Source organism: Oryza brachyantha, chromosome 8 (genome assembly GCF_000231095.2).
Source record: "Oryza brachyantha chromosome 8, ObraRS2, whole genome shotgun sequence".
NCBI classification, from domain to species: Eukaryota; Viridiplantae; Streptophyta; class Magnoliopsida; order Poales; family Poaceae; genus Oryza; species Oryza brachyantha.
In genome coordinates, this window is record NC_023170.2 from 10,752,104 (window position 1) to 10,895,840 (window position 143,737).

At 39.1% G+C, this 143,737-nt stretch overlaps 13 protein-coding genes across 16 annotated transcripts in view; 8 read left to right on the top strand and 5 right to left on the bottom strand.

The window, feature by feature from the left end:
* Positions 1-20,173: 20,173 nt before the first annotated feature.
* On the top strand, positions 20,174-22,533 carry LOC102719789 (BURP domain-containing protein 12). Its single transcript, XM_006659304.3, has one exon. It carries the CDS (start codon positions 20,246-20,248, stop codon positions 22,163-22,165), a length of 1,920 nt encoding a protein of 639 aa, XP_006659367.2. The 5' UTR covers positions 20,174-20,245; the 3' UTR covers positions 22,166-22,533.
* Positions 22,534-22,902: 369 nt separating this feature from the next.
* LOC107304860 lies at positions 22,903-24,676 on the top strand. Its single transcript, XM_015840733.1, has 2 exons — positions 22,903-23,255; positions 23,950-24,676. The coding sequence occupies exons 1-2, from the start codon at positions 23,079-23,081 to the stop codon at positions 24,127-24,129; spliced, it is 357 nt and encodes a 118-aa protein (XP_015696219.1). The 5' UTR covers positions 22,903-23,078; the 3' UTR covers positions 24,130-24,676.
* A 13,967-nt stretch (positions 24,677-38,643) lies between these two features.
* On the top strand, positions 38,644-43,224 carry LOC102719509 (peptidyl-prolyl cis-trans isomerase, chloroplastic). Its single transcript, XM_006659303.3, has 7 exons — positions 38,644-38,808; positions 40,837-41,127; positions 41,283-41,482; positions 41,901-42,136; positions 42,417-42,559; positions 42,671-42,742; positions 42,827-43,224. The coding sequence occupies exons 1-7, from the start codon at positions 38,713-38,715 to the stop codon at positions 43,052-43,054; spliced, it is 1,266 nt and encodes a 421-aa protein (XP_006659366.1). The 5' UTR covers positions 38,644-38,712; the 3' UTR covers positions 43,055-43,224.
* Positions 43,225-45,676: 2,452 nt separating this feature from the next.
* LOC102705098 (protein Dr1 homolog) lies at positions 45,677-50,056 on the top strand. The gene is made up of 6 exons (XM_006660033.3): positions 45,677-45,789; positions 45,959-46,075; positions 47,288-47,377; positions 47,897-47,991; positions 49,060-49,128; positions 49,222-50,056. The coding sequence occupies exons 2-6, from the start codon at positions 46,021-46,023 to the stop codon at positions 49,759-49,761; spliced, it is 849 nt and encodes a 282-aa protein (XP_006660096.1). The 5' UTR covers positions 45,677-45,789; positions 45,959-46,020; the 3' UTR covers positions 49,762-50,056.
* A 363-nt stretch (positions 50,057-50,419) lies between these two features.
* LOC102705370 (clavaminate synthase-like protein At3g21360) lies at positions 50,420-53,403 on the bottom strand. The gene is made up of 3 exons (XM_040527139.1): positions 53,041-53,403; positions 52,705-52,958; positions 50,420-51,117 (listed from the first exon to the last, which is right to left on the bottom strand). The coding sequence occupies exons 1-3, from the start codon at positions 53,401-53,403 to the stop codon at positions 50,772-50,774; spliced, it is 963 nt and encodes a 320-aa protein (XP_040383073.1). The 3' UTR covers positions 50,420-50,771.
* Positions 53,404-60,127: 6,724 nt separating this feature from the next.
* On the top strand, positions 60,128-64,127 carry LOC102719224 (probable transmembrane ascorbate ferrireductase 2). The gene is made up of 4 exons (XM_040526850.1): positions 60,128-60,381; positions 62,171-62,219; positions 63,232-63,431; positions 63,547-64,127. Exons 1-4 carry the CDS (start codon positions 60,232-60,234, stop codon positions 63,850-63,852), a joined length of 705 nt encoding a protein of 234 aa, XP_040382784.1. The 5' UTR covers positions 60,128-60,231; the 3' UTR covers positions 63,853-64,127.
* A 402-nt stretch (positions 64,128-64,529) lies between these two features.
* LOC102705655 (double-stranded RNA-binding protein 4-like) lies at positions 64,530-69,195 on the bottom strand. Its single transcript, XM_006660035.3, has 6 exons — positions 69,010-69,195; positions 67,603-67,874; positions 66,916-67,132; positions 66,603-66,788; positions 66,290-66,503; positions 64,530-64,926 (listed from the first exon to the last, which is right to left on the bottom strand). The coding sequence occupies exons 1-5, from the start codon at positions 69,083-69,085 to the stop codon at positions 66,313-66,315; spliced, it is 942 nt and encodes a 313-aa protein (XP_006660098.1). The 5' UTR covers positions 69,086-69,195; the 3' UTR covers positions 64,530-64,926; positions 66,290-66,312.
* A 3,226-nt stretch (positions 69,196-72,421) lies between these two features.
* On the bottom strand, positions 72,422-81,921 carry LOC102718944 (ABC transporter G family member 44). Its single transcript, XM_040526772.1, has 24 exons — positions 81,409-81,921; positions 81,150-81,270; positions 80,960-81,048; positions 80,208-80,292; positions 79,942-80,101; positions 79,777-79,853; positions 79,083-79,136; positions 78,917-79,007; positions 78,341-78,642; positions 77,688-77,969; positions 77,095-77,411; positions 76,765-76,925; positions 76,562-76,665; positions 76,322-76,478; positions 76,132-76,236; positions 75,907-76,052; positions 75,377-75,709; positions 74,997-75,287; positions 74,800-74,883; positions 74,533-74,666; positions 74,209-74,436; positions 73,925-74,096; positions 73,396-73,650; positions 72,422-73,047 (listed from the first exon to the last, which is right to left on the bottom strand). The coding sequence occupies exons 1-24, from the start codon at positions 81,768-81,770 to the stop codon at positions 72,787-72,789; spliced, it is 4,371 nt and encodes a 1,456-aa protein (XP_040382706.1). The 5' UTR covers positions 81,771-81,921; the 3' UTR covers positions 72,422-72,786.
* Positions 81,922-98,580: 16,659 nt separating this feature from the next.
* Positions 98,581-102,995, top strand: LOC102718478. Of its 2 annotated transcripts, none has more exons than XM_015839958.2 (7): positions 98,581-98,794; positions 99,540-99,757; positions 99,966-100,051; positions 101,133-101,279; positions 101,967-102,090; positions 102,162-102,451; positions 102,603-102,995. In XM_015839958.2, the coding sequence occupies exons 2-7, from the start codon at positions 99,547-99,549 to the stop codon at positions 102,693-102,695; spliced, it is 951 nt and encodes a 316-aa protein (XP_015695444.1). In that variant the 5' UTR covers positions 98,581-98,794; positions 99,540-99,546; the 3' UTR covers positions 102,696-102,995. The 2 variants fall into 2 exon arrangements, with proteins under 2 accessions (XP_015695444.1, XP_006659364.1); XM_006659301.2 differs by having other exon boundaries at positions 98,582-98,794; positions 99,528-99,757.
* Positions 102,996-103,300: 305 nt separating this feature from the next.
* LOC107304796 lies at positions 103,301-103,885 on the bottom strand. The gene has a single exon (XM_015840410.1). It carries the CDS (start codon positions 103,786-103,788, stop codon positions 103,555-103,557), a length of 234 nt encoding a protein of 77 aa, XP_015695896.1. The 5' UTR covers positions 103,789-103,885; the 3' UTR covers positions 103,301-103,554.
* A 9,467-nt stretch (positions 103,886-113,352) lies between these two features.
* Positions 113,353-119,788, top strand: LOC102717918 (serine/arginine-rich splicing factor SR45a-like). The gene is made up of 8 exons (XM_040526666.1): positions 113,353-113,507; positions 113,970-114,011; positions 115,358-115,380; positions 115,457-115,666; positions 116,046-116,154; positions 116,267-116,416; positions 118,408-118,462; positions 119,235-119,788. Exons 3-8 carry the CDS (start codon positions 115,358-115,360, stop codon positions 119,549-119,551), a joined length of 864 nt encoding a protein of 287 aa, XP_040382600.1. The 5' UTR covers positions 113,353-113,507; positions 113,970-114,011; the 3' UTR covers positions 119,552-119,788.
* Positions 119,789-139,897: 20,109 nt separating this feature from the next.
* Positions 139,898-142,002, top strand: LOC102705938 (transcription factor WRKY19-like). Its single transcript, XM_040526946.1, has 2 exons — positions 139,898-140,332; positions 140,436-142,002. The coding sequence occupies exons 1-2, from the start codon at positions 140,013-140,015 to the stop codon at positions 141,073-141,075; spliced, it is 960 nt and encodes a 319-aa protein (XP_040382880.1). The 5' UTR covers positions 139,898-140,012; the 3' UTR covers positions 141,076-142,002.
* Positions 141,921-143,737, bottom strand: part of LOC102717455 (cytochrome B5-like protein) — a 3,358-nt gene continuing 1,541 nt past the window's right edge. For 2 of the 3 annotated variants that reach the window (XM_006659298.3, XM_006659299.3), the window contains exon 6: positions 142,699-143,032. In XM_006659298.3, coding sequence (XP_006659361.1) covers positions 142,963-143,032 — 70 coding nt within the window. In that variant the 3' untranslated portion in view covers positions 142,699-142,962. Of the gene's footprint in view, positions 142,002-142,698; positions 143,033-143,737 lie in introns of those variants that run through there. The other variant, XM_015840689.2, reaches the window with a different exon arrangement.

A 143,737-nucleotide genomic window follows, 5' to 3' on the forward strand; every position in this document is an offset into this window, starting at 1 on the left:
AGGAAGAGCAGCTACTAGCAGCAAACAAGGGATGCAGAGCTGAGGGGTGTAAGAGTGATTGGTGTATTTAGTGAAGTGTGAACTCCCCCAGTACTGATTCACCTGAGGCAGAAAGAACAAGGGGAGCTCACATGCCAGCATTAGGACAAGGTTTGACAGAGCAGAAGCAGGAATCCCTTTTCCAAACATCCACACATTCTTTCTGGAAACCACACCTCCTCACCATATGCTTCCAACCAATAAGACTTACACTAACACAACACATGCAGCATGACTGCTTCAGACTTTCAGAGACAGAGAGAGAGAGAGAGAGATGTGATCTGAAGGGCTCTAAGCTAAGTTAGCTAGGATAGAGTTCTACATTGTTCTCTTCTTGACAATGTATATGTATGGGCCTAGCTCCAGAGTTGTACTGATTGAGATCCCATTTGGCATGCACACAGCCACACAGTGGGTTATATATGGTACTGCCTTGTCTTACTGAGATTCAGACAATGATTGGGGAAATGCAAATTTGTTTTCCTTCGTAGTATATAATTCTTGACCAGGAGGGAAAAATCAGATGTTTATTTCAATACTTTGTTTGATTTTGAAAAATGCATATGTTGATCGACTGAGCAATGACTGGTAAGTCAGAAAAACAAGAGAATCAATGCAAAATAATTTATCGAGAAAACCATTTTACCCTTATTATTATTAGTGGTTTCAAAGCGACGCCTAGACTACAATGGAGAAATAACTTCAAAATTAACTCTAAAATTAAGTTTTAGAATCTAAATTTTGTCCACGGCTGAGAAACAAAGAGAGGATGAAAGTCCAGCCGTTCTTCGCGTGTAGGTGAGCATTGTTAATTAATTATGGCTCCAGCATTCCATAGTGCAGGAATGAACAAAAGGGAGTACAAGACACTACTGTACTTAGGCATGCAAGACAGCTCTTAGTTTTTGTTTTGCTGTTGCAGCAACCAATTTCAGGCCAGGCACTGAATCTCATGCTTATATCAACCAATATTATTCATTCAGGCAAATAATTTCAGTTTCAGGATATTTGTTCACTTGTGCATCAAGAAGATCACCAGCTGTGACCTAGAGAGAGGTAACTAGCTAGCTAGGGAGATTGACTAGTGACCAATGGAATCTTAATTAGTTAGCATCTGAAGTCATACATGCAGTGCCAAGCAGGAGCAAGCAGCTGCAGAAGGAAGAATAATATGCATGGCTAGTTCCAACTATGCAAGCCGTTTTGGTTGTTAAGCTGGCCATATAACAATGGTTTGCAAAGCATACCCATGCACATGTGTTTATGTGTGTTCATGCAGGATGGAACACAGACAGGATAAGGAAAACTGTTGGCTGCCCACTGAAGCATACATTCAGATTGTTTTCTATGTTATAAACATAGAATGCATGCATAGGAAACTCTTGTAATCCTTTTAAGAGGTGTAGTGGCGAACCAAGAATAAAAATACCAGAATCTGAAAAATCATCGGAATTCGATACATACTGATCATGATCAAATTATTGAGTAATATAGTAATTAACATGGTATAAATTAGTTAGAAATAAATAATCTACCTGGGGTCCTGTGTACCAGGGAGAGTGTACGTAGTACGCTACTGAAGGGGTGTGTCTTCATATTTTTAAATACCACGCGTGAAACATTAATAAGATATATATTGCTAGTCTAATAATTAGTTAAATGTTAAGGAAGTTGAATTTACGCGAAATAAGGATATGTTATATTTTTATACGAAGGGGGCATTTAATTATCCAGGTAAAACAAAGAGATCATTCGTTAGTTTTCGCCTGCATTTAAGCTAAGAATAGGGCCCTAGCTTAACACAAGTCCAAAACTTCAAATTTCATTTTTCAAATTCCAGTGCAAAATATATAGGCTGTTGTCACACGCTCGTCAGGTTGACGAGTAGGGTATTTCGCGTACCAGGCTGCAATTGCAGCATGATGTTCCTATCGGATATTTGAGGGCTCCTTCAAAACACAAGAATTTTATATCATTTTTTAGAGGAGTTCCATTTCTTCAAAATTTCTCCAAATCAAGTAGGCCTTCTATACCTCTCTTATCAGTAGCGGTAGAAGCGCGAATCTCTACTGCAGCTTGTACAAAAATTGCTTGCACAAAATGATCTTTGAAATTTAAGTTTTCGTTAATGTTTATATTATAAAATCAGGATATTATGACATTTTACGCATATTATATAGATCCTGCAATTGATTCTTAACTGGTCGAAAAAAAACTTATACATAAAAGAAAATTCTGAAAAAGCTTTACAAAAATCACAGCTTGAGAAGTGTAGCAGTGACAGTCCATAATCTACAAGGGAGAAAGAATGGTACATATTATTAACTTTTTTACATGTGTCTAACCATTCGTCTTATCCGAAAAGTTTGTACAAAATTAAGAAAATATAAGTTACAATTAAAATACATATATCAACAAATCCAATCATAATAAAAATAAATGGTAATCATATAAATTTTTTTTAATAAGATAAATAGTTAAATATGTAAAAAAATACCATCTATTAAATTAGAGAGGAAGTGCATGCCTACCAAACAGGCCGAATAGGCCAATAATATATTTTTAACACACTTTGACTTGGGATTTATACTTCCTACAGTAGACAATTACTACTTAGAAGTAAGTGCGTGTAGTGTATATTCTTTCACATGTGACGACGACACAGGAGCAAGCAAACCATCCATCACAATTCACAATAGCCCGATCGATCTCCTCTCATTCAGTAGCACCGCACCTCCACGTGGTAGCTGACACCTGGTCCCTAGTCCGTTTGGTTGGTAACTAAGGCACTGCTTAGTTTCCAAAACTTTTCCCAAAAACATTACATTAAATCTTTAGACACCTAAATAAAATATTAAATATATATGAATATTAAAACTAATTAATAGTTATAGGAAAAATCATGAGACGAATATTTTGAGCCTAATTAGGATATGATTAGCCATAATTGTTACAGTAACCAACATGTGCTAATGACGGATTAATTAGACTCAAGAGATTCATCTCGCGGTTTCCAGGTGGAATCTGAAATTTGTTTTATAATTAGACCACGTTTAATACTTCAAATACGTGTCCAAAAATTCGATGTGATGTTTTTGCAAACCTTCTTACACCTTTAGCCACTTGGCTCAAATGTAGTTCACTTTACTTTTTTCTAAGCTTAGTTTATTACTTTGTTTTATCACACAACTGTGGCAAGTCTAAAATGTCTATAAAATATTAGAGCAGTTACAATAGCAGGTTATAAGCCAATTATAAGCATATTAATTTAAAGAGATAAAAGGGAGAGCGAATAGAAGTGGACTCTTAATTTGTAGCCAGTTGCAGCACGTGTTCCAAGACACCATGTGTGTATGACATGTGAAACCATGTATTAATGTTTTATAGGTAACTATTATATGAATTGGCTATTAGATTGACTATAAATGAATTGGAGCTAGTAGTTAGCTATACTATTGAACTTGCTCTTAACTCTTACCCAAACCTACCTTAAACTTAAGAAGTATGTGCCCTAATTAATCATTACTAACAGAAGTAGCCAATTAATGTTACTTTCACTATTTTAATGTATAGGGGTCGTTAGTACATAGGTTTGACCAATATATAATTACTAGAGTAGAACATGTTTTTTTTCACACAAAACTAGATCCATATTCAAGTGTATTTAGTTTTATGATATTATACTTATATGTTGCGCAAAGTGATATATTAATAAATTAGTCATCGGCTAAAGTCTTGCTAAAAAACAAAAAAAAATATGCCTTGTATTTTGAATCGGAGAGATCGAGCTATCATGTGCCGCATGTACATGTACGTATATGTGTGTACGCGTACGTACAGACACGCGGTACTAGCATATATACGAATACATCCACGTGAACTCCCACGCCGGCGCCCATAGCACCAGCTAGCGACACTGCATGTCTTGTTTAATTGCTTAATTTCCTTTTTGTTTTTTAAACTCCCGCTGCATAGAGAACATTTACATATTTCCTCTGTCAGATCGCATGCACTATTCTAGGGCATCACCAACGAATATTATCAAACTAGTATTCAAAGGTGATGCTCATGATAGTGGGTTTTTGTTATTGCAAACTTTACGACCCTTAGAATTTAAAATGGGACCAATATGATCATGGCATATGTGTTGATAAAACTAAGTAGAAATAAAAGAGAAGAGAAATAATGATATTTTATAATCCTATATAACCAATCTATGTGCATATGGATAGCTCATGGTATGATCTATATAGTGAGCTAAGCCATAAAATACTATAAGGACCATTTTTTCTCGTACATTTTAGATACTGTTTGAAACACATGTTCCAAATATAAGTTCAAGATATAACTTTGTAGATTCTATTTGAATCCGATTAGATAAACATTCATATATAGTCCCTCTTAAATATTTGATGATGGGAGATTCATTTTAATTAGTTCTCCTAAAGCCAGGTAAATTTGATGAAAACAAGTATATAACTCTGAGCACTAGGGTTTAAACCCCAGAACCCACATGTTAGAACGCCATCACCAGTTCACCATGCCCTTGAAATTCACATGTCATAGAAATATAGGTTGTTTGAGTTGTTAAACACCACATATAAGGGCTCATTTTTCAGATCACTCCAACATGCTGCACTATCATTTTATATAGAGCTGAGCCGTTTGGTTAGGCTCTAGCTTCAAAAGAAGTAAAGCTAGAGCTAGAGCCATGTTAAATAGGTCATAAGATTGACAAATTCTTAAATATATCTTAAAATAGATGTTTATATTTATCTTTATATAACATAAAGTGCGGCCATTTGTTCTCCCCTCCTCTTGCGGGGAATCACCAACTCACATCAAAACAAGAAAAAAGTTTATTAAAATTCCCATATGGGTCCATCGTGAGCCTATCATTATTACATAGGTGTGTTGTAAAGCCCATGCATCTTTCTATTAAAAAAAAAGTTGTTACGGACGACAGACGATATTAAATGTTACAGAATATTTATATTCACATGTTATTTGTACATATAAGAGATTATAGTTAAGTGATATCTTAATAATATGAGCATTAATAATGAAAATAGTGCACTATTTTTAAATTATAAAATATACTACAATTCTATTGTTAAGTGAAAGAGGCATATTAAAGTATCATGTAGGCCAAAAGGATCCACATTTTGAACGTAAGATAAGCATCAAATTAAGCCGCAGTACAACCACAATGCTGGTTAACTTTAGGGCACATATGAACGTCTTCGCCTACCATCTTCGTCCCTGTTAACAAGAGATCACAATCAATTGAATTATCAGCAAGTCGGTAATCATGGGTTACCTAGCAAACTCAACAACCTCTGACGAAGAGGAGTAAACAAATGTAACCCATCTTTTCACTTCTACTTCTACCTATTAGCCAAAGTTTAAATTTTCAACCTTAAATTTAAAGTTGGGGTTTTTTCACCATAATTTATTTTCCAGTATTGTATTGGAGTTTGGTAAGTAAAAGAACAAATGTATTAGAGTTTAAAATAGTAGGGAACAAAAACATTGAGATTTAGAAAAGTAAAATACATTTAGTTTTGATGATGTATTGATTTGGATAAGGTAGTCTAAAATTGTAGTCTTTTTAGATACACACAGAGCAAGTATATCACAACTGCGGAAAGAGCGCAATATTTGCTCTTGTTTTGCACGGTGTACATATGTATAGCAGGGAATAAATGCATTGAGATTTAGAAAATAAAATACATTTAGGTGGTGTTTGGGACAAGAGACATATTTTTAGTCCCTTGTCCCATCGAATATTTAGACGTTTATTATAAATAGTAAACGTAGACTATTAATAAAACTCATCCATAATCTTGGACTAATTCGCGAGACGAATCTATTTAGCCTAATTAATCCATAATTAGCCTATGTGATGCTACAGTAAACATGCCTTAATTATGGATTAATTAGGCTAAAAAAATTCGTCTGGCGTATTACCGCTTATTTATGAAATTAGTTTTTTTATTAGTCTATGTTTAATACTTCAAATTAATGTTCAAACATCTGATATGACATGAGGCTAGAAAGTTTAGCAATGTCTAAACCACCCCTTAGTTTTTTTACGATGCATTGACTTAGATAAGATGGTCTAAAACTGTAGTCTTTTTAGACACACACAGAGAGAGTATATCACAACTGCGAAAAGAGCGTACTGTTTGCTCTTGTTTTGCACGGTGTACGTAGATGGATCGATCGATGGGTAGGTAGCTAGCGCGTGCAGGTACGTGCGTGCAGATAGAGAGAGATCGAGTAGCTAGTGCATATATGTGCATGCACGTGAGGCCCAGAAACCGCGTGGTTGCGTTAACTTTCTACGATTCTAGTACACCCACCCCGCGGCCAATGCTGCGTTGTTGCTGATCGAGCTGCACGCGCGACAAACTCATGTGACTCATGCTGGCCACAACATACATATGAAATTTTACTAGTCTTGCACAAGTTCTATGTGCCTTGGTTAAATATCTAAAGGTATTAAAATTTTACGCTATTTATTTATATAGAACATGCATGCTTCAAATTTTACTTTAAAATTTTCTACGAAACACAATCGCTTGTAATGTGCATGCACTTGTCCCTGTAAACACATATACGTACATCCTACTGTTATGAATACCTTTCAAGACTGGACCCAACATATCACTTGAGATTAACAAAGTCACCGTGGAGGTCTCGCTATTAATAAAAATGTCGTACGTCCATCTAAATCTTTTCGCTTCTGCTTATGCTTATAAACCAAAATTTGATTTTCAACCTTCAATTTGAAATATATTTTAGAGTTTTTTCATCATAGTTTATTTTCTAGCCTCAAAGTGGTCGATCAAATCAATCCAAGATACAAGAATAACATAGAACCAAAACCGATACAATGACTAGTAATCGTACAACCAGATCAGAATATCGGATCGAGCCAAGGAAGTACTAATCTAGCCAATACAACTATTGGGGCCGACAAAACGTAGGATTTACCCCACCATCAGAGATCAAAACAATGCAGCCCTAGCCCGCGACAGGTGTCAAGTGCCGCCAGTGATAAAACCTCGATGCAGAGGGTGGCGATACGCTAAAATTGTATTGATATGTGTTGATATAGATGATTTACATGGCCCCTGGAGGCCTAATAGTCCAACTTGAAAACAAGATAAGAATTTCTTAATAAAAGAAAATGAAAATAACTAGACTTTCCTAACACGCAAAAAATAACTACTGCTGTCTAATTACAAGAAGAAGATACTTTAGGAAAGTAAAAAATTGCATTGCCGCGGTCTTCACGATTCTTTTTTCGAACTAGCCTTTCGATACACCAGTCAATCTCTTTGCTTAACCGAATCTACTTGGTCTTCTCCTTTGGAAAGTGTCGGTTATTCCTTGTTACGTATGTCAGCTTACCTTTCATCAAGCAGGCACTTGGCTCCATCGATATTCCCCGTTATTTTGGCACATCGGCTATCGCATAGTCTTATATCGGCGGACCAATTTTTTTGCATTAACATTATCTCAATTTTATTCATATCTTATTTCAAAGATATTACAATCCAATATGCAAGAGAATGGATATATGTGGGTCACACACATAGAAATGACTAAAATTATACAAGGTTGCTCTTCAACGTAATAAATTATCCCTCCAAATTTTAGTCAATTTTGATAAAATTTTTCAATGTTAACATGGTTTTAGAAGTTTATGTCCAAGTTTCAAATTTTTATTTTTGAGTTTATACATACTAAATAGGTATAGATAAAGTAGATAAAACAGGTAATACTCTCACCATACCCAAAATTCAAATAATTAATTATTTTTTACCCATTACCTATCCAAATGGTGTAGGTATGGATATGGGATGGATATCCCAATGGCAGCCCTAACACCATACCGATGCATAGCCATCCAATTCGTATGCGTCCACTTTGAAATCGAGCAAAGCCATGGCTACCACTCCACTTTCATGTTACCAAGATATATTTAAAATCGGTACGTTCCTTCTTAAACTCATCAAAACTGCTGCCATTATGGTTTAATACGTTATCAAAATAGAATTCGAATTGGTAAGGCCCCAGCTTTTTTAGAGAAAAGCCAAAAGATAAGGGTCCAGATTTCTAAGATTTAGCCCATGCCGATCGGTGACAACTGAAATGTCTCATCTTGACGGTTGCTCCTATGTCCGTCCATGCCACAGCATCGCTTCATGTCTCATCTTCATTTGTATTTTAGGGATTTCATTTGTATTTCGTTTACGTACCTTTAATTCCTGAAGATGGCCCTGAACAATTCTCAAGTACAAGAGACACCGCGCGTGCACACACACAGACAGACAGAGAGAGATGCGCAATGCTGGTTTTTCTACATTTTTTTTTACCAAATTATCGCTGCAGATCCATCTGAATTACCAAGCTTTGAAAACATTTTTTTGGTCGTGCAGCCGTGCAGACATGGGCCGGGAGTTTTAACTATGTTGGCGACTTGCTGCTGTCCTTGCCGTCCTTTTGCAGTGACGCAACCTACTTGAACGACAGATGCTGGGTAGGGATGGCGACGGGTCGGGTTTGGTGCTGATAGAGCAATTACTCGTCCGTCAATTTGAAGGCTACGAGTAGAATTCACTGTCCGTACCGTGGGTAAAATTTGATACCCGTACTCGTCAGGTACCGGGTGGGTATCGGGTACCCATCGGGTCTACCATTTCACATATCAAACGCATATTAAAATAATCATTCCAACATATACAACAAATTAAATATAATGTTTATAATACGATATTGCATCACACATGAAAAGTTCAACAAATACAACATATTGCTCATAATACATGGGTTCTATCAAAGTTTTTAGCTAAAAGAGAATACATCACAAATATTATTACATAAATAACATAATAAGTTTTTTGACAAAATTCAATATGTGGGCTGTCAGGTACCCGCGGGTGGGGAAAAACGCCCGTACCCATACCCAAGTCGATTCGGATCAGGTATGGGTAGTACCCGCTGGTAAAAAATTATACTCGTACCGGTTCCCGACGGGTACACGGTACCCGTACCCGAATTGATGTCCCTAATGCTGGGCAAAGCTATGGCTGCGTCTTTTTGGCGACAAAAGTTATTTCATTTTTTATACCTATTTAATAGTATAAATAATAAAATTACTTATTATAAATAAAAAATTATATAATTTTTTTTTAAAAAAATATGCCATTTTTAATTTCTGGAGACATTTGTGTAAAACTGAGAAATAATCTAGACTAAAAGAACACAACATACGGTGATCAATGGACCCATGCGCATGCATTATTGAATATGTTAAACACCCTATGTCCTCTCTATTGTAGATGGATTTAAATGTGCTAAAAATTTATGCAAAGCAGAATATATGTACCATGCCAGTCATATCTTCACCAACCTTGGTAGATCGATCTAGCTATCAGCTATAAATTTTGTTGAATTTATGGTGCTACGTTAATTACGTACATGCAGGATTCAGACAAATCAGACGTGTATACAACTCCTGTGGGTGAACCATTGATGGATATATTCTACAGGCAAGTACTGTTAGTTGGAGTTATTTGTTTGTGTTTATTTGAGCCCCTTCACCTGTTTAATTATTGGACCATTCTTTCTTTAAAATGAGATTCACACGTTTCCTAAGAGGTAATCGGAATATAATTAATTAACCTGTACATTATTGGTTATGGTCGGTAAGGAGACACCGAGAGACCATTTATGTTTTATATGCCTCTCAGACATGTTTTACATGCTGTGTTATTCGTAACTGGATTATTTCTCGGATTTTTATATATACACGTTTCTTCGACGGTTAAATGGTGTGTTTTTATAAAAAAAAGTTTACATAAAAGTTGATCTTCTCATATTTCTAAAGTAGATTTTTAACATTATATTAGTTAATTCAATCGTTTATACCTTGTAATAGCCATAATAAATGTTAGATAATCTTTCAACTTCCTTAAAAAAAAGAATGCAGCTTGCCTGGCTTTAGAAAAAAAAACTCTTGTATCCCTATATATTTAGAGATTAGAGAATTGTAATAAATTGGTCCGTAAATTAACTAATACTCCCTCCGTCCTAAATGTTGACGTCATTGATTTTTTTATACACGTTTGACCATTCGTCTTATTTAATTTTTTTTAAAAGATGTAAAATTATATATATGCATAAAAGTATACTTAATAATAAATAAATTGATATAAAATAACTAATAATTATATAAATTTTTTGAATAAAACGAATGGTCAAACGTGTATTAAAAAATCAACGACATCAAATATTTAGGGACGGAGTTACTAACGTTTTACATGATAAACTTTTTCTCCTTCCATCAATCTACTTCATGCATCATCATTTAATTACCTACAGGACTTGCAGATCGAACTAGTAACATTTACTGGTGCATATACGTACGATATGCCATTGGAGATTTGTACTATTTACTGATGCAACGTATAAAGTTATCATCAAACGGTATGAATGCTTGCTGCAGATCGTAAGCGTTGGACTATTCAACTTGACAGGTTCATCCAGCATCCAGCTCTCAAAGCTTTTTACCCAACTGTAAATGTTTTTACAGCAAATGCACAATCTAAGGCTTTCATTGGTTGTATATGTTTGTATTAGCAGTGACATATTATACTATACTAGATGGGTCTCAACAAAGCTTTAGCCCTATTTTATTCATTTTTTACATAAAATTTTAAGGGATCGAGTGGAGACTCTCATAATCTTAACGAGATGCTAGATCCGGCCTTAAGTATGAGCAATTGAATTCGCCATCTACTGCAAATTATACACGAAATTTATTGTGCAAATATTGTTGTCAAATTAAATTCATAATATACTTTTAGCAGATCAGAACATTTTTTTTATATTTAAAAATGGTTCAAAGCACTCCATCCACCCTAAAATATAGACCTTTAAAGTTGTTCATAGGTATTAAGGAGTGAAATAAAATTTAAACAGAAATAATTATGATATTAGTAAGTAGTCATCTAGAATCGTGACTCGGGGATCCTCTATTCCCATGCTCTTCAATCTTGACATGGATGTTCTTCACCCTGCGTTTACGTGGGCGTTGGGGGCTGGTCTATGACGGAAAATTTAACTTTTTACCACTTTTACGAGTGGTTAAAAATAAATTTATGAATAGCTGCCTATAATATGTTGATCCTCACGAGTCTATGATAAATCTATTATAAATTCGTAAAAGTGGCAAAATGTTAAATGCAACAGTTTACGGCAGCCTCTCTATACATCGATCCAACATCAGATTTCACCTTACCTGATGATGTGATCATTATTCCTCCCGTTGCGACTGATCTTCATTCTATACTCGATATGTTGCTTATCTCTGGGGAGACACAGGTCCCACTCTTTTTCTTATGTTTATACTTATGAGCCAAAATTAAATTTATAATTATTTTACGATATTTTTTCATTATAATTTATTTTTGTTATAAGCAGAAGCTGAAAGACAAGTGTGCTATATTTTAAGGTAAAATTTGAATATTAAAGTTTGTTTTGTTTTGGATTAGAAAATAGCTTAGTGGAATATATATATTCTAGCTACTGTGAGTTACAACTCACGGGCTACTTCATGAGTCGGGGTCAAAAAAACATATCAAATCACCTATAAATTTCGATTTATATGGCTCACTAGATTCTTCATATCAAAATCTTATAGTACGCAATTTTTTTATTTTTGGAGATTTTTAAGTATTTGTTTGAGATTTTTAAAAGTGATCGTACTATATTAATAAAATAATCAATGTGTTATGTATTACTTTTAAAAATCTCAAAAACATACTTAAAAAAATTTAAAAATGATTTAAAAATGATTTTGATATAAAGAACCTAGTGAGTCATATAAATCGAAATTTAGAAGTGATTTGATATGTTTTTAACCCTAACTCATGGAGCAGCCCATAAGTTGTAACTCACCGTAGCTAGACTCTCTCTCTGTGTGTGTATACACACACACAAAATTAGAACGATAAATGCACTACAACTAGAACTATTGGGATGCCATGTCCTAGAGGTAGGGTTATTTGGATTTAGAGACTTTCTTAAGTTGTTGTCGCATCGGATGCTTGCACGTTAATTAGGAGTATCAAATATTGACCGATAACAAAACTAATTGCATAAATAAAGAATGCTTTATTAGACAAAAATTTTAAGCCTAATTAATCCACAATTAGAAAATATTTACTGTAGCATCATATTCGCTAATCATAGACTAATTAGGCTCAATAGATTCATCTCGTGAAATAGTCCAGAGTATGGGATGAATTTTATTAATAATCTATATTTAATACTTCTAATTAGTGTTCAAACATTCGAATGTGACAGAGATTTAAAAAAGTTCCTGGAAATAAACATGGTAAAACCGCATCATATGATCATCGATATTAATGTTTGTTCAGTGTTTGCACATATGTACTGTTACGTTGTCCTCAGATCAGCCGGCCGGCCATCAGATCGCCTGATCTATGGGGACTTAGTACATATTATTGCTCATACGAATTAATTTTAATTCTGTGCGTAACTGTAGGGATAATGTCCTTGCAGACATGAGTTAATCTTTCGCCCTGCCAAATTTATGCTTGTGAGGTGAGGTAGGCATGTCTGTGTGTTGGCCAAATTGCATGCCATATTAATTAGTGCGTATGTGGAACACAGTACATATACGTTTTTATTTAATTTATTATGGAGGCATGTAAATTTTCATAGGTGAAAAAAATATGGTGCTTGTATTAATTCCACTCATTTATAAGCATTTTGTATGCAAGAAACATATGGATTGTATTTTTTTTTAATCTACATCCATCCCCAACCCAAACTAGGTGCACAAGAAGCTAGCACCTTGGGCACCAATCGTCCTTGATGCCCACGTTATCACCATGCCATCCATTGTTGTGTGACCATGCGCAATATGGGTAAGAGTAAGGTCAACAGAATCTCCGAAACATTTTCACGTCAATAAGATCTTACATAAAACCAATATATAAATATAAACATATACTATCTTATTATTAATATATGAGTCACCTCTTATTATTAATATACAAGTCACCTCTTATACACTGTGTGAAAAGTATGTGCTACAGGCTATAAATCTGTAGTTTATTTTTTTTCTCTTCTTTCGCATAAGTATAAATATATAGTATTTGGTAAATTTTATAACTTATTTTATTGTCACTTGTTGTACTCGCTGGAAGTGCCATCGAAGTTGTTACTAGAGTAAATTTCACTTTGGGCCACATATTTTGACCAAAGTTTCACAATGGACTAGGGCTAAACCAATCTTTTCACTTAATACCATATATCTTTGCACAAGTTTACAATTTAGACTAGGGGGGTCAACACATAGAATATGAAAAAGTTTCATACAACAAGGGATGAATTTTATAAAGGTAAAATGTTGTATGATTTCTTTATTCATTTCTAGTCTGAAAGTTATCCAACCAACTACTTTTATTTATATGTCTCTTCTACTTATTTTCCCCTTTGATGTATATCAACTTATGCCTTTCTTATTAATATATTCACATCTCTGATCAATTTCTGTGATTTGCTAAAAGAATGATTCTAAGCTTATAGCTTAAAACATGTTTGATGTGATTCTCAAAACATATTTATATAAATACAAATGAAGATGATGGTTAGAACTAGCTTTTCTCTCATATGTGCTATTTTTTACTCAAACCTAGTCCAAACTGCCAACAAGTGCAAAAGCATATAGTGTTAAGTGAAAGGTTGATTTAGCTATAGTCCATCGTGAAACTTTGGTCAAAATATATGGCCTAAAGTGAAATTTACTCTTGGTACTAAACAAGTTATATAGTACTATATCCCTCTGACTTTCATGCAGATTCTTAATTTGAGTAAGGATTATAGCCCTGATCTGTAAAAAAATAGTACTATTGTATAAAATGTCTAAAAATGTAAAAAAAATGAAATCAGTTGATTTGGAGAGACCGTTTCCAACCTATGTCCAAATTTGAGTGTTGAGTTCCAGCCATTTTCCCAAGCACATGCATCTTAATCGTATGCAGAGATCGATGGAGACAACCTTAATTCATAAAACTAAGGGCTTCTTCGGATCACAGGAATTTTACAGGAATTTCAGAGAAAACAATTCAATTTCTTTATTTTTCTTCTGAAAATCCTTCAAACTGAACAGGCCCTAAACATAGACTCGTTTGCGCAGTTTGCCACTTAACATGGCGTTCTGTGGCCTAACTAGCAGCATTTGCATTATGCATGCATGGGCTGGGTGTCCACATGAGACTGTTTCACTCTTATGGCTTTCACTGCTGCTTCGTTTGTCGCTATTTCCACACTGTTTCGTTTCCAGTCGCTGTTTGCCGTGCTCACGATCGCTTTCTGGGCAACCCACGGAAATTCATGGAAGGCGAAGAGGGCAGGTGAAAGCTGGGGAAAATACTACTACAGTTGTATATATGGAGATAGAAAAATCCAATGGCTCGTCCAAATTTAATCATTCATGTCGATTATCTAAAATAGATTATATCTTTATATCAGTTATCGCTATTCATATTATATCTTTCGTATATATTTTATTAATATTTTATAATCATTTACTCGCGTGTTGATAATTACTGCTCTCTGCTCTTTAGATTAGATATTGAGATATGGAGGTTGGAGAGACAAATTTCAAATATGAAGTTTTTTGTTTTCAATATGGATGATGCTCTATTTTTTAAGTTTTTAACGATGAAATATAGTATCTGCTACAACAACTTTTTTCCTACGTAGTCTATTTTTAGGATGAATGTTACGATAAAGTATCTGTTAGGAATGCTCTAAGCAGTCTCTAGGGTCTGCCTGGTCCTAGTTAAAAAAGTTGCTGTTACCACATGATTTTTTTTTCCCGTGAGGAACAGCACATAAAAGTAATTTGTACAACAGTCAATTGGCATAACATGCATTTAGCTCAACGTACGTCGTACGATGTCACCCTGATTGCTAGCTGGTATCTGGGAGCTAAAGTCTGAGGCAAAAACTAACAAGTTATAAACTTTTATGCGTTCATGCAATTTGTTACGTGTCGTCGCGGGGTTTATGCATTATCTATCTAAGGGCGTTTATCAGTCAAAAATCACGTCTAGAAACAAGACATTAATGCATTTCTACAGCTGCGTAACTCAATTTGATAACTCTAATGCTTCAAAAACCGTATTAATTTATATCTTAATTTACTGTCTAAAATAAAATTGGGCTCATTTTATCTTCCTTAAAAAAAATCAGGTTCCTAAATATTATTATTATAAATACTCCCTCCATATTTTTATGGGACAATTGCATAACTGACCCTACTTTAAAATCCAATTGTGGATTTAACCCTGTTTTTTCCACTTTGAGATTTAGCGCTGGTTTTTAAAATCGAAGCTCCTATTTTGTTTACCATAAATTTTTAAGAATTTGTTTAAATTTTAATCGAATATATTTTAGATCTTAGTCAAATTTATCAAACTTCAGTCAAATATCAATCAAAACCGATTCAAATCTGTTTAATACAAGTTAAATATTATAAATAATTTTTAAAATACACACATGTGTAAAAAGAATGCCAAATATGCAAATAATACTAACAAAATATGTTCAAATGTATAAGGATAAATACGTCCACTTTTTCTTCACTTAACACCGTTATCCTAACTTAACGGAGTAGGGTCAAACGGGAGCTTCAATTTTGAAAACCATGGCTAAATCTGCAAAGTGAAAAAAATAGGGCTAAATCCGCAATTGGACTCTAAAGTAGGATCAGTTATGCAATTGCCCCTATTTTTATATATGACGATGTTGATTTTTAGGTCCATATTTGACCATTCATTTTATATCTAAATATGTAAAATTATAAGGCATACTTAATGTTCCTATAACAATAAATCATATCATAACAAAATAATTAATAATTATATATTTTTTTAATAAGATGAATGGTTAAACATATATTTAAAAGTTAACGATGTCATGTAAAAAAATATAGAGGGAGTATATAATAATAACAGCAACAACAACAATGGATTGATTTATACCTGACTTTTATGGCAACGTGAAACAGAAACTTCAACATGTTACCTGTCCACTAGGGACAGAGAGCTAGCAACAAATGCAGTCCTCTTCTTGGCTTCCTTGACTTGTGTCAGCTATAACTCCAACTCCATGCCTAATGGGAAGAAGGGTCAATGTGTAGGGGCAATGCTACTACACCTATAGTTACAAACTTGTAGAACTATCCTCAAAATGGAGGGTTTGCATTTCTAGCTGTGGCTCTTATATGGGCTAACAGTGCTCATTATTTGTGCCTGGAAGCAACAACAGCAATATTATTGGGATGTGATATCCCTGTTCATGTTGCAGCACGCTCTAGTTGGCTAGTACAGCCCATGTGCGGAGTTCCGGCCACATGTTTTGATACAAGTTGATAACTATGAATTGGTACAATGTTTTTAGGCCCCATTCTCCTAAGGGTTGATAAGTTAACTTATCTGACGCGGAAAACATAGTAATAGATTAGTATCTGATTAATTAATTATTAATTATTAAAAGAAATATAAAATAGATTAATATGATTTTTTAAAACAACTTTCCTATAGAATTTATTTACAAAAAATACACTGTTTAGCAGTTCGGAAAGCGTGCACGTGGAAAACAAGAGGGTAAAGTTAACTTACCGCTGCCGGCGAACATGGCCTTAGTCAGTTAACACAAACTTTCTCTGTATGTTTTTCAAATCAAGAGTACATTTCATGAAATTGCATATATCCAGATAAAACTATTAAAAATTTATATAGTAAAATTGAGCCAAAGCATTCCGACGTCGTATATTTAGCATTGCACATAACACAAAGCTACATATTTAACTCTAACTATTGCAAAATTATTGAATCAATGTAAAACTTATCATGTTTATAATTTCCATTATGATAATAGTGCTAAGGATCTGCACTACAAACTATTTCTTTTTCAACGATATGAATTTAGAGTTTGTGATAATTCAATGCTATATCTATGGTTTTGTCAATATTATTGCTTAAATACCAAAAATTGTCAAAAATATATTTACTATTTTTGAACTCAACTGTGGACTGCTCTTATGGATAATTGGACATACTATGGGTAAGTATATAAAGGGATGGATTAAATATTATATAGATAAACATAAAATAGCTTGGAACAAGTAAATTAATTAATGTTGATGTAGAATGTTTTTAGATATATCATAGTGTAAGAGCTGTGGTACGCATAAGAGATACCCTTTCAATAGTTAGACGACTCTACTGCGCTGAAAAAAATTAACTGTGCGACAAGATTAGTTTTGGCCATACCAGCACAGAGCTTTGTCACGACTCAACATTAAAGTTGCCGTTGCAAACAACATGGCTAGAACATTTATATCAAATATTAATTTACCCAATATACTAATTGATATTTTCTAATAAGGAAAAATAGGAATAGTCATCTTTATATGTTATTATTCTATTGGATACGCCCGACCGCGCCAGGTTCATTAGCGATCATGTAGTGAAATTTAGACAACTCCTCTACGAGATGACAAGGAGCGAGGAAAAACATAAGCTAAACATGTAAAAGAAAAATAAAAGAGAAGGCACTTTTGATATGAAGATATGATGTAAAACAAAGTAAAGCAAAGTCGGTAAATTTTTAATGATAAGGAATTTATCCGACATACTTGCATATTCATGTGTAATATTTGTCTGCTTCATTCGTAGCCAACCACCATAACATTTAATCTCGAGAACTTAAGACAGAAGAAGAAGAAGGAGATGCTCAACTAAGCAAGAAACAATATACGTACATATTAATTATATGGTCAGAATTTCAATTGTTTTTGCAGTTTTTTTTTTCAAGTTGTCTATTGTTCAGCAAAACCCAAGTTGAAACTAAGGCCCCATTGGTACCCTCTTAAAAAATTGTTTTTTTTTATTAACTAAGATTTGTGATAGCTAATATTAGAGTGAACAAATGAATAAATTAACTACTGCAATTTGTTTTTAGAAAAATTAGATCAGTAGCTTTTTAATAAATATTTTTTTACAAAACACACTTTTTAGGTGCTTTGAAAAATATATTATGAAAAATCCAAAATATATAGAGTAGGTGCTTTGAGAAATATATTATGAAAAATCCAACATCTATAGAGGAAACAGCCAAGCACAAGGCTTATTTAGGAAAGCTTCTAACCGTTGTAGCTTATTCCACAACCTCATATTCCCAAATAGTTCATATTGTCACCTAGATTTTGAGAATTCGTCATTGTAAAATCCAGTTTTCTTTTTCACATTATAAGAAGCTAGCTTCTCGCTGAGCTGTGTATCAAAATGTTAAACTCCCCAAATAAAGTCTAAAAGGAATATAAACAGAAAAAACTTCTGGATTCCAAATGAGCACAAAAAACTTCTAAATTCCAAATGACCCCAATAATTTCCAAAAACTTTAAATACACCAAAAAATTTTTCCAGCTTCCATGGCATGTCTAGCACAACTTTAACTCTAGCTCCACTTCTCAAAGAGATCACAACCAAACGGTTTCAACTTCATACAAAACAAAACAAAACAAAAAAGTAGGTTAATTAGATTCATACCATTATAAATTTAAGGGTTTTGAAATATGTTATTACTATTCGACTAACTGTAAAGATGCCATTATTTTAGAACTATTTTAGATATGACATTTTTGGACCAATTTGTCCTTTGCACGTACCAAGGGCACAATGTACAACAGAGAGACAATATGGTCCATTTTTTTAAAAAAATACATCGAAAGAGTATGGAGTGGCATATTTTAAATAGTTTTGAAATTATAATGTCATTTTTACAATTAGTTAAATAGTAATAAACTATTTCAAAACTAGCAAATTTATAATGGTATAGATCTAATTAACCAAAAAAATGAAGTAGAGAAAAGAAGTTGAGTTCAATAACTCAGTTGAGTTCAATAACTCTATAGCTCTAGTTCGGTTGCGTCTTTTGACAGATGAAATATTAAATGTTATCTGATTTTTTATAGCTATTTAATACTATAAATAATGAAATTAACTAATATAAAGTTTAAAATCTATTTCAGAAGAGTGAGATGATTATACAAACTTTTTAAAAAATGCACATGTAGAGGTGGGGAAGCGTGCGGCAAAATCGAGAAATAATACAGAAAAAAACCATACAAAGCAAATGCATCCTTCGTACTTCGGCCGTTGAGTTAAGGGCTTATTTAGTTCGTAAAAATTTTTAGGTTCGGTGCCACGTCGGATGTTTGACCGTATGTTTGAAGATTATTTGAGCGACTAATTAAAAAAACTAATTACATAGTGTGTCAGAAAACCACGAGATGATTTTTTAAGCCTAATTGATCGGTTATTAGCACATGTGAGTTACTGTAGTAGTTATGACTAATCGTGGACTAATTACACTTAAAATATTCATCTTGCAAATTTCTTTAAAAATGTGCAATTAGTTATTTTTTAACTATATTTATTGCTCTATATATACCTAACTATTTGATGTGACGGATGAACACGTGGAATTTTTGAAAACTAAATGGCGCATAAATTTAAGGATGTGTTTAGATTGAAAAAATTTTTGGAACAAATGTCACGTCAAACGTTTGAGTAGATGTCATAAGGGATTTTTGGATACAAATGAAAAAACAAATTATAGATTCCGCCAAGAAACTGCGAGACAAATTTTTAAGCCTAATTAATCCGTCATTAGCACATGTTGGTTACAGTAGCACTTATGGCTAATCATGACCACGTTAGGCTTAAAAGATTCGTCTCATGATTTCTCTCATAACTGTGTAATGAGTTTTTTATTTAATCTATATTTAATGCTCTATTTATGTGTCCAAAGATTTAATGTGATGTTTTTTTAAAAAAAATTTTACTAAACATGCCCTTAAAATTAGGAGCCAATATCAAACAGGAGCCGAACAGCACCAAAAGGCAATCCAAATTCCCGACAAATGGTTGCCGTCCTGTAATGAACTCCCTCCCTCCCCCCCTTGCAAAGAAAGTCACGTTCACACTTGACACACTGACACACACTCTCCCCCCTTCTTCTCTCACTCCACTCTATTAATCCTCTCCCCTCCAAATCCCCCAAATCTGCACCGCCACCGCCACCGCCAATGGCGTCCCCTTCTCTCCCCCTCCTCCTCCCTCTCCTGCTGCTGCTGCTGCTCCACAATGCCGTCGCCGCCGGCCCCTCGTCGTCGTCGTCGGTGAACCCGTTCACGGCGAGGGCGGCCTTCATCCGCTACTGGAACCGCCGGGTGCCCAACAACCGCCCCCACCCGGCCTTCTTCGTCGCCAAGCTCTCCCCGCTCGGGGCCGCCGACGCCGCCTCCTTCCCGGCCTCGCTCGGGGGCATCCGCGCGCGGCTGACCCCGCAGCTCTGCGCCAGGGCCGCGCTGCTCTGCCCCGAGGCCCCCGACACCGAGACGGCGGCTTCCCTCGCCGCCGCGGCGGCGGCGGGGACGAAGGGCGGGCCGTTCAAGGGGTATAGCAATGCGAACTTCACTAACTACGGCGGCGGCGGCGTGGGCGGCTCCGACGGGTTTAGCGCTTACTCCCCGGACCTCAACGTCGTCGGGGACTCGTTCCGCCGGTACGGCCGCGACTCCACGCGGAGGGCGGACACGTTCGCCAGCTACGAGGCGGAGGGGAACGTCGTCACGGCCAACTTCACCTCCTACGCCGGCGGGGCCACGGGCGGGACCGGGTCGTTCGCCGCCTACGCCGCCGACACCAACGTGCCGGACTCCACCTTCACCAACTACGACGGCGAGGCCAACGGCCGCCGCCGGGAGTTCACTTCCTACTCCCAGGAGGCCAACCATGGGGAGAACACCTTCGCCGGCTACGGCAAGAACGGCAACGGCCTCAGGGAGACCTTCACCACCTACGGCAACGAGTCCAACGTCATCGCCTCCGGCTTCGCCAACTACGGCGAGTCCGCCAACGGCGCCACCGACACCTTCACCGGCTACGGCGCCGAGGGGAACGTCCCCGACAACACCTTCCGGAGCTACGGCGCCGGCGGCAATGCCGGCGTCGACACTTTCAAGGGCTACCGCTCCGAGTCCAATGTCGGGGACGACACCTTCGCCTCCTACGCCAAGGGCGCCAACGGCAACGCCGCCGAATTCCAGAACTACGGCGGCTCCTTCAACCCCGGCAGCGTCACCTTCAAAGGCTACGGCGAGGGGACTAACCCCAACCACCACATTGGCTTCAAGGGGTACGCCGGAAGCAACAACACCTTCAAGGGGTACGCCAAGTCCGGCGTCGACTTCAAGGAGTACCACAACACATCGTCGGACAATGCGGCAGCGGCGACGATGTCATTGGAGGCGGCGGTGTCGTCCGGCCATCACCATTTGAAGTGGTCGCCGGAGCCTGGGAAGTTCTTCAGGGAGCAGGAGCTGGTGACCGGGAACCGAATGCCGATGCCGGACATCAAGGACAAGATGCCACCCAGGGCATTCCTACCAAGGGACATTGCCAAGAAGATACCATTCAAGCCGGATGCTGTGTCGGAGGTGTTTGGGGTGCCATTGGACACTGCAATGGGGAAGGCGGTTGCGTCCACGGTGACTGAATGTGAGCGAGCGCCTAGCCGGGGTGAGACCAAGCGGTGTGCAACCTCAGCAGAGGACATTGTGGACTTCGCAGTGGAGATGCTAGGCAATGACATTGTTGTGCGCAGCACAGCCTCCACGGCTGGAAGTGGTGAGGAAATCAGGCTCGGCAATGTTACCGGCGTTGATGGTGGCAAGGTGACTCGCTCCGTGTCGTGTCACCAGAGCTTGTTCCCATATCTGGTGTACTACTGCCACTCGGTACCTAAGGTGCGGGTGTATGAGGCCGATATCATGGCCGCCGACTCTGATCAGCAGATCAATCATGGGGTGGCAATCTGTCACCTTGACACTTCTGATTGGAGCCCAACCCATGGAGCATTCATCGCGCTCGGTGGAAAACCTGGTGAGGTTGAGGTTTGTCACTGGATCTTTGAGGGTGACATGACATGGACAGTCGCGGATTGATGCAATTACAGCATCCGATTAACTGTTCAATCTTCCTCTTGCCAAACTAAGAAGAGTTATTTTTCCTATGCTTGATTTTTTTCTTCTTTTGCAACCATAAGGGTTTAAGAATTGTGCAATGTGTGTAGGAGAAAAGTACTGGATCATCACCAAATGTAAACAGTATATCCTGGAAATTTGGGGGAGTTGTGCGTAATTTGATTGTCTTGATCAAATTGCATTTGTTGTGGTAAAACAGAAGGACTTGTTCAAAAGTTTAGTCAAATTCCTACTTAAAGTCCTGTGCTGGCAGTAGGTTGTGTCATTTTCCAAGCTATGTAGCAGATCAGATGCAAATAGCTTACTTCCTGGTCTCAAAATAAAGTAACTATAAAGTGTCAACTTGTAACTGAAGCTACATGGTTTGGATTTGGGTAGCTTTTGCATGGACCATCCTCCAATGTTCCAATGATCAAAAGGAACTGAAAGTGAAAATAATAACAGTGAGAGCACCAGTTCTTTTTTTTTCCCCTTCTCAAGTTGAACAAAAGCAGTGGTACTGAATTCTTGGTCAGATTGACATTTCTAAAGGAATGTAATCCCCTAGTAATCCAATAATGATCAACACAAAGTATGTATGTTGCAATGTCATTTTCTTTTGAGAATCTTGAGAATATGACCCTCTTGGATTTGCAGTACTCAATTGCTTTGTAGTTGTAATCAACTAGTAATCTGTTTCTTCCTTGTGATAGGTGACCGGATTTGGACACGATGTAGGGCTCCTGATTCCTAAGCCCTGCATGCTCATGCTCATGCGTGTTCTCCTGGAGAAAAGAGCTTGTGTGCTAAAAAACAATGGCTCTTTTCAGAGCTTAGAGATGATTGCTGCCTTGCCATTGTTGCCTAGTGCATCTGCACTGTTAATCTAATCAGGATGGCTTTGGCATTTGCCTTCCACAAAAGTGCAAGTGGTTTAAGCGTTGGGTTATTATTACTACTACTCAACAAGACCAACCGTGTCCCCGTGATGGCTACTTCAGTTGATGCTGCTCTACGACCTTGCAATCACGAGGGCAGGCTTAATGCTGTTATAATATTCAGGTTACTGGAGGTAAGCCCTTCTGGCTGTTGACTGTACCATGTCACTACTGTCAACGAGATACCTACCTGAAGTAAACAAAGTGCATCTTCTGAATCTAGGTGACTTTGGTTGCAAATATGCTCTCTTAACTAGGTTTTTTTTGCCACATTACAAACACTAATATAGGTTATAAATGGGTCTGTGCATCAGCTCTGAAAATATTTACCGATTTCTCGTAAAGTAAAAAAAAAAACTATGTATTTGTTATATTTTCGTTTACTGGTGATCTAGGTGGGTTTGGTTGCAAATATGCTCTCTTAACTAGGTAATTTTTTGCCACATTGCAAACACCATTTATTATAAGTTTACAAATGGGTCTGTGCATCAGCTCTGAAAATATTTACCGATTTCCCATAAAGTGAAAAAACTATTTATTTCTAATATTTTTGTTTACCACCAACTGTAAGATTTCTGAAGATGCCCATCTTATGCTCCCAGCTAAAAGAGAAAAAAAAACTCTAAAAGGATAATATATGGATTTTATTCGATATGATGTTTCACGACAATTCAACACATGCAACATGACGAATCGAACAATCCTCGTCCCGTTATGAGTTATGACGCGTTGACATTTGCATAAAGTTCATGGTCATTTTCCACTATATTGTCAACTTGGATGATCCAAAGCTTTCTAGTGGATATGAGTATACCACACATTATGTAGGGTATCCAGCATGCCCAAAGGGCCTTGGAGGGCCCTGTGAACAGTAATAATGCAAGAGAAATGTACCCATCCTTTATGAGGCAGACATGCATTGTCATTGGGGGAACACTACTACAGCAGGGTGAGACTCTTGAGAGGAAGAAGAGGACTGCTCATCCATGGCTGGCTGGTAACTGGTGAGCATTTTGGAAGTTGAAGGAGCTGGCAAGAGTTAATGGCCAGAGTGTAAGGCATCACATGAAGAAGAGGAGGATCAAGAATTCAAGATCAAATGGGGGGACTGAGTCCAAGATAAGGGCTTGTGATTTGCCAATTGGTAGTACTATAAAGCCTCTCCTCCCTCACAAGGGAAGAGGCACAATGGTCTGTCCTCCTTGCCCCCTCTCTCCATGCAGTCAATGATGATCCAATTGAAATCCATTTGTTTGTGTCTATGTGTGTGTGTGTGTGGTGTTGATGGAAGCTGCTCCTGGCTCACACTAGGGTTGTCTAGGAGGAGGTATCAAGGAGTGAGTGGCAAGTTTGGTGAAGGACTTTAGGGCTTTTGCTAGCCATGCATGATCTCATGAATGATTCATCAATGAAAGGAAAGCCCTTGTTATCTGAAAATCTCTGTGAGTGGCTGGTGTTGATAATGGCAAGTCTGGAAACTGAAACATTGTCCATGCCCACAAGCTGTGGTCACACCATCACACCCTGTACAGCCAGAGTTTTCTTCTGAAAGAAACAACTAGCATGACAAATAGTAATGATTTGTTGCTTCAGAACAAATAACAACTAGCAGTTCCCTCAAGCTAGGATCATTCTTCCCTGAAAACTTTACAATTTCTTCACCAACTGGCATTAGTGTACAGTCAAATTAGTTTCTTTAAATACGATCGAATTAGAGACTCAATGATCAAATGACCGAAGCCAATTTACCTTTGCATCTTCTGTGAAATTGGGACTATTATTACAGCAATCATATGGCTTGATGCCAATCACTGAAAAGGAATGCAATGCACGTGGATCTGTCTGTCATTTTTAATCTCTTTAACTGAATTTTCATGGTTGCTGTTCCTGTAATTTCTTCATTAGCGGTAAAACATGATACTGGTGTATCAATAATGAGATATAGATTAGGACTTCTTCCAATGCTGCACTTTGAAAAATAGAGTCACACTAGATCTGGCAATTAGTACTGCATGTTCATACAAATGTGCAGCTTTAAATTATGAAGCCTATCACTAGGATGGTCATAAGGTAGCAAGGTAGACATGGCCACTTTTAGGGATATATTCTCTGTCTCACTTACACAAGAGCCACTAACAACTGAATAATCTTATCAGTAAATCATGCAAACTGCATAAGTGCAAAAGCTTGTTTTGGAGCTTCCTTAGACACACAAGGCAAAGGGGTCAAAGAAAGAACAAAAGAAAGAGCCTTATCACTAAAGGTGAATTTGTTCTTCACAGAGCTTCCGACAAAAGCTGAGCAAAATGCAAGATCTCTTGGCTACTTTGTTAAATAATTAGATGCTCACCATGTCATGCTCTGCTCCTACCAAAGTAAAATTCTGTCCAAAGGAAAGAGATTGTATTCTCGCATTGCTGAAGTTGAATGAGATTATTTCTGAGGATAAATAGTAGGAAAGACATTTTTGCCACCTTGTAGTGGTCACAATCTAAGTCAGCACAGGTCATCTTGACGTCATGCTAGGTGACAAATCTCTCCGGGAATTTTGTCTTCTTTGTCATAGTGCCAAAGATATGCTGATCATTACATTTTAACTCAATTTCTTTTCTGGATATGTCAAATTTATATCCGTTGATGTTGATCCGTATTAACCTTTAGTATTGAGAAATATTGCTGTTCTTTAGAAGGTACCAAATTTTACGCTACAAAATATGATACCTTTGTACAGACATTAAAACGAATTTTAGGATTTTTCTTATCCTGGTTCCTGAATGCCTTTCCAATCCCATGAAAAATCAAATTCCAAAGTTAGAAAGAATCTTATACACTCTCAATTGAGGTTTGCCAGTCTTTAGTCAGCTTTGTGCTCTCAACTCTGGAGGCACACTAATCATTCCTTTTTACGGACAACACAAAAGGAACGGCATGGTTTTGATGCAAAAACCTGTTTGTTCCAGTTCCACTTTGCCATCCTGACCAAGAAAAAAAGCCATGAACATCCTTAATGGATTCTAAAAGCAAAAGCAGACACAACCATGGCTGCTTGCTTGCTTGCTCATGCCTTCTGTTTAATTAGCTTTAGCAGGAAGAGGGCTATACTACCAAATTAGTGACAATCTCCAAGCCTTTTGTTGTGTGCTTGCCAATGGTCAGAGACAAGTGCTTGCTATAATTGGCTTTATTCCCTGATCTCTCTGCTCCTTTTCAGTCTTCCTTTTGTTTGTTGTGGCCTTCAGATTCTCTGCCATTGAAAAAGCTTAATAACCATGGTCCAGGAAAGTGACTCATTAGGCACTAATCTTCTCTTCACAAAGTTGCATAAACACCATGCCATATTGCCACCTGTGCATCTAGGCTTAGACTACCACAGAAACAAACAAAAGCAGGTTACTTTACCATTCCTAAATTCACATGATTTTCTAGAAGGTAGAAGGCCAGCACACTTGGTATTCTTTCAGCCCTATCTCTCCTTTGCAAGATTTTAACTCTTCAGAGCAATACAGCAAGATGCAATATATTCAGATGCTTCTGTTCTTCAGGTTATTATTCCATCCTTGCGTCGAAATATTTTGCGAAGAACAGGGCCACCGACATCGTACCGACAATCATGGCATTGATCTGAGATCAAGATGAGAAGATATGAAGCATTTTCACTCACCATTTCTGCAGCAAAATTAAGTTGCAAATGGCTTTTCCTTTGCCAAATCATTGAGCACAGCCATGTGCCCTGAAGGCAAGACTGTACCTGCTGCAGTGCTGCTGCTGCCGCCTGTTGCGCCCGGTTGGTAGAAGGAGGCCTCTTCTTGGTTCCATGGCTTCTTCTCCCTGCTGTTTTATCTGAACTTTCTGAAGAATTTTGATTCTCTGGACTGGAAGGAAAACCATTGCTGAACGAACACGGAAGAGATGGAAGGTTCAGATAAGCTTTTATTTTTCCTTTTTTTTTTTGGTGGCACGTGTCTGCGTGTAATTATGTGTTCAAGGTCTGAAAGTGATGTGCAATTATGAGTGTGCTTGTCTGCATGTCAGTTTGTCATCTGAATTGGTGAGTCTGATCCAGCCATGCATGCATGGGAGTAAATTTGGAATATGGTTATTGTCTATTTGACACATATAAATAATTAAATAGATAGTTTTTATAATAATTTGTCTATTTGTTTGTCTGCAAAACATTTAATTTATCCTTTGACATATAAATCAAGGTAATCAGTGACACTAGTGAATAGACGAGACGTGGCATATAACAATGCTAGCGGTGTCGGTTTGACATTAGAGCATGCACCCCTGCCGTCTGTGGTTGTGCGTTGGATGGGACATACAGACGACTTAAAGACAGACGTTGTACATGCCCAATGTACCACTGAAATTTCTTCTCCACGAGTAACTAGTGGGATGGCTAACCTTAACTACCGGTTATTTGGATTGACTTTTTTGGGATGGCTAACCTTAAATACCGGTTATTTGGTTTGACTTTTTTGGAGTCTTCGTGGTACCATTTTGACCGATATATTCAGAGTGAATTGCATGTTGACTAGTTATTAGGACACATATAAAGGTGTTTATTAGTTGACTTTACTCATCGTCACACAAACAAACTTGGTAACGCGGAGAAAAGAGATAAAAGCAGAGAGAAAAGTCATTGTTATGCATGACAACGGCTTAGAGTTGGCTCCTAACATTTATTAAAAGAAATTTTGTTATATGAGGATGGAAAAAAGGAAAGTAATGTAATTAAAAATATTTTAGTGTAGTAATAAAGAAATCATACTTGTATGTACTATTATAAAATAGGGTCTCGTTGTTAATGTGAATTGAACAAAAATCCATAGTGGGCTCTACCTATAAACATGTCTTTCATTATCCAAGCTTCCCAATCGACCTTCTTGTTACCTTCTATTTCTATTGGGCCACTTTTTTGTTCCAGCTTCTGGCATAGTTTACCATTACTAGCTCCTTGATTTTATTAGTTCGAGAGCTCACCAGCAACAAAATACAGTACTACGTCCGTTCAAAAATTAGCTACAATCAAATATTTTAAACTTTAATTATTAACAAAAGATTCTATCACATAACAATGGTGTTATTAGATTTATCATTAAACAAGCTACTTAGGTACACAACTCTTCTTTTATACGTAAAGAGATTAACTATACTTGATAGTTTGATAGTATGATATAGACTTTATATATATATATATATGGGGTGTGTTAAAGTAGCATTTTGAAGACCATGATGTATAGACCTAAAGTTACTTAGGCCACGTTCGTTTGAGGGAAAAGGGGTGTTAGTTCGAAAAAACGTAGTAATATATTAGTATATTATTAATTAATTATTATAAAAATTATAAAAATATATTAATATGATTTTTAAAGTAATTTTCATATAAAAAATTTTGTAAAAAAATATAGTAGTTAAAAATATACGCGTGAAAAACGAGAGAATCGATCTTTAGGAAAGGAAAGGCAGAACGCAGCGTTATAAAACGAGTGTAGTCGGTACTCCACCTGACCATTCAGCTGCTTGATATTTTTAAAACTCCTTTCACACAAAAATCAATATATCGTGAGCTTGTTGGTGGTAACTACATCGAGCTGCTCTGAGGCTTAATTTTGTTAATTTTCTCAAGTTCAGGAACGGAGCAAAAAGATAAGATATCCTTGTCTTGTAACTTTTAACTTCATTTCGAAGATGTTAATTTCAGACTGAAACTTTCAACTCTAGATCAAGCTTTTATTAACTCTAGTTCGAAACTTTTAACCTCGAATTTGGAACTTTCAGTTCAACTTTGAAAATACTTTGATTTGAAACATTCATGGACAATTATTTGAAACTTTTAATTCGAATTCAAAACTTTCAACTCCAACTACAAAAACATTCGACTAGAACTATTGTTTATTATTTTATAACTAAAAACATTAAACACTAACAATAGTGGTTAGCGCTAAGTGGCTTAGCTTGAATCCATGGCTGCTTTTAACATACCCCCACTCCGATTTTTGGTATTTGAATTTGACTTTTTAATCTACGTTTGACCATTCGTCTTATTTAAAAATTTTATATAATTATTAACTATTTTATTATGATTTGATTTATTGCTAAAGTAACTTTAAGTGTGATTTATAATTTTGTATATTTGGATAAAAATTTTAAATAAGACGAAGGATTAAACGTAAATTAAAAAGTCAATAACGTCAAACAACAAATGGAGGGAGTAGAAACAGAGGTGAGATGAAAAGGGATGGAGACGAGGGCTCGTCCAATTTAAATATTTTGCAAAGACACCTAGTCGAAAGCGAAAAGATAAGTTCACCCCTTATTCGAAGTGAAACTTTGATAAAAACAAATCATAGCCCGAAGTGCACTTCAGTGACATTTTTTATTAGAACAAATTTACAAAAAAATGTAATGAATTTTATGATATTATGAATTATTTATAGGATAAATCGAATACTACTACCATTTTAATATTTTTCAAAATAATTATTTTAAAATTTATTGATGATCGATATTTAAAGGTTTGGTCGTTAAAGAAAAAATGGAGGCGTTTTACCATGCAAATATGCAACAAGTACGTGCAGAGTCTAGCGAGACACTGATATGGGCCGGGCCTTGTCTGCACTGCAGCACTAGCTTTGGAGGCAGTTTTTTTAGCACACGGGTATAGTACACCTGTTACTTGCATGTCATCTAAATAGTTATCAAAAAAATATAAAAAAATTTAAGAAGATAGTTTAATATGAGTTATTTCATTCCACCAACATGCAAGTTTAAATTCAACTTCTACAAGTTGTAGCAAAAATAACAAAAACAAACAAAATGATTCCATGTTTGTGGAGTGAAATAACTCATATTAATCTATCTTGTCAAAAAAATTTTATATTTTTTATGACTATTTAGATTCCATACAAGCACACGAGTGTATATACACCCATGTGCTAAAAACTGTTTTCCCGCTAGCTTTTTTTATGGAATAAATTCATCGGTCTTTCAACTTAACGTCGGGTCTGTATAAAGTGTCTTAATCCCAAAACCAGAAATACGTACATCTAAATTTACATAAACCGTTAACAAAAGGCCCCTCGGTACTATTGACTTAACTTTTATCTGATTTTGTTAACATGGCATACGTGGGTCTCACGTGTCAGAGTTTTTTTTCCCTATTTTCTTTATTTTCTATCAGGCTCTCTACTCTCTCTCTCTTCTTCCTCTTCTCCCTCTCGAATGCGCGCGCTGGAGGACGGAGCATGGCCGGCGCGGGCCAGGTGATAGCTAGGGCGCAGGCGGGCGGCGGAACCGCAGACAGGCCGAGCGACAGTTGGGGCGCTGGAGGGCGGAGCACGGCCGTCGGCCTCGCAGGCTTGCGGCGGTGGTGGTGGCATGCGACGGCCAAGGCAGGTTAGGCTCGAGTGATAGCTTAGGCATGGGTGGGCGGCGGTGGCGGTTGGAGCTGGCCGCTCCTCGCGACGGCGTTCGAACAACACCATGATCAGCCCAGCACCGCGCTTTGCAGATTTCCCGACGTACTCGCCACCAGCACGCTGTAGCCCTTCTCAAAATGCAACACCTAATAACACATGAGCTCTATGCATCTATGGCGCCGTGCCGTCATGAGCATCGGAACACGTCACAGACGACAAACATGGTTCTTGGCTCATGGTGCACAACTTGTAGTATTCATGCACACATTGAATAAACCATCTCGATCTCAAACGCATTGTTGATGAAGGAGTATTAATACACAAACTAATCATACAGATGCTAAAGTTTTAAGGCTGGAATTAAGGAAGAATATCTACCTGGGCCTCGAACAGTGACGTCCAAAGTGACGTTTTTGGTGAAAGGGCCCAATTTCTTTAGCTATTTTATTTCTCGACAAGCATAGAGATGAAGAAAAAGCATAGTTAATTGGTCGATTACCTGTGGGTCGGATTAGTGAAATAAATCTTGCGTGCATGCGTTCATACTTCAGCAATCAGACACTCTGCATACTGCTATTGATTATAGCTGCATTATTCTTCTTTGTTGGTTGTTGCCGGCAGGGGAGCCCTCCTCGTGGTGATTTGCCGCCACCGCCGTATGGCTTGGCGGGATGGCGGCGCCGGAGCGCAGGCGACTCGGCTACCAACTCCCCCCCGCCCCTCCCCCCCCCCCCCCCCCCCCCGCAGAATTCGGCCAGGAGGGTCGCCATTACGATGAGCACGTCGCAGCACGCTACCTCGTGGAGTCCGGCAACGAGCTACTCACAGTCGTCAGGCTCACTCCTCGTCCTGGGAAGCCGGCGTTGGTGTTCCGGGTGTTCCAGATGGTACATCTACGAACAGCGGCCAGCAGGATAGGGCACGGGTGCCTGGGCGGCAGGTGGGGCGTGGCAAGCTCCTCGCCGGCGTGGACACGAGGTTAAGCGGCGATTATGATGAGGGGAGATGAGGAGTGCACTGCTGTGTGGGCTGTCATGCTCGAGCTCGGAGCCGATGCTCCAGTAGGGGATGCGCGCGGTAGTGCAGATACTGAGCGGCAAGGCGAACTCGACGGTTGTGCCGACGACGCAGAGAAGGAGGAGGAGAGAGAGAGTGGAAGAAAAAAATGGAAAGAAGGAAAAAAATTCCTAGCGCGTGGGGCCACCAAAATCCACCTACAGTCATGGATGTTTTTCAAACGGTTTATATAAGTTTAGCGGTCTGTTTTTGGGTTAATGGACCTAAAATAAACTCGACGTTAAGTTGAGTGACCGGCAGTGAACTTATTCTTTTTTTATCTGTTGAGAGAGACGTGGTCAGCCCAAGAGTTTATCGGCCCATCTCGAATTTAATATCTTAGTCCGAGCTCATGTACGTACCTTTTGGTTGATAAAAAGTTATATCGGGTCAAGTTATTTTAATCTCTAAATTAAAGTAAATTTTGAAACTAAATTACACATCAAGTCAGGAATAGTAATTTGTGATCAACATACAACTAATTTGAGAAGCATAGTCTAAACCCAGTTATGTTATTTTCAATTAAGTTTTCTAAATCCTACTCTTTGTTGATTTTTTTATTTGATGCAACCAAATTAAAAAAAATTAAAATATTGTGTGTAGACATAAACACAAAGAAATATGAGATTGTGTAGAAAAACACAAAAAACTAAATTTTAGGTTAGGTAAAAAAACACACAAAATAATGAGAATCTGTAGAAAAATACAAAATATTTATACACATAATATTCTATTCAAAGAAAAAAAAGGAAAATTTAAGATTTTGTAGAAGAAGAAAAAGGAAAGTGTAAAAAAATTTAAAAAAATCTACACAGAAAAATGAGAATGAATGTGTCCACATGCAAAAAAAAAAAAATCGTAGCAGCAAAAAAACATTCTACACAGCTACTCGACCCCTACAGTACACACTCTAGATCGATCGATCACCTGCACCTAAAGGGCAAGTACAACGCAAGCCAGCCCCGTCTATTTAGCTATGCATATAGAACCCCATCTATTTAGCTATGCATATAGAGATTTAGTCCTACGTGGCAGCAATTAAATGAAGAAAGAGAGATGAGTCGGCGCCTGCTTTGCTGACGGTCAACGCTCATGCTCCCGGGCTTATAGACGGTTCGGCTGAGTGTTATATGAACTCGACGACGGCGGTGGTAGATCGATTGTGTCCGGGCGTCATGGTGATTTCTTCTTCCCGTTGTGCTTTCGCGCCAAATCGACCAGGGAAGCAGCGGCGATTTCTTCATCCCGCCTTGCTTCCGCCCCAAATGGACCGGGGAAGACGACGGCGCATGGCATGGGGGAGATGGCGGCGTCGTGAGAGACGACGGTGCGATTCGTTCCTCTGCCTGGTGAGATTCCCCTTCGCCCTATGAATCCCCTCTGCTCTGTGATTTGCCCCCACTATCTGCGGAGGAGCCGAGGAACTCCAGGTGCGGAGCGGGGTGGGAGCAAGGCACCGGGGGAGCGGCGGCAACGGCGTCGGCAGTGAGGGTGAGTGGCGGAGATGGCCTCATTGGACTCGTCGGGTCAGGACGCGCCGCGGTTGGTGACAAGGGCCACCGGCCATCAGGGATGCGCGCAGCACTTACGGCAAAGACAGAGGCAGAGGGGCTGCGGCGCAGGGTGTAGGCGTTAGAGGTAGGCAGGAAGGGCTTAGGGCGTGGGACGCGTAGGCAGCGCAGGACAAGGCCGCCCTCGCCGGCAAGCGCATGCGTAGGCCGCGCAGCTGTACGGCGTGGTAGGCGCAAGCAGCAAAGTAAGAGCAACTCTGCTAAATAACTGGCCAAGTTAAATTTTAGTAAAGATGGAAGAAAAATACTCTCCAACAGTCTCTCCATCTAGTTGGTTAAGCTATTTAGATGGCCAAATTGCATCCTTCACCGGCCAAACTTAGAGAGTCTTCCTGGCTGGTTATTTGTGGGCCCCACTGCTCCCCTCCCACGCCACGCCATCTCTCTCGTGGTGGAAAAAAATTAGGTGCGCGAGGGGCGCATCCCCACTCGCCTGCACTCCATATCCCGATGGCAGACGCGTGTGCACACCATGGATTGGACGGCAGTCGGGCACTCGGCTCATCGCACACGACGAACAGATCGAAGCGCCTCGCGGCTCGGCTCCCAATCGCACACGGCGGCTCGCCCATCTCTCGGGTCCGTGATGGCGCGCCGCTGGGCCGCAACCGCTCATGCCGTCCCAAGCCGGTCGTCGTCGCCACCTCCCGGCATCGTCATGGCGCGGGAGTTTCAGGTTCAAGACGCGCCGTCCCCAGTCGCGGCCGCCGCGCCCGGCGCCGTCCACCGCCGCCGCTGGGCGCGGGAAGGGGAGCGCGCCGCCATGTGCGTTGCTGAACGCCGCCACCGTCGGTCGTCCACCGAGGGCCGGGCGTCGAGATGGAGAAAAGTCGAGGAAGAAGCCGCCGGCCACCGCCGACGCTAGGCGCGGGAAGGGGAGCGCGCCGCCGTCGTCGGTCGTCCACCGTGGGCTGGGGTCGGGCGTCGAGAGGGAAAGGGAGGAAAGTCGAGGAAGAAGCCGGCACGGAGAGGCGCTCGGGAACGGCGATGGCGCTGCTGCAGCCGTCCGTGACACGCTGGCGGAGAAGCGCTCGGCGGTGGCGATGGCGGGGACGGAGGCCTACTTCCGCCGCGCGGATTTGAACAAGGACGGCTCCGCAATGGATCACTTGAAGCTCACCATGACTCGGCTGCTCGACGAGCAGGCGCCACACGCATGCGAGCAGTCCGACAGGCTTGACCCCATCGCGTATACCTCCTCATGCAGGGCGGCGCCGCTGCTGCCGCCGACGATGTTCTCCCCGGCTGTCGCGCGCCCCTGCAGCCCTGCTTGCATACACATCGATCGATCGGCAAAGCAAAGAAAATATCAATATGTTGCATGTACGCATCGATCGATCGACGAGCAAAGAAAATATCGGCCGGCCGGAGCTCTTCAACGCCCTGCGCCTTGTCACCGTGGTGTGGAATTGGGAGAAGAAAAAGGAGAGAAATTGCAAGAGAATGGATACCGAGGCTGACACGTGGGTCCTCTTGTCATTGACTCAAAATAGAGATAATAGATGGAGAGTCTGTTGGAGTAAACCGTGAATTCGACTTGACAAATAGAATAGAGAGTAGCCAAATAGACATTTGGAGAGTTAAATTTAGAGAGTTTGTTAGAGATGCTCTAAGGCATGGGCTTGGTTTGATGATTGGGAAAAAAATTCGATTTCATTTACTGATTCATAACTCGTAAGTTTGTTCATATACTGATTTGGAAATTTGTGATTTTATTTACTAATTTAGAAATTTGTGATTTGCTAATTGTTAGTTTGTGACATACTAATTGTTAGGTCAATATGTGTATATCAATTATGAAATTACTAATATGTTGTTTTTTGATAATGCAACAAAATGATATACAAAGATCAATGTGTGCTTGATCAGGATTCATGTATGCATTAAAACATCCTAAAGACAACCAAACATATAGCAATGTTCTAAACTATTGTATAATTTGTCTGTTTCGTTGTCTATATGTATCAAATAGTATGTATCAAATAGACAGGTGTTGTGTGAACCATTGTACTTGCCCTAATTAATTAAGAACATGCTCGCACATCGTAGCACATGGGCCGCCTGCGCTTTACGGGCCAAGTGTCCACCACACCTATCCACACATAAACACTCCCGCATGGGCCAGCCTGTCGATGGGTCGTCTGCCCTTTGCGCGCTAGCAGTCTGGAGCGCCCCATAGGACGTATTTTTTTATTTTATATATTTTTTATTTTATAACCTTAGAAGAGATACTGATGTCGGACGCACTTCTTGAACAAATGAGCGATGTTATGTCGTGGCTGAGGCCCTCGCTTTAGCTAGGGGCTTTAAGTGATCTCCGGGAGATGCCAAGCCCATATGATTGGGGAATCCACCGGCACGCCTGTACCTCATCAATATTTAGGTCATGCACCGGAATGACACAAAGACTCTAGGCCTTCTCGTATATTCAACATGCTGGATCGACATATTTGGTGTCAACAAAAATATAGAGAGGTGGAATTAAGTGTTCTGATAAAACCAATTAAGTTAAAAATAGTAGCTAAGGAATTTGAAAATGGATTAAAAATATGCAACATACATATATATTCACTAAGGTATATACATAATAGGAATCAAAGGAATGGTAAGAAAAACTAGGAGCAAAGGATTTGATAACCTTACTAGATAAAAGATGGGATATTGACCGTGCGTTCGCCATGGACCGTAGGAGCTGTACTAAACAACACACACAAAACTAGGAATACCATTAGCATATAATTAATCAAGTATTAACTATTGTATACTTGAAAAAAATGGATTAATCTATTTTTTAAACAAGTTTCATATAAACTTTTTTTTAACAAAATACGTATATTTAGCAGTCTGGTAAACATACACACGAAAAAAGACGTAAAGATTAGTCCCTACGATCCCTGGCAAACACCCACAATAGACAAAGCAGCATTAGGTTTTCTTAAGGGAGATATGAATGAGAATAAATTACTAACATATATAGCTCCAAATGTAATATTGCATGTAAAAGAATTCATAGATAAAATGAGCTTTGGTTTCCATACAAAAGGTTACGAAGAATTTAACGGGATGAATTTGTTAGTTTAGTTCGGCAAAAAAACCTTTAAGAATAATTATACTCCATTAGATACTGTACATTGTCATTAATTTAGGAGAACCTTCATCCATATTTAAGATCTCTAAAAGAAATACATAATGATATAACACTGCTGACCTACCTACATTTTCTTTATAGTTCTCATTGACCAATGCTATACGGGTGATGTGGTGCAAAATATGATGCATAAATATGGTCAAATGTTTCAAGAACAAACTATATGCATGTTCAGGTGATGACCCAGAAGATATCGACCATGCTGGATTCCAAAATCACACCAAAATAATTGTTCTTACAGGTTTACTTCTTGTTAGAATTAATTGGGCAAGGCTCATTTAATGTATTATACTCCAAAGGCACGTCATAGTACTGAACAATAATACTACATGGAAAGGAATCGGGCGTCAGGTAGTGCAGGGGTATTGGGCCTCGGCCAATTGGGTGTTGTTCTTCGACTCAATTAGTTGAACTGCATACTCTGACTTGCGTGAGATCAAGACTAATAATATAGCTAATAATAATATAGCTAATATTGTGGCTATAAAACTCTTTATAGTCTTCTTACAACTCATCATATAGTAGTTAACTCTTTATCATTAATACATGACCCACATATTTCTCTCACATAGTTTTTTGGTTCATGTGCCTGAGTTGGCTATAAGTTTACGTTCCGCTTCTCCTCTCTCTCCTCCACATCAACATTTAGCCGGCTTATAGCCTGTTATTATACTTGCTCTGACTGCTCTTCTCATCATTGACTACGTCGACTATTTCCTCCATGGTGATGAACAACAATGGCGGCTCCAACAGCACGGGTGTAAACACAGGCATTAGTGGCGCTGAAGGAAAATGGCAAAAACAGTGTGAGCAGTAGCAGAAATATCGATCACATCGGAGCAACTTCCTCTAGTTTAGGGTAAGTAACTAAGATCTTACAAATATTTAACATGCTTTATCATGTTATTTTCTTTGTTGGGTAATAGCACTAGAGAATCACTTGTAGCTATGATGTTTATGATATCGTACTTTCTTGTTAATTTTGGGATTAAATTATATCAAAAATTGACTAGATTTCAAACGGTTCTAACAACCTGTCACGCTTCACATCTTGATGCTCAGTAATCGCGCACGTAGAACAAATTACTGTAAAGTAATAGTGCTCAAGTATATTAATTCCTCCTCTACTTCCACAAGATTGATCCTTGGATTATTCCTTTCCATCCTAGGGCTTGCAATTTGTTACTAAATGGAGTAAAGCTGCATATTGAATGATGCAAACTCAGACTAAAGTGAGTCTAGAAAGTGTCAGGTATTGGTGAGTCTTAGGACATTCGCAATAGAGACCACTATAAATGAGTAGTCTCAAATGCCACTAGGATCGAGCCATTCGTTTAACTTTTGTTGTTCTCATAATACAAATGGCTTCAACTGGTGCTACATTTTTTTCAATTCAGCCCTTGCCTTTTGTCTTTTAGTCCTTATCTTCTTCCTATTTACACACAAGTCTAAAACTTTGCAATAAACATCCTATAAATCAGAAACTTATATTAAATTGACCTATTATGTTGACTCTCTCTTCTTCCCCACAGTTCCCCTTTCTCCTTTCCACCAACGCAGCTAGTGACCTTCATCTTCCCAGTCACAACGATCTAGCAGAGGACGACGGTGGGGGTCGAGTCCGCGGCGGCCGGCGGCACACGGGGCTGCATGGGTTGAGGTCGCAGCGGCCGGCGGCGCTCAGGTTCGATGCTTCTTTGGACACCATGCATCCCCTTCCTCATCTAGATCTGGCTAAATATGGTTGTTGGCACCAACGATTTAGGACTTCGTCATCCCGATGGATAGAGTTTGGTGGAGGAGAAGATCACACAAGTGCAAGATAAGGCTATGTTGTTCTTCTGGTGCGTGTCTATGCTTGCGGATTTTGATGAGGTCTGACGAGAAATTCATATCCTGCAGAGGATATGATAGGCTTACATAAACAACAGGGTCCCATCCCTTCTCTCCAGATCAACATTTGTCCATCGGGGATAGATGAGGCCATTCGCCATAGTGGTGCATAATGAATGTCCTTAGTGAAGCGCAAATGTTCACTTATTAATCTTCTCATTCAAGAAATGTGTAAATGTTCATCTTCTTTATGGATCCACAGACATGTGAGGTCTGCATGAGTCAATGACATGTGGACGAGGATAACATGTTTCTAATTTAGTAAAATTATAATGATAGTATTGCAATTTTCAAAGTGATGTATAATAAAGAGGCTCACGCTTTCATCCTGAAAAAAAAGGTCGGTGTACTTATCCGCGTTCCTTATCCACATCAGCTTCGCCTCCACCAATCGCCATTCGAGTTGCCGCGCCTTATCACCAAACCCCTCCCTCCCTTCTCCTGCCATAGCCCAGCCCACCACCTTCTCTTCTCCCTCGCCCACCTCCCTCCCTCCAACCTCATGGCGGCGGCGCTCGCGTCCCCCCGCTGCTTCTGCCGCCCGTCCCCGCGCCCTTCCAGCCGCCGTCGCCCCGTCGCCAGCTGCGCCGCCTCCGAGGTGAGCCACCTTCTCGCGACCTCTTTAATTCTGCGTGCGTGCGGCTGGGAGGGGGGGGGGGGGGGGATTTCTGCTGCGCGGGCGGCAATGTGGGTCGGTGGTGCGGCTCGGTTATAGTTCTCCTATCTATTACCTGCGTTGTACTGCGGTTACAGTTCATTCAGATGCTAATGATGCGCAGAAATTAATAGCTTAGGCCTTGTTTAGTTTGCAAAAAAAAATTTCGAAAAACATCACATGAAACTTTTCCACACATATTTGAAGTATTAAACGTAGTCTAATTACAAAACAAATTTCAGATTTCGTTTGGAAACCGCGAGATGAATTTTTTTGAGCCTAATTAATCCGTTATTAGCACATATTGATTACTGTAGCACTTATGGCTAATCACATACTAATTAGGCTCAAAAGATCCGTCTCACGATTTCTCACATAACTGTGTAATTAGTTTTTTATTTTATCTATATTTAATACTCTATTTAGGTGTCCAAAGATTCGATGTGATGTTTTTGGGTGAAAATTTTTGGGAACTAAACAACCACTTAATGGTCTGAGCAGCTGAGCTCCATGTCTACTGTGGTTTTTGCATGTGGATAGTACAATCTTTAGTGTTGTGTTTTAGTTTTTTTTTATCTCGGCAGGTCATATATATGTGTTTCTGGTGGAAAATTGGTGTCTGCAGCTTCCAGTCAGGGTGTGGGTTGCGTTTTTCCTGTATGTCAAGGTCTGCCACGTGTGTTTGCTTAATGTTGCATCTAGCAATTTGAAAATTGGGTGAAATCAGTGTTATGTACATGATGTAGTAAAACTGGTGAGGCGATGCAGAGTTATGTAACTGCAAAATTTGGAAAGTGAATTGTTGTGTGTCCGTAGGATTTAATTGTGAAACAATGATTCTTCTTAAGGCCCTATTTGATTCAGCTTGGGATTATTGTAATCTGGATTATTGAGCCAGATTACTATAAGCTGAAGTAGAATAATCTGTGGGTTGTTTGTTTTTCTGGATTGGTGGAGTCCTAGATTGGTGGGTTTGTAAGGCTAAAGTCTAGAATGCCGTCGATTTCTTTTTATACATTATTCACTTTTTGTGACTATACAATAAATCCACCGTCTTGCGCCGATGCGCAGCTGCCTCCCACTGTGTGCACCGCCATAGCCCGATGCGCTGTTGCCTCCTGCCCGATCTTTTGTCGCCCCACTTGGTCCGCCGCTCACATAGATTCTCATTGGATTGGAGATAAAGGGTACGATACATGTTAAGTAATGGTAAGGTGTGTAATTAATTTAAAGTATCCAAGGACAGTGGGTCTTTAGCCACTCAATAATATGAAAAAATCTTTGGAGGAGCTCATCAAATTATAGTAATATGAGCTATAGATTATAATAATATGTCACAATAATCCATCTGTTTATTTTATTTTATTCCTAATAAGCTAGATTATAATAATCCCAAGCTGAATCAAATAGTGCCTAAATAACTCCGGCAGTATCCTTTGATAATAGCTAAACCCTTTTCCTTTTGCGAAAGATTAGATTTAGTTGGCAGATTTCTCTTCGCCTGTTCTTGGTTGTAGCAACCATCCAGGCATCCACTAAGATTGCAGCATTTCAGTTTTCTTAAGCTTTTCTTATTGGCTACTTTTATCCTGCTTGTTTCATGTGCGATGTAAGCTTAGGAAGGTACAGACTTTGTTAATGGTATGCAGCTTGCTGCTATAGTGATGTTCTATGAATTAAAACATTTTCTCCTTTGGATCCTCAGGTACCATAAGTAAAAGGGTTGACTATGTTGTTTTCAGTAAAATATTTGTGTTTATTTTCTGTTTGGCCCTTGTAAAATGACAATTTCCTTAATGAAATTGGATGCTACCTTCCATTGCCAAATGTAATAAAAAATAAAAGAAGGAAAATGAAGTACCAATGGTATGACTCATGAGTGAAAGTTCACCCTGCAATATCTCTAGTTGAATAGTTGTTCTCTTTTACTGTGTTAATTTGTTCTTATTTTTCTTATTCCAATTCTTGCAGAAAAGGAATTCATTTAGCTGGAAAGAATGTGCAATTTCTGTAGCTTTGTCGGCTGGATTAATCACTGGCGCACCAACGTTAGGGTGGTCAGCACATGCTTCTCCTCTTGATCCAGTGCTCCCAGATCTTTCAGTTTTGATCTCTGGACCTCCCATTAAAGATCCTGGTGCTTTATTGAGATATGCTTTGCCAATAGATAATAAAGCTGTTCGTGAAGTTCAAAAACCACTTGAGGATATCACTGACAGTCTCAAGATTGCTGGTGTTAGAGCCTTGGATTCAGTTGAAAGAGTAAGTCATGCTTTCTAGGTGCCATTTAGAAATGATCTAGGTTTTATCTAATAGAGAACAATATATTCAATAACTGAAAGCAGGTGCCTTTTTTTTTGAACTCTTGAATTTACTTACTCACTTGAGCTGTTTATTATTTTTCCTTTGAATTCTAGAATGTAAGACAAGCATCTAGGGCACTGAGTAATGGGAGGAACCTAATCCTTGATGGTCTTGCTGAATCTAAAAGAGCAAATGGGGAGGAATTATTGGATAAATTGGCTGTTGGACTTGATGAACTTCAACGAATTGTTGAGGACAGAAACAGGGATGCAGTAGCTCCAAAGCAGAAAGAACTTCTGCAATATGTTGGAACGTGAGTAAACATAACTCCTCAAAGCAATTTTATATATTTGTTTTGTATATCCATTGCTGATGGATGCACTATGCAGTATTTGATGTTCTGACCACCTATATTTTGGTGGCTGATGTGAAATCCTATTGTCTGACTTTTCTAAAGAAAAACTAGAGGTTTTCCCACCTGCTACTCTAGTCTGTGGATCACACCCAGGTGGTGATATTTCAGCCAACATATTCTCCATGGGGATAACAAAATGTTATGGCTTGCTAAACAGAAGTTCTTGCGAAGTGATAACTCTCTATTTCTAGAGAACTGAATTATGCCTACCACTAAATAAAATAATTGTGAGCACTTTTATTGAAGGGCTCTTCTCATTTATACCTTGTCATTGACTCTGCAGCTGAGATCTTCCTGGGACATTGCATTTCTGCAGTGTAGAAGAAGACATGGTCGATGGATTCCCCTTTGAAGTGCCAGAAGAGTACAGCAGCATGCCTCTTCTCAAAGGAAGGGCTACCGTGGATATGAAAGTTAAGATTAAGGACAATCCCAATGTAGAGGATTGCATATTTCGGATAGTTCTGGATGGTTACAATGCTCCTGTCACAGCTGGGAACTTCTTAGATCTGGTGGAACGGAAGTTTTATGATGGCATGGAAATTCAAAGATGTAAGTTTGCTTTCGTGATACTTTCCATTTTTATTATCCAATATTTTTTGTACCATTCACCATTTTTAATTGCATTTTGAACCATATGTGGACAGTTAGTAGATACTCTTGATAGTAATTAGCAAACCCTTGCACTGGCTAAGTCATGGTATTTCCTATGTGACCATTGTAAATGCTTACTGTTCCCAATGAACAGTCTCTCTAGATGTTCTCTGTTATTTAGGATTTGGAACCTTAGTGATCTAGTAAGCTTATGTTAACTTTATTGTTTCTTCTGCAGCTGATGGTTTTGTTGTTCAAACTGGAGATCCTGAGGGACCAGCTGAGGGATTTATTGATCCCAGTACTGGTAAAGTTCGTACTATACCTCTTGAGATAATGGCCGATGGTGACAAAGCGCCTGTATATGGTGAAACACTTGAAGTAAGTAGGCCACAGTTACATTTTTTTTGTCCGCTCAAGAATCTACTGGAAGTTTTGGCAACTGTATATCGATGAGCTTGTTCTTACCATGCACGTGATCATGCATCTCAGGAACTTGGCCGCTACAAGGCTCAAACAAAGCTTCCCTTTAATGCATTTGGAACAATGGCAATGGCTAGAGATGTGAGTATCATTATACCTAACATATCAATCATATGGGCATGCTTCAACATTTTTCTAACATAAAACATCTGAATATCGTGTCAGGAATTCGATGACAATTCTGCTTCTAGCCAAATCTTTTGGTTGTTAAAAGAGAGTGAGCTAACACCAAGCAATGCCAATATATTGGACGGGCGGTATGCGGTTTTCGGATATGTAACCGAGAATGAGGACTACTTGGCAGACCTGAAGGTTGGGGACGTCATTGAATCGATTCAAGTTGTCTCAGGATTAGACAACCTCGCCAACCCAAGCTATAAGATTGTAGGATAAAATGATTTTTCTCCAGAGTTCCTTGATCATAGGCAATTATTTACCATATTGGAATCGGTGTAATTAAAGTGCAAATAATTTCAAACCTCATCTCATGACCTTCTGTGTTTTGTGCTTAGAGTTTTGCAATGTGCGGAATTCAATATTACTTGAAAGTGGAGCTACATCCATCTCTTGTCTCCTGCTATATATGACCTAAAGTTGAATTAAGTTTGTGGAAAATGCAGAAAATAAAACTGTATATCAACCATCGTCTGAAGAACTAGCAAGATATTTTGTCTGTCCTTTTCTGTTTGCAAGGGGACTTCTGATTCCCCATTTGAAATTTGGAAAGGATAATGCTCAATATATATCCGTAACAGTATGCACTCAATCCGATATTATGATAACATCATCCCTATAGTTGCATTTTGTTTAGTAATTTTTTTCAGGGGTATATTGGGTTTTGCTCCACGAGGGTTCAGAAAATGATCCTTTTGTTTTCTGTCGGCGAAAACCAAAACAGCTCAAATACATTTTCATAAGCATTTTTTAACGTAATTTATCTTGATAGTACTAAACTATATACTCCCTTCCGTTTTACATTTTCGTTTTATAATGTAATATGTCTGACTTTTTTATTTGCAATATTTGATCATTTGTTTTATTCAAAAAATTATGGAAATATCATTTATTTTTCTTGTGACTTATTTTATTATCAAAAGAATTTTAAACACGACTTGTCATTTTTTATATTTGTACTAAATTTTTAAATAAGATGAATGGTCAAACGTTACAACCAAAAAGATCAAACATCTTGCATTATGAAACGAAGGTAGTAATTGTTATATAAAATTGATTTAAGCCTATATATCAAATTATATATGTATGTGGTGCATCTCTCAATCTTCTCTAAATTAGCCGCAATTGTACACGGCCAAGGTGAAGATGTCCTATGATACCGGTTGATAATAAAGCGCTCGACCACATCTCATTTTCAATCTATCCTCGACCACTGGATATAGGACATATGACGCACAGAAACATACACCACACTCACTTCACCACACAAGCGCACACGTGCGTACACATCCCCAACACATGCTAGAGTTGAGATCAAAGGCTCTAGGCCTCGCTACACAGAAAACATGCACTCCCACTGAACATGTACACATGCATATCTCTTTTGCCTAACAGAAGTTGTTCATAGACAATCCATGCCAAAAATCTTATTCCCGCCGGCTGCCTCTCTGCACACGATTTTCTACTAGCTAGATGATATATCCGCGTGATAAATATTCATGTGTAGCTATAGCAAGTCGTAGGCGCTTAAAAGAGAGGAGGCTGTGAATTTTATGGATGGCCCTTTAACACCCTAGTAGTGGACACTCCCCGCTCGTGTGTGGAAACATTTTGTAGGTGCCCGCTTAACATATCCGTCCTGTGGCAAGCACCATTAGCCGCCTCCCTAGCGGCCATCAACAGATATTTGTCACGTCAAATATATGTGTTCCACTAGTTGAGTGGTGGGGGTTTTGTTTTATGATCTTTTAAGCAAAAAATATATATTTTAATGTGTAATAAAAATTCCTCCACACACTGAGGCACTGAGGTGTCTATTGCCTCCGTCCAAAAAAAACTTTATTTTTTTGTATCTAGCGTTTGACCATCCGTCTTATTTAAAAATTTTATTAAAAAACTCAAAAAATTTTGTCATACGTAAAGTACTATTCATGTTTTATCATATAATAATAATAAAAATATTAATCATAAAATTTTTTAAATAAGATGAAGAGTTAAACATTATAAAAAAACTAAGAAATGAACTTATCTTAGGACAAAGGGAGTAGATGTTTTTTTTAGCGGGTCAATTTTCACCTGGACGTACTTACGTCTGGGTTCATAATAAGTTCATCTCATGTCCCTTAGGATTTGCTTTTCATCCTTCAATCAAACAAACAACCAGATACAATGGGTCACTCATCTATCAAAATCAATGTAAAATAAGTCTTAAGGCGGTTTGGACTGTGGTTTCAGCCGACGTGGCGCCTACGTAGCTAATTTAACTCGGTCTTCATATGATGGCATTGAAATGGCACATGAAACAAAGATTAACAATAAAATAATAATACAAAAATATCTGGGACAAGGATGGTTGGGAGAGAGAGGAGGCGACTCGTTGTGGAGATATATGAGAGCATGGGACCCACTGATAGGTGGGGCCTACTATTTTTACTAATTGGTATAGGGAACCGCATTTTTTAATTTTTTTTATATTTTTCTTTCAGTGCCACGTCACTGCCCTGTAGGATGAGAACTAAGTCAAACCAATCACATATACGTCACGTCAGCTAAAACCGCCATCTAAACCACCGAGAGATCTCTTATGCATTGGTTTTAATTGTTTGTGGACTTTTTCCTTTGCGGTTCAGGGACAGAGATTGAACTCGCTATCAAGTTAAGGGACAAAAAATGAACTTATTCCTCTGGGTTCAAACTTCAGGCCGTAGCCGGACACTGGGCCGGGGTAGAGAAAAGCCCATAACCCCAACATAATAAGCCCAGCCCAGCGGAATTGGTTGGCCTCCTGACCTCCTCTCTCTCTCTCTCTCTCTGACTCTGACCCCTTCCTCCCCTGGCCGCCTAGCCGTCCCCTTCGCCTCCTCACTCCCTCGCCGCCTGCGCCGGAGCAGCGCCCCGATCCCCCACCCCGACCCCTTCCCTCTAGCGGCGGCGCCCTGCTGCCTCCTCCTCCGGTGAGCACCCTCCCCCGTATGCGCTATCCTCTCTCTCTCTCTCTCTCACTCGTCTCTCTTCCTGGATCTGGTTGGACCTCCTCTCTCTTCGCCGAAACCCTAATTGTTGTTGTTGTTTTTGTACTGATGATGGGTGGTGGTTTGCCTTGCTTCCGGGAAATTCATTCAGGTGAGCCCGCCGCCGCATGCCCCCCGCGTTAGTAGGGCTGCACCGCCTGAGGAACGCGGGAGATGGATCCGATGGACATCGTGGGGAAGTCCAAGGAGGACGTTTCGCTCCCGAAATGTGAGCTGCCTCGCTCTGATCCTACTTTGAATTGTTTGTGTTGCCTGACGTTTTCTTCGTGCCTGGAAATTTTGGCGCAATTATGCCCGTCTGCGCCTCTGCGACTTGTCCATGGCTGCTGTGAATTATTCTTCGTTAGGGCGATTTAATTTGCTAGGTTATGTTCTTTCGGAGTCGCCACTGCTGTCAGGTTACTTTTGCTGTACACATAGGGAGATAAGAGGGAAAGGGAAAGGGGCTGTTATACTCTGCTGATCCATTTGCAGGATTCGATTCGTCACTTTTGGTGGACAGACAGCTTTTGTTGGATTGTTGTCTGGTAAAATTCGTCAGTTTTATTGATGATTGTGTTAATTTGTGGTAGTTCTGGACTTGAAAGGAGCATTGAGCCGTTGACTCAATCTTGTGTTGATTATTTTAGGATTTTTCTTATTTGGCACATAGTGCGATTGTATGTGATTGATCCACTTTTCAGATATTATTGACAATAATGGTCATGGAATGCGCCGATAATTTTCATGTAATATCTAGATTGTGGTGCTTAAGGTGTTTTAGAAGTACTTTGCTTGAAGCTGGCACTACATTTGTGCTTAAGGTGCTTGTAGTTCTGGTTGGAATTGTAAATATGCCCCAAGTTGTTGCAATTTGTTTCTTTTATGGCTGCTGGCTGAATACCCATGCTTTGCTATGGATAAAAATGAACTACACACGTGCTAGCATTGTTTGGAATAAGTTAATTGTGAGATCGGTCAAACTTTCATCCCTAACTCTTAATTGTGCTAACATTGTAATGGCTTTGTATGGTAAACTTGTTTTCTAGAGCTGAAATAATATATTAATAATATGTAGAAGGATCTTTTTTTTAACATCGAAGAATACAGAGTAATTGGTAAAAAAACAAATCAGCATAGGAGGTAGGCTGGCAGATTCACCGCCCACAATTGTCTTCTTTTAAAGGAGTATAGATATCACACCCTTCTGTTTGTGGTTGTTTCCGTTTGACAGCAAATTGATGCATTTCAGTTACAAACCTACTAATAATAACTTTTATGCTTACAATGAAGTCCAGCAATGATTAACATAAACAGCACAGCTGTTGTGACATATCATAATTGTGATACAGAATATTTCTCTGAACCTCATGTAGTCATTTAGCACATTTCTGTAATCAGCTGTAGCTGATTTAAGTTAACCCTTTTTGTTACATTTCAGCAACAATGTTTAAGATTATAAAGGAGATGCTCCCACCTGATGTTCGAGTGGCAAGAGATGCACAAGATCTTCTTGTTGAATGCTGTGTAGGTAAGAGAATTTGATATTTTCAATCAAGTATATGCTACAATATGCTCTTTAATCTTACAATTTTGTTCCTTTTAATAACATGGTTTGGTGGAACATTATGATATTATTATCTGGTAAAATATACCAGTAATCAAATGTGGTCAGATGTATTTGTGGTTCTAAGATTCCTAAGTGTAGCGTAAAAGAGAATTAAGGGATTCAGCATGTAAAATCTATTGCGTACAGTAAAAGAACATGGCAGGGTTGATATCTGGTATGTGTATAGTTATAGTGTTTTATCATATTTTTCAGTGGGCGCAGAAAATCTGTACACACCAAATTTTTTCATTTATGAATCCCTCCATCTTGTCAGTTTGTTAAACATTACAAGTAATTCCACAGAAACAGTCTGGACATCTTTCCTGCATGTCACTTGCAATCTTTGTTTTTGTGCCTTCAGAAATATTGGTTATAGAAATAGCTAAATTTCTCCCTTTCTGCTCATCTAATCGCAATATGCACATTTTTCATTTAATTCAGAGTTCATCAACCTCCTATCATCTGAATCCAATGAAGTTTGCAGCCGAGAAGACAAGAAAACTATTGCTCCTGAGCATGTTCTTAGAGCTTTGCAGGTTTGCCTTAACATTTCCTGAATATTAACATTTTGTTACTTATGATTCTATGGGGGCTGCTGTGGCCACTTTATCTCTTTTGTCGTTGGCTTTAGTTTTATTATTATATTGTTATAGTTTTTGCTTATGATGATGGACCTTATGCATACTGTTCATGTATTCTGCAAAGTAAGATAAAAATAACAGAATCCCTGGTGACATTGAATGTTTGTTTTTAAAAATGGAGGATTTGGATACTGGAATGAGATATTTGATGTACGTGTGCTCCTCTTTTTTTACTACTAATAAGTTGTGACCACTGACAAAAGTCTGGAACTAAATTACTGAATTTGTCAGCAGGCAGTTAAGACATCTATATGCTGTAGGATGATATTATCACATGCTGTCTCAAATATAGACAAGATTCAGAAACCCACTAAAACTAAGTTAACGTAAGTTCAGGGGCTAAAAGTAGAATTGGCCTTGGACCATCCTCGTTGGGTGTGATCTTACTGCATTTTGGTGTCTGGTGGATGTTTAAGTTAGATCATAGCCCAATGGAAACATTTCAACAGTAATACTTCTTGGGCAGGAGCTGGGTCTCAACATTGGATGCCCAGTGCACAAAGACAATCAATCGAGTTAAAAGACAATATGAAGCTGTTGAGATCAATACTCGTGATGACTACAGGACTTCGTTTTTCATGACAAATGCCTTTGCATCATCACATTGCAACGCTAAGCTGAGCTATGATAGATGGGGCCTCTATCCCCTTCTTGCCTCCTTTGTGGCAGCATTGTGCTTTGTTCTGGGGAGAGACATTTTGACTTATTAGGCATGATTGATAAACATCAAATCTTGAACGCAAATATATATATTTATTTTTGTAATTGAAAAAATAAATATAGAACCAGCTGAGAACTTTGTTTCCACCAAACGCTCAAGCAACAGTTCCCAGATCCCTGGACTGGTTAGACTTAGTTTTGAATGATCTTCTTTTGAAGTAATTATATCCTTGGTATTAAATACCAATATTTGAAATCCACGCCTTATCCCCACCTTAGTGTCAATTTTCTTCATATCTGCAGGATCTTGGCTTCAGGGAGTACATTGAAGAGGTTCAAATGGCCTACGAACAGCATAAGCATGATACCCTGGTTTGTACTGCCTTTTACCCACACGGCTATGCATAGAATTCGGTCACTTATCCTTACAGGATACATTGACAACAATATTTTCATGTTGAACAGGATTCTCCAAAAGCAAGCAAATTCACTGGGGTGGAGATGACAGAGGAACAAGCTGTAGCTGAGCAACAGAGGATGTTTGCTGAGGCCCGTGCAAGGATGAATAATGGTGCCGCCAAACCAAAGGATCCAGAACCTGAAGCACAGCAGCAAACACAACCACCATCACAGCCTCAGGTGCACCCCCAACCACAGCAACCCCTGCAGCCTCAACTTCAGCCCCATTCTCAACCACAACAACAGCCCTCTCAAATACTGCTGCATCCTCAATCGCAGCATATTCCGCAACTTCAACCTGAGCTCCGCCCTCAACAGCAGCAGTCCTCACAGCTGCAACCACAACCTCAGCTCCACCCACAACTGCAGCCGGCCCCACAGTTGCAAACGCAACCTCAGCTCCATCCGCAGCCGCCACAGCCTCCACAAATGCAGCCACAGCAGCCTCAGCTCCATCAGCAACCGCAGCAGCCACAGCCATCGCCACAGGCAGAGCTGCAGTCACAGTCACAACCGCAAACAGAAGAAGGCTTGGACAGTTTGTGATTCAGATTCTGTGTTGTGTAGCCTCAGTATAAGGAAAAGTTGGTGCACTTCTGCTGGCATTTACTAGGACTCTGCCGCCTTGTTAGTTTTAGGTTGCCATGCTTCATGTACAATGTAAATCCAGTGTGATTTCAGTTACCATGTTGCTAATAATCTGAAGCTCTCTAGTCACTGATGATAATACTGTATCAAACACCCTTTCTCTGACTCTTAATGGGACTCTCTGACTTGTATGACTGTAGTAGTAACATGACATCTGTGATGCCTTATCGAAAGGAATTCCAGTATTAGTGCACCTTTCCTTTTTCTCCATGGCGATGGTGATTCCAGTATGGCGTGTTATTTTACTAGATTTTTCTTTGATTTTTTTCTTGGCTTTTATGCTCATGCTTTTTAAACCGCTAAACTCTATAATTTTTTTAAATAATATATATAAAACTTCATCATCTTGCATATTTAGAGTAGTTTTTTAAATTTTTTATTGATTAATTCTATTATTTATGTAATTAAATAGTTATCACGTAATCTTTTGTCAGAACAGAAAAGCTGCTGAAAAAAACGCTTGCATCCAATATCCATCAATATCTTGCATGCATACACAGAAAAGCTGCCAAGTAATAGCACATGGAAAACACTGCAACCCATCAATATTGTTTTATTATATCCAGGGAGGAAGAAAACCACACAAGACAGGGTCACATGTAATTTGGCAAGCACAGCTACTAATGGAGACATGATCACACACTGACACAAGATGAAAAAACACACACAGCTACTAATACATCATTAACCTGACCGGCCACACGTAGCAACTCTCCTCTCTCACTCGCTACTCCGAACAAACAAACATGCATAAATAATTATATTTTGGAACTGAAAAAAAAAAGAAGAGAACAATTAGGAGTAAAATCATAAATGTAACATCATCCCCTTGACTTAATCCAAATGGATTTTTCTTTCAGCTCTTATTTATAACTAGGAATAGTACCATCGTAAGATGCATGATCACTTCACTTGCAGGTGGCGACGAGGACCCTCCTGGGCGGCAGCGAGGGGCGGCGGCCGTGGAGGGTGGCGAGGTTGTCGAGGATGAGCACGTCGCCCTTCTCCCACCGGAACTGGATGCTCTCCTCCTCGATGATGTCGCGGCACCGCCGCACGAAGCCCGCCGGGATCTCCGACCCGTCGGCCATGGTCGCCGTGCTCACCTCGGTGCCGTGCATCCCCACCACCGTGTTGAACCACATCCGGCGCCCCGGGCGCTCCGGGAAGACGCGCGTCAGCTTCCGCGGGCCCAGGATGGTCTTCGCCCCGCCGTCCGCCGTCCACTCCACCTCCATCCCTAGCGCCCTCGCCCTGCACGCCATTGAGCGAGGTCAATGGAACGCTAACTAGCACCTTCAAAATCTTTTCATATCATTAATATCATTAAAAGATAATATTAAATTAACTAGTATAATAGTTACTAATAAATATATTATATATTATCAATATATATTTTCTCTCGTACGCCTATAGCTGAACGTAAATTTATAGTTCATTTTTCTTGTGTCCTTTGTTCTCTTCTCCACGTAAGTATAAATATATCATGATATTTTTTAAAACTCACTCATATCACTTATTATACTCGCTCTTATAACGCTAATTATTTTATATAATACTTCCTCCTTGAACGTTTCACTAGGCAACACTTTTTCGTTTTTCTAGATTTAGATATAGGCTTGTCTGTAAATCATGTATTTTTATCACTAAATAAATTTAAATAAGCTAGAAAGGATATAAAATAAAGAGAGTATAATTGATCACCCAAACTACTAGTATAGTATAATATAGTAATCTATCTATAAAAACATAAGTTATTCTTAGTTACGCAAAATAGTGAAAGGCATATACTCAGCACACATCATATCTACGTATCCGTGAATGCGACTCATGACACATATTTACAAATCTAAGACCAATGAAAAATTTGTAGCCCCACTAAAATTCTAAAGAACACATCTGCACCTTTAAGCCAAATTTAGTCGACGTTTTTTATTATTCATGTGTGGACTGATTTGACCATATGTTACAATAATTTAATGTGTTCAATCATGGTGAGAAAGCCATAGCTGTTCAAATCAAATGTAATAAAGTTGGGGTTTAAATCCTTTGGAGTACTAACCACTAATATAACAATCCAATAACACGTAAAATCTACATGCCATTAAGCAATACATCACCAACCGTATATTGAACAGGATCCTCTTCCAGCACGTATCCTCAAGTACAGCATAAAAATCCAGCTCGTCATTATAGATGCTACTTGCATTGTTTTTGTTGGTTCTGATAAAAGGTTAGGGTTTGCCGGCTTTGATGATTAAGTTATTAGAAATGGAGCATTCATGTTAACAAACATCTTGACCAGATGGTATACATTCAGAGTACAGGGTAAACTTGACATATATCCTCTAAAAATATATATGCTCTATCCGTGTGCTTGCATGCTATCTAAATAATCATTAAAAAAATATGACTCGTAGAAGTTGAATTTAAACTTGCATGCTTATGGAGTGATATAACTCATATTAATATATCTTGTTAAATTTTTGTCATTTTTTATGACTATTTAAATGACATGCAAATAACGGGTGGATATCCACTCGTGTGCTAAATTTAACATTGAAAATTTTAAAATCCACATTTTGACCAATAAATTAAGTATACATTGATGAGTTAACCATTTCATGTTTTAAGCTTAAGCTGATACCCACTCTACTTTTTTTATTAATTTGATATAGTTGCCTTTAAGTATATTTGGTTGCTCATCTTATTCAATAAATTTATAAGTTTATTGATTATTTTGTTATGATTTAATTTTAAAAATTAAAAATCCTAAAAGCATTGTTTATAATTTTGTATGTTTAAATAAAATTTTCGAAAGAGAGGAACGGTCGGTGGTACCTCTTCTCGGCCTCGGCCTTGTCGGCGGTGGCGAAGGCGTCCTCCCACCCTCGGCCGCGCATGGACTTGGTGTCGTTCTTGGTCGGCGCCATGAACGTGTACCGGAGCCCCTTCTCGTCGAGCTCCTCCACCATCTCCGGGAACTCCTCCACCACCCGCTCCGTCACCCGGAAGCTCGGCACGAACGGCGTCTCCCCTCCCTCCGGCGGCGGCACCTCGCAGAACAGTATCACCTTCCCCGGGAACTCCTTTATCTGCAATAACCATGCATGCATCCGTTCGATCAATCAATGGTGGCGCGCCGGCGCCGGCGAGGTGTTAGCGAGCTATATATACCAGGACCATCTCGTGGTGGAAGTAGATGAACTCGTGGAGGGGCCCCTCGTTGGCGGTCCAGACGCGGCCGTGGACGTGGGTGCGAGGCGCCGGGCCGAAGTACCGGATGTCCGGCCACCCGAGCGCGTCCACGACGGTGTCGAACTCGGCGGCGTCGCGCACGCCGAACCCGCGCAGCAGCACCGCGCTGTTCGCCACCACCCTGGACTCCACCCACTCGCGGTTGGCCCGCAGCAGCGCCGCCAGCGCCTCGCCGCCGCCGCCAACGGACGGCGACGCCGGCGTGAGCACGAGCGGCACCTGCTGCCCGTCGATGGTCCTCTGGCCATCGCACTCCCCCACCCCGAAGAAGTCGCCGGCCATGGCGTTTCGTATATATGTCTCTTTTCTGCAAGAGCAGTGGTGCAACTGCAATGGTGTACTGCTTGTTGTTGCAAGTGTATCTACTATATATATGTGTGGAGAGGAAGTGGATGCAGACATGCAGAGGAGACAATGTTCAGATCGATGATACAAATTACAGAAGAAAAAGATTAATCGCTACAAAGATTCGTGGATGGAGAGAACAAGTAAAGCGAAGGAAACTATGCACTATTTCAGCCTTATCTGAAAACTCTAAACAACCATAAACCTGGGGCTGGGTTCAACGAAAATTTATCAGATTTTTTATGGCTATTTTAATATATAAATATTAAAATTAACTATAACAAATTCAAAAATATACTCTAGAAAGATAAGATAATCAACTTCTAATAGAAACTTTTTATAAAAAATATATTATTTAGTGATTTGTTAAACATACCTACGAAAGTTGAGAAATAATACCAGGATAATCTATTGAAACGGACACAACCTTGATCTTATAGCTAATACTCAACTCGTCAAAGCCTTATTTTGGGTCCATCCAAAAAGTGTAATGTTTATAAATCTTCATCTCCAAAAGTAGATTAAAACTGAATTATCACATATTGAAACGTATATGACTACTTCAAATCTAGGATATGAGAGAGCTAATATTGGACGTGCAAAAAAAAATAAAAATAGGTTTGGAAACTTATTGAAAATATGTTTTCTGATCTAATTTTCAAAATTCAATTTTAAGGAATAATTTTAGACACTCTCTCGGAGACGATCAACCAAGTACGGAAACTGATCTCATGTTCAGGGCCTGATGGTACAGTCTACAGACCCAGGGCCTAATGTTCCAATCCTCAATCTTATGCATGGGTCAATCCATGTTGTAATGCACGAATTGATCCATTGCAATGTACGTGTATATTAATAACAAGAGCGAAATCTAAATTTCTTAGAAAACGTGTTTGGATTTTTCGGTACGTGGTTGATTAATTTCTGGACGTTGTTGTCATCACTTGGTTAGTAGTCCAAGATTTTTTTTTTGTAAAGATAAAAAATGAACAACCAAAATTGTTTGGTTCATCAACCAACAAGCTTTGCTTCCAGCAGATGCAACAATGAAGTTGTTGATTTACCCAATGCCGGTTTCCCCTTTTAATTTGCGAGAGCCCATGGTAATTAATTAGAAGGTAATTAAGACCGCCATGATCCTAGTTTTCACCGGCGAGATGATCTTACTCCTATTTATTATGCGTGTCCTTGCAGTAGTACTGGCTCTAACTAAACTTTGTCATCTATATGCCCGGCGAAAATAAATAACTTTGTCTGTCGTGCATTCAGGCATTCAGCTCCTGCGATATATGTACACCACATTGGTCATGGTCTCAGAAAAAGAAAATATCAGAAAAGGATCGCACACACATGTGGCATGTTGCTCTCGTCAGTGCTTGCATATTAATTCCCAATGCACACTAATTAATTCCCAACGAAATGTCCCTAAAAAAATCTTAGTGAAATGTCAAGCAGTCGAATGATATGGTACCACTTGGATACTCGGAATACCTGGAGCAGATTAGAGAAAGTATAATAGCAGGCTATAAGCTCGTTATATGTTTATGTGGAGGAGAGAGGGGATGAGAGAGTGTAAGCAGGCTATTAACTTGTAGTCAGCTTGGGCACTGGAACCGAGAAACTCTGCGAGAGTGACATGTGGGTCCTGCATTAATGATGAAGAGCTAACTAGTATATGGTGGGCTAAGAGAAGACTATAAAAATCTTATAGCCAGCTTGTTGGCTATATTATTACTAAAAATACGTATATAAAATTTAGAGTAGATTTAGAGTTTTTTCTCCGTCTAGCCTTAGCTTTTAAATTACTAAGAATATGTATATAAAATTTTTATTAATAAATTATTTTTCGTTTACATTTGGTTTTTTTCCATGACATATCCAAACAATAACGCCTCTGGAATCACTGGCTATGCACTGGTGTTTAAAATAGTTGAGAAACAGGGCATCCTGACAGATGGATAGAAGCTACTAGTAGTAGCTACGTCTTAGGGTGTGTTTGGTCAGTGGTTAAAGTGGGATGAGATATATCCATTCAATTTTCTAAGGATATGGTGATCTAGTTTTATGTTTGATTAGATGGATGTGATCATTCAATTTTTTGTTTGATTGGATGGATGAGAATGGATAGGATGGACATATTGAATTACTAATAAATAACAATATAAATTAATCATCATAGATTTTATCATAATTAATATAAATTATCAATTAAATATATCTATCATCATTAATTAACACTAATTTAAACTTGGTAACTACTAATTAATGTCAAAACAAAATAAGCTAATTATCACTAAACAATCACTAATGATCATGGTTCGCGAAGGTGGATGAGTTAATCCGATCAATTTGGCCGGATATACCCATCCAGCATCTTCGTAGAATATTACCTTTCTGGGCCACCATCAGTTTCGCCCACGAACCAAGCACATAAAACCTAGACGACCATCTTCCATCGAGGTATATCCCACCAACCAAACACACCCTTAATTGAGACAAGGTCGAGGTTGATGACCATTCTAAGGCCGCGTTCGGCAACACCCCATTAGTTAACTTATCTCTCTCGTTTTCCACGCGCACGCTTCCTGAACTATTAAACGGTGTATTTTTTGCAAACATTTTCTATAAGAAAGTTGTTTAAAAGATCATATTAATCTATTTTATTTTTTTAATAATTAATCATTAATTAATCGTATACTAATCTATTACTACGTTTTCCATGCCAGGGCATAAGTTAACTTATACCCAGAAACAAACGCGGCCTGAGTCAGGTGGCTGGACGGCATGACTACCACATTATTCCTCCCAATTGGCCAATCAACTAGTGATTTTTTGAATATTTATATCAAATTAAGGTCACGCTGAAGAAAAAGATGACATTGTTTTCATGCATAACCGGAGGGAGTAGACAGTAGTCAAGACATGATTTGATCATATATCCCTCCGTAATCTTTTGACATATCAGATCTTATAATCTTCTTTGGTGTGGTGCTAAAATTGCAAGCGCATATGGTTCAAATCATGGTATCCACTAAAGGGCACTCATGGGCGTTCTCATGTGCTTTTTTTCTTCATGACAATAAATCCTTTTTTAATCGAACTAGCGAAGGCGCTGGCTTAGCGATCTTTCCATAACCAGGGCCCGTTTAGTTCTCAAAAAAAAATTTTCCCTAAAAACATTATAATTTATCTTTAGACAATTAAATAGAGCATTAAATATAGATGAAAAAAGCTAATTGCGTAGTTAGGGGGGAATTGTGAGACAAATCTTTTAAATCTAATTAGTACATGATTAGTTGTAAGTGCTACAGTAACCCACATGTGCTAACAACGGATTAATTAGGCTCAAAAGATTCATCTCGTGGTTTTCAAGCAAGCTATGAAATTTATTTTTTCATTCGTGTTCAAAAACCCCTTCTAATATCCAATCAAACGTCTGACGTGATATAAAATAAATTTATTTTCGTGAACTAGAGGTGCCTATAGATGGCAATATGGCCCGAGGCCCAACGGCCCGGTAACCCGAGCACGGCCCGACACGATGGGGATCAGGCCCGTGCCGGCCTGGCCTGACTGTTGGGCCGTGCCTGGGCCAATGCACGTGGCACGTGGCCCGGCTCGGCCTGGGCCAGTAGATGAAAAAAAGTAAAGGACCTAAAATAGACTTAATTTAGTTATATAAAGCTTAGCCTAAAATAAGAGGTATGTAAAATAGACTTATTTTAGCCATAAAAGCCACAACCCAAAACAAAGGGATGAAAATAGACTTATTCGGACAGCCCAAAGAGGTAAGGGAGGCAATGTAGACTTATTTATGCTTCGACCCGCCGTGCTTTCGGGTCGGCCCGACATGGCCTGAGGCTTATTGGGTCGGGCCTGGCGGTGGATGCAGCACGTGGGCCGGCACGGCACGGCCCGGTGTGGCTATTGGGTCGTGCCGGCCCGACGGGAGTAGACACGAGCCCAGCCGTGCCTGGGCCGTGTTGGGCCGGGCGGGCCTGATGGCCATCTATAGAGGTGCCCTGGATGGAAGAAAATAACCTTGAAAAGATGCTAATTAACTTGTCATGGTCGGTCCGGGCCACGGGTCGCCATGCTGCTACCGTCAGGTCGCTGCTAAGGCGTCGCATGCCCGCATGTGGGCGCTGGTCACTAGATCGGGAAATTTAACTATTTGCCAGTCTTATATTTAGCTACTCTTTAAATACCCCTTTATATTTGCACTTACAAAATTGTCATTAGTGAGATAAACTTCTCTAACTATTTGCTATTTTTGACAATATGAGGTGCCACATAGGATTGTTAACATCAAGGGAAACATGAAAAGACCGTGTTACCCCTTGTATCCAAGCCAAAATCACAAGTGTGCATGAATTCTTGACAACATATTTCTTTCGTACTGATATATAGATTAAATGTGGCATAATTAATGAACCTAGTTAAACCTAGATTGGCCAACTTTTGTGTTATATATGCCTGATGTGGATGTACCATTTGATTGGGTGATCTATTTGTTAAATTTATTGCTTAATTGTTCCTACTATTTTGCTGAATCATTTGAAGTGTTTTATTTTTTAATATACTATTGTATATATTTACATCAATTTGACTTGATTTATTTCCGATAAGTCTATAAAATTACCCCAATATGCTGGTTATGTGTTTGCACCATGATTTTGGCTAGAATATAAGGGGTAACATGGTCTTTTTACGTCCACCATTCATAGTGAAAATCCTACATGGCGCTCCACATCATCAAAAGTAGCAAATAGTTATAGAAGTTTATCTCACCAGTGATAATTTCGTAAGTGCAAATATAATAGGGATATTTAAAGAGTAACCAAACGTAAAAGTGTAAAAGTGGCAAATAGTTAAATTTCCGAGATGGATCCACTTGCCAACCGGTTTGGTAATATTTTTCTCTTCGTTGTTTGAGAGACTTGGCAAGCCAAACTCCACCAACAACAAAGACTCTACTGAAAGCCTCCACCTGTCAGCTCAGCTAGGAAGAGCGTGGGCGCTCATGCTCCTGCTCCTTCTGTCCTGCATCTATCGTTGCATGTCCGTCCTGAAGCATCAGCTCTCCTCGCCCAATTCCTGCACTTTACCTCCACCCGTCCACCCCTCGATCTCGAGTGATAAGTGGCATCGCCAAGTCCATGTTCTACCCCTTCTATCCTGCTCTTCCGCTCTCTCATCATTAGTATGTAAGGATGGTCATGGGTCAACCCACGGGTATTTTAGAGTTGACAACTTAGTTCATTTTGTTGAACTAGAGCTAGCCCTAAACTACTCGTGTGCCGACTCATATCCATCCTTATTAGTTTGCCCCTTTTGCTAGAGCCTGGTGATGACAGGTTAGGGTCCTATGCAGGAAGATGAACTGAGAGACTAACTTGCGGATAACCCCATTTTCATGAAACATAATGGACAATATAGATTAAAATACTAGAATATATTATATATATGAAATTTGGATAAGGCCGCGTTCGCTCCATCCCTCTAGTTAACTTATAACCCTCTTTTTCCGCGCGCACGCTTCCCAAACTGCTAACCGATGTATTTTTTAAAAAAAATTCTATAGAAAAGTTGTTTTAAAAAAGCATATTAATTCTTTTATATTTTTAAATAATTAATAATTAATTAATCATGTACTACGTTTTCCGCGCCAAGATAAGTAACTTATCTCTACCCAACCGAACGCGGCCTAAGTCGTCTCCGATGCGCCGATTCCACGACAACGGGGCTTTGGATGATTTGCCATCTTCCCAAGAGGGGCATTTCCAAATATCACTTTCTTTATCAACTTTAACTATTTACCACTGACCTCACAAATTTTATTAATTCAGTGTCACTTTTGCCTAGTTTTGTAGGATTATAGTTATATATGGTCTCTTATCTTGATAATAATTATTTTTTAATGTTAATTTGAATTTAAAATTTTCTAAATTATATTTTTACATGGAACTCATTTACCTATATTCTAAATTATACTTGTTCATAAACTCTTTTCTACATAATATTTAATTTATAATTAAATTCTAGATACTTCTAAATTGTATTTATATATTGAAAATTATTACAAATAAAAGAATTGATATTGAAATTGATATTGAGGAAGAGTCCATCTATAAATACAATTTGTAAACAACTAAAATTTCAGTTAAAAAAATCAGATTAGAAATACAATTTAAGATTTAAAATAAAAAAAGCCCATGTGTAAATTAAGAGAAAAGGTCAATATATAAATATAATTTAAATAAAAGTATCTAGAATTCGAATTATAAATTAAATATTATGTAGAAAAGAGTTTATGAACACGTACAATTTAGAATATAAGTAATGGGTTGCATGTAAAAATATAATTTAGAAAATTTTAAATTCAAATTAATAATTAAAAAATAATTATTATCGAGATAAGAGATTCTATATAGCTATAATCCTATAAAACTAGATAAAAGTAGCACTGAATCAATAAAACCTATGAAACCAGTAGCAAATAGTTAAAGTTGAAAAAAAAATGGTATTTGGGACAAATCATCCAAAGTCCCCACGTCAACAAAGGGAGAAAGCGTGCTACAAAATACGCGTGCGCCTTTGGAATACGTATTTCGCCGGTCCTCCACCTATAGTCAGCCCGGAAGAAGAAAAAAACCTCCCAAAACTGGCGTCTTTGCGTCTCCGAAAAGCTGCCCGTCGACTCCTCTCCCCTGCCCGGCGCTCGATCTCGCGGTGTCGCCGTCGCCGGAGGCTCGCCGTTGGGCGATGGCGGCGGCGCCAGCGGTCAGGCTCCCGGTGTTCGGCCTCGTGCGGCTTCTGGGCCTGGCCGCGGCGGCGGCCATCGTCGTCTGGGCCGTCCACTTCCGCGGCGGGATGGCCTTCTCCTCCGAGACGGACAAGCTCCTCATCTTCAACGTAACAGAGCGTCCCAGAGATCCCTCATTTTTTTTTCTGCCTTCCGAATTTTCCTTTTGTTTATCTCACCATAGCTCTTGGCCGCGGATCGCGTGGTGGTGTTGATCTTGGTGGTGCTGTTGGTGTGTGTGGGGGGATTGTTTGATCCATTTTACAAGATTCGGGCTGAGAGTGACCGAGTTCTTGGTTTGGTGGGTATTGCGTATGGACCCTGCAGAGATGATGCAATGTGGTAGGATTTTGTAGCGAATCTCGGAGGTTTAGGAGAGTGTCTCGTGTAATTTCGTTTGGTCGAAGGGTTTAGCTTTTTGCAAGGAATCTAGGAAGTGGGAGTTCGGAGTTTTGGAGCCTTGCAAGCCAGCTTCACGCATTTTGATGAGATGGTTGTGTTGGATACTGCGTGTGATACTTTAGTCTTCTTTTGTTTTCTTCCAAGTGTGAAGCTTAGCTGTGTTTGTCATCTTACTCCGGTTCCTCAGGTTTGGGATTTGGGGCACCGATCTGTCGACTATTGGTGCTACCAACCTGTGCCACATCCCTTTTTCTAGATTCTTGTGCATTGTCATTCGAGTAGCTTCCTAAGCTTGTTGTAACTGGTTAAAGTTATTTTTAATGCAAGGAAAAAGAAATCACTTAAGAGTGAACACCAGAGAGGATTTGAATGCTTGTTTGGATAGTAAGTTGGTAACAAGTCTGGAAATCTTTTGATGCTTTGGCTTCTTAATTGTTGACATTTATGCGATAATTAAACCAAAAAGAGCATCAACTCTGAAGATAATTAATCATTTCCGTGTACTTGGGTCCTGCAGTTAGAACATTTTAATTCAGGCGGGGAAATGCATGCACTTAGATAGCCACCTAAATCATTTTAATAGGGATCACCACAAAAATCATTTTAAAAGGGAGCACCACAAGAAGCAATTTTCAACATTGTAGCACGAGAAACAGAGAAAGGCTATAACAAGACGTAAATGATCAAGTTACCTTTGAATGGTTTTGTGCATGCTTTGTTCTCAGAATCATTTCAATAATATTTTTTTTTCTGATTTTAGACTAGTACTGCAGCCTGTTTATCACAGATAGGAGCACCATTTGTGTTCCTGTCTAGTAAGACTTTTTGAAGGAGCTTTTACGCCATAGATCTTGGAACTATATTAGTTGCTACATGGGCATGATGGGGGCACTGAACATACAGGTCATACCATTTATAGAATTATAACAAATGTAGAATAATAAGGGAAGGTAATTTATATGCACATGATGCATCATGAGTAATGAAATTTATGTGGATACCTACCGAAAGATGGTGAAAGTAGCTATGTTGCACTTTTTTGGTTGGCATTTACAGATACGTGCTGAGGCACTACGTTTCTCGAGTGACACTAGTGAATAAACACATTATTTTTTTTGTATTTGAATAGTAAAAGCGTCCACCAGTTAGTGAACATTATTTTGTACTGTGTCTTGGGCAGTTGCATTTTTCTATGCAGTATCTTGTTGCATATTTTGCCAAACAAGGTTGGGAAATGAACCAAGAAGCTAATTATGCAATATTATCACCGACACATTTAATCAACATATAATCTAAAGCCCTAATTTCCATGTCTTAGGTGGTTTGAATTTTGGAACTCTGATTGCGCATTATTTATGTAAAACAAATGATTTGAGGGGTTCACTTTCTAGAGAGATTGTGGTTTGAATTGCGTTCACAAGATAGTAATGTTAATGATAAATTGGTTACATAAATTCCATGTTGTTATGAAATTAAAACTTCTTTCTGCCTTTTCAGGTTCACCCAGTGTTGATGCTGATTGGATTGGTAGTCTTTAATGGTGAAGGTACAGTACTATCCACTCTTGAACTCCAAACAAAATTTGATCTTAGAATGGCCTTCTTCTTGGCTTGCTATGCGTATATATTTTATTGCCTCGTTAAACAGGATACAAACTTTACTGATTTTTATTTCTGGCTTTCTGCATATATGTAACTGCAGCATTTTGCAGATATACAAAACATTAGGTCACAGTATTTTCATGCAGTACAGCATGAACAAAAAATATTGATATTGAGACACCTTAGGTAGATTATACACAGTTCTGTTGATACTTGGTACATGTTAAAACCAGGATTCCAAGAACCAAGGTATCAGATTATGCCTATTAGCGAACTTTATGATATAGTAATGTATTTATACCTATGGTTGAACAGTATTTGATTTGCCCAAATCAACATCTAGCTCTATAGTCTTCTTCAAAAGCTTAGCAAGAGATATAAAACCAAAAAGAGTAGCTGAATTTACCCTTTCTGCCACTTTCTAGCTATTTCCTGTTGAACTGGTTTCTAAATTAGTCGTTTTGGACTGAAATATTCAAAATGGTAGTTCTTGTCTGTAGCTAGACTTCATTGACTCCAGGCCCTAGTTTTGAGGACCTATGAGATTGGAATTTATTTGCATTATTTGCCTAGCTACCCAAATCAGTACCCTTTTATGTGGGTCATGCCCATAAACAAGTCCATTTGAGGTATCAAACTGTGGAAAAAATCGTCATTCATCTTAACTGGTTTGAACTAGCTTCATGACATATGATCACTATACATAAACTAAATTAAAATTTAGTTACCAGAAATCAGTTTGAACTGAGTTATGTATAGCAAGGATATGAAACAATTTATACCCGAAGTCCGAATTTTATGTTGATCATACATGTGAATCAAACAGTCTAGATATGAATTCCTCATCATCAAGGTGTTTCATGTAATTTACTAAACAAAAAAAGCATAGTTATTGAATCATGTGTTATAATTAATGGAGATAATGTTTTAATGGATTGCTTATGATCCTGCATGCAGCTCTTTTGGCCTACAAGACAGTACCAGGAACCAAGAAACTGAAGAAGCTTGTACATCTTGCCTTGCAGTTCCTTGCCATGCTCCTCAGTCTAATTGGGCTCTGGACTGTATGGAAGTTCCACAATGAGAGAGAAATTGACCACTTATATACACTTCACTCCTGGTTGGGCCTTGCTTGCATCATCTTCTTCAGCTTACAGGTAGATACTGAACTCTGCTGTCTGTTTTCAGTAAACATAAAATCTGTATATCATATTTGTCGTATTTATCATATGTAAAGAGTTTTACCTCATATTTGCCATTGAATCTCTACAGTGGGCTACTGGATTTTATACATTTTGGTACCCTGGTGGATCTAGGAGTGGAAGAGCCTCTCTGCTGCCCTGGCATGTCTTCTTTGGCCTCTTCCTCTATGTTCTTGCCATCGCCACAAGTGTCTCGGGACTTCTCGAGAAGTCGATCTTCATGCAGAGTGCAAAAATGATCGGGCGTTTCTCGACAGAAGCTCTTTTTATGAACTCTTTGGGAATGTTGCTGGTACTACTGGGCGCTCTTGTCATACTTGCAGTTGTCAGTCCCGGTTCTGGCAAGATCGATACATACCGAGGTTCATCTGAGTGAGGGAAGAGCATATAGTTCATGAACTGCAGTTAGTTCTAAACTCTGGCTCCAACTAAAGAGCATATAGTTTCCTGTTTAGATTGGTTGATTGATGGTCACATTGTAGTGTTAGATTGATGGTCAAATTGACATAAATTACAGAGAAATCCTTTCCGAGTTATTTGGGATTTCTTCATGTATGAATGAACCGTGAATGTTGACGACAGATTTTCATCCTTGACAATTATTTATACCCTATCAGTTCATAGATCTTACATGAAAATGGCAATGCTTGTGCGACATTGTGAAGCGATTGCAACCTATAGATGCTATGAGCTGGTTTCCTGCACGAATAACCATGTTACCTCTAGTGAAAGAACCAGGCAAAACTGAAACCGACGACCTTGTAGTTCCATCCACTCAATTCACTCAGAAACTGGTTTGTTAGAATTGAACGAGATTTTATTTGCTAGAATCGAACCGGGTTTTTATTGTGCCATAGCAGTATAGCATTATAAATTTATTAGTTACTGCACAATAATTATTTTTTTGTCATGACCATATATTGGTTTATTTATACGTATTTTATCAATGTGATGGTTGTATATTAAAAATAGTGCAAACCAAATATAATATTAATAAATTGTACGAAAAGACCCTCAGGCAAGTTTGTAAGCACATCCACAACTTTAGATAACTTCATAAAAATTGCTGCACAAGAATGTGCTAGCCAAACCATTAGGATAATCCATCACGATTCTCAAAGCATACAAGAATAAAAGAATCATTTGGTAATCCTCCTAACTCGGAACAGATCTTTTTAATTTGCATGAGTTGGGATAACCATAAACTACCAGCAAGTCGCAGAATTTTGAGTTCCTAGCACGGATGGAGCACTTCAAGGCATTGCTACAATTTTGTTCGGCCAGTATGGCATGACCGACATTGTTGATCTAATTACAGAAGGAACAGACTCCAACCTAATTGCATTTCAACACCCATTATACTGATGATCAGCAGGTGCACCAAATGTCACTACGCAGCACCATGTTGTCTCCAAGCCTGTCAACCTCCAGCAAAGATGAAATCCAAGTCCTGCAAGTCAGAGAATATCACCGGTTAGCTCAACCTAGCATCGTCGAACAATATGCATTTCAAAAGAGAGCATAATAGGATCACTGGAAGAACCATTAATTGCTCAATTGGACAATATCCGTTTCTAAGGGAGTACATAATTATTACCAGAACCAGCATAACATTACCAGCACGTAGAAAATATCCATCAGTATCGACCAAGGCGAGAGCCTTCTGAGTTAGGAAAAACCACCATATATGTTCCAAGCAACAAGCAAAGCATTACCAGTCTTCACCAAGGCGATGAGCCTTTTCAGACAATGAAATTATTTCGTATATGTTTTAAGCAGGTGCTCTTAACAAGAAGATAATAACCAAGAGTGAATAAAATGGGGTTTTTCGGCAATATCGTAAGACTACACCCATGTGGGGGTACAACAAATATTGAATGATGTTCATTTTTAAATTTATTTCTGGGCAAGGCTACAACCCCAAAAATAAGGACATTCTCCAACAAGAATCGACTTTTTGACATCAAGAAGCATGCAATCCATAGTTGATTTCATACATCTTCTAGAAAGTATATGGGTGCTCCCTCAGAATACATGTGCATCACTTCCAAATCTCAAATTATTTTCAAAATGTGATGTAAACACCAAATACACTTCTAGAAAGCATGACATGTTCCTCAAGAGCACTAGCATGGGAACATGCATAAACTAACATAAAGAAGATGCAACGTTTCAGCTTTCATGAGCTTCTCAACAGTAATGATATAATATTTACATTTAGAGTTTTTATTCAACAGCTGATATTTCGTCATATATCGGTATATGAAGAGTTTACAGCTATAAATCATGTGTGTTTTTCATATAAATCAAACGTCAGATTAAGCTACAATGTTTTAACCAAATTGTCAGTGAAATAAACAAATTTTGGGGGAAAAGCCTTTGATTTCATCTACACGTGGCACCAAAATGACATCCCAAAATCCCTTGGATGTTACACCAAAAGAAAAAGAACACTAGTACTCTTTTCAGATTATGCTGCAATAGATCACCATACTTCATCAAACATAGAGCAGGAACAAGAGCAAAACCCAGAACAAATAAAGCAGGTCAAATAACATGAACTTAATGTGTATATGATATCATTGGAAATGGTTATCAATGAACTAATGGTCACTATATTCAGGCTGGAAACCACATGGCAGAAAGAAAAATGCCATTTACTTCCATTAGCAGTCATTCATGTAATTTCCAATCTTTTGATTACTCCATGTAGGAACTATTTCTCCAGTTGGGTGTATTTCTAAGTCATGGTTTCATTTTTTTCAGCAACATGCCATGGTCTAGATACTGTTAACTTTTAAAAAAAAAATCACCTCATATTGTAAAGGGCAAGATGCTACTGTGCAACCCTTTCTTCCTTGGGCCCTGGTTCGCTGATTCTGTTATTCTTGTGTTTCTTTGATACATGCACAGCTTGTGCAGATGGGTTGGAAGCTGGATCAGCTGCTGGCATGATATTGTGTTCCTGAACAGCAACAGGAGAGGAAGATATAGGTTGTGACACAGGAACTATGTCACCCGGTCCACCTAGCAGTGGTATGGCAACAGTTACCACTTGTACTTAAAAATGCTAGTGCATTGATTTACTGGAATAAACAGCATGCAAGATACACAAAATTAACATACCATAAGATTCATAAATAACTGGGGCTGTGAATATTATAGGAACAAAAGGAAGTCCCTTGTTTGTTGGATTACTGTTGATTTCCTGATTAGCAGCTCCTCTTTCTTCCTTGTACACAGAAGGTGTGTTTGTAGTGATGAGATTTTCCTTCGATCTAATAATTTGCGCCATGCAGGCATTCTTTGTAGCTGCAGGACCAACTGAATAATTAGTTGTGCACTACACTCTTACAAGCTTGTTAATGACTCAACAAAAGAAGTACAAGAAATATGTTAGTTTACTTTTCTCAGTCATGAACAATGAAACCGATGTTACCTAAAATTGACTTGACAGCAGCACGAGCTGCCTTCTGCTCTGCGTCCTTCTTGCTTCTTGAAGCTCCACCAGTATAAGTACTCCCAGCAAATGACACAGATGCCACATATGGAGTCACGGGGCTTAACTCTTCTTTCTTCAATACAGAGTAAGAAGGCTGTGCTGCTTTTGTCTTAATAGCAAATTCATGAAGAATTGATTTGCTGAAAACTACATCCTGAATTGAAGAAAAAGGAGTGTGTACTTATCAATGTTAAATGTAAATTCTAAAAGATGAGAGAACAAAATCCACAATGTTAGGTTGTGTATGGGAACCCATATGTACATACTAGAATACACACACAAACTGTCTAATTCACTCAATTCTAAGAGGTATGCAGCGGGTCCTCAGATAGAATTTAAACCGCGCGGCAGATAGTTGTAGAATTTAAGGAATTTTTCACATATCATGGTTGTTAATAACAGAAAATGCAACATAACCAGACCTAAATAAAAACAGTGTTAACGCTGCATCACTGATAAAAACAGCCAAATCGTGCTTGTATTCTTTACTAACAATAAAGACCAAAAAAGAGCGCAACATAAACTTTATGACATTGCATAATTCAGAGCGAATATATAAACATTACTGCTCATTATGTGAAAGATGATAAAGAACCAAAATAAGGAAAAGTTCAAATAAGGCACCTGATCAATGAGCCTAAACACATCTGTAACATTAACATCATCACTCTCTTTTCTTTTAACCAAGATATCATAGGCTACTTTAGCAGCATCCTTCTCAGCATCCTTGACGCGTCTATGACAAGAAGCGGATGAAAACTGCTCATCCTCCACTGTGACAGTGGATTTGAACTTAGGTTGATGGTGTTCACCCTTACACTTGGTAGAGTAGATTGGCAACCTCTTATTTGCCTGTTGAAGAAGCTCTTGCAATAGGTTTTTGTAATTGCAATGATCTGCATAAGTGAAATGGAACAATCATTAGTTTATTTCATTTTTCTCTCACGAGATGCTAGGCTCCACAACTGTTCATTAGCAAATGCTAAAATGCACTGTGATAACCATTGTGAAGGTATCTATTAATTCTCAGGTGTTTTAATTTATAGCTCTAACATAGGAGTGTATGCAAGATGCGTATTTTTACTGACTCCACAAGATCAAAATAAACATTATTTGACTTGAGACTTCTCCAATTGAACCATGATGATGCCGATAAATTAATAAATAAGCACAAGATAAGGTGGTGCGTGCAAACAGGAAGAGCACATGATGATGAACTACATTGAACGTTCCATTGTGTATGACATCTGTATCATTGTGTACGAAATCTTGCAATAAACAGGAAAACTACACCAACTACATCGTAAAAAAGGTATTTGAGGAAAACACCTATGGTAAAAGTAACAATTCTGTAACGTGGGAATCTAGTGGCCTGATGCACTAATTGTGAAAACCAGGCGCTATAATATCCGAATCCAACACGCAAGGGGAGAGGTGAGCAATCAAACAGTAATAAGATTATCACAACATATACATGTATTTACCAAAAGAACAACTTATAGCTATTGTTGCAAACCAAAATGGGGCAATTGTGACACATATTGCAAAATCTGAGGGGCGCACACCCAGACTCAGGAGGAATTCGATGCACGAACCGGCAAAGCACGAACAAAAAAACGGCCCGAAATTTGCCGCTCCCTTAATACTTTCTCTACGAAATCAACCAGCAAACACCAGACGCCCTAAGACCGCGGAAAATCAACCCGGTCCACCCCCACGAGACGCACCTAGCCCGCGCGGGTTGCACGGAGCGTGGAATCATGATGCAACGACGAATAGAAATAAAAATAGAAAACAAAAACAAAATCGAGGCGGACAGAAGCAGAAACACAAACAGAGGAGGGATCATCTCCTGATCTCATCACCTCCCACGAATCCCCCCTGACTCCCTACCTAATCCAAAAGAGTACACGCAAAAACAGAGAGAGAACGGAAACGAAGGCTGCGAGACCCGATACCATGTCGACGCGGACTAAACTGAACAAAAAAAAAAACCCGAGGGCGATGGCGGAGGGGAGGGGAGACACGCACGGGGAGGGGGAGGCAGCGGGGCCGGTGCTTCTGACGACGCCTGCCCCGAGGCGGCGGCGGCGGCGGTGTCCGCCATGATGGCCTCTCCCTCTCTCCGGTGGGGTGGGGTGGGGTGGATTTGCGGCGGAGGCGGAGACGAGAGAGGGGAGGGGGTTTAGACTTTCGAGGCTTGGGGATGGGGACTCGTTTTTTTTTTTTTCCTTTACTGGAAAATATGGCCGTGCTTTATACCGGGTTAAGTTAATTATAATGGTATAAATTAAAATAAATTATGCAGCGAGTCGAAAATTGTAAAACTATGATCAACACATAATGGATTTGAAAAATGTACGTTACATCGAAAATCTTCTAATTAAAATAGTAAATTATACTCAACATGCGTACATTAATTAAATAAGATAGATGGAATTTCGATAAGGAAGAAATATAAAGACGCGCTATACCCTATTATGCCATCTTTAACCATTTTTTTGAGTCATAATTTCTATGTTTTTATTTTTTTTATTAATTATATTTCTACTTGCGTTTCTTTTTTAAAAAAATGCAAACCATTGCTTGTTTTTCTTTATAAAAAAAAGCAGAAACAGTACAGTGCCATACTGTTATTGTTATTATTATTGTTGTTATTTCTAATAATTTTTCATTTAATATTGTTCATTAGAAAAATAAAGATAAATGACGAAAGGCAAAATAGGAAAAAATCATTATTACTAATTATATTTTTATTTAATTTTATTTTAAAAAATAAAGATAAATGACGAAAGGCAAAAAAAAGAAAAAGAGATGCTATGCGCTGCATACAAAGAAACGGAAAACAGTCCGCGTTGCAGCAGCGATCGAACCAAGACCTCTTTCTCTGTAAAGACTGCCTTAGCCACTGGATTATGCATTGGCCTGTTGATTAAACTGAGCGTGCGGTTTTTATATACGGGGTCGACCCATGCACGTGTACTGCAGACGGCAAGCGCGGGGCCATCGGTCTGGCGTGGAGCCCACGACGGACGAAAATCTGTCAGAATCGTTATTGCTTTTTATAACAGTATAGATATAGATATAGATTAGGAGTTGTTTAGATGAGGCTAAACTTTTTAGTCACATGTCATATCGGATGTTTGGATACTAATTTAAAGTATTAAACATAGACTAATAAGAAAAACTAATTTCATAAATGAGTGGTTATCTGCGAGACAAATTTTTTAAGCCTAATTAATCCATAATTAGAGCATGTTTACTGTAGCATCACATAAGCTAATCATGGATTAATTAGGATCAATAGATTTATCTCGCAAATTAGTCCAAGATTATGGATGGGTTTTATTAATAGTCTATGTTTACTACTTATATTAAACGTCCAAATATTAATGGGACAAGTGACTAAAAATAAATTATTGTCCCGAACACCACTTACAAGAAATGTCCCAGTTTTTTTTTTGTCGCCCACACACACGCCGACTGACACACAAAGAGCCAACTTGTTTCCATGACCATCTTTTGAATCAATTCTCAGCCGTTTGATTTACAGCCAACGTGTACGATTGATCACTACAGTACTAATAAACTGTATATATGCTATAGTATTTTATGTTAGGATACTATAGCGCTAGACTCATTTTACTGTGTATTTGATGACTTTTGCTTAAGGAAGTTAGAGAAGCCGGATTGAGGAGCGGAGGGATGCAATTAGCTGCAGACGATGTCGACTGTCGCTGAGTGACAGGATTTTCCTCTGCTATACTCTACTACTGTCTAGGGCCTTTAGGGTCTAGGGCCCAGGGATAAAACTGTCTCATCATTCATTTTAAGAATGTTTCATCACCTGCCTCTATCCTATGAGAACCATTTTTTTTAATTTTCGTGTCTAAAGTTTGACCATTCGTCTTATTTAAAAAATTTATACAAAAATTTAAAAAATTGTCACGTATAAAGTTTAACAATAAAAAATATTAATCGCAAAAAATTTTTAAATAAGACGAACAGTCAAATTGAAAAACTGAAAAAAGAACTTATTTCGGAACGGAGATAGTATAAGAACAAGGCATGTGAGAAGAAAAGATTGTTCCACTAAATACTTTATCTTATCCTATAAAAATAGAGTAACATTTATATTGAAAAGAGAAACTCTAAATATAGATGTTCTCTTTCCTCACTCTATATCTTAATATCTGATCACAAGATAATAGAGCAATAAGAATATTATTAGCATATATATGGATAATGCAATATGAATGTTTTATAACTGATATGAATATAGAATCTATGTCGTCTAAATGCTAATATGGATGATTAAATTTGGATGATCTCTCGTGAATACTCTTACCCCCTCCCCCCACACACACACCCCTCGTTTCAAAATATAATTATTTTAGCGTTTAAATTTATCACAATATAAACATTTTTTACACTGGTTCTCATCATTTCAATCATTTGGATGATTCCAGTGCCAAATTAAATGCTTAGAAAGATAACATAATTAATATGAAATTCAAAAAATTGACTAAAAGTTACTAAAAGAAAATATTTTGATATCTTCTCAGTCCATAACAACCTAGGAATATTTATACTTTAGAACCGAGGTAGTAGCTATCAATTGATGCCCTTTTCTACTGACACGAGATTTGTCTAAATATTTGCGGTATTATGGAGCATGTAGCAACTTTAATCTTTAGATGCTCATGAACAAGATGGGTTAAAGAATTAAAACCAGCTACGGGAACCGATTTAGAGATCAAAACCAGTCTCTAAGATGGTTTAAATCGATCTGAACATAAACTCTATCTCCTAGAAAATCAAAAGGTTTACAGGATAAAGCTACAAAGATAATGCACTCTCACAATAAAGACAGATGATTTACGGTTGAATCAACAAAGATATAAGTGGGTCTGAATCTTCTGTAGTAATGTAGAGGACCGGATCCTCTACAGTAACGTAGAGGAGCACTGTTTATATGAGGAGAACAGTAGATCAATACTGTGAACGGTGCATAAAATACTGTAGCAACAGTAACCTAAAACATTGTTTACTCCTATAACAATAACTGTAGCAATAGATCTTGACCATCCGTTTTAATCCAACAGTTGAGATTTATACCAAAGCACTGTACTGTAGCCCCTTTACAGTAGCACCATGCTACTGCAGGGGATCTCATTCCAGAAAACATGACGATCTAAGTAGATCTATCGATTAGATGCTCGGGTTTAGATGGAATTAACTATAACTCTTATAAAGTGATTGGTCCTACCTTAGATTTATATAAATTTTAATAAATCATACTACACTGTAAGTTGTATGTATTATCATTTGTACAACTATTTGCATGGGTAAAGAAAAGGAAGCGATCATACAAAATGCTTAATTGGATGATCTATGAAATTGATTGCAAACTATCCCATAGCCTTCATGATGTATTCTCGAAATCATCACGTCACTTTTAGATCATACAAGTCAAGAGTTAAAAGTTCTATATGTTTTGTAATCCGGTTCAAATCACCTGAAAACACCAACATAAAACAGGCTTTGTCGCTGACCCAAAAGGCGTTTTAAGTACTAAGTACTTGTTGAAAAGCATTTACATGTACAAAAGGAGAAACAAAATGAACAAATTCCAAAGCATCTAAAATTAACAAATTATCTGCACTATCCACCAGTGTGTGTGTGTGTGTGTATAAATTTGCTTGACTACACAACATATTTTGTTACAAAAACAAATTCGAAGAGGTATAATTGTTACACTGGAAGCGGTGACCATGTCTAGCTAGTTAGCAAAAAATCGATCGATCATCACCTCCTCTGGAAGTTGAGCATCTTGATGGAGAGCGAGAAGGAGACGGCGAAGAGCGCGGCGAAGCCGGCGACGGCGACGGCGACGACGGCGAGGAAGTCGTGCCTGAAGCCGAAGTAGTCCCTGAGGAAGGCGTCGACGGGGACGCCGGTATCCCGGAGCGGCTGCGTCAGGTCGCCGAACTGCGACGCCACCAGCCCGTACAGCGTCCACGACACCGGGCACGCCCACGAGTACCACCTCCACCACACCGGCATGCTCTGGAAGAACCACACCAACAACCCGCACATCAACTTTCAGTGTTTCACATCGGTGGCCCAAATGCCACTTGTGCACCGACCAGTTCGATCCAAAAGCTTAACGCGCATCAATACTATTTACTATTTACTGGCTAGTTTGATCTAAAAAGCTTTAAACATTCGGCGAGTTTTGCTTTCCGCGACATCAATGTTTTAGATGATCTGGCTAGTTCGACCTAAAAGCTTTAAACGTTTGGCAAGTTTTGTTTTAGGTGGCATCAATGTTTTAGACGACGTTTAATGGCTAGGTCGACCCAAAAGCTTTTAACGATTCGGTGAGTTTTTTTTTTTTTTTTGCGATGTGTTTACCGGTCGGGGGATGACGAAGCCGGAGAAGAGGTTCCAGATGCCGTAGAAGAAGGAGGAGACGATGGAGGCGATGTTGTAGCTCGGGGTGAGGCCGACGGCGAGCATGCCGTAGAAGGTGAAGTAGAGCAGCGTGAAGTACATGAAGTAGAGGTACCACAGGAACTTCTTCACCTCCCACTCGAAGTCGATCATGGCGTACACGATCACCCCGTACACCACCGACTGCACCAGCACGTACGGCAACTCCACAACCACCTGTAAACGACAAGGGGTCATTTTTGTTTTGGCTTTTTTAGAAAAAAAAACAAACAATATATTTATAAATAAAAACTAATCTGTGACTAAAACTTTAACATATGCTTGATAAAAAGTAAATGTTGAAAATAAAATTTAAAAAAACTCAAAATCAACTCCAGATTTAAGATTAATTTTTTTTCAATTGTTTTTATAAGTATAAACTGACGCAATAGTGCAAATATCCGGCCACCGCTACCAAGGAAAAGCTTTCTTTTTTGTGTGTGTGGTTTACCTGACCGAAGGCGTACGGCAGCGCGGAGTACATGCCGGCGGCCCTCTCCCGGTAGAACACCGTCCGCTCGACGGCGACGACCGGCTGCACCGACGACGAGTAGGAGATCCCCATGAACAGCACCGCGGCGTACATCGAACCCATGGCATTGAACAGGTCTTGCTGCCTCGATCTGAAACCCGATGCAAACAGTGTCGACGGTTCAGTACAAGTTTGAGATTGATTTCTTTTTTATTTTTTATTTTTGCAGTGGGAGTTGCTGTGGTCGCTAATCCAACTAAAACCTTTTGCCGCCGAGGCGCCAGAAAATGGTGCCGAACATGAGGGCGACGACGAGGGAGAAGAAGAAGCGGACGACGGTGTAGGGAGGGTTCCTCCAGTAGGAGAGGTTCTGCTTCCACAGGCAGGCCATGCACTGCGTGAGGAAGCTCTGCGAGAACTGCGTCGGGAAGAAGAGGTCCTTGGAGCCCTGGGGCGGCCTGCTGATGCCCTTGATCAAGCTCTGGTTTCTCCTGCACAGTGCAACAATGGCGTGCATCCAACTGACAGCGTCAGAGCTTTGGTGTCCTGCAGGCTATGAGACAAGAAGAGGATGGATAATGGCTTACTGGTAGAGATCAGAGTTCTTGTAGACATCTGCAAAGCTGATCCCCAGTGTGTCTTCCTGCGCCAGTGTGGTCACTTCCAGCATCCAGGTTGCCGGGTTGTACCCTGGTTTGATCTTGCTGACCCCTTGGACTCCCTGATAAATCCCAGCAAAAATAAAGAAAATTTTGGTGAATCAAAATGGCACAAGATTCAGGTTGGATTTCACTTCTGATCAGGCCATTCAGGTGGGTGCTCAAAAGAAACTCTAGAAAAGAAAGTGAGGTTACCTCAAAGTATTCAATGAGGTCGCAAGAATGGTGTCCTAGAGGACCCACGTATATCTCCTCTCCACCTCTTTTCATCAGGAACAGCTACATCAAGGTAAAGAGAGTAGCTTTTACAAACCGCGATACTTTTCAAATAACATGAAAACTTGTACAAGATTCAGGGTGCTGAACAGCCAGCCTACTTGCAGCTTGCTTACCTCATCAAAGGCCTCAAAAATGTCAATGCTAGGCTGGTGGATGGTGCAGACGACAGTCCTGCCTGTGTCAACGGTGTTCCTTACGGTCCTCATGACAATTGCTGCTGCTCTTGCATCAAGGCCAGATGTAGGCTCATCCATGAATATTATCGAAGGATTGGCAACAAGCTCGACAGCAATGGTCAGCCTCTTCCTTTGCTCGGTTGACAGGCCATTCACTCCAGGTAGCCCAACAAGAGCATCCCTCAGAGGGTTCAGCTCTACCAGCTCCATGACTTGCTCTATAAACATCTGCTCAGAAATGTACACCAATATGTTCAGAATTACATCCTATATTTAGCTCTCATCAAATAATTAATTTCCACAGTGATTGGTAGTACCTTTCTTGTTTCTGAATCAACATCGGATGGCAGCCTGAGCCATGCAGAGTAAGCCAGGGACTCATAAACAGTCACATTTGGTGAGTGGATGTCATTCTGCTCACAGTAGCCGGAGACACGAGCGAAGGTCTCCTGCTTCTTTGGGTAGCCGGAGATGGAGATGTCGCCTTCAATGTATCCTCCTGTCTTCCTGCCAGCCAGCACATCCATCAGTGTGGTCTTGCCAGCACCACTGACTCCCATCAGTGCAGTGAGCACTCCTGGCCTGAAGCTGCCACTGACTCCCTTCAGCAGAAGCAGCCTGTCTTGATCCACACCCTGGGCTTTCATTTCCTGCAATGCAACATGTTTTTTCATGAACTTATTTAGCCAATGAACATCTTTCGGTGCACAACATTCTCTCAGAAACAAAATTACAATGAACTAAAGCTACAGCCCAAATAGTTTTCTGCAATTGTTCAGACTAAAAATATTTCTGATTAGGTAGGTTCTAATTCCAGAGGATTAGTGAAATTGTCGAGAGATGTTACCGCTGGCATGTCAACAGAGTATCTGATGTTGTTGAAGGCAACAGCAAGCGGCGCAAAAGGAAGAACCATTCCTCTCCTATTCTCGCTTGCCTCACCTGTTGTTGCAGCATCTGATGCATCATTTCTCCTTGTGTTGGTGTTGTGTCCTGCACATTATGACCCTTCAAAATGCCATTCACCAGATGAAAATGTTGTCATGTCCATGTAACAGAAAGGTGACCTTACCTGATGATGCAGAGCTTCTCGACTCATTAACCATTTCTCCAGTGATATTGGCGTGCTTTTCCTTCAGTGCTTCCTCTGAAAGAATTTGCTGCGCCTTCCCCGACGCTGCATATATTTGAATATAGTTCAGTTCAGAATCAAGTGCTTCAACAAAATTCTGCTTGAATTTTGTTACAGAAGTTTGGATTACGTTTAAGGTATCCTAGAGCAATGGTGAACAGGATGTTGAACACAATCACATATCCGAACAGTGCACCGACACCGATCCAGTACCATTTTGCTTCAGTGAACATTCCCCTGGACTTGAGCACCTCTATTCCTAAAGTTCTATTGGACCCTTGGACGAACTGCAAGATTATTCTGACAAAATCAGAACAGCAGGACTTGGACAGATGAAAATTTTTCTGAGCATAGGTAGAATTCACATTACCCGGTTCCACTTGTGTCCAAGGAACTCATTCACCGCAATGGCGTTCATCGCATATTGGAGCGGTGAGATCCAGTAGCCCCAGATCCACCATTTCTTCACATCATCTGCCATCAACAAAGGAAAAAAAATCGGTGTTACTACTATTTAACCAGAAATTTTGCATTTTGACAAAATGATGATCTATTTGTTCAGGAAGGCATTACGGTGTGACAGGATAAATCCACTGAGCACAAGGAGCACTAGTAGTGCAAATGACGCCAACGTATTTGCGACAACCATGGTCCTGCCCAATGCTGCAATGAATCTGAACAATGCTGCAGCCATCTGGTTCACCAACAATAGTAGCAGGTACTGCTTGAACAACCTATGAGATAAGGAAGAAAATATTTTTTTCATATTTGTAAGAAATGATTAGATCTATTCTCAGATACAGATAAATATCATAGCTTTGGCCTGTTTTTACATCACTTTTTGCTTTGAAGATATAAGTTTTTCTGTCACTGTGACATAGGAAAACTCTGCTTGATGCATACCTTCCCACATTTGGATCGAATCCAATGACATAGTAACTCAAGAAAACTGTGATGGCAACCTCAAAGCAAGATATCGGTATCTTGAGAATCCAAGTTGGTATTGTGTAAGCCCATGCAGGAAAGAAGAGGTAGTCTCTTTGCTTGAAGAACACAGGCAGTTTTATGGTGGCCATAGCGAGCTCGGAGAAACCATTGAACATGTGCGCAACCATTGCAAAGAATAGCGCACCCAAGTAAACGATGCCATCAGTCCTTGTTTCATGGTGCATGTTTGTGCGCAGGAACAGTGTCATCACTATGATTGTGATCACCAAAAGCTGCAAATGGAAATCAAGCAATTCTATAAGATTATCAAAAGTCTACTGAAAGCTGTTAATTTTTGAACAACCTTTCATGATGGCCCTAAAGCATGTTAACAACATGTACTGTCATGCCTCATCAGAAAAAAAAAAGTAGAATCTGATCATATGTTTAAGCTCAATCTACAACAACTTAAACAAGAGAGCCCCTTTCTGGTGGTCTCTGCTGGCAGTAGAATTTAATCAACACCGTTGATCTATTTTTTATCGAATGGATGTGATTAAAATGTTTACCTGAAAAGCACGAAAACGGTAGACAAACATGTTGCGTTTCATGAGCAACCATTCCCTGGCCACACATGCACGCAGAAGCTCTAGCTTGCCGGCACCATAGGTTGAGGTGGTGAGTGATGCAGGGTGGGAAGTGCTCTTGTCGTAAGGGTGGGACAGCTCTTCTGACAGACTTTGGCCAACGTGAAATGACTGGAACGCACGAGAAAACTCCTGAACTGGGATGTAGCGGTAACGCCTGTTGCTCCTCGCCCAGTACTGCTGTTGATCCTTTCTTGATGTCACCTGAAAGTTTTGAGATTGATGTCAGTAGCAGTAGATGAAAAAACAATGCATTAATAGTATATCTTCAGTAATTAGATGTGGAGAACCAAATAGTTTATGCAAGAATGGAAATAAACATTGAAGTGTGAAGGATTTAAGGACTGAAATGTGCAGAAAATGAAACTTCTGGAGAACTGAAATGTGAATATGTATGTAATATTGTAATAAGACAAGAACTAAATGAATAGCTATGGAAGAACAAAGATGAGTATAAGTAATGCCATCCAAATGAACTTAACATGCAGATGAATGTACACGGAAATAATCAGATGAGCAAAAACATGCAGTTGTAAAAACAAGCAAAAATTGGCATAGATATTCAGAGGAATTACTTCTTGCAAAAAGTCTGCAACGCCTTTCCGGTCAGGGCATTTGAAACCCATGGATTCAAAGAACTCAAGAACATGTTCTCGTGGCCCCTGATACACAATGTGTCCATCTGACAGGAGGATTATATCATCAAACAGATTATATGTTTCTGGTGCGGGTTGCAGCAAGGAGATGACAGTTGTGCCACCGAGAATATTGGTGATCTGTCCAAGAGATTTCACTATCTGAAATGTTGTAGAGCTGTCCAGTCCAGTGGAGATTTCATCCATGAACATGGCTCTTGCCGGTCCAACAAGCATCTCACCTTTGAAGAAAAATCAGGAAACCAAGAGTCAGAAAATTCCCAAATCTAGTTTGATAATGAAATGTGCAAAGAAATTTCAAAATTTATAAGAGATGAATATGAAAATTAAATTTTTCAACAAGATTGTCTGTTCTAGTTTGACCTTTTCGAGGCAATGCATTATTTGCAAAATATTATTTAAAAGGCTTCATATCTTTCATGACAAGCGAGCACAAAAAGAAGATCTAGCATTGTGCAGTCATGACAATCAGATTCTCAAGAATGTTCACAATACCGGTTGTGACACGCTTGCGTTGTCCCCCTGAGATTCCTCTCAGCATTTCATTTCCCACAATGGTATCAGCGCAAATGTCAAGTCCTAGAATCTGCATCAGAATTAAATGGAACCATTAGTGCACATCTGAGGTTGAATGAAAAGCTGATGCTGTCAGATGAAGTACCTTGAGGACATAATCAGCGATTATATTTGTTTCCTGACCACCCACTGATATTGCCTGAAAATCAAACAATGTGAGTAAAACTATCGAAAACATAGTGTTTTATTTGATGACATGGGAAATCACATTTTTGTTTCTGCCCATGCATTTCAAATCCAAATGGACCTAATCCCTGTGTTTGATTAATGCTCTTCAAACACACCCCTAATGTTACACGAGAACATCTCAAGATATCTACCATTTTGATTAAGACTATTCAAACAAAATACACCCTTAATATTATATCTTAATCTTGCAGCAAACACATATCACACTATCATCGCTCATCCTCTGCATCAATGACAGTCTGGGTCTATGGATTTATCTTGTCAAGCCTATGGAGTGCATTCACATCAGCCAATGGATCAATATGCCAGACTAGAAGATCTTCACCAGCTCCTAAGCTGGCCTTTCTCCTATTTTCACTATTTGTTTCCTTTTTCTCCCTTTACTGGTTTTCTGTACTTGTTCTTCCATTTTTCAGTTTTTCTGTTTTCTTCCTTTACCTTTAGCCACTTAACTTTGTACTGTTTTGACCCATCATTAATGCAATGGCTATAAAGTAGAGTCTCTCTACCATTTGCATAAAAATAAAGAATTATATCTGAACATTTTTATTCAGCAAACTTCAGATAACTCAGCATCAATGTAAACTAACCTTCATGTAGACATCAAGATCTGGGTCAGGTTTGATATTCGCCGCCTTCTCCCTTCTAGATAGTTCAGTCAACATGTCTAGAACAAGTCCATCATGAAAATTAGCAAACAATAATATCATAACAGAAGCAAACTAATCTCCCAGTGTGATCATTTTCGAGCTCACCATATCTAGTACCAACTCCTTGGCATCTGGCTGAGAAGGCCAGTGTCTCACGTACCGTCATCTCAGGGATGTGGAGATCATGTTGGGATATATAAGCAGCTGATCTTTGAGCCACAAACTCATCCATTCCGTATCCGTTGTATGTCACTTTCCCTGAAACCTGGTCAGTTCATTTCAGAGCAAAGTTAAGCTTCCTCAAACTTGACTGTAAAAAGTGCAGAGATGTGTCATACTGTCATGTTGCTGTAAAGAAGTGCAATGGTAACCTTTAGATCAGATCCTAGTTTCCCTGCCAAGGCAAGAAGCAGTGTGGTCTTCCCTGAACCTGGTGGCCCTAAGAGCAATGTCATCCTAAGACAAGCATAAACCTCAATTCGTCAGACAAAACAAGTAGAACAGAAATAATTTGTGAAACACGGGTTACTAAAGAAATAATAAATGCAGCAAACCAGGTATCTTGCAATTCTGATTGTTGGCCTATTTGGTTAGACACCACAATTTGCCTAACATTTTGTGGCATGCCACAGTTTGTGAAGAACAAGATTTATTCTCCACAAAGTGTGGTAGGTTCTAGCAAGAGTTTGTGTCTATGTACGTGGGACCAAGAGGGTGGTAGGAAAGCATAGCATTCATCGAGGCGGCAATAAACCAAACACTAGATTAATAGAGTCGAACTTCCCTACCACAAAGTAGGCATAGAACCAAGCAAATCTTATATATCACCAGGGGCGGAGCTATATGAAGCCACGGGGGTTTCTAGGAACCTGGTTCAGAAATTTTTTTAACTAAAATTCGTTTATTTTTACCATATATACACCCTTTCAATCTAAATTTAAACACATTTAGCAGCCTAAATCTGGTTTAAAGCATAAAAAAAAGTGAGTGGCACCACACTTTATTTTGTTCTAACTCTGCCCCTATATATGACTACCCCATGTGTTGCCATAAGATACCATGCATCGAACACAACAACTGAATAACATAAGTAGCAGTGCCCAAGTAGGCAGATGGAATTCACCTCCTGGGTTTGATCACTCCATGGACGTCGTGGAGGATGTTCAAAGGCCTCTTTTTGTTGGGAACAAGATGAAGCAAATTGGCCAGAGACTGCACACATCCAAGTCGAGAAAAAGAATAAGGTTCTGATTCGAACTAATCTGCACACAAATGATCAGAGAAGTTTTGGGTTTTGTTTCTTTGCCCAGCACCTCCAGAGAATTCAGAGTGGTGTTGAGGAACGTCGGGAGGCCTCTGCTGCCGACGTGCGCCAACGCGTCGATGCTCAGGTGCTCGTACCGCACCTCAATCGTCGGGAAATCAAGCCCAACCCTGAAGCAGAATCAGCAAACAAGAAGCCAAATTTAGTTGCTTTTTTCTTGAAATTGTTCGTGAAAATCGAATGGTTCGCTTCGAATTTGAAGTTTTTTTTTTTCTCTACTGACAAAAGATGGCACTTTTTAATTTGACCTGTCGATGCGGTGCCTGAGCTTGAGCAGGAAGCGCTCGTGGTCCTCCTCGGCGACGCGGACGAGGCGCTCGAGCAGGTTCTTCCTCTCCTGGAAGCCGAGGCCGGCGACGTCGACGACCTCGCCGCCGGCGCCGGCGGCGGAGGAGGCGTCGGCGACGATGCCCTTGCGGATGCGGGCGTGCGTGGGCAGCTTCTCGAGCGCCGCCCACTTGAGCGCCTCCTCGTCGTCCTCCGCCTCGGCGCGCGACGACGACGCCAGCGAGAACACGTCGTGGTCCCGGTACGAGCCCAGGCCGGCGCCCCTCGCCGACCCGCTCAGCCGCAGGCTCGCCACCCCGAACGCCGCCTCCCCGGTGTCCATCGCCGGCAACCACACCCAACCCAAGAAACAATAAAGCTCGCCTCCTTAATCGGCGAGCAACCAAGAAGCCGATCGACCGGCCGTGGGGCGGCGGAGGAGGAGGAGTGAGTTGGTGGGCTGGTGAGCGCGCGCGCGACGGGGTATATATGTATGAAGCGCGCGTGCATGGGCATGGTGGAAGAGGAGGTTTGAACGGCGGCGGCCAAACACCGGCGCAGGGGTCGTCGTGCGCTCGGGTCAGATCAGCTCAGGTGGTAGTGGTGGTGCTGCTGCTGTTGCTGTTGCTGCCCACTGACCAGCGGAGGAGGAAGGAGGAAGAAGGCTTCTTCGGTTCGTAGCCAGACTACTGGTCAAAGTTTCTGACCGGTATTCTTGGGATAGTGATCGAGTCAACTCACGAAACGGTTCACGCACGTGAATTTGATGTATCTCCTATAGAATCGGCTTCACTCCGTTTTAAAATTTAGATAATTTGGGTGATTGTTTTAAAATTTAGATAATTTGGGTGATTATCCGTGGACAGCGACGGTGGATATCAAATTAACGTTTGTAAATTGTAATAGCCTTTTCTTTTCGGTGTCCAAAGAAAATGATTTCCAGGCTCTATTAATTAATATAATCTATTGCTTTGTTGTTTCGCACGCATTCTTTTTATATGAATGTTTCCAAACTACTAATGCAGCTAAACGGTACATGTTATAAAAAAAGTTCCTATATAAAAATTTTCTTATCTCACGTTCTAAAATAGAATTTTAACTTTGTATTAGTAATTATATCTTTTACAACAGTAAAAATGATCAAAGAATCAAATTTATAAGCTCTCCTCGGGAACATGCGGTTAACGGTAGTTTCCGGTGTAATGGGTTCCTCTGCACTACTGCATGGCTGACATGTGGGACCCACAGCCATAGGACCCACATTATTATCCACATTATTATCGACTCTTATCTGATCAATGTCAGTAAAAAGGACATATTTTATAATAATACATACAAAGATAGAGTAGTATAGTTTATTCATTAATGCAATAAAATATTTTTATTTCGCTAGTTTTCTTTTTATACACCCTCATTTAATAAATGTTTTCAGTTGACTCTAAACCGTTGTCATGCATGACAACTTAAGCACTTTTGTATGTGCCCTTATAACTACATCATCATCGTATTAATTATGAAAAATTCACAGATTTTCCATGAATTCGAATGGTCCTAAGGGTGGTGGTAAATAACCTGCCAGTTTTAGTAGGATGCATCGTTGATTTATATATATATATATATTTGAAAATTTGTATTGTTCAAAATTTTGTGAAAATATTAAAAAAACTAAGTCATAATAAAATAAATTATAATTATGAATGAAATGGATAGTCAAATGTACATGTAATTGTCCACATTGTTATTTATTAAAAACCAGAACGACTATGAAAAAGAGTTGAGGTAGAAAGTAGTTAGTTTTTTTTAATAATCTCAATTATGAGTAGTCCCAGACTCCCAGTGTTATCTTCACTACATTTAAGCTCTAGGTATCCGTGTGTTTTGAACTTAGTATTTTTAGAGGGATTTGATGGAAATTAACTATTTAAGTAGAAATCCTATAGAGTTGCACCGAATCAATTTTGCTAGAGATAAAGATGCAGTAGCTCGTTTCTGGGATTTTCCCAAATTAACTATGCTTAGATTTTCCCAGAGATAAAGTAGCTTATAGCGGCTGTAGTTTTCTTTCAAAAACCTCCTGCTCTCCTAAACAATTTAGATTATCCAGATTTCAGAAAATAAATTTAAAGTCTAGATATATATACTCATAGTGAGAAGCTGGACTGAAAACCTAATAATTTTTTATACTCTCACTTACCTTGCTAGTTGCTCCGGAATCTACGGTTTCTCTACGGATTAGAGTCCAAAGATCATTGTACCAGGTTATATCAGAAGCTAAGAGCATCCCCAATAGCTCATCTAATTTGGTTATCCATATCTTTATTTGGATGATCATCTAAACAGTTTCATCCTAATATATGTTTATACTTCAGCAGATCATCTATATATGACATCTTGCATATCTCTTTGGAGAATGGAGAGAACATCTAAATATAGAGTTTTTCTCTCCTGATATAGATGACATTTAAAAATAAAGGATGTGATAGATGTTTTATTAGAGCTCTACTTTTACTCTTCATTCTTTATTTTTAGGATAGAAGAGTTGTTGTGATGCTCTGATCAAAGCCTTAAGCTGATGGTTTTTCCAAAGAAGGATGCAGAAACCAAAAGGTGATAAACTTTGAATCTTTCTAATATTGTCCGAGCATTTTGAGTGGCTTGTGTGCAGTACGAAAAAAATATACCATCAGACATGCCAGTTCTCTTTTTAATAACTATTTAATAACTATGTCCGAGTGTTTAAACTCTGACGAGGCGTTTGGATTATAGGGGCTCCCATCATTTCACTTTTCCAACTACTTATAAATTAAAGTTTAATTTTTAAAGCTTAATTTTAAAGTTGATTTTTGTTGTAATTTATTTTACACCATTTGCTTTTAAATCACTATGATCGCATATATAAAGGTTTAATCCACAATTACAAATAAATTGTTTCATTTTTTTTTTCAAAAAGCGAAACAATGGAGGCCAGGATATGACAAGTGATAGGCAAATGAATGGAAGAAAAATAGATGGCTGGAATGAAAAGTTATCTTTTATTATTGGGCACTGGATTTTTTGTTTGGGGAGGGGTTGGATTTCACCTTCAATGAATAGAAAATCTACCCCAAAATCTTGTAGACATGCATAGATTTTGGGTTTGGATGAGCTTTGTGATTCGTGCTTTAGTATCCTCCTTCTTCACCTACATCAACGTTCTCCTATTCTCTGTCGCTAGTGACACTGCTAAACTTTGATACAGGATCTTTAGATTAGATTTTAGGGTTACATAGGCAGGAGATGGGGCAAAGATATTTCTTCGGGCTTAGAGAGATGGACAACTATCGAACTAGTGGTTAGCGATGGACATAGGTGGGACGGTGATGGTGTTGGTGAAACCATGAGAATAGAGGAGGACGGTGGGCCGGTAAAGGAGTGCGGGGTGGGGGAACTCGCCACCACCACCACCTTCGAAAGGAAGAGCGACGGGGAGGAGTCTACCCGGGAGCCTTGCTAACACTGTTAGCATCATCTAGAGCCGATAATACCAAACAATGGCTCATGCGGCATAGTGGTGGGGGATCGACAGAGGAAAATTATTGGTTAGTATCTCTCCGTTTCATAATATAAGATGTTTAACTTTTTTGGTTACAACGTTTGACCATTCGTCTTATTTAAAAATTTAGTGCAAATATAAAAAATGATAAGCCGTGCTTAAAATTCTTTTAATAATAAATAAAGTAAGCCACAAGCAAAATAAATAATATTTTCATAATTTTTTGAATAAGACAAATGATGAAACATTAAAAAAAGTCAAATATCTTACGTTATAAAATGGAGGGAGTACGTAGAATAGCAATACGAGTGAGGATAAGGAGGGAATGGAGGAATTAGGGTTGAGGGGGTTGCACAAATCTTAAAAGGCACATCTGACTGTCCAAAAACATAAAGATATAAGGTGTGATTTTTCTGTCGCATGTGTCGTAACTTGTATAGGCAGTCCCTATTTTCTTTTCTCCCTATAAAATCATCTGAACTTAGTAATGGGTGTGAGTTATCTGAACTTTCACGGATGCGATCATGTGAGAGCTAGGAATATAATGATTCTGCATCCAGTTGCAAACGCATCATCACCCACAAACGAGATTCTTCTGCAATTTGTCAAAAAGGCTTAATCTGACTAGTGATCTTCTAGAATTAATGCATGGTTTGGGCCTGAATTATTCGACCAAAACGAAAAAATCCAGTCAAATTAAGAGTCGATCGTCCGTGTCCAGGCAGGCTTTACTTGAATCAACCGTCAGAGACTTCTTCCAAGAAGGTGCCTACCTTACCTTCCCCCCTACTTTTGACTGCTTTTGATGGGGTAGTAGTGTGTGAATTATTGTCATATATGGATCGAGGAAATTGTGGAGAAATATAAGTTTGAGTTATTCAGGATTTTCGACTGCCATTTCTTCTGGACATTGACTAGCAATATATGTACATGTATCCTGATGCCCTGATACCGATGTCCGTATTTTATTTACCAACTTCGCTGACATTTCTCGTTAGAAAAATACTTCACTTATGCAGTTACTTTCTACCTTTTCATCTGCCGGAAGATAGTTTAGAAAAAGTGAATTGCCATCTTTTCGCGTTTTGAAAGAAAAAACAAACAGTAAATTTGTAAACGAAAAATAATTTGCAAATAACACTTTTAGGTACACGCTCATAGCGATATAAAAATTAAGGCCGAAAAATAAACTACGATAAAAAAATTAAAATTAATTTTAAATTTAAGGTTGAAAATTTAAATTTTAGCTTATAAATAAAAACCAAAAGATACCGTGTATAGATGCTGATCGACGTTACCTTCTAGAATGTTGATATATATATATATATATATATATATATATATGGGTATTTGATCCAGGGACTTTTTTTTAAGTTCTTGTCATAGGATGTTTGGATGTTAATTAGGAGTATTAAATATAGATCGATAACAAAACTAATTGCATAAATAAAGGGTATTTCATTAGACAAATTTTTAAGCCTAATTAAGCCACGATTAGTAAATGTTTACTGTAGCATCATATTAGCTAATCATAAACTAATTAGGCTCAATAGATTTGTCTCACGAAATAGTCCAAAGTATGGGATGAGTTTTATTAATAGTCTATATTTAATACTTTTAATTAGTGTTTAAACATTCGATGCGATAGGGACAACAAAGCACGGGAAACAAATACCCCCCCTAGTCGTGCCAGTCGCAGATAGCATGAATTTGCACGGTCAAAACTCCGTTTGAAACTAAGAAATTAAAGCGACATCATACTTTTGAAACCAAGAAAATAGCTACCACCATACTCTCTGACATAAGATAGCCATGTTTCTACCGTTATATTTCATAACATAAGGTCTTGTTTAGTTCCCAATTTTTTTTTCCAAAAACATCGTATCGAACTTTTGGACACCTAAATAAAACATTAAATATAGATAAACCAAAAAACTAATTGCACAGTCACGGAAGAAATCTTGAGACGAATCTTTTGAGCCTAATTAGTCCATGATTAGTCATAAGTGCTAGCCGTGAAATTTGTTTTTTCTTTCGTGTCCGAAAATTGAGCCTAATTAGTCCATGATTAGTCATAAGTGCTAGCCGTGAAATTTGTTTTTTCTTTCGTGTCCGAAAACTCCTTCCGACATCCGGTTAAACATTTGATGTGACATTTTCCCTAAAAATTTTCTTAATCTAAACACCCCCTAAGATGCTTGATTATTTTGATTGTTTTGGTTACAACATTTGACTATTCGTCTTATTTAAAAATTTAGTACAAATATAAAGAATAACAAGTCGTTCTTTTGATAATAAAGTGAGTCACAAGCAAAATAAATAATATTTTCATAATTTTTTGAATAAGACAAATGGTCAAACATTACCAGCAAAAAGTCAAACAAACGGAGGGAGAATTTAAGTTTCTTACACAGCCATAGTCTTAACATAAGAAAAAGGGAAAAGAGAAAACCATGTATAAGCTGACGAAAGATTCCCCCCCCCCCCCCCACACACACACGGAAAAGTTGATTAAGTTAATTATAGATGCACTAGCACATTATCCGTGCTTCGCTATGGGTAAAAATTATTTTATAAAATTTTATTAAAATACATGGCATATATATACACGTTATGTGTAAATAATTTAATAAATAGTTGAGCTCCAAAAAATATGTTTAATCAAGCTCTTATTAAAAAAACTTAACTTATATAATTATCATTTATATTTTTATGAATAGATTTATTATGAAATATATTGTAATTATAACCTATATTTTTCTATATTTGCACATAATTTTAAATGATTAAACTTGTGTCAAAAGATCAACAATATTATTTAAAAAAATACAAAGGAAGTATTGACATGCCCTTAAAACATTATCACCAAGCTAACTAACCACAACTAATATATCTAACAATAAATATTTTGGTGACACATCGAGCAAGGTTTAATTAGCCAAATTAATTTATTACTAATGAAATACTCATGTAAAAAGATTGCCCCACACGTGGTTATTACGGCCACTACCAACACCACCTAGTCCAATATTGAGTAAATATCTGTCGGATCTTGGGTTGCCAATCCCCGTTGCCATCTCTAACTATTATCTCATTTTTTTTATACTCCAAACTGATACAAACGTCATGTTGGTTTTTGGCCGAATTTTGACTTTTTTCGTTAGGCCCGGACTGATGGTGAGCCCATGAATTGGATTACAAGACAAGACATAAACACTGTTAATTTTTTATAACATTGGATTCTTTACAAATTTATGATAGTAGAGATTTGGATTATACAATAATTAAAATAATATATCCTAAAATCATAATAATAATGATTTAATTTGAGAATTTATGTAGGTGTCAAAATTCATCAACTTTTATAACAGTAGAGATTTAGATTTTTTTATAATAATATAGATTTGGATTACAGAACAATCAAAATAATCTACCCTAAAATCACAATAATAATTTTTACTTGGATTTTTTTAAAAAAATAAAAGGTAATTACGTTCTCACGTTACTAATTATAGATTTATATTAAATGTAAAAGTTAAATAAATAAATTAATTAAAACTATACTGGCAGCTAAAAGATGAAAATAAAATTAAACATAATTATAGAGTTGTATTAGATATAAGGTGCAAAAAAGAAATAAATAAAAAATGATTGGCAGGTAAGGAAAAAAATTTAAAACATGCGTCAGCAAGGGTAGATCCCAGCATCTCTCCTGACCAAGGCGATGTCTTCTCCACGGACGATTGCGGACTGGGTGCGCCGGGCAATGCGGGCGGATTAGGATTGTTTGGGAGAGATTAACGAACTGAAAGAAAAGAAAGGAGTCGTGGGCAAACGGCTGCGACGCGAAGACGAGCGGACGCCAGAGCCACGATGCGACTCTCCACTGCGCGTTTTTTAGGAGTGGAGTAGAGATATCTGGTTTGGCCACCCTCGTCCACGCGTAATATAAAATGGTCCTTTCTATTTTAAATTCAGTCCCTCAGGAAGTCAGGATGACCGCTAACTATAGTGGTCATCGTTAGCTAGCTATAGCGGTCATCGTTAACCTTTTTATGTAAAATGTCAAATGATCGTATTTATAAATAAAAAATAACTTAGAAATAAGTTCTTTTTATACATGTTCTTAGCGGCTAAAAGCAAAGTTAAAAAATAATATGCGATAAAAAACTCTAAAATCAACTAAATTTAAAGGTTAAAATTTTAAACTTTGGCTTATAAACATAAGCAGGAGGGTCTTATACAGGAAGGATTACTTAGATAAGGAGAGCTCCAGACTGTTAATTAATTAAAATTTGAGTAAATTCTATGGAACTATAACTACTTATGTCAAACTATTTGAGAACTACACATTCAAGATGTTGTATCACAAAACTACGTGTTTAATATTAATTTTATGAGAAAAGTATAGCATATTCAGCATAACAGTGGTGCTAAGTATTTAAACTCTAAAAATATATAGTTTTGTGATCTGTAGTTTTATGAGTAATTTTATCCTGAATATGTAGTACGTTATATATTGGGAGGGTGCCTATCTTTTCCTTCGGCAGGCATAGAAAGAGGCATAGATCTCATCATCTTGTCAATATTATTACCCCACTCATGATGGCTAGCCAACACTTTTTATTTATTTTTTTTCTAACCCCCAAGTGGACTTATTACTTATAGTTAGCTTACGGTTAAGAATTATATATATTTGCTTTTAATCCACCAACCGAAAGAAAAACAAAAGTAATACGGGCTTCCAGCAGCCCCCTATGTAGTCAGGCATATGTATGTGTGGACGCAATGGAAACAAACAAATGATTGAATGATTATTTGGTTATTTTATAATCATCTCAGCGTATAATCGAATGATTTAAATAAAACAAACCTTAAAGTTTTGCTTAAAGAATCAAACGAAAATTTTTATATAGAAAATATCTGTACAAAACACATATTGCCACGAAAGTGTGATAGTAAAAATCTATAGTCTCCCTCGTTGGAGACAAGCGCAGCTTATGGCACTGGAGCTGGGAATTGGACCGTGCTTTCATGGGCCGGTCCAAGGCACGGTGGCCTGGCACGACAGAAAGCACGGCACGGCCCAACATGAATTGGGTCGGGCCAGCATGGCATGACTATGGGGCCGGGCTTGGGCCTAGAACACAAGCACGTTGGGTGGTATGGCACGACGCGATCATTGGGTCGTGCTTGGGCCAGCACGGCCTAAAAGAGGCATGAAACATTCATGCCAAGCCGTTTTTCTTCTTGAACCATGCTTTCATAATAGGTTGGTTTTATTTCTAGGCCATTAGTTATGTTAATGCCATATCCATGTGCAACACAGCATGTCTGTCTCACGGACATTGTCACGCACTTACATGGACCCGACCAGTTTGTCGATCGGGCGATTCCTTTAGACTCTAGTTCGGTGCTTCGACCCGACACGACATTGGTGGATTAATGCCTTTGACGCACGAACCACCGTAATATGACATGACAATACGACAGCAGACTAGACAACTTGTACTGGGCTGACACGACCCAAACATGCACGATATGCTTTTGGGTTGTGGCATCATCCTATCGTGCCAGCACGACTAATTTGGACACAAAGCACGATGGGCCGGGTCGTGCCTAGCACGACCCACCTCTATATGGCACCATGCCTTGCCAAGTGGGAAAGAGATGAAAATAAACAAAACTCCTCGTTTCATATGAACACAGTTCCCAAACAATTAAGCGGAGCATTTTTATAAAAACAATAAAAAAGTTTGTCTAGAGGTTGTTTCAAAAATCCTATTAATCCAAAATTTTCAAGTTTGCAATATCTAGTCCTTAATGTAACGTTCACAAATAATATACCATTTTTCGTGATATTCCATTTTTCTTATCCCCTTAGTCTCAACCTCACCCTAACTCACGTTAAGGTTGTGTTTTTTATAGTGTGAAGATAAAAGATTTTCTGATTTTTTATGATCGCTATTTAATGGTGTAGACGACGAAATTAATTAATATAAAGTTTAAAATTAACTTTACAAAGTGAGATGATAAACTTGTAACAAAAAACTTAAAAAAATACTATTTAGCAGCTTGAAAAACGTGCTACTGGAAAAACCTAGTACTGAGAAAAACCTAGTACGGAGAACGCATAAAGTCCAAGGTCTAAATAGGCCAACCGGCCCAGGTTAAGTTCCCCCCTATATGGATAAACCCGGTCAAGATTGGTTAATTAGCTCCAGTAGAGCTGTCGTGCAGATATATGACAATAGACGGCTGGAGTACGTAGCTCGTCCCATGTGGACCCATCGTCGGCGGCGAAAGTTCACCGTTTGCCCGGGGGAGAGAGAGAGAGAGAGGAAACATGTGCGTGCATGCATCCACCGTTTTGACGTCCATCGACGTGGCCGTCACGCCACTGGCTCCGTTCGTGTGCCATGGCAACCAACCTTGCTTTTTTTTGGTTCCCCCCCCCCCCCCCCCCCCGCGTTCCACACGTCAGCGTGGCCGTGTATCGCCCGTCACTAACAGTTACCTTCGGCCCGCGCGGGCACTGGCCCAAATTTTGGGCTCGTTCGTAGGAGGGTCCATCGAATCCACGTACGCAAAACAAAAACAAGTATTTGCTATTGTAAATTTAAAATATAAATTAATATGATTTTTTAAAACAACTTTTATATAAACTATTTTAGCAAAAAATACACCGTCTTGTAGTTTAGGAAACGTGTGCACCAAAAAAAGAGTGGGAATTTGAAGTCATGTATTGCAAACGAGCCCTTTGTTGGGTTCAAATCCTTCCGGTGAATTATTGTTCGCATACCTATACGGTCCGTTTAGTTTTTTATTTTTTTCTCTCAAAACATCGTATCGAATATTTGGACATGTAAATAGAATATTAAACAATGATGAAAATAAAAAATAATTGTACAATTAGGGGAAAAATCGTGAAACGAATATTTTGAGACTAATTAATACATCATTAGCCATAAGTGCTACAGTAAATCATATGTGTTAATGACAGATTAATTAGGCTCAAAATATTCGTCGCACGGTTTCGAGATAGGCTATAAAATTTATTTTTTATTCATGTTCAAAAACTCGTCAAACGTTTGACATGACACCACATCCAAAAATTTTTGGTAACTACACAAGCACATATGAGGCCCCGTTTAGTTCCCAAAACTTTTTAGGAGAGGGGACACATCGGCGTGTATGGTTTACACATTTGAAATATTAAACAATTTCTAATAACAAAATAAATTTCAAATTCTACATGGAAACCGTGAGACGAATCTTTTGAGTCTAATTAATCTATCATTAGTATATGTTGGTTACTATATTACTTATGGCTAATCATGCACTAATTAGGCTCAAAAGATTTATCTGAGGATTTTTCCCATAACTGTGTGTAATTAGTTTTAATTTTCATCTATATTTAATATTTTATTTATGTGTCTAAAGATTTGATGTGATGATTTTGATAACTAAACAAAGCCTCAGTTTATAATCTGGTTTACCTTCGATGTGAACTATTGCTAGTGACAATAGTCCGATGGTACTCCTCTGTCGGTGACGGTGATAGTAAACAATATATCTGTAAATGAAAATAATTTATAAATAAAATATTAATATATATGTATTCTTATTAATAATCTAAAAGCTATTTTGGTGAAAATCTTAAATTAACTTTAAATTTAAGATTAAGAATTTAAAATTTTACTTATAAGCATAAGAATAAGAAGAAATAAAAAGACGGGTATCTTTGTTGACGTGCTGCAGAACAAAGCTTATCCCTTCTTGTTCCGTTCCTTTCCTGTCACTCACAAAGCTGAGTTTTTAGGAGACCACGTCATCGCTTAATTGTAGCCGTCCGATCTGACCGATAAAGCTGCAATCGGTTGACACGTGTAGAAGGGCTGACCCCCTCCTCTTCCGGCCTCATATGGCTCCTGTTGGGCTTATGGGCTGGCGAACTAGCGATTCGGCTTTTGGCAACGCGCACGCCAGGCAGGGCAGCAGTTAGCGACGTGCGGCCGACTCCTCGTCCACCGATCGCAAATCTCAGCCGCCTCATCTCCTCTTCGCTGCCTCCTTGGCAGTCCACGGCTCCTCATCGGCAGCGGCAGCGGCAGCGACTTGGCTCCTGCGTCCTGCCGGCCATGCGTCCACGGGTACTGACCGTGACCGAAGCCGACGGCGACCAGCCAAGCGGCCCATGTCCAGCCGACAGCCGCCCAGACGCAAGGAAACAACAGAACTGGACCATATGGTTGGCTATGCTTTTTTTCATGCCTTCATTAAGATTTGCTCATGTGTGTTGGTCCTTTTTCAATAGAAATTGATTGAACGGTGCCATACTGTAGAAGGTGCGGTGCGGTAGGTAACTAGCCAATTAGGTTGATACCTTGATATATTATGATATTCAATCTTCTTCAAGTTATATTTTTTATCTTCAATTCTTTAAGATTTGCTCATGTGTATTGATATATTATGTGCTATTTCTCATGCCTTCTATTTTCAATCATCTTCTTCAATCTTCAATTATATTTTCTTCTTCAGTTTTCTTCAAGCCTGCGAGGCAAGAAGACAGATTGCAAATTGAAGATTTCACTTCTTCAATTCTAATCAGATTCCAAACAGAAGACTCGAGACCCAGTGAGGTGAGGCTAGGCAGAAACGTCAAAAGAAATTTTTTTGAGGTAACATGTATATATAAATATTATTTTTGGATGTAATCTAAATGTTTGCAGCAATAACTCTACATACCTACGTGTGTGTGTATATATATATATATGTATATGTGTGTGATTATTATTATTATTAAAGGAGACAGTTCATGGTATGAGATCTCTGGTATCTGTATGGATCTTCTAATCATCATAGATCAGTCAATCCCCTAATTCTATTTGTTTATTAAATTGACAATACCTTTAGCATTGCAATCATCATAGTCTGTCAACCTCCTTATTTTTAAGTCATATTTAAAATAGATCATCTATTTTGTTTAGTTTTTCAGGTTGCCGATTAAGACACATTTATCAGTTGAATTTCTTTATTTATGTGACAGCCGCAAACCTTTTTTCCTAGAGAGATTGACATGCAATTTGCTCTAGAAATTCCATTTCCCCCCTGCCAATTAAGTAACCCATTAATCATTTTTTGATGTTTTACAAATTTGTCCATTTGTATATAATATATGTTCAAATAATGAGAGTTGACGTTTTTCCTTCTTCCTGAACTGTTGTTTAGATTGAATTAGTCTTTGTTTCTGCTGACCTCCATCTGCAAAGTGTTTTTGTGTTTTCTTTATCATTTAACAGTCATCCCATTTCTATTTATTCAGCCTTATCGCTGACAGTTGGATATAAAGTATATTAAGGAGTTAAGCATGATCATCTTCTGCAAACTTAAGTATCGTGCTTGGTGTACCTGGTTAGAGCATTCCAACAGCTCATCTAAATTTGGTCATCCATATCTTCATTTGGATGATCATCTAAAACACTTTCATCCTTCATATCCATTTGTACTCCAGCAGATCATCTATATATGACATCATCTATATCTATTTAGAGGATCGGAGAGAGAACATCTAAATATAGAGTTTCTCTCTCCTTGACATCCAAAAATAGATGATGAGATAGATGATATGCTGGAGCTCAACTTTTACTCTTCATCCTCTATTTCTAGGATAGAGGATAGGATGGATGAGCTGTTGGGGATGCTATTAGTAATACATGTTTACTCAATGCGTGTTTAGATATTTACTCTTATGTACTAGAATATTATAATATAAATTAGTTTACAGTTTTTTAGAGTTCAGATCTAGCAAAACTTTCACATATCTTTTTCTACGGTTCAATTCTATTTTTTACTTAGATGTCCTACGTGGTATACTCAATATATACGTGTTTAAATATTTACTATTATGTACTATAATATTATAATACAAATTAGTTTATAATTTTTTACAGTTCAGATCTAGTAAGACTTTCACGTATCTTTCTATGGTTCAGTTCTACTTATGTCCCGTGGAAACGCGCGGGTTTTGTCTAGTAATCAATAATGATTCTACGGATAATCTATCCTAAGCCGACAACGCCACCATGGCAATATGGCATGCCTATTTAGCAGTTTAGCACTGGTAATGACAGTGCAATTTCAGATAATCAGGAATGCGATTTTAGGAATTATGTAGCATCTGATGAGCATGCAGGGATTGCGGAAACCAAGTGTATTTGAGTGAGCATTTTTGTCACGACAAAATGTCTTAATTACATTGGTCTATTGTTGTTTTTTTTTTGGTTAACAAGGTGTCAAATTTTGTTCATTAACTCTTCCATTGTTTGCTCGTTTCTACGTGGATTTGGTACAGCGCAGACTGCTTCAAGGTAGCACATTGTTTTGTATAAAAATGATACTACATCCGTCCACAAATAAGATCATTTTTTTTCCTAAATAAGATTTTTTTTTAGTTTTTATATGATATTTTAACTCTTCATATTATTTAAATTTTTGTGATTAATATTTTTATTTTTACTGAGTGATAAAACATGAATAGTATTTTATACGTGACTAATTTTTTTAGTTTTTTATAAAATTTTTAAATAAGACGAATGATCAAACGTTGGATACAGAAAATAAAAAATAAAATTATTATGGACCAAAAACGGTACGTAGGAAGGGTTAAAATAGAGAGCCAGATCCTCTACACTGGAGAGGGTGGTATTAGCTCCACTCCTATTCATCCATCTTCATGGAACGGATGCAGCGAGCTCCAGTACTTTTCCCCTTCGTTGTTTTGTTATCAGCATAGGAACAAACTACCGGCGCCCTCGATTTGCGACCTCGCCGGACGCCATCGCCGCCTCCCGACGACGCGCCGCCGTGCCACGCTCGGCCGGGTCCTGGAACAGAGGGATACAGAGGAAAGTAGCAGCAGCAGTTTTCGGGTGGCCGACGCGTCCGGCGGCAGGGGCGTTGGGCGGCGGCGCTCGGGAGCCCGCACGCCGGCGAGGGAGCTGCCGGTGGCGCACCGTCGCCGCCAGCCATGTGCGCCGTCTTCGCCCGAACGAGGAGAACGAGGGAGAGAGAGGAGCGTCTGCAGCAAAAATAATTTGGATTGAGTTTGTAACGTATCGGGGGCAAAAATAACTTGCACCTACCTCGAGATTCCTCTCTGAGTCTGTAAAGACGGCCTTCGAGCCACTGGTTGAAAGGTGTCCCGTCGGCTACCCCTATAAAAGAGCCGGCTACTCTCTCTTGCTAGACGATGCTCGTTCAGTCAGTGCTTTCCTCCATCTCGATCCACGTAGCCATTTCGGTTGGCCTGTTGGGTTGGACTATGAAAGCTATCAATAAGAGGGGCCGTGCCTTCCTCTGGATGGGATCAGACTTGGCCCATAGGGACAATGCAGAGTAGCCTGGTCAAACGTCTGCCGTCCGAAAGCTCTGGGAGGGTTAGGGATACAGAACCTAAGGACCGCTGGTTTTGCTCTGCGCTTGCACTGGCTCTGGCTTCAGCACTCGGGTCACCCCTATTGGGCTAGCCTTAAGGACCACTCTAAGCATAGTGTCTCCGACATGTTTGTCGTCTCTTCCTTTTCCGTCACTGGGGACAGGGAGTCCACTCTTTTTTGGACCAACCGATGGCTAGACGAACGGTCAATAGCCTCCCTGCCCCTACTCTTGCTCTTTATAGTGCCTCGTCGTCTCTGGAACCAACGCTCTGTAGCCGCTGGCCTGGCCAACGACGCATGGATCTCCAACATCCGGGGAGCATTTACCGTTCCGATCATTGGTTAGTTTCTTCTCGTTTAGGAGGCGGTGAAGTATATCCGACTCTCGCATGGAGTGCAGGACCGTGTGTGTTGGCGCTGGACAGGCGACCAACGCTACTTAGCGTGCTCGGCCTACAAGGCTTTCTTCATCGGCCAACGGTCCTTTCCGTGTGCCAACCTGCTCTGGCACACAAAGGGCCCAACCAAGTGCAAGTTCTTTCTCTGGTTCGTGCTCCAGCGACGCTGCTGGACAGCCGACTTGCTCTAGAAGCGTGGCATTGCTAGCCACTCTATCTGCCCCCTGTGCGAGAAGGATCTTGAAACAACAAACCACATTTTCTTTGATTGTGTGTTCACTAGGCAGGTCTGGCACTATGTGCTATCGCCGTCGGGCTCGACGTCACTCTCTCCCTGTAGTGGTGCTTGCCTTCAGGATTGGTGGCCTTCGTCTAGAACATGCTTACCTCACCACCTAAGGTCCTGCTTTGATTTCTTAGTCCTCCTGACAGTTGTGGAATGAGCGAAATCACAGGATTTTTGACTCGAGGTTGTCTTCCGTCTTAGCAGTGAAGGAGCTTGTAGTTTCAGAAGGTCAGCTCTGGTCAGCCGCCAATGTCGCTATCTTTGGTGATCTCTTAGGAGAGTAGAGCGGTCTTGCCCCCCTCCTCCCTCTTTTGGAGTTACGTTTTTCTCAGTCACGCGTCTAGTTTATTCTTTCTGTTTTTTACCTTCTTGAGTCTCAGCCTTAACCCCGTCAGGCCTCTAGGTGTCGTGTAACAAAACTTTTTCCTATTAATATATTAACGTGCAAGTCTTTTGTGCGTTTGAGAAAAAAATTGATGATTTGACACTTTCTTTGTTGGCCAATTGTTTATATTGACACTCGTAAGTATGATATGTGGGATCATCTGAGTCAATAACAGTAGGCCATAATGTCAAATAATCGAACCTCAGTCTTACAAGTGTCAAAAGGTCAAATCCCTCGAATTTGTGTTGACTAGTTAACTTCTTTTTGGTGAATACAGATAATTGGAATGATCATTTTAAAGCAAAACCACCGATATATGACTATTTTAACAAAGCCAATGGTTTCGAGGCCATTTTTAGCAAAGACGCCCGATTTTTAGGCCAAAAGCAATTATCTCTATCCATGCAGGACTGCCTGATCAGTCTCGGCGGGCGGTGTGTTGCCGATCACACCCCACTTTGGCCTACACATGCCTCCCCGTGGCCCGCTTGCGACAATGAGCAACCTCGCCCGCCGCTAGCGCTGCAGTCCACTGCCGTGAGGTAGATGCATGGGAGAGAAGAGACGAAGAAGAGATTGACCGCAGTGGAAGGGAGAGTAGGAAGAGAAAAAAAAAGGATTGAGGAAAAAAGAATCTATTACGTGGAGTCCACTGTACGTCACGTTAGTAAAAACTGGCAAAAAATAAATCGATATTGGGATTTTTTTAAACTGTTTATGCAAATATGGGTACACATTTATAGTTTTAGGGTTAAAGTACCTCAGGCAAACTAAGGCTGCGTTCGTTGCCCCCTGCTGGATAACTTATCCATCTCGTTTTCGTTTTCCGCGCGCACGTTTTTCGAACTGCTAAACGGTGTATTTTTTAAAAATTTTCTATAGAAAAGTTGTTTTAAAAAATTAGATTAATCTATTTTATATCTTTTAATAATTAACTAATCATGCACTAATCTATTACTACGTTTTCCGCGTTAAGGTAAATTACCTTACTCCTGTCCAACGAACACGGCCTAAGTTAAAAGAGAACTCCGGTGTGTAGGCCTTGAGCTATTTCGGCCCAAGCTGGGCCTTGTTTGGGGTCCGGACCAGTTTCTGTAATATTCCTTCCTTTTGGAGGTGCTCCTCGCAAAATTCGTTAACCTCGCTTTCTTTCTCTCTCGTTGCTCCCCCTTCGGAAATCTTCGAATCCATCGTCGTAGAAGACGACGACGACGAGACTGGGCGGGGCGAGCCCCCCACCGGAGGGAGACGACGACGAGGACAAGGAGGAGGGTTTGTGTCCCCGTTCGCTGATTGATCGCCGGGCGCTCCGAATTCGGTTTCTCCCGGTGAGTTTTCCTCGACCCTTTTGTCTTTTTTGTTTGTGTTAGGTTATTTTTTGTTGTTCGTTCTGGCTGTAGTTAACAATCAGCTAGGTTTTGCCCCCGTGAATCGAGTTGCCGCGAGTCGGCGTCGGATCCTTTGGCGAGATAGGAGCGAGATTTTGGGTATCATGTGTTGCGATTCGGCGATTTCCACGGTGGCAGCTTGCCCGGAGCCTTTTTCGGTTACCGTTGCTGGATTCTTGGGGTCGATATGTTTAGGCTGCTCAATTTAGAGTTTTGCGCCCTTGAATTCCAACGATTTGATCTATTAGCCACTGGATTATGCTGCGCTGTGCCTTCATTTCGTCTCGAATTCGGGAGTGAATGTAATTAGCCTCTCAAATTTCACTCATTTATCGAGATTCAGACCTCACCTGCCAATGCGTTCACCTCACGTCTTCATGTGCTAAGAACTGGTCGAAATTTCATGTGTTTAATCCTAAAATTTGTGACTTGGTCTGGCGAATAATCCACAAGACTAAGTCTGGTACAAACAAATGGAGTTCGTCGTTTTTGCTTTGTTTTTACAGAAATGCCGGTCTTTATTTGCATCTTGGTTGGAAACTTTGACATTAAAGCCTTGTTCTCTTCGGAATTCCTTGGTTCCATCAGCTGGTGGTTCACAGCTGTTTAAACCTGTAATGTGACTTCAGAATTTTGTTCTCTCTGGTTAATGTAGTTCCTGAATTGGTTACAGTTTGTACTGAAGGGTGAGCATGGATAGGAGGGATGAGGAAGAGACGGTCCCGAATGACTCGGACCCTCTTCTCAAGAGAGAAAATGAGAAGGCAGAGTCGTCGTTGCAGCTGACACCGCTGACACCGCCTAAGCCAGCGACAGTGAGCGTATCGGAGATTGAGGATGAGGAAACCGATGGTTCTTCTGCAGGGTGCTGCCGCATTTGCCTTGAGACTGATTCTGAGTTAGGTGAGGATCCTATGTATCAGAGAGTAGTTCTATAATTTTACTGTGCAGTTAGGTTGCTTTGTTTTAATATTTGGGAATGTCTTTTCTGGGATAAATATGTCTCTGATTTTAATAAGTATGGATATGTAAATACTCAAAATGATAAGTTGGTTCTCAGATTGCAATAAGTACAAGCTATTTAATTCAACCTTCGGTATTCATGTTGCAGGTGATGAACTAATATCACCTTGCATGTGCAAAGGAACCCAACAATTTGTTCATCGTTCATGCCTTGACCACTGGAGATCTGTTAAGGTACTCTCCAATGTTTCCGCTACATTGTCATGTTATTTTGTTAAGAAATCTGATAGTAACAGACCATGTAATGATGAACTTTGAGCTTATCATGACTCACTCGACAAGCTTTTATAATGCAATTTACATGGTATGTGCTGTTGCTTTTCACTTCCAACACTATTCCATGTACATTGGATTGGTAACTGCTACTTCCGTTTTTAAATACGATGCCGTTGATATTTGGAAATAGCGTTTGACCATTTGTCTAATTCAAAAAAAAACTACATATCCTCTATTTTGTTCACTTGTTTTATCAATTAAAGGTATTTTTAAGCATGAATTATATTATTGCACATTTGCACTAAATTTTTGAATTAGACAAATGGTCAAATGTCATGTCAATATCGTCATATATTTAAAAATGGAGGGAGTGCTAACTAGCACATTGACACATCCTTCATCCTTCATCCTTGGGAGATGGAGGCGGCGAATTACCTAGAGAACAAGCAAAAACTACATAAAGAAGTGGACTGGCTGCCCGAAGAGTTACACATTACATGGAGAGTAGTGGAATTATTAGAAAGGCCCCGGGTAGTGTGTTACTATACAAACAGTGGAATATTATAGTGCAGTCTACACGTTGTGATATTTCTTATTCTGGTAGGAAATGGCAGTGCTCGTCCTATGCATTAGAACCTGGCCATTTTCTTCTTTAACCATTGTTTTCAAATGGCAGATCTGAGATCACAAAGGTGCCATCGGTATCAGCTTTAGATATACTGGCCATGATTCATTAGGAGTCAAGTTGCGTCTCTCCAAGCTATCATCTTTCAGCTTGATTTGGAGGGTACACTCTAGAGTTTTGGCTGCATTATATGGCACTTTAAAGACTTTGATCAATGGCATTGGAAAGGATGCAACCATCCTTTATAATCTAGGTTGAACTTGTGCTTCATCTATAAACTTCAGTTATTCACACTGTGATTATAATCTTCCTGACTAAATGTATTTTTTTAATTCTGTTTTTCTTTGCAATATGTTTTCGACTGAATGAAGGAAGAGTGTCACTTCTAATTTTCTGTTAATGCTTAATTTCTAGGAAGGATTTGCATTTTCACACTGCACAACGTGCAAAGCTCAATTCCATCTTCGAGTGGAAACTTGGGAGGACAACTCATGGCGTAAAATGAAGTTCCGAATATTTGTTGCAAGAGATGTTATGCTTGTGTTTCTTGCTGTACAACTTGTAAGCATTAACATTTGGAAGCACTACTTTCCATATTTGTTTTGAGTTTCATAGCTCCCAGACTTTGGCAAAATTATTGCTAAAGTACATAAGTCATTGTATTGCGAAACAAAAGGCTATAGATTTTAGAGGTTAGATTCCTAGCGTTATTATCGTAATTGAGCTTTTATAATATGGATTTTTGCTATTAATTCATGTTAAATCTGTAGTATTGCAATAGTATGCCTTAAATATATAGTTTTTGTGATAATTTTAATTCTAAATGTGTAGTTTCGCTATATTGTGTCTTAAATATATAGCTTTGTGATGATTGGTGTTCTCATTGCAGTTCTTGTTGTATGTCTAATAAACATTAACATTGAAATGCTCTTTTCTCTGCCACCTCCTGACTCCTGAGGCATCCAGAATTGTATCTTTTTCTTTCCACATGATAAGTTTGACAAGAAAACAGCAACAGGGTTTTGTTGTGCAATTGCAAATTTACATATTAAATGCTGCAAACATGCATGTTTTCATACATTTTATTTGATTAGTGTTTCACTTATCCTGTTCCATATGGTATGATATCATTTTGGTATTATGGATGAATTTTGTGCTCCAAAAAGTAGTAATATGTTTTAGGTTGTTTTGTTCTGAAATTCAAGTTAAAGTAAGAGAAACAGTTCCATTGACGCTTTTGTTTTGCAGACTATTGCTATGATTGGTGCAATCTCTTACTTTCTAGATAGGGATGGAAGTTTCAGAAACAGTTTCAGTGATGGCTGGGATCGCTTCTTGTCAAAGCATCCAATACCGTTCTATTACTGCATAGGTATCCCAATCCCTTCCTGATTGTTTGTTCCTTACCTTCACTTGTGATGATGATCCCTCTTTGTGTTCCAGGTGTTGTTGTTTTCTTCGTGTTACTCGGTTTTTTCGGGTTGATACTGCATTGCTCATCCTTCAACGATAACCAAGATCCATGCCTAGCTGGGTGCCGGAACTGCTGCTATGGTTGGGGCGTCCTGGACTGCCTGCCTGCATCTCTAGAGGCTTGCTTTGCCCTGGTGGTGGTTTTCGTTGTCGTGTTCGCCATCCTTGGTATTGCATATGGATTTCTGGCATCGACCATGGCTGTCCAAAGAATCTGGCAGAGGCATTACCACATCTTGACCAAAAGGGAGCTCACGAAGGCAAGAATTCCCTCAAGCCAGTGCTGTTCTATGCATGACAATGATCCAACCCAAGTGCTTAAACATTTGGATATTCGAAATATCTCTAAGATATGCTAAACTTTGGCATCCATTCATTCAAATTCTGTAACTGTAAATTTCATATGTGCAGGAGTACGTGGTGGAGGATCTTCATGGCAGCTACACGCCACCTAAGCTTGATCCGGAGCACGAGGAGCGGCTGAAAATGCTGAAGCTCCTCTAGCCTCTCATGGCAGTCAACAGAGTCACTGCCTGTACATCGTCCTTGCCCCTCTGTTTCGTTCCAGATTGACAAATGTCAGTCTGTTCTAGGCCACTGTAAATAGTATTACCTGTATCACCGTTCGTGTGCCGAAACAAAACATCATAGTTTGTTGTCAAATTGACTCCATCGGCTACCTTGTCGCTAACGTGAGCGAGTTTCTTCGATCATTCTGCTTGTTAAACTCTTATCAACTACTAGTAATTATATTTGTCCCGGCAATGACCTTGTCTTAAAAATCTGAATAAATTTTGGTCCATCACGTCTGAATCTCTGATATTTTCCCCTTGATATTACTAGCTACGTTCCAAATATAATACGAAATCAGACATTTTAAACTTTGATTATTAGTAACAAATCTTTTCTAAAAAGGATAACATAAGAATGATGTTCCTAAATCTATCAGCCTCATATTTTATCTTTCCACTTCTGATCTCCATTTTATGCATATAATCTAAATTAATAAGCCAAAATTTGGAGCTGATTTTCAGATCGCTCACGTATATAAAAAGATTGTTGACAAATTAAATTTTTGTACACGTATGGTTTCACTTCTTTCCTCGATAACCAAATGAAACATTTTTCCTCGAAAACCAAATGATGACCATCTTATCATATCATACAATTCCATTTAAATATTATTATAAAGTAACTTATCTGTACCAATATTATCGAAGACTGTCAATATCCCTATCCCAAGATCCATATCTAGTTACATGGAGCAAGTATTTTTATTATGATGATTATTCTAGTCCATTACACAGTAGTAGTAGCTTACAAAGTAGAACGTGTGCGACACACAGAAATAGGTGATGAGCAATCAGCCGGTGCCGGTGCCGGTGACGCCGAGGTCGGGCTTGCCGTCGTCGTCGCCGGCGCCGAACACCGGGCCGCCCTTCCCGGCGGCGTCCTCCACCTTGTCCTCCAGCCTCTTCACGGGGAGACCACGCTCGTCCTCGCTCGACCGGAGCTCCGTCCTCGCCGCCGCCGGAGCCGACCGGTAGGTGGTCGCCGTGAATGCGCCCTTGGGCTGTGCGCCCTGCGCGCCGGACATCTCGATCGAGTCCGCTCCGAACGCGAGTCCAAACCCGAATCGCGTGTGCTCGTTGATTGATTCTAGCAGCAGCAGCTCGGTGTTCAGATCAGCACGCCGCTCCCCTGCTTAAAAACCACACGCGTCGTCGACTCGTGTGTGTACGTGGCACTTCTTGGTGTTACGGTGTGCTCCAGTGAATGGCTGCCGCGTGGGACCGGAAACACAGGGACGCTACACGTGTCTTGCGCTTTTTTTTTTGGGTTGGAGTCCACCACGGGGGCCGGCCATGGCGATGGGTCGATTTCATCCATAAACATTAGTAAAATTAATACCGTCATGGGTCAGAAAATTTTCTCATACCCATATTCGTTTAGGTAAATATTATCCGCCGGGTCACCCATATACCCACAACAGTTTAAAACAATCTAAATTGCATAGTTTTTATATAGTATATTACAACAAACGCTAGATACTTAGGACATTACATATTCATATAATATGGTGGAAAATGTATTTAAATACCTATGGTTTTGGTTAATGGGGCTAGACTAATTTGATATTAGACCATAAAGGACATTTAAACTTGTAGGTATTTATTACCCATGGGTAAACGGGTACGTGGATCGTTAGAACATTTTCATACCTACGTATCTATCAGGTGAAGGTATTTGTCCGATTACTTACGCACGAATGATATATTTAGTCCTATACCCGCACTCTAATAAAGTAAATACCTGTTGGATCTCGGGTAATAGGCGTTGCCATCTGGGCTAGCTTGGGTTCTTTTCTCACAGCTCGGATTACATTCCTAGTTCAATAAGTCCATGATTTTTGTTGGAGCACGTAACCTCCACGGCTCTACTCCATACAAAATCTTGTACTCATGGCCATTTTAGCTAGTAGATAAGATACCCTATTAGCCTCTCTCTTTTTATCTTATTTAATTGCATAGTTTGGAGGCATTGCATTTCTTACTTTAACAAATATCTCGGCCCAAGACAATCTCAGTGGGGTCTTCTTCTCCAGAGCCTGTATAACCTCGGCATTATCGGTTTCAACTTTCAAGTGCCAAAAACATATATATCCACTCCACTGCCACCGTAAGTCCTTTTAGACATGCCAACGCCTCCGCTTGCACAACCGAGCTACACAAATGGAGGGTTTTGTGTGCAGCCGGTAATACGAGACCTCGGCAATATCCCTGACAATGATTCCAACACTTGCTTCCTAGTTTCTTTCATGAAAGCGGCATCCATATTTACTTTTTAGATTGAATTCAAAAGCCAAGATAAATATTTAAACGGTAGAGTTTCTGATGTCAAGAACGGAACATTTTCACCGAAAAAATCTAAGCAAAAGCAATAAATTTGGAATGGGAAGGCAACTGCTAATTGGATTGAAAACCGATCTGTTTATAATAAATCTTAATGAAAAATTCTGTCAAAGTTATTTTTTGGGCTTTGACACCCTTTCATTCCAAATATAGATATAGTATTATCAAAATAGATAGATCTGTTCAGATTCGTAAAACTATATGATAATGTATAATCGTATTATCAGGCTATGTATTTTGAAATAGTTGCAAGTTGGAGTATACAGCAACCTAACTAAAAAATCGTTTTATCATCCAAATTATTGAGTTTCGAATCCTTCCAAGATTCATGAAAGTGTTACCAAGCCACAGCCACAACTAGAGGTTTGGGTTTAGACCTATTTTTGTTCTAGATCTTTTCAGGCGGAGTGGTGACGTTGTTCCCCTTTCCAACTTTAGCTCGCCAGCCACCGTTCTTCAGCTCATGCTTCCCGCCTCCGAGTCTAAATCCTTTGCAGTATTACACCTATAGCACTACTCACTGACATGTGAGCCCCACGGCCTATGAAACCAATATGTCAATCTACACTATGCAATGCTGCAGAGGATTTCATTTGCGCCCCCTTCTCATCGCTCTTCCAGAGGCCTCTGCATCTATTGGCTAGGTGGGCACGTACCATTGGATCCAGTGACCCCCGATGTCCACATCAGTTGGTCGGGATGACTATACTCCCTTCATCTTAAAATAAACTAATCTTTCACTTTTTACCTACAATGTTTTAAGTTTTCATCTTATTTAAATTTTTTTATGATTAACATTTTTGTTTTTATTAGATGATAAATTATGAATAGTACTTTATGTGTGACTATTTTTTTAAAATTTTTTGAATTTTTTTCAAATAAGACGGATGGTCAAACGCTAGACATGAAAATCGAAAGTTTGCCTTTTTTTAGGGATGGAGGGAGTACATGAGAAAGATTCACTAGAGGGCAGTTCGCACTAGGTAAAATGTATCTTATTCCTTTACACCAGTTGATTTTAAGTTGCTTTTATTGTAGTTTATTTTCAACATTTGAACATAAATTCAAAACTTCTAACCGCAAATTATTTGTGTTGATTCTTTTTGTATTATTTTAGTTTTCAATATTAGTATCAACGTTATATATATTGGCATCAAGAACTAACAACTCCTCGGAGTTCTTATTTAGCAATATCATGTTAGTGATATTTTTATCACTTTATATGATAAAGGAAAATGTACGAATCACCCTCCTGAATTATCGCGGTCAGCCGAATTATCCCCTTAAACCCAAAAACTAGACATTATTTACAGTAAAATTTTAATATTGGGGAAATTACCCACTCGACCAAATCCAAAGCGGTTTTTTCATACGTGGCATACATGTGACAGTCCATTCAGTATTTTCTTTTTTTAATGGTGGGCCCACCTATCATAACACCATCTCTCACCCTTTCTCTCGGGCGAACGGGGCGAGGGTGTGTTGACGGACAGCGCGCGCACGGTGGCGGGTCGACGAGCTCGACCAGCCCACCGTCCGCACGGCCTCCGCCGTCACCCCCGCACGACATGTGTGCCGACTGCCCTTGCCCCCGTTCGCCCGAGAGAAGGAGAGAAAGAGAGGGGGTGATATGATAGGTGGGCCCCACTATTAAAAAAGAAAAATACTAACTGGACTGCCTCGTGTACATCACGTATGACAAAACCGTATTGGATTGGGTCGAGGGGGTAATTTGCCCAGTATTGAAAGTTCAGGGTAAATGATGTCTGGTTTTCGGGTTTAAGGGACAATTCGTCCAACCATGATAATTCAAGAGGTAATTCGTACCTTTTTCTCTGATAAAATGGTTTATATAAATAAAAATATTTAGTCTAAAAGGCCGTCAAAACTGTAGAGCTAGCCCGATATCTTGATGTTGTTTTTGTTTGTTAAATGACATGAAAACTGAATCATAGTAATCTACTCCCTCCAGTTATGTTTGTTTGACGTTTCGGACAAGTATTTTACCCTGTTTTCTTTGTAATTTGCTTATCCTGAACGTCAATTAATTATGTCCGGAGGGAGTAATTTCCATTGAAATTTTATTTCTTATTACGAAGCAGACGTATTTTGCTAGTTAACGTATAAAAAAACAAATGCAGGATTCATCATATGTGTACAAAATATACGAAAAAAAAATTCAGGAAGTGTAACATACCCAAGTCCGTAAACCCGAGAACTAAATTTAACTTAAATGCATCATGTGGTTGGGAGTGATTTTAATTGTTTTTAGATCTTAATCATCTCATCATCACATGCAATAATAGACCTAGAGTCACAAAAACAATTAATTTGGTATTTATGTGCCTTCAAAAAAATTCTGCAAAATTCTGAAAAATACCTTGATATGTCATAAACCAACCCACAAATTTTCATAATTTTGAATTAAGGTTTGATAACTCTTTGATTTATTTTAATCTCTCTAAAAACCTGAAAACTGTTAGTAGATTCAAACTTGCTTTCTTCGAAAAATTTATTTAAAAACCTCTTTTAAAAGTTTTGTTTCAGCCAAAGTCTTCTACTAACTTTCTTCTAACACCAAGAGGAGTGGCACACGCTGGATCGCTATCTAACCATTTCTTCTCACCCTCCAAAAATCATTTGCAGCCAACTCTACTTAGCCTCCAAGCTAGATTTCAAATTTCTTTTAATGACAAGTGGGCTCCACACCCCTAGGATCCATATGACAGCCTCCCACTCTCTCCTCACAGCCTCAACCGTGCCCCATGGCCAATGGAAGCCCAAGAAACCCCATCATAGAACCAGCCACCTTCTCTCCCTCTCTCAGTCTTTGTAAGCATTTCGTCGAACACCTGTCGGGCATCTTCCTTGGAGTGGAGAAAACAGCACCCCTAGCTTCCCACCATGCCATGCCGGGCTTTCTCCACGAAGCTAAGATGTTAGCCGATGCTGCTGGTGGGTCTAGACAACGTGTCTCCATACCCATCGTCCACCTCGCGCCATTATCCCCAATCACCACCCGGGTACCACTCCATTGAAGGTAGACGAGGCCGTTCCGACCAAATCTCCGCGCCCAGACCAAATCTCCTCCTCCACTACTCTTCCACGGCACGCTGCACATGTCCTGACGCGCCCAGACGCCCTGTTCCATCGTCGCACGGCTCGAGAACGCAGGGACAGAGCTTAGGCCATGGACCGAGTTCACGGGCACCGCATCCAAACTCCACCTTTAAACCAACCCTCACACCAGCAGGCTCTCCTACCTCGCCTCTTCACGTTCCAAGCGAACTCCGGGAAGGAAACCCCTTGGGATGGCCGGAACGCGAGCGCCCATGTCGGCGCCGGCGAGCCCACGTCGCCATTAATCTCTCCCTGGTGAGTCTCACGAGAAACTGTCCGCGTCATCCTTCTTAGCATCCCTCAGTGAACCCATTTTACCCTTGTGCTCAGACGAAACACCACCGAGCAACGCCGCCTCTCCGACGTCCTTCGCGTCGAGCACAACACCGTCGCCGCTGCCCTCACCATTGTCGACGCTTTTCCTCCTGGCCGGCCATGTTGTAAGCTCCCTGGAACCTCTAGGTACTCATTTCATGCCTCATTCTAGCCGGATCAATCAAGAATAGCAACATGCACCGTCGCCCAACCGCAGGCTGCCGCTCGCCGTCGTCGTCGGTGCTGCACAGGCCACCGTCGTAGTCGCCACGACCACCATTAGATTCGCCTTGACCTCCTCTCCATTTTCTCTGTTGATCACAACCCCATCCGAGCTTCGGTTCGCCACCGGCGACCCCTAGATCGAGCCAGGCATGGCTGCCCCTCCTGTGAGCCCGACCAGGGACCTCCTTTGGGGAATTCGACTAAAGCTAGAGTCCTATCCGAAAACTGCCTAGAAACATATTACTGTAGCAAGGGAGTGCGGGTTGATTTCCTATCTTCCGAGGGCCTTTTTGCAAAACGCCCCTCACTTCACAAAATGCCATTCACTGACATGTGGGCCCGGCTGAAATTAAATTTTGAAAACTAATTTCTATTTTTTTTAGCTGAGAATAAGCAGAACTTCAAAATTTTGTAGAAAATTCATTTTAACTCCAAAAATTATGAAACCAATTTTGTTAGATCCGTGGAACTGTGAACTATTTTAGAAAAATATAAAACTTGGTACTTTTTTGTACAAACTTCTCCTTTATTTTTGTTTTACCCTAAATGTCTCCTAGAGCTTGTTAAATCCATAACAAATTGAAAATAGGTCTAAAAATTGTGAAACCACTTCTGTTAATTTTATAAAATCATGCTCTGTAACTTTGTAAAAGTAATTTTCTTCACTTCTGTACAAAAATGTTGCTTAATAAAACTTAGCCCTTTTTAAACCTTTTTAATTATTAAATGCATATATCTGTAAAACAAAGTGATAAAATAAAAATTCTTTCACTAGAGGCCACCTGAGACCAGCACACACTCACCGCATAAGTCTCATGCATTTTCATGCATTTTTGGTTTTTATGCATTTTTGTATCTATCGTATACGCGTATTTTGAATAGATGAAGAATACGTCGAAGAAGAAGAATGTGAGTTTGTTGAAGACCAGGTTCAGGTGTTTGCGGACGAAGGCAAGTCAGCCCCTCCTTTGACCACTTTGATCCTATGTTTTATTGGGCTAAATGATTCTGTTGCAAACATGCATACATTAGCTACTATTAATTTTAGTAAAAGAAATTATATAAATGTGGGAATGGTAGATATGACCTAATTGCTACATAACCCACCTTGAAATATTGAATCTTTGCTGGTTGTAACCATAGGGTGCTCTTGGATACAATTATTGTGTTATTTGGGATTATGCTATGCTTATATTGCCGCTATATGCTTATATATTCGGTTACCGCCTTACAAATTACTCATTTTGATAAATGTTATATGTGAAAAAGGTTATTTTGATGCTACTGGACAAAATTTTAAATGTGTGAGTATTGTGAACAGAAAATGGAGAAAACTTGTTTTTAGACTTGGGCGGCGAGTGATGTACATATGGTGGTAGATGTGCACCGATAGGGGGAGCGTTCGCCCGGGTCGATTAAAGACCTCACTCTATATCACCAACTAATGAAAACAGTACAAACCATATATGCTAAGTATGGGCTGGTCTTAACCTATTAAGTTGTTTAGAGTTTAGCCTTGTATCTTGGTAGGCCGAAGAGTATGGGTTACCGGGTTTTGGCAACTTATCGGAACTTTCTATGGTTTGTGATTTGTTGAAATTGATTAATGACATGTGGTATGTGATGATTTGAGCGGGTAGTCTGTCCAATACAACGGTGCCGTGCCTCGTGAGGGATTCCGGGTAGGGTTCCTTACGGCGCTAGGTTAAAGCGTGGGCCCGCTACCTAGTGACGCTACTTTGCTAGTAGCGTGGGTAAAACACACATTGTGCTGGTGCAAGGCTAGACAATAAACAATGTAACGGTTTCGTTATGACCTCTAGGTCACACTCAATGTGTAGAGTGTGGTGATACCGACGGGTATCGGATAAACTAGAGCGATCCATATCATGTGGGCTTAAAAGTTGTACAAACTCTGCAGAGTCTAAAACTAATCGATTAGCCGTGCTCACAGTCATGAGCGACATGTTGAAGTGTCATGAGTATAGTTTGTGATTTTGATAAACTCTTGTGAACTTGAAAATGGTTGAAATGTTTTGTTGGTGAACTTGGGCAAAGTTCGGTGAATGGTGATGATATGATGGTAAGTGGTGATGATCTACCTTGAGGGGTAGATGTGTGTTATTTATTTATTTACATAACAAGCTTTACTTACTCTATACTATTGTTATAAAATTTCCGTTGCGAAACATGTTGTGAATAAAAATTGGCATTTATGCAAAAATTTACCTATACACAACTTATCCTTGAATATGACCAACATGTAGCATGCTAGGGTTGTCACCGACTTGCTAGTACATTAATTTGATTAATGTACTGATTTCTTGCTTTCTTTTACTTGTTTTTGGCTCAGACTCTGCTACAGTTAATGACTATTTGGATGAGGAGTTTGATGCAGCTTGTGATTTCCAGGATGGTTCTAACTAGGGATTACCCTAGCCAGTTTGCCTATGGGCTTTTGGGTAGCAGCTTACCGCATGAACCAATATGTATGGCTTGTCGCCAAGTACTACTTAGAACTTATTAAGACTATTTATGCTTTATGCTTAGAACCACTTATGATTCGGATATCATGCTTGAGATGATTTATATGAGACTATGTTGCATTCCTGAGCGACTAGTCCCACATGAGGATGGGTTTGAAATGGTTGAGATAACCGGGGAATATGCCTTTGTTGAGATCGAGTCTCTGGGGTACGCTTCTGGTCGCCACCATCGAGTGGTTGACGGGCGTATGACGTAGATGACTGACGTGGCTATTCCAATGGTTATGTCTTCTATTTCATATCCGATGGCTTAGAGCCTTTGTAGTGCCCTCTTCAAGACATGTCAGGGTCTGCGATGAGGTTGGATGGATACTGTAACAATTTGGGTTTTATCTGAGACCTCATCCATCCAGATATTTCGCGCTGATATGTCTCGGAGCATTGCACCACCTAGGCTTTGGGATGTCCTCACAGAAATACTCTGTTAGATATGAAACTGCAATTCATTACAAACTTTTTCAACACGATAAAATCCTATGTGTACCTTAACAGAGTTTTTCATGGCATGCATCTTTCCCACCTATTTGACCCAAAACCGGAAATTATAAACACATATATCACATAAATAAACACCACTTTTCAGGCCCTGTCAATACTTTTGGTAGCTTCAATAGTACCTTTTGGATATTTAAATTGAACCCAACTTTCACCTACACCAAACTAAAAATCAATTAGATTAAAGTTTGCAAAATACATGCACTTTGATCAAACTATTACAAAATTATATATTTAAGATTGTACATCACACACATACTTTTCTTAGAAAACTACAAACTGAAAGTCCTTTATTGCAAAACTCCAAATTTTATGATAAAGTTAATGTTAAATCAATAGTTTTATGATATGATACAACGTCTTAAATATGTAGTTTTGTGAACATTTGGCGTTTAATTTTTAGGTTTGTGATACATGGGTTTTAAATCCATAGTTCGGGATAGTTTGATTTAGTGGCACAGTGAAATTTAAAATTAAATACTAAAGAATTAAAATACATAGACAATCTTTAAACTTGAGAGCGAGTGTCACTTAGGCCCATCAACTTGAAAACTACATATCTAGGTCCATAATCTTAGTTTAATAATTCGCAACAGTCCAAAGCTCATTTGATCTAGGTTGACACCCGACGTGGCAATCCACGTAGAAACAACATTTGTAATTTACCCCTCCACGATAAAAAATACTGGAATAATTATAATTTAATCCTTGACGGTACAGGATCTCTATAGAAACTCTAAAAAATCCCCTAACCCCTCACATCCCTCCCATTCTTCCCCAGCCATAGCATGGAAAGGAAAGCAGCGACTGGTGAGGGAGGGGTTAGGAGATTTTTTAGGGGTTTCTACAGAGGTACTGTACCATTAAGGATTAAATTGCAATTATTCTAGCATTCTTTATCGTGGAGGTGGTAAATTATAAATGTTTTGTCTACGTGGATTGACACATCGGGAGTCAGTCTAGGTCAAATTAGGTCAAATAAGGTTTAGACCCGCTACGAATTATTAAACAAAAATTATAGATTATGCAGTTTTAAAGTTCATGAACCAAAGTGACACTCGTTCTCAAGTTTAAGGACCGCCCATATATTTTTCTAACTAGTGTGGACACTCTTTTCTTCTGACAAATAATTCCATGACTATTGCGGAATACAAAGAGGCCGCGTTCGGAAGGCCCCCTTAGTAACTTACCTTATTCGTTTTTCGCGCGCACACTTTCCTAACTGTTAAACGGTGTATTTTTTTAAAAAATTTTCTATAAAAAAATTGTTTTAAAAATCATATTAATCTATTTTATATTTTTTTAATAATTAATAGTTAATTAATCATGTACTAATGTATTACTGCGTTACGTTTTGCGTGCAAGGCACGGGTTAACTTATACCTGTCGTGTTGAACGCGGCCAGAAAGCGTGGCCGTACCGTTGATCCACTTATCCATTTTCTCGCCGCGGCACCCCTCCATCCGTCCGTCCGCAACCCATCGGACAGCCACCCGAGCCTGCAGTGCACGCCGCGCCGCATCCTATTCCTATCGCGATAGACTCGCCCAGAAAAGAGAGCGCGAGAAAAGAAAAAAACATAAACAAATCCGCCTCCGCCCATCCGCTCATCCGCCTCCGCCCACGGCCAGATCCGGCCGCCGAGGACCTCGACGAGCCCCCGTCCGCCGGAGACCCTCGGTGCTGGCGCGGCCGGCCCTCGCGTGAGACCCTTCTCCCCACTCTTTTTTTTTTTCCGGATCGCGCTCAATCTATCCCGCCCTTACTTGCTGCTCGACTCGATCTGCCCTACCACTTTTGTTTCCTCGCTTTCTTCCGCGCTGCGCGCTACGAAATCGGGAGGGGGGGGGGGTTGTTTATTTGGGTCACTTCCTTCCTAGTATTTGGTTTCTCCCGCTAGGGTTCAATCCGTCCGTCCGTCCGTCCGTCCATGTTGTTCGCGAGATCTGGGTTGTGGACGAGCTTATGTTTTTTTTTTTTTTACTTTTTAATCGGTAGGACGGTAGAAGAGCGTGAGAAAGTTGAGCAGCGTATATGGTTGGATGCTCAACCGGAGACATTGGAATCATTGAACAATGAGATGATAGGAATGGGTTTTGTTTATCTCGCATTTACATTTCATTTGCTGCTTATATCTGACCGCTTTTCATCTTGTTTCCTTCCAGGTTTGCCGTAGTTAGCTGGTTCGTGGGATTGGAAGATTTGAGGTATCTTTCGGTGCCTCCCTTAACTCCCTCAGGCCTTGTTCGGTTAATCCCAATCACAGGGGGATTCAAGGGGATTAGGAAGAGATTTATTCCACACCTATTGTGGTGTGGAATTATCCCCCCTCAATCCTCTCCAATCCCTCCCTCTTGGGGAATAACCAAACAAGGCCTCAAGTGGAAATGGCAGGGAATATGAGATGGAATGAGCATGATTGTTTTTTTGCTTCATCTCAATTTGACCTGCTAGAAAGAGATTATGTGATATGGGTTACACTAAACAGCATTCCACTTTTGGCTGTTCATTTAGGCTGGAAACACTACTCTTTGTTTCTTCAGGCTATGTCTTGCTAATCTTTGTAATCTATCAAGCTATTGTATCATATTAGTTTGTGCAATACTGTTGTGGTTATATTTCTGGATTCATCGCCATGTGCTCGACCATTCATTTGCATTCTTTATTCAGCATGTGTGCTATAGTGCTTGCTTTTGTATTACAATTTCATCCTCCAATGTAACCAATGAAACTGTAGTGCTGCGACGCATATTTTGCATTTATCACATCGCAGAACAGTTTCCCCTTATGTCACATACGAAGATCTAGAGTTTGCAATCACTTTTTACTCATTCTAATTTTGTGGCTGGAAAGCCTGCTAAAACCTCACAGCCTCAGCCCAAGTTACTCCCGACCCTAAAATGAACATCTTATATATGCATTCAGTTGTTGAGCCAATTTAATAATATGTATTTTTGCTCAGTGTTAAGATCCCTATAACAGAGGAATATGTTCTTCAAAAAATTAACCTATACAGTATAGATCTATTAGATAAATGCTGTTCTTGATGGCAGGATTGTTCCTTGTGTTCAGCTTATGCACATGTCATCTGACTGTTATGGACATTATTTTGAGATGTAGGGACATTTATATCATATATTTATATAGAGTTCACACTAATTTTCATCTACTGATTGTTATACCTTATTAGGATAGCCTATACCATGTCACATCAATTTAATCTGGTGTAACTATATTTTAAGTTTGCATTACAGTTACTTTTCAAATGTAAGCACACTTGCCTTTTCTAAAAAAAAGTAAGATTTGATGCAACTACTTTTGTGTTGTTCACATTTACAGGACTGCTTGCTATAGGCTTAAGTATTACTATGATTCTTTTCTTACAATGACAAATACTGCACCATACACATTTTTATCATTCATAGCTACTTGTCAATGTTTACACTTTTGTTCATAATTTAGTTATTCCTTTTTTCAAATGGTTTTGTATAGTGCAGTGGTTTTTGTTTTTGTTTTTATATCTGATGTTGTTTCCTCTGTGTGTTTTTATTAGATGTCGCAATCCAAGGAAGTGAGGTCAGTTTCTCCTATGACATCTTACATCAAACATTATTTATTCTCTGTGTTCTAATTCGTACAATTATACTTTCAGGTACACTGCGCGTTCTATTACACCTCCTGTGGATAGGAATGGCACTTCAAAGTCAAAGTCACCCACTCCAGTGAGACGCAGTACTTCTAGGTCACCTCCTCCAAAGAGGAGTGACTCAAGGTCTCCAAGGAGGCGTAGTTCTTCAAAGTCTCCTCGCCCTAGAAGACATGGCAGATCAAGGTCAAGGTCAAGGGATAGGAGTCGCTCCAGGCATGTACATTTCTCTGTACTAGCATCATATTTCTGTGTTGTAATGGATCCCAAGTAAAAATTATTATAAGTTTAAAAATACAAAATGCAACAACTAGGTAAAATCTTTTCTAATGTAAAACTTGTATGCATGATTATATGTGACCAATTCACCGCTTGCCCTATTGCAAAAAAATAACACTTCTCTGTAAAAACCCTACAAGTAGAACACATATGCCTACATATTTGTAACCTGCCATCGCCCCTAAACTTAAGATATGATTGATTGGTGAAGGATCATTATATATTTAGCTTCTGTACCTCAAGTTGCAAAATGTAGTTCTGTTAGTTGTTATGCAAAGCTGTATAGTACTGAGTTTCAATTCTTGATCTTGCATAGGAGCCGAGATGATGATTTAAGAAATCCTGGGAATAACCTTTATGTGACTGGATTATCCACGCGCGTAACTGAGGAAGACCTAGAGAAATTCTTCAGTAAGGAGGGAAAGGTTTGTCCAAATTTTGTTGATGCATCTGTTATAATTTTGACTTTGAATTATATTTATCAGATTATCTGTTCTGATAACCATTTTCAGATCTGACATAGTATTTAATCTGCAGGTTCAAAGCTGTCATGTTGTTCTTGATCCTCGCACAAAAGAATCCCGTGGGTTTGCCTTTGTGACCATGGATACTGTTGATGATGCAAGACGCTGCATAAAGTACCTGCACCGCACTGTACTTGAAGGTCGCCTGGTCACTGTAGAGAAAGTAAGATGCTTTTACACTAACCATAATAAAACAATTCATCATTTCTTTGCTGTTGTATTCCTATCAACAAGCCTGGGTAGTTCTGTTGTCATGTTTTGTCTATGCTACCGTTCACATATCTGTAGGAAGCATTCTTATAAACTGAACCATATATCTCAACTGCAATTTCTTAAGTTCTGTTTTTTGACATTCCTTATCTTGTCCTTTTTTGATGCATTAGTGACATCACGTTTTCTTACTACGGAAACAATGTCTTGTATTTTTAAAACTAAACTTGAAAAACTATATTCAGATCAGTTACGAATTTTGGTGAAGCATTGCTGGTACTTGGGAATGATTTATGTTATGAGTAAACCAATCTGTCAGTGTTGGTATACTAGGCATGCTTTTTTGTCTGAAGCCTGATTCGATCTTATGATCATGATCCTACCATTTGATAAAATACTTCTATTATATGTACCTGCTATGTTTATTTGTGTCGAAGTCCATAAAATGTATATTTTTCTTCTATAATGTTATATGCTGTATGGATGGATACATATGTCAACATGTTCAATTATTGTGAGGACATTACTAATCAAGACATTGTAACAACTCATTGTAAAGAACGGTACAAAAGTTTTATAACAATACACTGTTCGAAACAACTTGGAAGCATGCAAGATTATCTAAAGCATATAAACACACGTAGTATTGGAAACTGTTCACAAAACTATGATCGATATTGCTGTAGCAGGATGCCCATGCCAGATTTCCTAAGATCAGGATTAGGATATTACCATGACCATAACAGGTATAGATACTACCAGTCAACCATGATATGTATGACTATGAAAAGTTCTGGCTGGACGGTGATGTAATAAGATCCTACCTGAAGAGATGTATAGAGGGACGCTACATCCTTACAGGTAAAGAAGGGTTAGAAAGCTTTAAGTTCTTTGTCTTGTGGGCAATAAATATTCAGGGCAGCGTACCTAGGGAGCCCTACACAGGTGAAATGGATTAAATTAGAAGGGAATAGTATGTGTTGTACTCTGATGCTGTCCTAGTGTGAGAATGGAGAAAGACCTCTGCCTCTTCAAATGGGGTCTTAACTCCTCGTGCTGACTTCCTGAACTTCCAGTTTATGGTGAGCTGCCTCAACGTCAACCTGGTTGGTGCATGCCATGCTCTCTTCGACCATGGTTGACACCAATCGCTTGTGCTGCTGCCCTGTTGGTGCTTATCACCACCCCACCGAGCTCATCTTCACCGCTTATCGTCTGCACCTTCCTCACCAACATGGCTTACCCTCTCTGCACCAACCTGAGGGCCGATGCCGTTTAGCGGTTTTGGAGCATTGAACATGTGGCATGATATGCTTTGCATCACCAACTCATCTTCACCAACCTCGACCTCGTCATGCAGCAAGTTCCACATGCTGTCTACATCGACTGAGCTTACAGGCCGCTGGCATGTCACGACAACACCACCCAGGCTACCGGACTGATGTATGTGGCACGCTGTGCTTTGCATCACCAACTCTTCGTCACCAATCTCGACCTCACCATGCAGCAAGTTCCACACGTTTTCTACATCAACTGAGCTTACATGCCGCTGACGTGTCACGACAACACTACCCAGGCTACCGGACCCATGCATGCTTCATCAACATCATTCCATGAATCATATGATTGAGGCAACATCCAATGCTTCACCATGGCTTCATCTACTATGGAGGAGATGCACAAAACTCGACTTTGATTGAGCTGAAATGCAACGTAAAGTTATTCCCATCTACTTGCATCACAGGGATTTTGATAGGATAGTTTAATGATTTGCCTTATTATTTATAGCAAATGGATATACTTTCACTGTTCTTATGTAGGTAGTAAGAAGTAATTTATATTAGAACGAATATACAAGTTGGTCCCAGGTTCCTACTGCAGAAGTTGGCCATTTATCTCATCAATGAAAACATACTAAAATTCGTGCAAATATCTTCATGTCAGGCTAAAAGAACTCGGGAGAGAACTCCTACTCCTGGAAAATATTGTGGCCGCAGAGGTATGCACATCACATCCTTTTCTTTTCTTTTTTGCAAGTAATGCTTTCCATTACTCATATTATTTGGCTTGCTGAACGAGAAAGATGAAGTTATTTTTGGACGGAGGGAGTAGTATTTATGTGTACAAAGATCAAGTTTATATCTTAGTAGACTTAGATCCTGTCAATGTGCTTCTTTGCAAAGTCATCAAATAAAGTTGGGACCAAAACATAGAAGATTATCACACTCCCTGGAATGTTTATATTCAGTAGTCAATTCTTGATTTTATTTTTCAGTAATGAACTCGTCTTTTCCCTTCACATAAATTGTGATTTGTCTACGGAATTTGATGTTAGTTATAGTTCAAAATCCCAAAAAGAACAACTTCTGACTATGAACCTAGACGTGCGCATGTCCAGGTTCATGTCTAGAAATTTAGTCTTTTGGGGGACAGGGGTGTAGTTCCAAGTCACTTTCTCACTAGAGTGCAACTGTTTTGGTAAGTCTCTCCCCAAGACTTCAAATAATTTTAGCTTCGAGGATCTGGCATGACAAAAACTGAAAGTAGATCTGTGACAGGCTGTGATATTTGTTTGACTTAAATCATGAACCTAGCCTTGGTGATTTTCTCTGGAGAAATGGAAAAATGTATCTCAGCTTGGTTTTGTTGGTCTATGATAGGTTTTACACACATCAACAGCATATGTGTCATATTGGGATTGGTCTTCTTTGAAAAAAATATTAAAAGTAAGCTGATATTATAACCAGATCTTCATTCTTTGTGTAATTCAGGCTCCCAAAGACAGTCCAGGAGTCCATCACCTTACCGGTCTCGCAGGAGAGAGCGATCTCGCTCAAGGGACCGTCAGAGGGACCGCTCACGCTCGAGGGATCGCCGGAGGGACCGTTCTCGCTCGAGGGACCGCCGGAGGGACCGCTCTCGCTCGAGGGACCGCCGCAGGGACCGCTCTCGCTCGAGGGATCGTCGCAGGGACCGCTCGCGCTCAAGGGATCGCCGTGGCAGCTCGCCACATGGCAGAGATTCACACAGAAGGCATGGAGACCGGTCCAGGTCACCAGCTACCAATGGGAACCATAAAAAGGACTAGAAACCACTCTACTAGGGTTTTCCCTTCCGGTGTTTGTAGGACTGGATTTCTGTTTTGGGATTATTGAGTACCGGTATGAACTTGTGGTTCAGTATCAGACAGTGTTATGGAGTCTCCTAGCAGCTTTAGCTGAATTTGGTTAAGCACGTTATCCTCGTAGTTTCTGATGAGAAGATATTATACTGTTATAACTTTTGATATTTCAGTGTGTTCTGGGACAAAGCATAAAGGTTTGAACACTAGCATTCTCATGGAATTCGTATAGTTGTTTGGTTGCTTATTCAGCTGGATTGTTTGTTCTGTTAATTTGAAGTAGTCAAAATGATCGTGTGTTAGGACGGTTAGCCAACTGTTGTGGTCCCGTGCTGCCTGAACGCGGGAGGCCCCAAGAGTTGAAAACTGAACAATCAGTGTGACCTCTTTTGGTTTTCATGGCCTTTGAGACTCAACAAACTTTGCTCTCTCTCTCTCTCTCTCTTGTAGGCCCATATTTTGGTCGGTTTTTGTAGGGTGATTAGGAAATTTCTCTCCTTTTGGGCAAGCTGCAAGTAGGGAGGATGGAGAGTGGAGGCCTTCTAATTAAACTAATAACATTTTGGTGCATGGCAACATGGCATTTCAGAACCAGGAGTGGTTATGTGAGTTAGAATAGGCGATTTTTTTTAGAAATAATATTATTTTAATGAAAAATCGTAAAATTAGAGGCAATTTGCGGAAAATCATAAATTTAGCTCTTTGTTAAACTGCCGTAGTTCGATAGACCCTATCAACAGTTCAATAGGTCGCGCGACGCTGTTGAACATTGGGTGTTCGATAAGGGCCCATGTTGAACAGCAGGGCCTAGCGAATACCCACCACCGTTTGACAGAGAGCTAAATTACGATTTTCCTCTAATTTTGTAATTTTCTATTAAAATAATATTATTTCTAAAAAAAATAGACTAGCCCTAGAGACATGGATCTAGTTTAAGGATCAAATTGTTCTTTTTAACCAACCGCTTAGGCTTTTTATTGACGCAATTCTTTTACTGTTGTAGGGACATGATTTTTTTTTGTTCCTTTTGAGGGCGCGCACCTAGTTTTAAGTAGAAGAGATAGCTCACATAGAGACATTAGACATGCAAAAGTATAGGGTATAGAAGGGTTTCATGTATCGGATTACTTATGCATTTCTCTGATTATTATTATTTTTTTCGTTTTGTTACGACACAGATGCACATCTAACACTGCTAAGGGCTCGTTCGTTTTCTCCAATCGATTTTGGATTTTTGGGAGCATGTTTCTCAAACTTATAAACGATGTACAATGTATTTCGTGCAAAAAATCACCATATAAAAGTTCCTTACCTTACATTTTCAAAGTAGGAATTTTACATTGTAGCAGTTAATTTAGTTGTTTATACTTATTGAATAGCTATTAGAAATCAGAATATTCTTTAATCCTACCATCCCAGCTATCTCAAAACACCAGCTAAGGCTAATCTTAGTGGAAGTTTCGTGGGCAATAAATAGAGTGTCATATAGATATTTTTGATGATGTGGCAAAGTATTAATGAAGAGAGAGATAAAATGAATTTTATGGAGATGAAATCTTCTATGCACTGTTATCTAGATAGATTATGTCTTGCATGTAACGTAGGAAACACCGATAGATGAGAGAGAGGGGTGTTTTGTTCTTCTTTCAAACTTTTTAGATGACATGTCACTCTAAATAATCCTATACATGAAACTTGCATTGAGCATGGCCTAAGAATGAGCTGATCACTTATCTAGACTGCTAGGTGTGGTTAAAGATAACTGTACGAATTGGTTTTGCCATGCATTCGACTCTATTGGTTGTCCTGTCAGTTCCAACTTGTAGAGTTGACATTGCCCCCATTGCGTGAACTGAAAAAACATTCCATCTAGCTAGCCATTGTGGTTGACTTCCCTCCACAATTGGGACAAATTCCCCGGAATCAAATGCAGCGAGCTGGTCAAAAACACACTCGGAAATCAACTGCACAATAAACTAATTATCACACTCATGATCATAGAATGTCATAGGCTCATAGCAGCTCGTGCTACCATTGAAAAACCTGAAACAGACAAACAAATTTGTCTGAAAATGCATGAATTGCACCCCTGTTTTTCTGCTGTACTTCTTTGACATCATCAGCCTAAAAAGAATAATCCCATTGTCACGTACGCATGCATGCATGCATAATCTGACCTTAATTATGTCCTTATCTTCCAGCTTGGCGTAGCAGCCGCTCAATTTTTCAGTTTATCTATTAGAATGTCAACCAAGATGCTAAAAACGGTTTAAACTATACTTCGGTGAGAAAAGGTCTTGCGATATTTTTCTAAATGGAAAAAATGCAAGTCAAAAGGGATTTTGTGTCTGAGTTGTCCAAGAACAGTTCTTTGAAATTCCGATGTTTCATTGCTAGCATGATAGCATCTTTCTGTCGTTAGCGAACGCCATCGTCTTTTCGCTTTTGTTTATACATATAAGACAAAATTTTAATTTTTAACCTTAAATTTAGAATTGACTTTAAAGTTTTTTTTATCAAAATTTATTTTTTAGCCTTTGCATTCAGATCTCTGAAAACACATATATAAAATTTCTATTTATAAATTGTTTTTTATTTACAAATATAATGTTTAGCTTTTTCGACGAGGGCCTAAGTTAATTGAACACACGTACAACCTTATCTTCCAAACACGCTTTGCATGCAAAACTGTTTCTTAGTTTTGTTTTTTTATTAGAAGGCCAACTAAAATGCCAGCAATTAGAAATCAGATTTCTATTAAAAAGATTGAGTCAAAGAGTAGCTACTGTTGTTTCCTATGAACAGACATGTCCACTTGTGTCCGATGCAGAGCGAAAGAAGTCTAGAAAAACAATGCTCGATTGTTCAGGCCATAATATTGCGGTTAGTTTGTTGCTAGAAGATAGCTATATAACATCCCCATGTTCTATACATAACCTGAGCACGTGCTCACTGTTAACAAGGGTAATTAAGATGGTTGGATTAATTTTACTGCTCAAGGAGAAAATAAACATCCTCTATTTTTTTAAGGGAAACCTCCAAAAATAACAGGAGCTCATGTAATAATTTAGTATAGGAAAGAAAAACAAGACCCATTATTTCGTAGTTACAACTATTTATAAGTTATAATTTAAATTTTAAAACTTAATTTCGGAGTCGATATGGACACATATATGACAGTTTCATCCGTAAGTTATTTTCGTTTGCAAAAACGTGGTTTTGTCTTTTTTTTTTCCAAAAATAAAATGATGGGAGTCCCTAGTTGGACCAGTTTATAAGTAAAACCGGATCTATAAACCTAGCTGCACTGTTAATTAAAAGAAACTCCAACACTGTCAAATGAAAAATGACGTGTGGGATATCCGGATATGGGGTATAACCATGCGTATTTGTATAGGAAAGAAAGTTCCGACATGTAAAGAAAGATGTAAAGATAGATATTAGATTGTAACTGAGTAGGGATATAACAATGATGGGTATTCTACATCCAGATATCCACAACCAGTCGAATATAAGTTGGACATGCTTAGTCTTATCATATTAAGTTTTTATCTCTTGTAACCCTACCTCTCAGTATATAATTGAAGACAAGAAGGTCCTTGAGGAATCATGTAGAAGATTGTGCAACATGCACTCAGTTTACACAAATAATACACATATAACAGGAGTAGAGTGTTATCTCGCATTAAGAGCTAAACTAGAGTAATCCCTGTCCTTGACCTACCATCGATCTTAGCTTCTCATTTGCCACCCATGGTATTTGTTGCCGATCTAAATCATTGACATGCTATCTCCGCAAAAAAGTGTCATCTACCACACTAATAACCTAGAGGTCATTGAGCAAAAAAACGAGACGACATATTTACAAACGAAAAATATTTTTTGAATAAAAATTTTATATAGATGTTTCTAATAATAAAAACTAATGCCGTAAAATAGACCACACCAAAATATCTTCAAATTTTAAACAGTAAACTTAAGAGTAAAATTTAAATTTTATCTTATAAAAATAAAGAAGCGAAAAGATGATGATGCTAGTAAATCAAGCTAGGAGAACAAGATGAGGGAAGAAACTCGGAGACTCTTCGGGAAGAACCCACAGACAGAACGAGGATCATCTGACTCATCGTGGACTGAACGCCGACAAAATTGGATAACCTATGAATCCAATAAATTACCCCAACTATCTAGACAATATCGAAGCCATGCATATTTACTCTCACATAATCAAAGTCCGCACACTGAGCTCTGCAAATCATTCTAACAAGCCTTTTCTTCGCCGGACCGGATCACAGGTTAAATCAGTTAAACTATTGCAGAATACAGTCAAACATAAAGTTAAAACTCATATACGTTTATTAATCGGGTCTGCATAGGGAACGGGTATGAGAGACTAAGGACTATACCTGTCCCCGTGAGATCTGATGAGGACATGGTTTCCTCCATTTAATTTTCCATAAAAATCAATTAGAACCATCCACGTATATCCTCTGATAGGAGAATTCTTCGTGAAAAAACAGGTAATGGGGCCATTGAAATCTCTATAGTTACTAGTTAATTTGGCTCCCTCGCACTCGAATCCTAGCTTCATCCCTAACCCCATAGGCTCTATTAGTGGCCACGCAGCCACTTTGGGTTTCCTACCCTTTTGGTGTGGTCAATTTGCCTAATCCAAAGTACATATGAAAGCGCTAATTGAGTTCTTTTTCTTTTTACTACACAAGAGAGCTAAGTTGATCATGTCATAAAGAATGCATGAACCAATTAATATCTGAGTTTCAAACAATCGTGTACCACTAGGAAAAGGGTTTCATCATGCATGATAGTTACACGTCCAATATAATTAATTAGGTTTTCATGACCTTTTTACGGTAAATATCCTGGGGTTGGTTTCATATATATAATCAAGGCCCACTAAGTGAGAAGCTTCTTCTATCGCATCTTGTGATAATAAATTACACCAAAAAGCTAATAGTGTTTAGTCGCATTTGCACACATGCGATGAAAGTTCTCTAAGCTCAATAAATATTGATCGACAACCCACAGGTTCTAGTGTGGCGCTTCTTCACTGTTTATGCACATTTGTTTGATGAGGTCAACGACCCAGTTACCTAAACTTAATACTTCCTCGGTTTTTTACTCGATGTCATTCACTTTTAAAACTATATTTATAAATTTAAAAGTTTTATATAGAATGACAAAATTATAAGTTAGATTTAAAGTGTCTTTGGTAATAAATCACATCATAAAAGAATAATTAATAATTATATAATTTTTTAATAAAACGAATGATCAAATATAGACTCAAAAGTTAAAGACTTCGAATAAAAATAAAGGAGAGTATTAGCGCAAAAAACAAGTTCCTTTTCTTTTCTTTTTACCGTACAGAACTGAATCGATAATACCGTTTCAATCAACCCTGTACCACTACGAAGAAGTTCCATGAAAAAAAAAATTATATATAACTTGGGCACACCCGATCGACTGAGGACATTTGGAGCTAAATATCCTATGATCTCACATCAGGGTCCACTAAGTGAAACTTCTTAACACAACGGGTAACAATAAATTACACCAAAAACTGATGTTTAAGTCGCACCGGCACACGTGTGTTTTATGTGTTTTCCATTTGCCCGCACACACGTGTTATATATATATATATATATATATATATATATGACAAGACTAATATGTACACCTCTTAGTATAAGCTATTCTATATCCCTCCCTTCCAAGGCCTTCCAAGACTCATCTCACCTCCTACTTTTCTCCCAAGGTCCAAAAACCACCCTCACGTTGTTTAAAGGCTGGTTAAAGGGTTAATCGCGTGGATTAACTCCTTTATGGCCTTCCGCTCATGTCTATCTAAGCTCACCTCTCGTCTCAGTAATTGTGCAGTAACACGACGATAAAAATACAGTAACGCGACGACTAATTTGCAGTAACAACGTCGAAACATACCCATGAGGGATCTATTTTTTAGAACATTTTTTTTTCAAACAATATGGTATAAAAGTTCTTTAAAAATAATATATGAGGTGAGAGATAAAGTTGTTTAAAGTTCAAAATCTTAAGAAATATTTATATGTGCAGTGATGATGTGTCTCCTATACAGTAATAGCATTATGTTACTATAAAATATATGTATTGCTACTGCACAATTGCAGTAACGTCATGATAGATGTGCAGTAACATCGTGACATACGTGCAGTAACATGTGTGTTGCACAGTTACAATAACGTCGTGATAGAAATATAGTAACATCACCATAGAAGTACAGTAATATCATGATTTTATATTGTTGTTACAGTACAACTAATGTATGTGAGGGAGCTAAAAAATATTGTATTCCCAATCTTTAGAGAGCAATATCTCATGTGTTTTATATTATTTTTCAAAACCGTTTTCACCACATTGGTTAAAAAAAATGTGATTTTAAAAAACTAGATCCGTCATGACTATATTTTGATATTGTTACTGCATTTTATAAGGCATTTACTGTATTTTTGGTTTCGTGTTATTGCACTTTTCAGATAGACAGGAGTTGGCAAATGTGAGGTGTGGATGAAGGTCAAATTACGGGTTTGACCGGTGGAAGAGTGCTTTGACCAGGCTAAAAGAGGGGTTTTGGGCTTTTGAAAGGGGGTGGGAGAGGGTTTGGGTCTTATAAAAGAGGGGGGCATAGAATAGCTTATTCTAAGGGGTGCACATATTAGGTTTGCTAATATATATATAAATCACGGGCTACTCCGTGAGTCGGGGTCTAAAAACATATCAAATCACCTCAAAATTTAGATTTATATGGCTCACTAGATTCTTTGTATCAAAATCTTATAGCACGCAAATTTTTTTCATTTTTGGAGATTTTTAAGTATTTTTTTAGATTTCTAAGAGTGACCGTACTATATTAATAAAATAATCAATGCCTTATGTATCACTTTTAAAAATCTCAAAAAATACTTAAAATCTCTAAAAATGAAAAAAATTTGCGTGCTATAAGATTTTGATACAAAGAATCTAGTGAGCCATATAAATCGAAATATAGAGATGATTTGATATGTTTTTGGACCCCGACTCACGGAGCAGCCCGTGAGTTGCAACTCACCGTAGCTAGACTATATATATAAATATATATATATATATATATATGTATTTATACATGTATATATACATACATATATATATTTTGCACACACCCACCGGATGACTAGCAAAGTAAATGATGTACCCCTAGGAAAAAAGATATTGATGCAGGGTCATCTTTTGTTTTTTTAAAAGAAAAAAATCAAATAACATATTTATAAATGAAAAATAATTTATGAATAAAAATTTTATATATGTGTTTTTAGTAATTTAAAAGTAAACACTGAAAAATAGAATACGATAAAATCCTTAAAATCAACTTCAAATTTAAGACAACAAAACCGAAATTTGGTTTACGAGTATAAGAAAAGAAAAAAAAGGCAAAAAGATAGACCCATGCCGTCCCTTAATTGCAACTTGCTTTGACGAAGCCATATTTTCCAATGACTTCGAAAGTCCAAACCAGGTGCTGCGTCGCTGATTCCACCGTTGGAGGGGGAACATTATTTGCTCATGGCATGAAAGGATTGGTGAGAATTTAATGCCACAGTTTTGTGCCAAGTTGTTCATAGGACACTCACAGTGCTCCATATAGCTGGTGTCCATGCTATTAATTATTCTGCCACATATAGACACAATATAAGAAAAAACTACTAATGAAATTAGGTCGCATGATATGTTCATGATAGAATACTTCTCTTCTTGTTACGCCGTTGAATTTTTTATTTATATTTGATTCTTTATCTTATTTAAAAATTTTGTTCAAATATATAAAATTATAGATCATACTAATAAACTAAATCATAATAAAATAGTCAATAATTATATAATTTTTTTATAAGATGAAGTATCAGATGTAGATAAAAAGTTTGGATCCAGAGATTTTTTTAGTCTCTTGTCATATCGAATGTTTGGACGTTAATTAGGAGTATTAAATATAGACTCATAACAAAACTAATTACATAAATATAGCCTATTTCATTAGAAAAATTTTTAAGCCTAATTAAGTCATAATTAGCAAATATTTACTATAGCATCATATTCGCTAATCATGAATTAATTAGGCTTAATAGATTCGTCTCGTAAAATAGTCCAGCGTATGAGGTGTGTTTTATTAATAGTCTAAATTTAATACTTTGTCCAAACAGTGACAGGACTAAAAAAAATCCCTCAGTATCAAACAGGGTCATAGACACGCTGGGACTGCCGTTACAACTTGGAAACCCCAATAAGAGATGAATGATATCAATAACTGTACTATATTTTTCTTTAAATTTGAAGAAAAAAAATAGTTTGTGTGAGAAGTGGCCAGGAAACTTCGAACGCGATATGTCTATAGCCATGCATATATATATATATACACACACATATGGAAATGAATGTGAACATTGACACATCATCCTTTAATAATATTTCTTGTAGTTTACTCTACATTGACATCCTGTTTTAATTATTCATATATATACTTTATCTGAGCTAGAAAGTTTTAGAAAAATCTCATTGTGTCACAATGTTTAATGTTACCATACCTCCTGTCCTTTTTGTTGACATCCTAGCATCTTGCAATCAATGGAGAGTTTAGTTTCTTGTTTATGATGTATCTGCCATCTACTTCGTTGCAGGTACATAGGACCAAACTGGACTCAAATTCATGCATGTGTAACAGCTAGAGTAGTAGAGTCAATGTCCTTGGAAAACATCTATAACAATTGTTTGACATGCATCTGTGTCAACCATAATTGACACTACCTCCGTATTCTAATAGTAATACCATTAATTTTTTAGCACATGTTTGATCATTTGTCTTATTTAAATAAACCTGTGTAATTATAATATATTTTGTTATGATTAAATTATTACCAAGTGAATTTTAATTATAACTTAAATTAATCGTACATATTTATATATTTTCTAAACAAGACATACAAATGATCAAATCTATGACAAAAAGTCAATCGTATTATCTATTAAAATATGAATATGAGGGGTACTTTGGTAAATCAAAAAATGCAAATGGGCTAGCCTACTAGCCAACATAAAAGCCACACACAGTCCATTTTTCATTTACTCCGTATTAGTTAAAAATTATTGTTCAAATATTAGGAGTTAGTACAATTAAGATTAATCAAGTTGGTTTTAAAATCCACGCACTTATCCTCTGCTTGCAATCTTAATTAAAATATGCATTTATCTAAATGTGGAATAGCCCAATGTTAAGTTAATATATGATCGCTTCTTATGTTATATATGATTTGAACTGTTTGCGAGAGATTTTTGATATCTACGGCTACTTAAAGAATATCTAACTCTTCTAGATAGTCTAGATTTTGTTCTATATTTGAAGACTTGGCATCTAGAAACTAAACTACTAGTTGGTAGAAAAGCTGCTTAATTAAACCCAACTTTCTCAGATTGTGACCAATTGGATATATGACCTGTTTGGGGAGCTTCTCTTAGCCAAAAGCTGCTGGCTGTCAGAAGCTATCTTAAATGGTTTACAAATTTTAAGAATCTATAGTTACAGATTCTAGAAAATAAACTAACAATCCAGAAGTTGGAGAACCTAGGCTTATAAGCTTTTCTAGATTCTCGGAAGCTGGCTATCAAGCAGTTGTTTCTTAAAATCTAAAGCTCCCAAACATGCCATATATCCACAAGCTAGCAGGTTGTTAGAATCTTCAACTCCCCTTAACATTTAACAAAAGATTATTACCATAGAACGTTCAATAATGCAACTTAATTACCTGCACACATATATTCCAAGAGAGTAAGGCAAACCTTTTCCAGATTACATAGAAGCTTAATTAATTGCTCCTTTTGGGTCACAAGAGACAAATACAGCATAATAACTTAAAAGAATATGGTGAGTAAGGCAAACCTATTATTAATTACTACCTCCTCCATCCCTAAATGTTTGACGTCGTTAACTTTTTTATACATGTTTGACTATTCGTATTATTCAAAAAAATTTGTCAAATATGTGAAGCTATGCATAAAAATATATTTAACAATACACAAAATGATATAAAAGTAATTAATAATTAAGTAAAATTTTTGAATAAAACGAACGGTCAAACATGTATAAAAAAGTCAACGGCGTTAAATATTTAGGGATGGGGAGTATTATCTTCGTACATCCTTATAACCAAGAATGTTAATGAAGAGAAAAAAAAAAGGTATATATGTCTTTGAAATTAATTGTTCCGTACATACTCCCTTCATCCCTAAATGTTTGACATCGTTGACTTTTTTATATACATTGGACTATTCGTCTTATTTAAAAAATTTACATAATTATTAATTATTTTTATATTATTCTTTTATTATTAAATATAATTTTATTCATATATATAACTTTACATATTTTGTAAAAAAAATTAAATAAGAAGAATGGTTATACGTGTATAAAAAATTAATCAAATATTTAGGGGCGGAGGTAGTATTTTATATTCTTGATTTGAATGCAAATCATGGGATTCATGCATTTGTGTTCACTGTGCTATGAATGCTAAGTTGAAAACGATAACAATTTTGCCATAGCAAGCAAATGGACTTATAGTCCCTAGCATTAATGTCTACGAACCATATATATTCGATCATAGGGTGATCTGCATCACGTCATTGCGATTGCGAACAGGAGTCAAGATTTCCCAAACTGGTTGAATTGCTGAGTCAACTCCGTTAATTAGTCAGTGGATGATGATATCAAAATTAACACTCCCATCTCTCCGTTTATGCTTATTTTTATAAACCAAAATTTAAATTTTTAACCTTAAATTCAGAATTGATTTTGTTTTAACCAAAGTTTTCCAGCCTTAGCTTCCAGATCGCTAAGAATAAGTATATAAAATTTTTATTGACATATTATTTTTCATTTACAAATATGTCATTTGGCTTTTTATATGAAACACCCCAATAACCATCCCCATAAGGTACACTTTTAACGGTGGATGCAGACGTGTCTCATTCCTATTTTCCCTTTTTCCAAAATAGAATCAATTCGAAATTTTTAAATCTTATTATAAGTTTATAGTATTTTTTATAGTATTGATTTGTTCTATTAATCACATCACATTCAAATTTATCTCTACCATATCATCACGTACGCTCCTATCTATATTCATTCATATTAAGTAACACCAACGTTTCTTTCTTATTAACCATAATCTTTACTTAAATAGTCTAAAATAAATTAAATACTTATATTTTGAAATAGATATAATACATGCTTATACGAATGAGAGATCGTCTCTTTATGTTGACTTGTTTAATTATGTGTAATAAAAAGGAGATCATCACTCTCTTTGTCACTGCAATAACTTTTTCAGGACACATAGTTAATTTTATTTGAATTAATTAGAACTATATCATACTCCTAAAATAAGAAGACTTCTGGTTATATACTCCAAAGTACAGTACGTAGCATGCGCAACCCGTACGACGTTGACCCTGTGAACGACATATAGATAAAAAGGAAAACATGATAATATTTTGAAATTTCCTCGTATAAATGTTGCATAGATGGTGCGTATACATGAAAATCCATGATTTTTTTTTTTGAAAACTCCATGAAGTTTCATGGGTACTTTTCCTTCATAGATTTATTGTTAATTACCACTGCTTTCTCCACAGCATACAGAAAATGTAAAAGAAAAATACTATAAGAAATCTATAACCTATCTTTTCAATTTTGATCATAAAGATTAAAGCAGTGTCGCTATTTTACCGTAAAGAACCATGTTTTTGACTTGCCCAATGTCTCCCCCATTTACTATATTCTTTTACCACGCATATGGTCCGTTGAGTCAAACGTAGCATGACCTCAATAGAAAAGATTAAAGTAAAAATTCCAAGATTAAAGTAAAAAAATTCCTTGAGGTGACACTGAGGAGGCGACCGACAACAAATCAGCAAAAACGACAAACGTCAGATGCCTAGATCACCACAATGTTTGGGCCAGTAGAGCACTCGTCGTCACCCGTCAACTCATCCACCTTATAGTCCGTAGCCCTATGAGGCGCCCTTGGGCACAACGACGGCCTGCTTGGCGGATGATTGGCCTAGCGAAGAGGTAGGGACAAACTCCTCCCTATGGATCTTAGGACGAAGGAGGTGGGTTACCGACAGGGGTTGCAGCAAGTGGCTACCACGACTATGTGTGGTGTGGGTGGGCAATGGACGGGCCACCCCTCGAGGGCAACGACTTGCTGCAGGAGGCGTCAAAACCAAGAGCATATCTCGAGGTAGGGTGACCTGGATCATGGGGCAACACCAAATAGGTGTGGGGTTAATCTAGGTTCGCCTACCCCATCCTCACGCCACTAGGACTGGTGACCCCTACCAAGCTCGTTGTTGCCCAAAACACCTCCTCCATGCTGGTCATGGTGGCAAGCAACATCTCCGTTAGGTATACTCTCCTCCATACTACACCTATTTTGTCCTTATTCTTGTCGTCCCAGAATATGCATGTTCCCAACAATGCCAATGCCAGAAGTAGAGGGGGTCGGTGAGATGGGAGGGTGGATAGAGACGAGGCAAATCCAACTCCAACCTTCTTCGCTGTCAATGGGGAAGATTTAGGTACCAGCAGAGATCAGAGACAAACTCCTCCCTAAGTTAAAGCTCATGACAAAGGGGTTGCAACAAATTGCTACCATGACTGCACGTGGTGTGGTTGGCCAATGGATGGTCCACCCCGTTAAGCATGCAGCTACTTGCTGCATGAAGTCATTGACACCAAGAGAAGGTGCCAAGGAGGAGTTGTCGGGCAGTGTGGAGTATCAGACAATGACCAATTGATATATGGCTGACATGGATTTGGTGGCCTACCACCCATTCTCGCCCTCATTGAGAGCACCAACCCCCAACAAGCTCGTTGTTGTCTGAAAGGCATCCTTCATGCTAGGCATGGTGGCGTGTGGCACCTATGTTGGAACCACTCTCCTCATAGCTCCCTCATAGTGTCCATACTCTCATCGGCCTTGGGTAGGCCAGATCCCAACAATGTTGATGTCGGTAGCAGAGAGGACAGCGATATAGAAGGACGTATTGAGATGAGGCAGATCCAACTTTACCCTCCGTCACTATCGATGGGGAAGCTCTGGATGCATGCAGAGTCATTGGCTGTTGGTAGATCCTGACCCTAAAGAAAGTGAAGGTCATCGTCATCACCATCATAGTCTCTTCTCCACACCATTGATGCTAGAGATTGTGGCCTACCATCCAAATCCCACCACCCATCATTGCTGAGTGATTATCGTCTCTATCACACGATCTGGGAAAAATATGGGGTAAAAATAAGATATGAGGGATGATGGTTGGTTATGTGTTGAGAATAATATAAATAGGGGGATTTAATTGGAAGGTAACATAACTCTTCTTTCTTGACCAAATGGAGGGGATATGTGTCAGACTACATAAGCTATGTAGCGCACATCATTTGATACAGTTATCACAAAAGTTAAGAACGAAAACTAAACAAATAAAATTAAAATGATCATGAAAACCGATAAAGAAGATTGAACCCAGATGAATAAAAAACTATAAGTATAAAATAAATATCTATAAAATAATTAGAAATTATGAAAAATACAATAGAAGATGAAAAGGGAGAATAACAAAATGTATTTTTCATATAACCTACTACGAATAGCGGCTCCTAGCTACTATGACGGATAAGTTTAGTAAGCAAACAACTTCCACACGCATAAGAGAAAGGAACGATGACCATCACACCCAATCTCCTCTACAATCCAACATGATAATGTAATTGATACATGTGACATACAATCAGATAAACAGATGTGTCGATGATCGGTGTTGGTAATAAACTATAGGGTGGTTAAAAGGCTAGGAACTCGATGGTTAGGATGAAGACGAAGGTTTACCTATGTTTACGCTCTCTGCTAGCGAGATAATACCCTAATCCTACTGAGATTGTATTTGGAGATATATAATTGTGTATCCCTTGAGGATGTCCCGTACCCCCTTATATAATAGAGGATAGAGCTTACAGATATAGTAGATCTCTAATCCGGTAAGACTAAGATCTATCCTACGGATATGGTCGGGTCCGGTACGTGTGGCACGCAATCCGACAGCTACCAAACTCCTAGCCAATCCAGTAAATATATGATTAACTTCTTATTCGATACCCTATTGACCGTATATACATGTAGTCTACATATACCCATAGTACATGTATCTCACGAGATAGTTCTGCGGGCAGGTCGACGACGATTTGAGAATAACAATGAAGAAAATGCAAGCATACTAGGTCATGGTTTGGTTTTTACGGAAAATATCAAACGATATATTTGTAAATTAAAATAATTTATAAATAAACTTTTATGTATGTGCTCTTAGTCATCTAAAAGTAAAATTAAAAATAAACTATGATGAAAAGCTTCAAAAACAACTTAAAATTTAACGTTGGAACTATAAATTTGAGCTTATAGCAGAGCCAGACGATTAGAGTATATATTCATATTTGGTCACTGCTCCGTGGGTTCTAGTTTAAATCAACGATAACTCTGGTAGCGAGTCCTCACTTGGATAGTTCAGAATAGAGACATCAAGCTAGCACCATTCTGAATAACGTAGAGTCTGAGTCGCTCTATATCTTTTTCGTAGACATATTTCTCAAACGGCTAAAAGATATATTTAGGTCTTGTTTAGTTTCCAATTTTTTTTCTAAAAACATCACATCGAATTTTTGGACACCTAAATCAAGCGTTAAATATAGATGAACCAAAAAACTAATTGTACAGTTATGGAAGAAATCTTGAGACGAATCTTTTCAGCTTAATTAACCCATAATTAGCCATAAGTGCTACACTAATCAACATATGGTAATGACGGATTAATTAGGCTCAAAAGATTCGTCTCGCGGTTTCTATGCTAGTCATGAAATTCGTTTTTTTATTCGTATCCAAAAACCCCTTCCAACATCCGGTTAAACATTTGACGTGACACTCTACTAAAAATTTTCTCAATCTAAACACCACCTTAGTGTAAATACTCTTTAGACGTAAGTTATTTCCAAAATTCAAATAAATTCGTCCAACAAAGTAACGAGCTCCTCTACCGTTTATTCGTAAACATAAAATCAACTAATGATACGGTATTATATTGACCTTTCAGACGTGCCGCGTCAAAGCTCCACGTAGGCAGAGAAAGAAGCTCATTGGAGCGGGCCCGAGTGCACTCTCTCTCTCTCTCTCTACGCAACGTGCCCCGGGTGTGATGACGTCACATGCACACACGTTCTCGCAACGCGCAAAGAGCCATTGAAAATTCGTTTCAGCCCGTCAAACCCTCCACAACTATTTTATCATCATCTATCAAGGAAAAAAAATAATCTGATACCATTAGCTTTTTTTTATAAATATTTTACTATCCATTTTATTCAAATTTTTTATCGAATATGTAAAGTTATATATGCATAAAAGTATTTAACAATAAATGAAATGATATAAAAATAATTAATAATTATGTAATTTTTTAAATAAGATAAATAGTAAAACATGCATAAAAAATCAACAACGTTAAATATACATTTAGGGAAGGAGGGAGTATAAAAACTCTCACGCATCACCTTGATCAGTTAGTTACATTGTTAATTAATTCATTACTTAATAATCTAAAAAATAGTTAATTAATCAATCACTGCCATCAGCCATCGCTTTCACTTAACAATCATCATCATAATCATCATCATCATCTCTCTCTCTCTCATAAATGTCCTTATCTTTAGCCCCTTTTACATAGTACTTGTCTTACCAAGAAAAATTAGGGTTAAATGAGTACTTAATGTTTTTTTATTCCAAACATCGTGTTCCTCCATTTATGAAATGACAAGTGACATGATATTTAGCTTGATTCAGTTTAATTACTTAGTTGCACGTACGTACGTACGTATAGGTCCAAACTTGAGAGTTGAGTCAGATCCACTCAGCAGAGCAGGCATGAATACTGTTGTAGATCAGATCGAATTATGGTCAACTAAACGTTTTCTTTCAGGTACGCATGGACTTATTTTCTGTATTAGTTCTAGTTTCTTTAAGTATGCTAAAAAATTATAAATTGGATGTATCTTATCTAGTTAGATTCCTTATGGAACCTATCCAGCTAGGTTTAAATTAGGGGCTGCTACAATACAGTGTTGTGTATCGTTAAGACAATGGAATAAGTTATTGGCGTAGTAACATGATACTTCTTAGCTAACATGGTGTCTCACATGTATCGTGTATGAAACCTTAAATATACCAGGTATGTTATCACGTCCTGGTAATATGGTACCTCTCAAGTAATATGATAACTCACATGTACCATATGATACCTGAACGGTATCATGTCATATGTATCGTGTATGATACCTCAAGTTAGCATGTCCAAGTAACATGGTATCTCACATGTACCATGCATGTACCATGTATGATACCTGAACAGTATCATGTTTGGTAGTAGTGGTATTATAAACAGTACCATAAGGGTTCCATCATCACAGTGCACATCTGCTGCAACCGAGGCAGAGACCGTTTAGGCCGGAAGTCCCGCAGAAGCTTGGCACAGTATACTTCCTCCTGTCGTAGTCCATCTTCCTGTCCGAGTCCTTCGCCGTCGACCTCGCCTACCTCGTGAACCGCCTCACCTCGCTTGCCCGCAAGGGCGGCTACGGCGCCCCCGACCCTAGCCCTATCGAGGCGCTCTTCACCGACGGCCGATAACGTCATAGTCAGAATGCTGCTATGGTGTCGCAACGAGGTCGGACGTTGTTAACCGCCACAAGCATCCCGTCGCTGTCCAGTTGATCGGTAGCTCGTAATATATCATTTTTGTAAAAAAAAAAAATGTGACTATGGTCTCTTACAAAGGTATGATCTTGTTATCATGGGCTGACGGCATAAGGAAACACGTTACAGACACACGGCACGAGAGGAAACATGTTCATTTATTGCTTTATATTTATATCATTTGCATACCATGCACGGTATACTGTAGATTAGCATTTCCATTTAAATTCTGCATTTGGCATGGATGTTCATGACTATGGAAAACTGTTCTTTTAGTGAAAGATAATGTAGCCGTCGATAGGGAAGACATCCGTAGTGACTTCGATAATCTTAAGATATGTTGGCTCAGTCTTCAAATATGTCCATTGATGCATGGACAGAGCTAGCGTGGAGACGGCAGGAGCTCGAGCCCCCGCTACACCCGTTAAAGCCATTATTGGAGACCTTAATAATACCCACCTAAAATTTTATGGCAAAGACTAATGGGGAGTTAAAACTCTATCTAACTTGTTTGGTCCCCTCTAACCCCGTTGATTAGATTTGAATGAGCGCCGAGCTACCCGATGCCCGCTTGTTCCTTGAGTGGAGGGATCGGGGCAATTGACCCCTCCTAGGGCGTTTTGAATTAACTATGCGATTTTGAAGACAGTAAATAAAAGCTCGATGACAAAGAGAATTAGGAAATATTTTGCTATGATAAATCGCTCGTGGGTCGAAGGGTGGACTAAAAACACCTTATATGTATTAGCTTTGTTTCATATTATAAGATATTATATTACTTCTTAGATTCATATGAGTAATATCCAATATAGACGCATATAAAGTAAATTGGTTAATCTATAGATAAATCTATATAAATTCAAAACATTTTATTGTAATATAAAACAGAGGGAGAAATAGCTTAATTTAGGTTAAACCGTACTTATAAGATAATACATATATAAGATAATGTATCTCATATTTAGTGTTTTGTGGTAGCGGGTCTGAACCAGATCGCATCCAACGGCCTCCGCGTGATCCGATCGACGGAGATGAGCATCTAACTTATAAATTACTGTACCACAATAATAATACCGGAGAAACCAAACTGTTCATCCCCCTCCCCCTCTTTGCGACGACGTCATATCCCGTGGGCACGGTGACGTCAAGTGCATACGTGGTCGGCCGCTCTTTCTGACAGCGTTTCTTATCGCTTGTTTAGCACAAATTTTTTGGAGAAAGATTATGTCAAATGTTTGATCGGATATTAGAAGGGGTTTTCAGACACGAATAAGAAAACGAATTTTACGGTTAGCCTAGAAACCGTAAAACGAATCTTTTGAGCCTAATTAATCCGGTATTAGCACATGTTGATTACTGTAGCACTTATGGCTAATCATGAGCTAATTAGGCTTAAAAGATTCGTCTCAAGATTTCTTTCGTAACTGTGCAAGAATATCAGCAGCTACATATTGGATTGTAAGGTTAATTAGCACTATTTAACCTCAGAATCCAATATGTAGCTGCTGATATTCTTGCAGCAGTGACCCCAAAAATCCTCAAAATTAAGATGCTAATCAAACATAGCAGCACAACCTCTACACCCAAAAGAGACACTGCATGTGCTCATCAGATATCAAAAGCACATAATTCAAAAAAAAAACAGATGCATATCATATCAAGCTGGGTGTAGAGGAGACACAACCTAATTTGAACAAAACAACAACGAAAAAAATGGGTTCTAAACTAAGACCAACCTAACCTCTCTCAACAAATCAAACTGTAGAAGAGCCACGACACACACATAATCCCCAGCTTAACCCAATCACAACATCATTGGACTGGGACTATACTGTTTCTCTCAACTACCAATTAATCAATTGTGTGTGCCCAACAAGTTGACCCAAGAGATTAACTGTGCATCAACTTGACCAGAACATAAACAGAATAAAAATGGGGAGAAAAAAAGTTTATAAGGACAGTGAGGAAGAGTTGAATCAGTCAGCAGCTTTGGCAATTTGGACTTTCTAATCTCACTTGCATCTGTCTATGGTCCTCCTTAAGGTGGTAGTAGTGGCACAAGACCGTGGACTGGTCCAAGATTCTCATAGTTTTGGTGCTACCCTGATATTACTTCATTTCTTAGCGGGTCCGGTTTCTCGTGGTCATCGACGACGTGAAACCCGACCCGGTAAACTAATTCAAACGGTCAAACAACAGCAAGGACAGGAGGATCTCTCAAATGGAACATGATAGATACTGTTTGGGGATTCAGAGATTGTGTTTACTGTGCTACTCTTGTTTTTTGATGGATTGATAAAAGCACTTTTTTTTAGGACTTGGAAATTGGAAGCGTCGTTGTAGATCAGGTTTGTGGTGAGGTTGATAAAAGCTAAACTTTTGAGCACAACTTTTTGTTGAGAACAACCATGCAACCAACTGGACTGAATTTTAAATCATTGCATCCGTGTAGATGAATTAATCAACCAGCGTTGCAAAAAAAACAGGTAGTGTGTTCGATAAAAAATACCTGAAAGTTTCATGGAGCTAGAGTAGGCTCGATGGAACAATAATGCAGAGCATGGATGATTTTATGCCATTCTTAACTGGAATTATTTTATCTAGGTTTTTCGGAGGTAATAATCTAAACATGACTCAAGTACCAGGTTAATACATTAAAACGTCAACGTAATAAAAAATTACGGCCTCCCAAGCAACTGCCTCAACTATATGGCGGTACCAAAGCTACAGTTCGTTAGCAATGAGACGCAACATTTCGTTGCTTTCTTACTATACATAAAGCTGGAAATGGCAAAGCCCGCAATAGGAACAATACATTGAATGAGAAATTCATACAAAAATAAAACAATCGAGGGGTGGTTGTTTGCTTTTTTTTTTTCATAAAAAAGAGTCAAACGACATATGTACAAATAAAAAATAATTATAAATAAAACTTTTATATACGTATTCTAAACGATTTAAAAGCTAATGTTGTAAAATAATCTTCAATTAAAAAACACTAAAATTAACTTTAAATTTAAGGTTAAAAATTAAAATTTTGATATATAGGCATAAGTAAAAGTGAAAATACGAGAGTACGAAGAAGTATCCCGGAAGACAGGGCTTTCATGCTGGTACCTGTCGGGCTAAGCCCGGGCCCGACTCAGCCCAGCCCAGCCCCAACCCAAGCCAGATATCAGCACTGGGCACTTGGCAAATACCCTAAACCCGTTTTGATCCGACCCGACCCGACCCGAACGGGACGAGCCAATCAAATCGCAGTGTCAACTATCTCCATCAGTCAAACTAACTAATCCCCTTCTCTTCTCTTCTCTCCTCTTCACTTCACTGGAATTTCCATCTCTGCTTCCCTCCCTTCCTCCACGCGCTTCCTTCCCTTCCACCTCTATAAGAAGGTTCCTCCGCCTCCACCTCCACCTCCACCCATCCACCCACCCACCTCTCATCGATCTCCACTCTCCCTCTCCTTCCTCCTCCTCCTCCTCCTGCTCCTCCTCTCGCGACCACCTGACCGGTTCTTGGCCGCGAACTGCTGCCACGAGGTGAATCTTATGGAGGGCGTTGAGGTGGGCGTCACCGGCGGCGGCGGGAGTGTGCAGATGGTGGTGGCGGAGCTGGTGCGCGTGCAGGGGCTGCTGCGGCAGCTGGAGCTGCACCTGGGCGCGCCCTGCTCCGTCGAGCTCTGCCGCGGCCTCGCCGCGGAGATCATCGCGCTCACGGACAGGTCCATCGGCATCGTCACGTCCAGCTCTGGCGGTGGCGGCACCGCCGCGCATTTCGCGGACACGCCGCCGGCGCTGGCGTCGTGCACGCCGAGCCCGCTCAGCGACGTCTCCGACCACCAGCCGTTCAGGACCAACCCCAAGAAGAGGTGAGGCACCGGACGAGCTCTCTTTTCTCGGCGACCGGACCGACCGCGGCCAGGAACAGAGCATTCTTGAATTGGTTTGGCTGATCGGGTTGTTGGTTGGCAGGAAGACGACGGCGAGGTGGACGAGCCAGGTGAGGGTGAGCGCGGCCGGCGGCGCGGAGGGGCCGGCCGACGACGGCCACAGCTGGAGGAAGTACGGGCAGAAGGACATCCTCGGCGCCAAGCACCCGCGCGGCTACTACCGCTGCACCCACCGCAACACGCAGGGCTGCACCGCCACCAAGCAGGTGCAGCGCACCGACGACGACGCCTCCCTCTTCGACGTCGTCTACCACGGCGAGCACACCTGCCGCCCCGCCGCCGCCGCCGCCGCCAAGAGGCCGCACGCGCAGACCCTCCTCCAGAGCCTCAGCGCCACCCTCACGGTCAACACGGACACCAGCGGCCTTCTCTCTGCCGGCGCGGTCACGCCGCTGACGCCGGAGGACAGGCCAGCCGCCGCGCCGCCGCAGAGCGTGTCGCCGTCGCTGGCGTCGCCCGTGGCGTCGGACTCCTACGGCCTGGCCGCCGCGTACGGAGACTGGCCGCACTGCTGCGACGGCGACCTCCAGGAGGTCGTGTCGGCGCTCGCCACCGTGACGTCCGCGCCAGAGCACGCCACCATTGACGCCGACTTCATGAGCTACTGCTTCGACTTCAGCCACTCCTACGGCGGCATCGGCACGCCGGACCTCTTCCCATGATAAAGAAAGGCAGCATCAGATCAGAGCAGAGCCCCTGTCCATGTCCATCCATGGCAGGAGGGAAGAAGAGCAAAGATAGCTTCTTCTTCCTAAGATCAGTGCAGGTGTAAGCAGTAGCAGAGACAGCCCTAAAAATACCCTAGGATATCTGAACAGCATCATCTCTTGTTTGTTTCTATTCTTTCTTTTAGTTTCCTCTGTTTTTCCAACTCTCTGATGGAAGTTTGGATTTTGTTTTTTTTTCTTTCAAGCCAAAAAGAAGAAGAAAAAAAAAAGGAATTTTGTTACTACTATTACTGATGAATCCAAAGTGAGCCTTATTTGGAGAATGATTCCCCTTTTTTGGGACAAAGATTCAGTTTTTCTTGGAGAATTGTTCACTTTTTTTGTTATCCATCTTGGCAATTAGTGGATGGATGAGAGACAGGCTCACAGGCCAGACATAAAACTGTAGGAATAGCAATTCCCCACATGGGGTGAGTGACAAGTTGGAGCAAAATCCCAGTTTGAACAGGTGTATGCCACCCCAGCGAGATCACCTCGCTGTGGTGTTTATACTTTCAGACATCATCATCGAAACAAAGGGTATTCTGGAATTTTGAATCTCTGATGGAAAAGAACATATTCAGAAATAAATTCATAGGACAGCACTTGGCCAGAATGATGTCTGCAGAATAGGGCAGCTGAAAAATGAATTACATCTGAAAGCATAGGGCAGCCCAGATCACAATAGCTAAAAATGAATGATGTCATCTGTGTCCAACACCTGGGATTGCAAGACTGGAAGTTGAATAATCTACACTCTCGGAATTCGATTTCAATGAGAGAATCGTGGATGAATACAGAGTCTCTTCAATCATGAATCCTTCAACTGGCCGATGCAGAAATCTTCAATGATATCAAAGACTCTGGTGCCATGTTGAGGGCTGCAGGTTCAGAGGTATGACTGTCAATAAACAAAGGGACAAAAGCAGAAAGTAGCAGAAACATGAAAATATCAGTATAAAAATTATATGTATATGGTATTTACATACAGGAAGCATAATATATGATCGTATATCAGAGCAGAGCCCTGTCCATCCATGGCAGGAGGGAAGAAGAGCAAAGATAGCTTCTTCTTCCTAAGATCGGTGCAGGTGTAAGCAGTTGCAGTGACAGCCTTAAAAAAAACTTAGGATATCTGAACAGCATCATCTCTTGTTTGTTTCTATTCTTTCTTTAATTTCCTCTTTTTTCCAACTCTCTGATGGAAGTTTGGATTTTGCTTTTTTTTTTCCTTTCAAGCCAAAAAGAAGGGAAAAAAGGAATTGTTACTACTATTTCTGACGAATCCAAAGTGGGCTTTATTTGGAGAATGATTCCCCTTTTTTGGGACAGAGATTCAGTTTTTCTTGGAGAATTGTTCACCCTTTTGTTATCCATCTCGGCAATTAGTGGATGGATGAAGAGACAGGCCAGGCATGAAACTGTAGGAGTAGCAATTGATCACATGGGATGAGGTGAGTGACAAGTTGGAGAAAAATCCCAGTTTGAACAGGTGTATGCCAGCACAGCGAGATCACCTCGCTGTGGTGTTTATGCTTTCAGACATCATCATCAAAACAAAGGGTATTCTGGAATTTCGAATCTCTGATGGAAAAGAACATATTCAGAAATAAATTCATAGGACAGCTCTTGGCCAGAATGATGTCTACAGATAGGATAGCCAGCTGAAAAATGAAATTACATCTGAAAGCATAGGGCAGCCCAGATCACAATAGCTAAAAATGTTTTACGCTGTCATCTGTGTCCAACACCTGGGATTGCAAGACTAGAAGTTGAATAATCTACACTTCCGGAATTCAATTTCAATGAGAGAATCGTGGATGCAATACAGAGTCTCTTCAATCATGAATCCTTCAACTGGCCGATGCAGAAATCTTCAATAATATCAAAGACTCTGGTGCCATGTTGAGGGCTGCAGGTTCAGAGGTAAGAATTATATGTAGCAGAAACATGAAAATATCAGTATAAAAATCATATGTATATGGTATTTACATACAGAAAGCATAATATAAGAGGGGTGAGATATGTGGTTGATCGTATATCATGCCAAAACAATATTGTGTTTGGCTGTGTCCCCTGATCCTATGAATATGGATTCATAGGACAGGGGTGCAATTTATCTTCCTTATCTAAAAAATATGTTCTGAACCTTTGGGCATTTAAAAGGATGTAATGCAAACAACATGGAGCCACCTTCTGGTCTTGATTTAATTTACCGATGCATTTACCTTCATTAAGGTAATATTTACGGCAGGAAAGAAAGAGACATCTCTGTATAGTGTATACTTTCTAAAAAAATATATTTAGTGAAGTTAGAGGAAGGGAAAGGAAAAGAAGGAGAAGATACGTAAAACAAGGTGAGACATTAGCATATGATCAATTGATATTAGTTATTTCAAACTTGAAAAATAGATTAATTTGATTTTTTTTAAAAAAAAAGCAACTTTTGTATAGAAACTTTTTTTTGCAAAAAATACAACATTTAACCATTTAGCGATTTAGGAAATGTGCATGCAAGAACCGAGGCGGTTTTTCTCTCTTTTCCTCAGTCTCAATGGAGACTGAAGGATGAACCTCAAACAACCCAGCAATTTTTTTACATGTAACATGAGCAAAT

Bases quoted from the DNA above. Each gene is read 5' to 3' on its own strand.
- LOC102705098 (XM_006660033.3), top strand. From the start codon at position 46,021: ATGGATCCGATGGACATCGTGGGGAAGTCCAAGGAGGACGTTTCGCTC. The intron at 47,992-49,059 runs GTTTGCCTTAAC...TCATATCTGCAG, and splicing joins ATGTTCTTAGAGCTTTGCAG to GATCTTGGCTTCAGGGAGTA. The intron at 49,129-49,221 runs GTTTGTACTGCC...CATGTTGAACAG, and splicing joins AGCATAAGCATGATACCCTG to GATTCTCCAAAAGCAAGCAA.
- LOC102705938 (XM_040526946.1), top strand. From the start codon at position 140,013: ATGGAGGGCGTTGAGGTGGGCGTCACCGGCGGCGGCGGGAGTGTGCAG. The intron at 140,333-140,435 runs GTGAGGCACCGG...GTTGGTTGGCAG, and splicing joins AGGACCAACCCCAAGAAGAG to GAAGACGACGGCGAGGTGGA.
- LOC107304860 (XM_015840733.1), top strand. From the start codon at position 23,079: ATGGCTTTGGCATTTGCCTTCCACAAAAGTGCAAGTGGTTTAAGCGTT. The intron at 23,256-23,949 runs GTAAGCCCTTCT...CACATTATGTAG, and splicing joins TAATATTCAGGTTACTGGAG to GGTATCCAGCATGCCCAAAG.
- LOC102705655 (XM_006660035.3), bottom strand. From the start codon at position 69,085: ATGGCGGACACCGCCGCCGCCGCCGCCTCGGGGCAGGCGTCGTCAGAA. The intron at 67,875-69,009 runs GTGCGTGTCTCC...TCACTTATGCAG, and splicing joins CCCGCTGCCTCCCCCTCCCC to ATCATTGCAATTACAAAAAC. The intron at 67,133-67,602 runs GTGCCTTATTTG...TCTTCAATTCAG, and splicing joins TGTTTAGGCTCATTGATCAG to GATGTAGTTTTCAGCAAATC.
- LOC102718478 (XM_015839958.2), top strand. From the start codon at position 99,547: ATGGATAGGAGGGATGAGGAAGAGACGGTCCCGAATGACTCGGACCCT. The intron at 102,091-102,161 runs GTATCCCAATCC...TTTGTGTTCCAG, and splicing joins ACCGTTCTATTACTGCATAG to GTGTTGTTGTTTTCTTCGTG. The intron at 102,452-102,602 runs GCAAGAATTCCC...TCATATGTGCAG, and splicing joins CCAAAAGGGAGCTCACGAAG to GAGTACGTGGTGGAGGATCT.
- LOC102717918 (XM_040526666.1), top strand. From the start codon at position 115,358: ATGTCGCAATCCAAGGAAGTGAG. The intron at 115,667-116,045 runs GCATGTACATTT...GATCTTGCATAG, and splicing joins AGGGATAGGAGTCGCTCCAG to GAGCCGAGATGATGATTTAA. The intron at 116,417-118,407 runs GTAAGATGCTTT...TCTTCATGTCAG, and splicing joins GCCTGGTCACTGTAGAGAAA to GCTAAAAGAACTCGGGAGAG.
- LOC102705370 (XM_040527139.1), bottom strand. From the start codon at position 53,403: ATGGCCGGCGACTTCTTCGGGGTGGGGGAGTGCGATGGCCAGAGGACC. The intron at 52,959-53,040 runs GTATATATAGCT...TGGTTATTGCAG, and splicing joins TCCACCACGAGATGGTCCTG to ATAAAGGAGTTCCCGGGGAA. The intron at 51,118-52,704 runs GTACCACCGACC...AATGGCGTGCAG, and splicing joins AAGGCCGAGGCCGAGAAGAG to GGCGAGGGCGCTAGGGATGG.
- LOC107304796 (XM_015840410.1), bottom strand. From the start codon at position 103,788: ATGTCCGGCGCGCAGGGCGCACAGCCCAAGGGCGCATTCACGGCGACC.
- LOC102719509 (XM_006659303.3), top strand. From the start codon at position 38,713: ATGGCGGCGGCGCTCGCGTCCCCCCGCTGCTTCTGCCGCCCGTCCCCG. The intron at 38,809-40,836 runs GTGAGCCACCTT...CAATTCTTGCAG, and splicing joins CCAGCTGCGCCGCCTCCGAG to AAAAGGAATTCATTTAGCTG. The intron at 41,483-41,900 runs GTGAGTAAACAT...GCATTTCTGCAG, and splicing joins CTTCTGCAATATGTTGGAAC to TGTAGAAGAAGACATGGTCG.
- LOC102719789 (XM_006659304.3), top strand. From the start codon at position 20,246: ATGGCGTCCCCTTCTCTCCCCCTCCTCCTCCCTCTCCTGCTGCTGCTG.
- LOC102718944 (XM_040526772.1), bottom strand. From the start codon at position 81,770: ATGGACACCGGGGAGGCGGCGTTCGGGGTGGCGAGCCTGCGGCTGAGC. The intron at 79,854-79,941 runs GTGAGCTCGAAA...GACTTGTTCTAG, and splicing joins AGGAGTTGGTACTAGATATG to ACATGTTGACTGAACTATCT. The intron at 76,479-76,561 runs GTAATGTGAATT...ATAATCTTGCAG, and splicing joins TTGGACACAAGTGGAACCGG to TTCGTCCAAGGGTCCAATAG.
- LOC102719224 (XM_040526850.1), top strand. From the start codon at position 60,232: ATGGCGGCGGCGCCAGCGGTCAGGCTCCCGGTGTTCGGCCTCGTGCGG. The intron at 60,382-62,170 runs GTAACAGAGCGT...CTGCCTTTTCAG, and splicing joins ACAAGCTCCTCATCTTCAAC to GTTCACCCAGTGTTGATGCT. The intron at 62,220-63,231 runs GTACAGTACTAT...TCCTGCATGCAG, and splicing joins GGTAGTCTTTAATGGTGAAG to CTCTTTTGGCCTACAAGACA.